General features: G+C 35.2%; 2 protein-coding genes and 2 long non-coding RNA genes across 7 annotated transcripts; 1 reads left to right on the plus strand and 3 right to left on the minus strand.

Annotated features, from left to right (window-relative positions):
* Nucleotides 1–422: 422 nt before the first annotated feature.
* LOC120332916 (LON peptidase N-terminal domain and RING finger protein 1-like) lies at nucleotides 423–7,553 on the minus strand. The gene is made up of 15 exons (XM_039400259.2): nucleotides 7,258–7,553; nucleotides 6,816–6,918; nucleotides 6,577–6,727; nucleotides 6,167–6,312; nucleotides 5,834–5,952; nucleotides 4,344–4,466; nucleotides 4,070–4,237; nucleotides 2,864–2,936; nucleotides 2,663–2,752; nucleotides 2,439–2,583; nucleotides 2,155–2,337; nucleotides 1,797–1,949; nucleotides 1,431–1,641; nucleotides 1,192–1,296; nucleotides 423–959 (listed from the first exon to the last, which is right to left on the minus strand). Exons 1-15 carry the CDS (start codon nucleotides 7,510–7,512, stop codon nucleotides 789–791), a joined length of 2,196 nt encoding a protein of 731 aa, XP_039256193.2. The 5' UTR covers nucleotides 7,513–7,553; the 3' UTR covers nucleotides 423–788.
* A 3,356-nt stretch (nucleotides 7,554–10,909) lies between these two features.
* LOC120332174 (uncharacterized) lies at nucleotides 10,910–56,477 on the minus strand. Of its 2 annotated transcripts, XM_039399372.2 has the most exons (40): nucleotides 56,384–56,477; nucleotides 49,633–49,808; nucleotides 48,967–49,044; nucleotides 46,873–46,938; nucleotides 39,031–39,182; nucleotides 38,535–38,637; nucleotides 38,217–38,414; nucleotides 37,975–38,043; nucleotides 36,862–36,999; nucleotides 36,279–36,368; nucleotides 34,285–34,380; nucleotides 33,310–33,473; nucleotides 32,412–32,598; nucleotides 31,979–32,044; nucleotides 31,443–31,574; nucleotides 30,906–31,003; nucleotides 30,358–30,394; nucleotides 29,663–29,764; nucleotides 28,908–29,054; nucleotides 27,868–28,065; nucleotides 27,136–27,230; nucleotides 25,230–26,166; nucleotides 24,362–24,565; nucleotides 23,803–23,975; nucleotides 23,109–23,198; nucleotides 22,875–23,028; nucleotides 22,103–22,240; nucleotides 21,573–21,697; nucleotides 21,086–21,206; nucleotides 19,490–19,625; nucleotides 18,804–18,907; nucleotides 18,531–18,614; nucleotides 17,667–17,783; nucleotides 17,066–17,155; nucleotides 15,268–15,414; nucleotides 13,601–13,678; nucleotides 13,210–13,296; nucleotides 12,538–12,610; nucleotides 12,015–12,115; nucleotides 10,910–11,647 (listed from the first exon to the last, which is right to left on the minus strand). In XM_039399372.2, the coding sequence occupies exons 2-40, from the start codon at nucleotides 49,753–49,755 to the stop codon at nucleotides 11,621–11,623; spliced, it is 5,325 nt and encodes a 1,774-aa protein (XP_039255306.2). In that variant the 5' UTR covers nucleotides 49,756–49,808; nucleotides 56,384–56,477; the 3' UTR covers nucleotides 10,910–11,620. The 2 variants fall into 2 exon arrangements, with proteins under 2 accessions (XP_039255306.2, XP_077975131.1); XM_078119005.1 differs by lacking the exon at nucleotides 56,384–56,477 and having other exon boundaries at nucleotides 49,633–49,882.
* Nucleotides 56,478–59,636: 3,159 nt separating this feature from the next.
* On the minus strand, nucleotides 59,637–62,445 carry LOC120332607 (uncharacterized). Of its 3 annotated transcripts, none has more exons than XR_013479928.1 (3): nucleotides 62,431–62,445; nucleotides 60,415–60,577; nucleotides 59,637–59,744 (listed from the first exon to the last, which is right to left on the minus strand). It is a non-coding gene; the product is annotated as an uncharacterized LOC120332607 (long non-coding RNA). The 3 variants fall into 3 exon arrangements; XR_013479929.1 differs by lacking the exon at nucleotides 62,431–62,445 and adding an exon at nucleotides 61,206–61,220; XR_005568118.2 differs by lacking the exon at nucleotides 62,431–62,445 and adding an exon at nucleotides 60,983–60,997.
* An 18,920-nt stretch (nucleotides 62,446–81,365) lies between these two features.
* On the plus strand, nucleotides 81,366–83,111 carry LOC144431188 (uncharacterized). The gene is made up of 3 exons (XR_013479864.1): nucleotides 81,366–81,534; nucleotides 82,083–82,188; nucleotides 82,608–83,111. It is a non-coding gene; the product is annotated as an uncharacterized LOC144431188 (long non-coding RNA).
* The last annotated feature ends 41,150 nt before the right edge of the window (nucleotides 83,112–124,261 follow it).

The following is a 124,261-nucleotide window of genomic DNA, read 5'->3' on the forward strand; positions in this document are numbered from 1 at the left end:
GAAATGATATTTCACAACCTCAGTGATTGCTACGCGCATTCATTACGTAATAACAGCAAATTAATTAACACAATGACAAAACCATTCATTACGTAATAACAGCAAATTAATTAACATAATGACAAAACAATAGCCAACCGGCCAAAATCACTTCGTGTAATCGAATCGAAATACAACATGTGATAAGTCGTGTTATCGGCTTTCCTGTCCCTGGATAAAAATGATAACTTATCCTTATCTTGTCAAACAGCTGGCTCGAGAAGTATTGACAGCTAGTATCTAAATCTCAATACCACTGAGCTATATTTTAATATTGTACAGTAAAATTTTAGGAACAAAACTGGAAACTAACGAACAACACTCCAGAACTATGAAATTGAGTCAATACAACCTAGTTCCTTGCCCACTATAAAACTAAAGCATTACTTGATATATGTATTATTTATTCGCAAGAGAAAGGAAAGAATAATAAATATATATGTGAAATTCAACGTAAAAAACAAAGACACACCCACACAATATGGGAGTTAAAAGCAACAGGCAGTATATAAGATAAAATTAATAAATAAGGAAAATATTTGAAGTGAATACCCTGAACCATGATTACAGAATATTGACAGTAGAAGAACAGTACAGTATGGACAATTTTATCCCAGTTTATTTTGTAATACTGCTGGAAATTGTCTTTCTGTTCAAAATACTGACAAGTTTATAAAACCACTAAGCGCATACAAAGAATACTTTCATTGGACAAATCGAGTCCACGAGAAATTGGAATTGTGTGAATTTTATGATGAAGTACCGCCATGCGACATCTTTTTTTTCAAGCAGGCTAATATTCGGTGAATAAGAATCAAACGTTCTTTCAAAACAGTTTTGTGGAAAATGGTACGTTTCATTTTGTCGTCAATTGGTAGCACAGCCAACACCCACCATAACCAATTCGGTCCGTCTTCAGCCTAAAAAATGAAAAAATACTTATAAGCATTTGTTAGGACAAGTTAGTTTCCTTATAAATTCATACACGCTACGTATTAAATAGATCAGATTTTCTGCAAAGCTCTTCACTTTGCTTGGACATATTTGGAAAAATCTTTTTATCATGCTTCCAAGAGGGTCCTTTAAATTAGATGTGGACACACTTAAAGCACAAAGTTCTACACTGACCATAAATAATAAAAATCTGCTTACCGAAATATTTTCGTCTTTCACTGGAAATTGACCAAAATGCTTTTTTATCAAATCTTTTGTGCCAGGATTAACGTTATCGTACCAATCCTTTGATTTGGCGTAAATCTGTTGAATGGAAATAAATAAATGATGAATTGTGTAAAATCGATATTACTGGTACCTTATGGTATAATGGTAATATCCTAAATTAAATTAAGATTAATTCAGAAAACATTCAGAAAACGCATAGGCAAACTCACCAAATCAAGAAGTTTCTCCAAAACTGATTTGTCTTCTTCCTTTTCAGGTTGTTTGTCTGAAAGATATTCAATTTCAGCTGTGTCGTAACCATCCTTTTTTCCATAACTTTTTACCATAAACCGCCTTACGCCAACACAATCTACGACAGACCTTCCATCGGGAAAGAAAGAAACGTTTCGGATTTTGACAATTGTTCCAAACTTGTAAAATCTGAAAATAATATATTGAGAATATATTCAATTTATGATTATAGCAACATAGCAAATTGGTAAGGTACTTGAATATATACTATTATTAAATACTATATTAAATTATTATTAATTGAAATAAAAAATTATTAAACTTAAATAATGAATAATACTTACGGGTTTTCATCGCAAGGAGTACAAATTCCAAACTGGCGATCATGAAGATCTAACGCTCTTCGTAACAATAAACGATATCTTGGTTCGAAGAAATGGAGTGGACATGGAATTGTGGGATATGCCATTGTACAAACGAATACTGGAGTAGAAGCTCTGTAATAACAAAGAAATTGAATTTAGTATTTATGCCAAAACCCGGAATAAATATGAACAAAATTGGGCGCACCCGTAGTATGTGCACCAAGATGGCGCACAACCTGAACCCTAACCTGGTACACATACTATGTTCAGGTTGTGCGCCATCTTGGTGCACATACTACAGGAGCTCCCAAAATCGTTGTTAGATAACCCAACTTACAATAATTCTTGGACGTCTTCGTTATGTTGTTCTAATCGTTCTACATATTCGTCAGGCAAAATATCTTCAATTACTTGTTTTAGTGAAGTATCAATCGTCGGAGATGAATGAATATTTTTGTCCGTAATATTAAATGAAATCTCACATTTGCATAGAGGACATTTATTGTCATGATCCATTGACCTATGAAAGGAAAAATTGTATAACATTAAATCAAAACTTAAAAATTTTATTTTTTGCGTCGAATGTAGTTTAAAGGATAACAAAAAAGGAAAAATAATTACCTTTCTAGACATTCTCGACAAAATGTATGTCCGCATGGTGTGCATACAGGGTTAAATAACAGGAGCATACATAAACTGCACTCAAAATCAGAACTTTCTATGTTTCCTTTATCGACACACCTTACAAATTGCTTTGTTTCTGTTTCTAAAATATAAGAATGAATCTGTGATAAAGAATATACAAACAAAACCAAGTCTTTCACATAAAGTATAGAAGTCGAAACCTTTTTGCGTTGTTTCCAAATACTTTTCAAGGTTGCTATCACTCAGTAGACTTGATTCAATATCTCTCAATAATGATGTGAGAAGAGAATCTAAATATATATGAATAAATTCAATTTTTTCCATGTTTTTACATTAGTATATTTGAAAAAATAATGCTATTAATTTGTGAATTAGGATGGATATAATTTAGACTGTAATACCTGAGGAGGACGTTCCTTGACTTGAGCTGCTCGAAGAGTTCAAAAGGTCGTTGAAAAATGAGGTAGTTGACGTCTGTAAATAAAAAGAAGGTAAATTATATTGAAAAGAAAAATGGTGTAGTACAGGGGTCACCAATGCATTGCCCGCGGGCACCAAGTCGCCCGCGAAGACCTTATGAGTCGCCCGCCGGTCTGTTCCAAACTAAGCTTAATAACGGCTTTTATAAGTAAGCTACATCAATTATATTTTGTCCTGCTATTTTAGTATAAATCACACTTATATGGGAACTGGAAAGGACAATATATTAATATTGTAACCATCAACCTTATTTTTGTTTGACCTCAGTAATGTGACAGGTCAATCTACACTCTTCCAATTATGACATCACACTGATATTACTTTCCACGAACCCGCACTTTTTCTCGTCCGTTGGTTTGTGGAGCAGCAATAATACATTTATTGATTACAAAGAAAAATGGCAGAGAAGCGATGAAAAACCCATCATTTTCACAATGAAATCATTTTTACCACCATGAAAAAAGCCTGCGTGTGTCTCATTAGTGGGGCGATCGTAGCGACGGCAAAGCGGAGAGATATTTCACATCTTGTCACGCAATCTATCCACTGGTCAGCGCAGTACGGGCAGAAAAAGCTCGAGATTCAAATCATACAGCAATCCTATTTTACGAGACCATCGTTTGGTTCAACCTATCTTTGTGAATTAACTTTAACATAAACTCAGGATAGGATAGGATTTACATATTTATCCCGGGGAGAAGATAGCCGATAAGACGGCTTAACCATATGACAACCACGGCCTCTCGCTCAGTTACCAGTCCATGTCGGGTATGGGATTAGTTAGTTATTTGTTTGCGGATGCATGGACTTGAGGGCAAATGAAGCCGTATCCGGCCAGCGGTTACGTGAACCACCCTACGGCGGCAGGGAGTCCAGCAATCTTTTAGTACATAACTATCCCCGCATGGGATTAGTGTCTCTACTTCACTAAATACCAGTAATTATACCAATAATTGAAGCTTAATCGGGCAACTTTTTTAGAAGTGTACATTGAACTGGTAGCCCGCAGCTTAATCTGTACCCAGAAAGTAGCCCTCGGCCTCGAAAAGGTTGGTGACCCCTGGTGTAGTACATGCGAAAGAAATAAAAAAATTTAAATAAATTATTATTATTTATTATTAACATACTTCTATTTTTTGTCGTTTTGCTGATGGGGGAAGAGTTGTCTCAATATTCGGAAACATTCCGTCTCGTCTATTCAAATTATCGCTGACAGCAGACAGGAACACATCTCTTTGCCTTTTTAATATTATCTTGTGGCTGTCAACTTCTTTCATCAATATGGTCTTTAAAAGCTGAAAAAATTGGAATAGAAACGATTAAAATACAACTACAGATGGATCATTCAATTCCTAAAACTAAATTTTTCACTAGCAAAGAAAGTCTTTTCATATATATTACCTTTTTAACTTGAGCCATACAATTTGTGTTTAATTGATCAATCGCCAGACAAGAGAGGAAGCTCATTAAAGCTTCGCCGTGTTTCTTGGCGGCGAGCAGCACCTCTCCTTTTGTATAATGATCCTGAAAATTAATGAAAAGCTTGATGCAATAATTCATTAAATTCCGCCATTTTGTCTTGTCAAAGAACAACTCCCATATTATATTTTAAAATAATAGTGCTACGAAAATAATACGTTAGTTAGAAAAATTTCATGTTATCATTTATTATCCTACATTACATCAAAATCTAATCTTTAAGATAAAATTTATCAGTCACTTTGATTGAGCGCAACCATTCCAATTCCAATTCTGGCAATAAGCTCAAATTTTTAAAATATTATAAAATCTGTGAATCTATCTCAGGGAAATTTAATGACGATTCGACTTCAAATTAAGTGAAAATAGCAGCGCTCAAGGCAATGTGGAATAGTGACACAAATTTATCTCAGGTTAATTGGTGAATTTATATATATATATATGAAAACTCAGTAAATATACTAACTGAAGTTGATTAATAAAGTATAATAAAACTTTTTTATATATAATATGTCCATATTTTTGAGAATTGGATTTGTGATACTAAGGATAAAACAAATGCCACGATTGCAATTCATGGAATTATGCTCGATGGCTTTGTTATGTAATAGTGAAAAAAAGGCATCGACCTCTTATATAATTTTATAGTTACATAACTGAGGGTTATGTAACAAAATGCCCGTAGGCTAAATAAATAAAATAAACAGCCATATTTGCTATATTTTAAGGTCTACAATATTCGTAGGCCACAATGATAGATAACAATCTTTGCCTATGAATTTATTTGCCGTATTTTTGTAAATAATATAGATATACCAAGTATGGGTATAGAAAAATTTTCAATGGTAAATGGCTCATCTAATGCCCATACATGTTCCAATTCCAATATTTGAAAAAATGGAGATTCTAGAAGATCAGTAACAGACACGTACATATACTCGGAAATTCAGATTTATCTACATTTATGAATTCCTCGTATTTGGTACAAGAAGAAAATTGGCAGTTTTCAGAAATGAAATAAAGAACCTTTTGACCTGATCTTTTTTTACTTTTTGCATTTTTCCATTTATGATATGATTTACAGAACAGCTCATTTTTTACACCTGAATAATTTCAGCACTATTTTTAAATTCAATTTCAAACAAGCTAGGTAATTAAGAACAGATCTTTTCTAGGTTTATTAAATAGCAATGTATAGAATATTGATTTTGACAATTTTATAGCGAATAATAACCACACTATTATCGAATGCTTTTTGCAGCCAGAATAAATTATCTAAATGGCAAAAACATGGATTGCTTTGCCATATAACAAATAATAAATATTTCAATTTTTAGATTAAAATTAAATACATAAACAAAGAAATGCTATTTACAAAAATTAAAAAAAGAATAACTTAGATTTATTCCTACCTCTGGCATGTTTCTTGCGAAGGTTTCTACATTTTTGGCATCTTCATAAGCTCCGTCTATATTTTCAAGATTTAAAAATGCTTTTGCGCGACAAATATTGACGGATCGGCTATGGGGCGCTGTAAAAAAAATAAATTATGATAAAAAATATGCTTACGAGCTAATACAGAAACAGTTTAAATATTCTAAACTTCATATCCTTGATAATAAACCATGATATTATGACAACCAAAACTAAACAATAATATTGAGCGGTTACTAAAATTGTCAAACAAACTATTTTGCGGTATACATTAACTTTTCAAATATTTGGAATTGATTGATTATACTTACTGAATTCCATTGCATCCATATATTTTAAAACTGCACTTTCATATTGTTCATTTGTCATTAATATATCTCCTTCTTCTTTAATAGAACGTCCGACATATTCAGTTGAATGTAGCTTTTGAAGAGTGCTCATTAACAAAATATTGGAACTAAAAGAAAGAAAATATATATTTCAAGCTTGAAAAAAATATGATATGTCATGATAATATATATTTGGGACTAATGCCAATTATGCATAAATCTTTATATAAAGTTTGCAAAATTGATTAGGATGAGATCCTATATTGTAGAGGCCTGAATATGAGGCAACCCAAAATTCAACTTGTATTATTCCTTTACCAGCCTATATCAAATTATTCCCATTAGGTACCATCAAAAGCACAACAATAAATAAACATAAAAGGTATTCTCACCTATATGATTTTAACATGATTTTCTTTTTGCATTCTCTGCATTGCAACATTTTCTTAACACAGTTTTTACAATAAGTATGTCCACAAGGTAACGTTAGCGGTTCATAAATTAATTCCCAACAATGTTTGCATGTGAAAGAATCAACTTTATCTGAGATAAAAATAAGAATAAAATTAGTACAGATGATCATAATTTAAATAAATTTTTTTAATCTAATATAACAAAATTGCATCCTTACTTTTTCCTACGACAAGTTCAAGTGCATGATTAATTCTGTCGACTAGGATATCGACCAACATTTCAACGGTTTCATCTTCAATTTTAGCATTTGTTGAGGCAACCTAAAACAGATCAAAAACAAAAAATTTATACTTAATACTTATGCAATATTCATAAATGATTAATTTTTATAATATCAAAATGAGTAAAAGAGGAAACTGAACTAATTAAACACAACAATATACTAACACAAATCTAAACTTATATCCATGAGTTAAATAATGAATGGGTATTTTACAAAATAATGTGATAATTTATATATCATTTGCTCTTTTATTTCTCAAATATTCTTTATAAAAAATAATGACATTCATCAGTCTGATAGTTGAATAGCATATGTTTAAAGCAAAGTCATCTAAATAACGAAACTATATAATTCGAAAAAAAATCTAATATTCCACCTTCTTTGCCACTCTTCGCAAAACTTCCATAAGTTCAGAAGTTATGACATCATCAAGTTTTAGTGAAGCGTCACATCGAGATATTCCGATAGCATTGCTATCTGTAGCAGATGATGAACTTGTTACTGAACTTGTACTTGCATATGACGATTTAGTAAATCCACGAGCATCTTTTTTTAATATCCTTTTAACTTCATCATCAAAATTTATAAAATTTGTATCCAGTACAGAACGAGCAAATTCTGTGTTAGACATTTTAGTTAAACTAGCTTTAAATTACAAGAAAAAGAAAAATAGGATACAAATTTAGTTTTAACAGTAACAAGTACAGTACCGTAAAAGCAGGTAACTTCGGATGAAATTTTTAATCGTTTTTATCTCGACTACATTGCGTCATATTGTGCTTATGGCAGTTTCTATAGTGAGGACTTATATGTCTAAATCTGTTATCATATTCAATCGCGCAGTTTAATTTATTTTATCATTAAAAAAATCTCGTTTTGGCATAAAATTGACACTCCGTTGTCGAGCGGCTCAAATTGTGACTTCTACTGATGCTAACTTCGTCAAAATAGCGTCATTCAATAGAGGGCGTTATCAATGTATATAATATTAGACTAATCGCGAGATGTCTTATGAGACCCGATAAAAAATTAAAATTTGAATAATTTTTTTTATCACAATAATAGCATCTTACACATTGAACTTGACGTCACCCTAACGTCGCTCACTTCGAGGACGACGTCATGTTGCGTCGCCGTTACAGGTTCGACGCCAGACATTCGGGCACCGACGAGTTGGCGTAGATTTGAAAATAACAACGATATTTTGTTCGATTGATCAATATCGGCAAAATATACGCATCAACAACTTTCTGTGGATCATAAATTCATGGCGTCAAATGCTGGAAATGTAATTCAATTAAATTTATCAAAAATGGCAATTAATGAAAAGCATATCCATTCGATTTGACGATTTCAAATTTCTCCGCCAATATACTTTGGCAATCCCTATGATGTGATGGTGACGTCGTAGTGACGTAATTTTTGGATGGCATAGGCCTAGTCAGGTGAGGGTTATGCTACGCCCACTGGAAGTACTTGTGGTACTAAACTATACTAGACCCCTAACCTGAATTATACACATATAACTATACAAGGCCTATGCTATGTTAGTGCTGTACGGTACTACAGTCAGACAGTGTGGCCTACTGAACCACCATTCTAGTAAATGCCTATGAGTACAAGTATAATACTTTGGGTATCGCATACCATATCCTACTAAACTGTGCCTAATCTCAATATATACCACGAATATAAGCATATATATATGAACCGTACTGGTATGTTACGCAACGATTGACAATCGACGCTCTGCGCACTGACCGACATAGCGGATGCGTCGACGAATGAATGTTACATAAGTTTTGCCGTTCAGACTTACATAACACATTTTCTATACGTTGCCAGATTGTATAACATCATTAAATATAGAATGTAAAAAAAACGTAAATTTTTAAATAAATTCATTAGGAATAATTTTAGAATAAGTTATTACCCAAATGTTATGTTATCCCCAAAAAATGGTAACCGATAAGACGGCGTAATCACAGGGGGGACCACGGTCTTTTGTCCGGTTGCTAGTCTATGCCGACACGGGACTAATTTAGCAATAAAGAAGCATGAATGTAATAGAATAAAATATTTTTATACAAAAATTGATCTAAGAACTAATTCATCAAATACATGAAACGAACGAAAAAAACTAATTAAGTTCATTAGATCTGGCAACGTCGGTTTTTCAGACGTTTTATATTGTAAATATGGGGGGTGACGTCACCATTTTCTTCGTTCATCGACGGGCTGTATTTAAATTTAACATGAAGTACGGGCTCGGATAAAGGAAAGTCAAATGACGGCATTTTGGTATTATATAAGTATAAGTTTATTTATTTTTAGTGCGAACGCGCAAATGAATGATGAAATGATCAACAGTTCTGTTCACAAAAGTTTTTCTTGCTCGTCGACAGTAGGCGATAATAGCCAAGTTGAAATAGACGGTTGATCAGTCAGACCAATTACACTTTTGAGGCAAATAAACATAGAGGTTTATTTCATGTGATCTTCGTGATAAATGTGTACTTTGTTCGCATTGTGATAATATATCCCACTGTTGCAATATTTCACATAGTTTGTAAATCATTTATGACTCTGCTCAGCCCTAAAATATTCATGCTCAGTAAAATAAACATTTGCTCATTGTAACATTTTCTTAGAGGGAACACTTATAGCCAACCATATTTTATTTTGGGGGGCAATCATCACGACTATTACACTTGGGTTCTATTCTTTTGTACCAGAGTTTTTTCGAGTCTTTTTTTCTTCTGAATCGATGCATGTAATTATCTATTATTCATTATTACAGCGGTTCCCAAGGTGAGCGCCTATATTATTTGCCAAGTGCGCCCGGAATTACCTACTTTGAAACGATTCAACAGAGCGTGACGACTGCTGCCAGAACCACTTTTTGAGAAAACGCTGCCAATTTGCTTTGTATTCGTATGTGGTTTGGGCGGTAGATTAACCGAGAGATGCTGTACTAAAGTAGGTTTTTCGTAATATGTCAGTGTTTTAAGGTACACGATATCCGATCCTCTGACGGTACTGCAGTACCGGTACAGATGCACCACTACCAGGTACGGTACCGGTACCGTACTATACCGGTACTCAACCTAACCGACAAATAGACGTGGTAGGCCTACTGTACATGCAACTTAACAAATGTTAGTCAGTATTTAATTTATAATATTAAAAAAATTGTTGAAGCAACATTCACACACAGTGAGCTTTTCGAAGCAGGTACGAATAACAACCGCGCGTAGTCTGAAATGGCGCCGTAAGGCTAGTGTCCCCTCAAAATATGTTGCTGACAGCATCGTTCAAAGGTCATGAAAGTTGGTAATGTGCTCCTGGCGCATACGATACCACTTTTTCACGGTTCGTGGAGTCACAGAATTGTGTCAGTTATCTGGTATCAAATCTAACAGGAATATTTTTGATTTTTGTATGTCGTTTGATCAACAGACATATTGCTAGAGTCAGGCATGAAATGTTATTCGTATGACCTTGCGATTTCTTCAGTAAAATACTCAAAAAACTTTTAATTTAGCTGTGAAAATTGGAAATATTTTAAAAACGATCAATAAGCACTCATTTTCCTGGCGCTGCTTTACTTCCTTTGGGTTTAGCTAACCTGATGTACTTCAAGATCCGGTGGACTTAAGCAATACAAAAAGCATTAACGGTGCAAACCATTATACGAGAGTTCTACATTGTTTTTAACCCTCACAATCCGTACAGACTCATGGTTATCGGCAATGACCAAGACTTTACCCGAAAGAAATCTCCAGATTACTGTTATTTTATACACCAAAAGACTCTTTGACTGGTCTGTAAAAATGTCAGTTCCAGAGGGTCACGGCGAAGTTGGACCATGCCAAGTGGGTGGTGATGAGAAATATTGAAAGAGCACTGATCTACAACACCATGAGTTTGTTGGATGGTGACCAAGATGCCTAAATTCTTGTCTACTTTCTTTCCTACACATGAACTACACAACATTTTCAACAATTACGAGTTAACAGGACGCAGAAAAAAGGACATACACATTTATTGAGATATTTATAGAAATTATTTTGCAACAACAGTACATTTCATTTTAATAGAGAAAGCTGCAACAATCCGAGAATAATAAATTCCCTTTTTAGTCAAAACAAAAAATATCATCCACCAAAATCGCAGACAAGAAACAAAGGGACCCTACATAGGATCCAGTGGGTAACTGAGAATATGTTTTCATTTAAAAAAAGTCAAACAAATCATAAGCGCCATTTTTAGTCAATTGCCTGGTTGAAATTAGCGCCAAAATGGAATTTCATGTGCGGAAAACGTGCAAAATCAGATTATGAAAAGTAGCGCCAAAGGTAACACAGCAAAAAAAAATCAGGAAAACGTTACATGAATTTTCATGATTTCAAAGATGAACTAGTGATAATATAAACATAAACTAGAATAAAACAAACAACACTGACTGAAAAGCATTATTATTCCATATTTCCATCATGGACCATGCCTTATCGCGCATGATTTGGTAGAAATACCAAGTCAGGTTGATGAGAAATATTGTAAAAAGCTAAGCACCGTTGCTTTCATAGAAAAGTACTAATATAATTCTTAATAACAACAATAATATAGTATGTGGATTAATTAATTATTTATGATAACAAATGGAAGACTACATTGTGTGACATCGTGGTTTAGCTAAAAATCATGATGAAAATGAACAATAAAATATTTTAGACTTATTAGCTTGACACGCCTTCTCTTCCAAGCTGAAAAAAATAAAGAGAAAGGTTTATAAATTATACATTTCAAACAGTTTACCGAATAAAATTGAATCTTTTGCCTGGTATGGGATACAGAGATGAGCTGGGGTGCCTTAACTGTATAAAAAAAGAAATTTGAAATATTCAGTCAGTTACCGGTGGTTCTTTGACCAGGTTAGTATGTATAGCCCTAAACTAAGCTCTTACACAGTGAAATTCATTCAAATATAACTTTTGATTAAACTAACTTTTGAGTCAGTAGAGGTCAAACGAGTCTCGCCAGCGAACAAAGTCTATTTTTCTTTCAGGAATTACCCATTACATGAAGTATTTTGTTAATTGAGGTCTTTTCTATATATTAACACAAATTTACCTTCGAGTAACTTCTTCTTTCTGAACTCCTTTTGACAGGTTTTGATGATGGAAGATCTTCAAATGATATAAAATCTGGATGACTTTTGGATTTCACAATATCTAAAAATATATATACATGGTATATATGAGTGAAGATCAAATATATGGACACGAAGGCCAAAACAAAGTAGTAGGGGTATTCTGCCACAGTAGACGAAAAAGTCACAGAAATATTTAGTAAAATTAGTCTTCTTTAGTAAAAAAGTCTTCTAGGTAAAAAAAAAAAAATTTTCAAACACTGGAAAATTTCATTATTCCAGTAATTAAAGAAAAAACGATTTTTTTTAAAACACTAAGAAGAAAAATACCGAAAACAACAACAGAACGATCCACAGCCACATTTCGTGCTTCGTCTAACAAGAACTGAAGCATATGCAAGCCTTTTTTGATAAACGGTGGAAAGTCTAGTAAACTTTATGCTAAATTTCAAAAGCAATCAGCCAATGATGGACCATAATAACTTGTCAATAAAATTTACTAACCGTATCCTTTTCCTGACGGCAGACCAATGCCTCCATCTGCCGTCAGCCTTCTTGAGCGATGGTATTTTCTTCCCTGTATAATACATGATAAATATAAATCAAAATAAGATATTCTTTTCATTTTGAGTTAAACCAGCGTGACAGTTATAACAATTTTTTATTCCAAAATGTATAGAACCAAGTTTGAATCGATTCAAATATAATACGCCTTAACATGTGCAACCCCCGAGGGAATCATTATGTAAGATGATTATTGGATCATTATCTGTAAGGGATCGGTTTACATAACAACAAGAGCTGTTGAGGTCAATCTTTTACCATCTAAATCTGTATACTTGTAACATTTGCAGCATTAGCTCCCTCGAATTGAGTCAATGACTCGTTCCCCCGCAAGTCGATAACTCGAGCCTTCTTGATTTGAGTCGGTGACTAGACCTCCCTCGAGTTGAAGCGATGACTTGAGCCTAAGAGTCGAGTCGATGACTCAACCCCCCTCGAGCTGAGTCGATGACTTGAGTTGGCGATACAAGCCTCCTCGAGTTGAGTCCATGACTCGAGCAACGGGCAAGCTTGAAAACCAAATATTATCTCGTCTTTCTTCTCCCCTCAGAAAAATATAAAATACTATCTACATAGTTCCGAGCGAGTGTGCATGACAATAAAATCTATTACCTGTAGAGCAACTGATGCCTGTTGTTTAAATGATTCCATCTGTTGCTGCAAAACTGCAATCTGTAGTTTTTTCATGCTCAGTTCAACCTAAATTAACATAGAATAATTTCATGGTAAAGGATAATTCCAGTGTTATCATAACAAGGGCAGTTAGAATCGAGAGAAAATTTACAATCGACTCAGACGCTGCGCTGAAAAAATTTCAACTCATTCTAGAAATCCTGATATGATAATAAAAATGAGTCAACTGATTTTTTTTACTTTCGATTGCAATTTGAGATTCAAAATTTCGACTAGACTATGAGGAGTTTGAAAATCCGACTCCGTTGAGTATATTTCCAACTCCGACACCACAGCCACGACAGATTCAATACAATTTGCAATATCGAACCTGTAGTTGATAGACACCGTCATCCGCTCCAGAACCTGAAGAATGTTTTGCGGACTTTTTAACTTCCATTATCTCTTTCTGTAAAATAAAACAGATGATCATAAAAATTGTCAGTGCGATGGATCAGTGTGTTGTATCCAACTTTGGGTTGGTAAAATGGCTGATAATGATCTTGGGTTGAAAACACTATGTCGAAGAAGATTAACACAGGGTGACCCCCCTCGGTGTTTAGAAAGGCCGGGCCGAAAAAGTTAAAGTACAAACATGATGCTAATGAGCGAGCCCTTGTCTGGACAAATATGTAGGAGGCGCTCGTTCAAGCGTCTGGCTCGAGCACTTGTCAGCCTAGCAGAACGGTCACATTGTTATGCCTGGGTTTTAGGCACCGCTGCAGGCGGTCGGCAGGGCTCTTGCTTGTGCGAAAAAAACTCCTGTATGATTGTACCCAAACGTTTCAATAATCTGTAGGGGGCTCTGCACAAATGACCTGGATTCTCATTTTTATTGTTCACCCTATATGTTGGGTAAGTTCAATTCCAAAACTGGGGAGATTTTCTTCCTTCTATAAATAGCAGATACTAATGTATTAGTGGTTACTAGCACGGTGCCTCGTTCAGAGCAAGAGTACAAAATTGTTATCTAAAAACCATTATTTTTTTTCTCATCCTAAGATTTAAAATTATTATTTTTTTTTTTAATGAAGCAAGGTTAATTTCGACAGATAGCGAGCCAGCCCAATTATCAAGGCGTTCCCACTGTACCCTATGAATAATTTTCAAACCAAGTCGTGTTTACTTCGACTTTTAATTGAAGAAAACTTTTTTTCAAACTATGATCCAACTCATCTAATTGACGTTCTGTGTAAAGCCATATAACAGAGCAACCATTATTTTGTTAGTTAGATAACGCCAATTAAAATAAAGTGTGCGCTGAAGATCGTTATATAAAAAAAGGAATTAAAATTAAGAATGTGCTGAGGATGCTTTTATGAAAAAGGCAATTAAAATCAAGAATGTGCTGAAGATCGTTATATAAAAAAGCAACGTTTATCTTAGAAAAGGGCAATTAAAATCAAACATGTGCCAAACATGGTCATATGTATGAAATCTAATGGGAAATATTTCATAATAAATATCTCTGCGGAAAAATAAAACACGGTTTAATACCACAATATAGTGATATGTAACAGACACCCTCTTCTTGATTATGTAAGGAAATGTAGGTTCTGTGACATTATGAAATATAGTTGTGACATAATTACATTGATCGTAATATCTTCACTCACTTAGGATTATATAAGCGTTTGAATATTGATTGAGATAAGAATGTTATTTGACAGCATAAATAAATACTCAATAAATGAAACATGATCAAATGAAAAGATAGTGGGAAGAGTATTACATGAGAATTGTTATTCAGTATAAGAGGTTATGTAATTCACAGATTTCAAAGCTAATGAATGTAAGGTATGTCTAATCAAATTCCGCATTGTACTAAAATGATGTGTGCTATTCGGGATTTTATTCCTGACATTGGAATTTTCTAACGGCGGTATTATAAAAATAATCTAAAGTGGCACTCAATGTTGCAAGAAGCTCAACTTTGGTAGGCCATGAAAATTGAATAATAAACATCAGTTTATTGCTAATATGAAAAAGCGCTCCTACTTGAAAATTTGTGGACAAATGATCGTTTTGTTCTTTCAATACTCTGTTATTTTCTTCAGCTGTATTCAACCTCTCTTCTATATCTCCATTTTCTTTTTCTTTTAAGCCAAATTCGACACATTTTTTTGTATAAAGGTCCGACAATGTCTATGAAACAAGAACAGAAAAAAAAAATTGAGTCATGATAATAAAAAAAGTTTTATTTACATTTTAAGGTGAATAACGTGGTGAATTCGAATCTATAAAAAATTATTATATAATGTTGAGAATGTTATATATTGTATTATTGTTATGAAAGATAAATTCTTATGTAATGAATTTTCAGATTTAAAAGCCCGAATGGAAGATTTTAGTTGAACTGTAAGATGTACCAATAGGATTGGATTTACATGTTTATCCCGGGGAAAGGAAAACCGATAGGACGACTTAATCATATGGCGAACCACGGCCTCTCATCAAGTTATCAGTCCATATCAGGTATGGGTTTAGTTTGCCAGTTATTTTTTTCAGAGGGATGAACTTGATGGCAGATGAAGCCGTAACCAACTATTGATTATGTGAACTCTGCTAAGGTGGCGAGAAGTCCAGCAATCCTATTGCACATAATTATACCCCATGAGTTTCGAACTTGCGAACCCACACAGGGTAATTAGAGGTGCGGTGGTGATCATATTGCTAACACTTAGCACGATGCACCACACCACAGAGCCAATAAAAAATATTTCCCAAAGTTTTTTCAATTAATAGGGCTTTGGTACTCTAGAAGTATGTGCACCAAGATGTCAAATACCGCAACGTCGTATGTGTACCAGGTTAGGGTTAGGCCATACAATATATCAGGTACAAATACTACAGGAGTCACTTGACTAGTCACCGAACTCGTAATAATTGGAATAAAACTATGTCCTAACCCTAACCTGGTACACATTCAACTTTCCTATGTCCGCCGTCTTGGTGCACATACTTCTGGAGCGCCAAGGCTTTAACATATTGCAATTAAATATGAAACTTGTTATGTAGAAAGCAGCGAAAATCATGATTTATGATGAACAAAGTGATTTTTATCCTTTTTTTACTCTAAACAAGGCCCAAGCAAGCATAGCTTAGTTGAACTCGTAGTTGTTATAATGGAGGGACCAAAATATTACTGGTTCAGCATTGTGTACTCAATTTATTACACCGAGAGAGGTGGTGGACGTGGCATTCGAACTCGAGTATTTTAACTTGTGATACCAACATAGTCAAGTCTAATGCTTCAACCCACTGATTTCATTGCATAAGAGATAAACCTGCAGCTTCCACCACCATCAAGTCCATGCATCTGTAACAAATAACTGGCTAACTGATTCAGTGCCCGACATGGACTGGTAACCGGACGAAAGGCTGTGGTTCACCATACGATTAGGCTGTCCTATCGGCTTTCCTCTCCCCCAGAATAAATATGTAAATCCTATCTTAACTTATATGACGCAATTGAATGATGTTTGTGAATATATTAAAAAACAGGGGTGTGCAACCTTTAACACAGGAGGGCCAGGTACAGATATGTGGGTGAAACGGCTGGCCGCACATTTATTTAACAAAGGCTTTCTAGTAGTTGTAAGCACAAAAATTTCGGTTATTGATCCTGGGATATGCTTTGTTGGCTTTGCACAAGCTAGTTTGTAGGGCATTGTAACGTCATAAGCATAGATAATAAACTGGTCTCAGGAGCCACACAACTTTTCCTTGTGTTCCGCATTTGGCCAACGAGCCGCAGGTTGCACACCCTTGTATTAAAATACTGGAATATATTAACCTCAATCTGACGTTTGAGATCATCCGTTTCTTCTTTTGCACTCCTGTCAACTGTGGTTGATTTTAATTTCTCTAATTCTTCTTGATAATGCTAAAAAAAGAAAACAAACAATTTGAGCACAGTACATTCAATCGAGGCGATATCAAACATGAACTATATAAAAATCTATCTTCATTAGATAATAACCTCCGTTTCATATAAGCATTCGCTAGAATATATTTTCTATATTTTGTAGAGAGCGGAGATCCAATAAAATTTATCGAAGGGTTGGCACTGACTTAAAAATAATTCAAATGTACTTTTACTCTAACGGCAACTAAAATTGAACTTAGCAACAAAGAACGTTTTTATGGTCTCGAACATATATTTAGAGGTGGTACTAAATATATACTTGCTTATAACAGTTATTTAGTAACTTGTGCAGACTTCATTTTTAAAAGTCATTCATGACATAATAGTGCTTATTCCATATATTACCCTAATGTGTCAAATACAAAGTATGACATCATAATAAGATGTCACATATTTTCAATTTCTACATTCCCCCACAGTGAGATTCTGCATACACCACTTCTCATGTATGATTCAAATATAAATGTACCTTTTCCATAGAAACGATTGCCATCTTAGTCGAAGTGATTTCATCTTCCATTTCTTGTGCTTTTTCTTCTTCAATAACCTTCAAGTTTTGTTGATATTGCTCAGCCAGCTCATCCAACTTGATAACAGAAGAGTTTAGAAATTAATTACTGGTACAAGTTACAAGAAGTTGTAGACTTCAATGGCCCAATTGCAGGGCTATTCAAACTGGGGGTTGTGCAACAAATTTTAGGGGTCGCAAAGAATACACCAATATCACACAAAGTACTATATATCTATTGCAATTTTTTTTGACTTTTGATACAAAATACAATTATGTTATTTTATTAAACTAGTGCAAACTCAAGTTTTCAATACAATGAATAGCATCAGAGAAACGGTGCGCTTTCACAACCTTGCAGACTTTGATGGTAGGACCTGAGAAGCGGCCCGCTTGTATAACAATGCTGATTTAAAAGGGTTAACAGAAAGTTTAAATATATTGGAAGGGGTCGCAAGCTTAAAAAATGGGGGAGCCCTGCTTTATAAAATAGTTACATCTTGAACTTGGTAGAAAATTTTTTGCTTATTTCCACATTTAAGTTTTTTTTTATCATTACTACATGAACATTGTCTATAATCATGTTCCTATTTAAAATGGCGAAATAAAAAACTAAGCAATGGTTGTAAACAATTGTATTTCATATTTTATTCTCTCAGCCCAAAGTTAGAAGTCGGTTGTCAATGTTCCCGCAGAATCCTGTTTAAGATTTTTGGACTCTGACACCAGCTCCAAGAAAATCGAATGTTGACAACAAAGACTTCGCCGTACCCAAACCTTCTTTAAACAGTCAATAAACGCTCCATCTATCATATGTTAAGGTACCTGCTTTTGATGGTTGTCCTTGATATCCGTGACACTTCTTTCAAACATTTCTTGAAGTTCCGACATTTGTTCGTCGTGTTTTGACTAGACAGTGAAAGGAAAAGGAAAAAAATTTACATGAGAATATCTTCGCGATTGGGGCGTTTGGGTTACCATATGAAGGGAGATTTATACAATTAAGATGATTTTGGGACAAGTTGGACATGAAATTTTTAAGATACTTTTAAATCACCGACACATGTGAAAAAAAATCCTAAAATTTCAAACGTCTACCTCAGACATTGTTCTTTCTCTTTGTTTAGATTCTTCCAATTCATTTTTCATTTTCATCATTTCTTTCAGTTTTTGCGTGATGTTGTTGACAGCTTTTTCTTTATCTGTTAAACAGAGTATTTGGAACAGTTCGCAACAAATCTCAATGAAAACTAAACAAATTGATTCTGTTTGAAAAGCAAGTATGTGAAGCGTTTGGTAATTTTTGTCACAACAACAACAACAATTTGCCAAAATGATTTATTAGCTAATCCATTCATTTATTGAAGTGATTTTGATTATACTAACACCATACTTGATAGGCACTACTTGACTTTTGTAACTACAGTAATATTAGGCATGATGTCTATAGGGCAGCCCAATAACCCTCTCCCATAGACGGCCATATAAATTCATCTCTATTCCGAACAGTAAGTTATAACTGTTTTCGGTACTCTCATAGTATGTGTACCAGGTTAGGGTTATGGCATAATGTTATTCCGATTTTCCTTATTTGTTTCTATTACGAGTTCAGGACTGTCTGTGTTAGCCAAGTGAATATACCTCCTGCCCATAGGTTTCAGTCCTTTTACACAACTTGATGTAGAGTAGGCGAACAAAATTAGTTACCTCCATATTGGTTCATACACATCTGAAGCGCCTTTTTGGAATTACCGGTGAAGTTTTTATTTTGTATTTGCATTTACCTTCTTTCAAATCTTCAATTTCCTTTTCATGTTTTTCTTTCAATTTTTCAATTTCTCGAACCTTTTGTTTATCGAGCTCCGATATTTTCTTTTTATAAGATTCCACAGTTAACTCAAATTCTTCATTAAATTCATCCTAAAAAAATCAAAAATAAATTCCATAGTTGATTGACTTGCATCCTTCTATACAAAAATAATGGTAAATATAGCAGATAGATCAGCAGTTCAAAAACTTTTTAAGCCTTTTTAAAATTTGTTAATTCTTGTGCCCGACCTCAAAAATAACTAGCTAACAATAAGCTACAAATAACAGGTAGGGTAGGGCGAAAGTATGTTTTATCAAAAAAAAAAGTTGCATATACATGTACATATTGAAGAAATATTGATATACAAAGAGAACCACTGATATGGAATTATGTGTCATGTATAAAAACTTACTAGGAAACACTAAATCATACAATATTACACGAATATTTGGTACATAAAATAAAACAAAAATTTTTTTTATATTTTTTTACCACTTTATCAATGAAAAAGACTTAATAATGTCGAATTTGTTGCTGACTTCGTAATAACTGAATTTTCTCCTATTTAGCGACGAACAAAAGTCAATTGCTGAATAAAGTCTCACTAGTATTTAATCGAATGTGAGTCTCACACATTTCATTTAGATCAGGGGTCGGCAACCTTTGTCGCTCGCAGGCCAAAATCAAGATTTCAAGTCATTGGCGGGCCGAACTTATTTTTAGAAAGTTGAAAAACCGAACGGATGGTACTTTTTATAATAAAAATAAAGCAGTGATACATCTTTCGAATAGAATATAGATTTAGATTGCATCTCATAAAATTCTATTTGAATATTTTTAGCGCCATTAGACCCTTTGCACTTAGCATCAACTTTTCTGCGTTTTGTTGCCATTTGCTTAATATTAATTAAATATATGCTCATTAAACGAGTAATTGTGAATTATATAATTGTTAGGTTATAATATAATTTAGTCTAAAGAATATATTCGTCAAAACAGATGTTTTGTTACTGTAATTGAGTGAAGCGTCGCGGGCCGGATTATAGTGCTCCGCGGGCCGGATCCGGCCCGTGGGCCGTAGGTTGCCGACCCCTGATTTAGATGACTCAAGTCAATTTCAGTCTTTAATAACTGGTGGCTCGAGTAAAACTCAGGTCGAGTTAATGACTCAAGCCTCCTCAATACTATGAAATACCAGTTATTGCCGATAAATGGGCGCTCCAGAAGTACGTGTACCAATATGGAGGTAACTAATTTTGTTCGCCTACTTTACATCAAGTTGTGTAAAGTGTCTGAAACCTATGGGCAGGGGTTACATTCACTTGGCTAACACAAACAGTCCCCGAACTCGTAATAGAACTAAAATAGGGAAACTCAGAATAAAATTATGCCCTATGTACCCGAGGCTCAATATTAAAATACCAGTTATTACACATAAATGTAATTCCGTGCAAAATGATAAACATTCTGAGACAATGGCCTATTATATATAAGTGTGTGCAGGTGTAGGATCTTGTTTGGAGGAAAGATGAAAGAAACCTCAATCTAATCTAAAAATGTTGAAACATACCTTTATCTTATCCATCTTATCTTCGTTATCTTTATTGATATCATCAATCTTGATTTTGTATTCTTTTTTCACAGAAGATAACGACTCCTCGTAACTTGTTTTAGTGTCAGCGATTTGTCGCCTGAAAAAAATTATACAAAATTTAGCGAACTGCTCTGACCAGTAGCATATTGCGATATTGACTTTGCACTATGTCCTTGACAAGGTAGAGCAGGGGTTCACAGCCTTTTTCTCTCATTTATCCCTTGGTAAATTTCAAAGTGTAAGTATCATAAGCGTTTTTTCGGTAATTCAAATGTGGATCTGTGTTTTTGTACATGAATTTCATAAAATAAAGTAACAGGAATCGCTTAAGCCCTGACCATCCTTGTCCAAGTGGTAAATTTGCATCTGTTTGAAAACCCAACCATGTCCCACTATGTTTGACGATATGCTACACTTTTCCTGGGAACCCCCAACCCAGAAAAGAAAAGTGAGTAGAACATACTCATGGTATTCTTTTATTTGTTTGAGACTATTCTTCAATTGTTCAATTTCTTCGATATATTCCTGAACTGTTTGTTGTAAATGTGACTTGTTGTCTTTAAGTTCCTTGCGAAGTTTTTCAGTTTCCTATAAAATAAAACGAATTTTATAATATAACAATATTTAGAAAAAATATGTGATTTGAAAAAATCTAAACCCTCGCGGCAACTGTCTCCGTGTTCCCAAGAATGAAATTACAACGGTGGAAGTTTATATGAAATATAGGAACAATTAAAAGGTAAACGCCCTTTTAGCGACAACAACAATCTGTAACCACTGGAAATTTCAAAGAAATTTATCTAGTAATAAAAAAGAAAAGTGATTTTTTTCATAACAGCAACAAGAAAAATACTAACAAGAACAACAACAACATAATACCAAAACGATACATAAATACATTTTGTGTCCAATAAGTCCATATTGCAGTGCCCAAATGTCTACGACCAACAACATACTTGAATTTGCTAAAAACGGTTTTAAAGAAAAATATACCTGTTTATGCCTAGCTTCATTTCTTTCCATTTCTCTCTGTTGTTTTTGAGCTAAATTCAATAATTTTTTATCCATGTCAGAAGTCATTTCTATTCTTGCTTTCTCAACCATAGATAATTGCTGCATTAGTCTTTCAACCTGAAATTATAACTACAATTTTCCTATACGTAAGGCAAATTTGAATGATCTATATCCTGTAGAATGGACATGGCTTGGGAACATGAAAAAAGGCAGATTAGACTTGAAAGATTAGATTCTGACTATACAATAATATATTTGACTTGAATCTTCATCCAATGGCTAAGCGAAATTCGAATAAGTTCAGATTCGACTTAAAACTCTGATTTGGGCTGAACAAATTGAATTTGGCCTGAGCCTTGATCTTACAGCAGTGTGGGATTTGACTTAAGCACAGATTTGACTTAGAACTTTGGTTCCGGCTTGACTAAATTGAATTTGGCTCGAGCCTTAATTAAACAATTAAGTGAAATTTGAATTAAGCTCTGATTCGACTTGGAAATATTGGTTTCGACTGAACAAAATTAAATTTGACTAAATCTGTTATCAAATAGCTAAGTGAAAAGTCAACACAAGCTTAGATTTGACTTGGAGTTTTGGTTTAGGCTTAACAAAATTGAACTTGACTTAAGCCTTAATTAAACAGCGAAGTGGGATTTGACTCAAGCTCTGATTTGACTTCGAACTTTGGTATCGGCTTAACACAATAAGCACAGCAAAAACAAAATGTGGCTTTGGGTGGAAAAAATTGTACCTTTTGTTTATGTTCCGAAGCCATTTCTTGCATTCTGGTGGCATCCCCGTTTTCAATCTCCATTAATTTTCCTTGTAATGTCTGACAATGTTCTGTCTGTTGTTTAACCACAGACCTCATTTTTGAAATTTGTGCTTCATAGTCATTGTGTATCCTGAAAATAAATTATAAAAGATATCAAGTCTAGAGTGGAATTAGGATTAGAAAACTAAGGCGTGCAATGATAAAAATTACCTTTTACAAAGAAACATCAGCTGAGCTTGGGATATGGCTTCATAGGCAATAACTGATGCATGTTCTCCTATTTCAGAAGGCTTCAACATTCTGTTCAATTGAAATAAATGAAAAAAATCAGGATCCATTGTGACGTTAAGTATGGAAAGTTAATTCAAAACTAAAATAAACTGATTTTTCACAGTGGAAAATAAATTTGATTCTGAAATTTCAACTTGACCTTTGCTGTTAGCATGAGAAATATTTCGACCTCAACTACTGGAACGTTGAACAGTAATAGGTTCAATTACTTCAGTCTAAATTTAAACTTACAGACTAACTCTGAATTCAAATATATAATATACCCCCAATGCAGGAAAAGTTTACCCGGGAAGGGGTAAATTACCCAGATTGAAAACCCCTGGGCGTACCAGAAGTGTGTGTACCAATATCAACAATATGAAGGTAATTTTGTTCGCCTATTTTACATCAAGTTGTGTGAAGGGACCAAAACCTATGGGCAAGAGGTATATTCACTTGGCTAACACAGACAGTCCCCGAACTCATATTAGAACTAAAATAAGGAAATTCAGAATAAAATTATGGCATAATCTGGTACATACACTATGGGAGTACCAACCCCTGCCCTAATGCCTTGGGGACCCAATGGCCGGAAACACTCAGAAGACAGCTTGAGGGTGAGTAAACGACATACTTTGACAGAGAGGCATCTAATTCCAAAATCCTCGTTCCTATGTTAGTGAGGTTGCTAACATCTGATGACATGGAAGAAACATCTTTTGCCAGTTTTGTGAAAAAATCTGCTTCAACGTGGAGATCAAGGGTGGAAAAACTTGCTTCAGCGCCATGTAGCATTCCATAGTCAACCTTAAAAAAAGGATACTTTGAGTGATCAATTAGAGCAGGGTTTCCCAAACTGGGATCCGCGATGGCTGGACCAGGTGGCCACAACCCTTTCTCCCTGTCTTCATGTTGGCACAGTACTGGCGTTACCGTTACTTAAAAGCATTATTGGGGTTCCCTGAATTTCAGGTATTCTGTGAAAGTTTCTCATTATTGACAGGACTTTTTCAATTTCTCAATACCTATTTGCATGAAGCAATTTCTTCCTCTTTCACAATTATTAGGAATAAAAACAGAAGTCGCCTAAATAGTGTTGATATGTGCATAGGATTTCATTCAAAATCTTATGTAGAATCAAATTCCCATACAACAAATTTGGAAATTTTTTTCAGAGAATAGAAAAATCAAACCTGCTGTCTCCATAAAGGTAAATCATCCACGGTTTGAGCAAGTGACATTTTAGTGTCGACTTCCACTGCCAATTCCGATACAAGTTCGATATCCCTGGTTTTACATGCATGAACGAGTTCATGTAACTTTTGTTGCAGCATGTCAGCACGATGTTGGGCTTCTTTTACATCTTGCGTCAACCTTGATATTCTGTCATTGTACACCTGAGCAAGTGAAAATTTGGATCTTTTACAATTTTATTCAGCTATCACTATCATTACATGGTTTCCCAAACTCAATGTTATTAGGTACCCTTTGGACAATCTTAGATCGCTTGTGAAAACCCAAATTGCCTTCTGAACTGTGAATGTACACTCGATAGTTACTGTAGTTGTATTTAAAGCTCCCACCTTGGGGAGGGGGAGTGACTTTCTGAAGAGTTGCTTAACTCACGTCTTCATATTATTACCACCAGGAGATAAAATATTTCAAAGTTATGGAAAGGTCAATTCTTACACTCAATCTAATTTATCCCTTGAAAGTGTCTAGATGTATCCATGGGGGGTACAAGTACCCAAGTTTGGGAAACCCTGTTGTTAGACCATGGTGAGTCACTGCTGGGTAATCATCATTCGTTCCTGCGACTTGCCTTCCCGATAAAAGTGAGTGTTCACTTTTTGAAACAAATATTGATACATATTCAATTAAACGATTGTGCTTCATGATGTCCAATACAGAAAATTTCAAATTGAGTTTTTATCCTGAGGATCTGACTTTAAAAACTGCAATATATAAAATTAATGCTTGCCTAGAGTCTACCCAAGAGCAATTAATATGATGATATGGATGACTGTCTTCTCTAGTGAAATGTTAAAGTAACCAACTTACATGAAGAACATAATGGATCTGTGCTTGAACAAGCGAAAGGTCGCCAGCTCCTTCTACATTAAAATTCCGATGCTTTGTTTCTTGTTGACGTTTCCGAGAACTCGAAGTTGACGACTCTGAGTCGTTTGTTGTCGGAGAAGACTTCCTCGTCGTTTCTTTAATCTGAAAATCCGCGAGTTCCCTCACAAAATGACTTTCTAGTAAAAGTTTTTCCGCAAGAACACCAGCGTGTTTAAGCAATTCACTTTCTGCTCCGGGTGTTAATGTCTGCGGAAACACGCCCTTGGCGTCTGAATGTAGAGTTGCCGTCGGCGACGTACTCGCTTCGTATCTCTCGAGCGAGGAAGCCATCTCAGCAACGACCATTGCTTGTAAACTGAGTTGTTCCGCTAGTAAGTTAGCAGTTTGATTTGAAAATACTGAATTGTCATGGGGAAGATTATCCTGGGAATTGTGTGAGTTTGATAGAATGGAAGAAGAAAGTGCACTTTTAGATTGATGAGACGTTGTAGGTAAAATAGTTGTATCATTTGCTGATGACGATAGATTGTCGTTTACGTCCGCACTTGTTATTTTCAACTGATCTGTGAGCAGTTTGAGTTTATCTAATGTCATTTTTTCAATTTCCTTTTCATTTTGATCTCTTGATGCTGCGGTTTCGCTTGATTGATTTTGGTTGACTTGCGAATTGTTATAGTTTATTTGTATGCTTCCACCGTCAATAGTTTGCAATGTGTCTTCTAAAACCGATTCCAAAAACGGTAAAATATTTAGAGGTTCTTTGACAAATTTGTTACTTCGTACTTCAGCGATTTTAACGCGAAGTTCGTGTAAACATTGTCGGACTGAAAACCATTTCTTTTCGTCTTCTGCTATTTTCTTTTTCAAGTTTGTTATGGTTGTTCGATTTGCCTGAAGAGTCTCATGAACATCAGTACTAAAAAAAAATAAACGAAAATGCTGTAATTACAATTATCATAGTAACGTTTTATCATGTGAAAACATTTGCTTTAAATTTCCATTTCAATTGTAGCAAGTTTGTGGAGTCTGGAAAAATTCAAAATTAACCCGACACTTTGGGTTAAAAAATTTTTGGATTCGACACTTTGGGTTTTCAACTCCAGCCTCAAGAAAATCGCATTTTTATAACAACTCTGACCCATGCAAGCCTTCTTTAATAGACTGTTAAGAACGCTTAATACTTTCAGCCAGCGTACCCAGGTGCAGTTGCGGGTCGTTACCATGCATAGCAATTTTTTCAGCTGGAAACTCTTTTTAGATCCTCAAGATACTTAAAACCCCCCCGTTTTCTGGCATCCGAGTGATCCGTCCAGACCCGCTGGAAGTTACAGTCTTACTTGGAAATTAAAAATTTCAACCCCCCCCCCATTTCAAAATTCCTGGCTATGCCCCTGCTTTCGACATCAGGAGAATATTATTCACGATGGTTAAATTTTTGACATCATTTGAATTTTCAACTTTTTCTAAACTGCGGAACACTTTTTGTACCCATACTTTTGCAGAACATCAGAAAAAAATTTCGGATTTTACCGAAATAATCGTTTCTAGTTGTCCGTTTCTCTTTTCAAATATCTGTCCAACTTAACAAGCGTAATTGATAATAACGTGCGGTACGCGTTGTGATATCATCGCAAACTGCCTACTATTTGGCAGAAAAAATGATAAATTGAATTTCTGTTATGATGTTATAAAACTCAACTAATTTTCATTATAATGCAACAAACTCGTCTTGAATCAAACAAGTGATTTTTGATTCGCAATCTAAAAAAAAAATATGCCAATTGGAAAAAAGTGAAACAATAATTTGACGCAGAACACATGACCGTCATTTATGGAACACCGGGTGATAATCACTGATAATAACGATATTTCCCATCATTATTACCTTGATTGAGCAGCTTTTCTTGCTTCCTTCAAAGCTTTTATAACTTCTTCCAACCTCTGATGCGTTGAATCTAAATCACCTTCTTTCTTCCGCAACTAACGAGAGAGTATAAATTTAAATAATGTTAAATTGAAAAGCTATTTCTGTCTAATAATCAGTGGTTGGGGATGCCAAAGAAATTTGAAATTTAAGCGTTTTTCAAGAAAATAAAAAAAGCGTATATACTCATTTCATCAATAAGTACGTAAATTTTCGATAAATCACAGAGACACTTAAAGTAGCGATACTGTTTTTTTGGTGCTCTCGAAGTATGCGAACCAAGATGGCGGACATCGGAACGTAACATGGGTAACAGGTTAGGGTTAGGCGATAATTTTTTTCCAATTTTCCTTATTTTAGTCCCATTATCAGTTCGAAGACTAGCCAAGAGCCTCCCGTAGTATTTATACCTAAAATTATGGCCTAACCCTAACCTAGTACACATATTACATTCCGATGTCCGCAATCTTGGTTCGCATACTTCGGGAGCCCCGTTTTTTTTTTTATAATAGGTATGCTTGTACAAAGTTTTTACAGAGACTTCAGATGGAAGTGAACCTGACTTTTGACAAATTCTATTTTGAGAAAAAAATTGAACTAATCAGATAATTTGATCTGGTCCGGCCTTGTTCAAAGCAAAAATCATAATAGGCATTGCATAAAAGAACATAATTTGAATTTTCTCAAAGTTACCTTGGATGTTAGGACTTCAATTTTCTCATCCTCTTTATTTTGTTTCATCATTTGATTTATGGAGGAACAAGAGGAATTGGATCCTGCTTCATCAGATTCATCTGTTTCCCTTCTACGAGGATTCTCTAACGCTGACAAACGGGCAGCTAGCATTTGACCAGTGTCCTCCATTTCAGCTTCAAGTTCTGAAACTCGAGCCTAGAAAGTTAAAAAAAGAGATGATAATTTCACTGCAGTTTTGAGGTTATAAATTTGAGAAATTCTTGAGTAAATCAGTGCTAAGGAGGCTTGAGTAATAGACTCGACTCGCGTCACCATTCATTAAGTGGCCTGTAACATCACAATAGAATGACTTGGACTCACCATCCGCTAAGCATTACTAAAATTGACTTAACTACAGACTCTTGGCTTGAGGATTTCTACTCAGCACTGGAAAAAAAAATTTTTGACAATATATATCTCAATATCCTAAAGTGGGTAAATTTTTGATTTATCGCTAAAACATTGAAAGTAGCATATACTGTTTTTTATTAAAAAGATCGCTTGTACAAAGGCTTTACAGGGACTTCAGACAGACAATTATATGTAAGTGAACCAGGGACGAACATATATCTCAATATCACCCTGGGTAGTCATTGGTAGGGGCGAGCAAGGTTTTTGAACCAGGGGCCAAAAGTTTTGCCCACTTAGAATGGCGGGCCATGTAAGTGTGATGTAAAAAGTTACATTTTATGAACAATATTTACAGTATTACAAAGTAAAGTTGAAAAAAATAGGCCTTGTGTCATAACTAAATTTAACCGCAATCTCAACAAATTCCTTGAGTTATTTTAGCTGAAACATCAAAATTTAATTTCAGTTTGGTTGTGGCAGCATCAGGCGGGCCAGATTGAATTACCCAACAGCCGGATTTGGCCCACGAGCCATACTTTGCCCATGTCTGGTCACAGGCAACACTAGATTTGGAAAGATTCTGCCACATAGAAAGTTACGGCCCCGATGTATTAGTGGCTGCATGTACAACAATAATAAATTGCTACCTTGAAGCTTCCACTTGTTTCTGATTTCAAGTTTGACCTTTGTGTTTTCGATCGTTTTTCCGATTTCGTTAATTCCATTTTCAAATCTCTTATTTTAGCATTTAGTTTTTCACTTTCTTGTTGCCTCGTTTGTAATCCTTGATGAATCTGAGAAAAATGAAATTCATAGGAAATATTACATTGTGAATTTAGAAGAAATATCACTAAGACGTTAAAAAGTAGAAATACTGTTTGTTTTTTACGAAATGTACGTTCGTATGAAAGAGACTTCAGACAGATATATGTATGTGAAGTTCAGGAATGGCCAAAACCGAATAATTCACTATTACAAATACATTCAACTATTTTCGAATACATTCTAAATTGGGAGCAAGTTCATTTCTCATCGTGCAAAATTATATTAATCATTATATTATTCATGTTGATCACATTTAAAACGATACAAACATGAAGATGTTGTTTGGAACAAGTTCGAGTTTTGACCTGCTTAAATTCCTTGATTTGAAAAAAAAAATGTTCTAAATTATTATTAAATATAAAAATTTTATATTGAATATAATGAGTTTCGAATGTATTCAAGAACTTGATACGTTTTCGACATCTCTGATTAGTGAACATTTAATTAATTTTAATTATGAAATTGAAATTAATCAAAATGGTAACTGAAGACAAAATCTAAAAACCTATTTAAACTTTAAAACCAATATTTTTTAATTTTCTCATTTTTTTCTTAAAAATGAATACAGAAGTCAAACCTCGTCTTTGAGTCTTTTATTTTCATCCATTGCACCCTTGTAAGCGATTTCTAAGGCTTTTACTTTATCAAGATCTCCTTCATTATGATAACTTGATAAATCCTGTAGGAAGGTATAAAAAATCATGTAAAGATTTAAGTGTATTAAAGTGACCCTAACCTCAGGAGGGGAATCTAATTTTTCTCAACTCAGAGATCAGTAGTCGAATGTAAATTTCCCGACTCCTCAGCCCTGCATACAGCAGAGATTCTCAAACTTTTCAAATTCACTCAAAGGTGTTGCAAAAACACTAAAAACCTGTGAAAAACTACCAAAAACCTTGCAAAAACTTTAAAAAACAACTCTTGTAATTTCCATATCATTCAGAAATTAAATTTTTGAATTTATTTTATTTCTTGAGTGACAAATAAAAATCTCCGACTCAGACTTCCAATTCAAGAGAAAGAAAAATTAACTGAATTTGAAGATATCTCGCAGTTTGGGAACCCCTGGTTTATAACTATATGCGGACATATAAAAAAATTTAATTGTTACTAATGAAAAACTTTTTTGGGGATCATGTACCCAAATTTAACGTTATACCAAATGGAATAGGTCGTAAATCAAGTTTTATATAAAAACTATGAAACCCAAACTTTATTCTGATTTAGATTATTCAATAAAGATGTTGAATAAAATGAATTTTATCGCATTACCTGTTTGACATTATTTTCTCCCATGACATCTGAAATGCTGAGAAAACAAATATTGCAATTTTTATTAATTTTCCCAAAAAGAATTCACTATCTGATAAATGTTTTTCTGATTGTATAGACTTGAACTGTTCAAACATCATGTCCATCAGCACTCACTGTACTACCAAAAAACACAACAGCTTGTGACATTACAGGGATCAGATATAACTTTACTCAAAAATGAGTTTCCTTCACTTCTGGGAGAATGCACATTAAAATTTATGTTGTATGTCACAACATTAAAACATAAAAGAGGAGTGTCACTGGGTTAAAAAAGACTCTTCGATTATCTTTGGCATGGGTGAAATTATAACGTATCGATCCGACTCAATTAAAACCTCTAAATTTGTTACCAACAAAGTCTGATGACTAAAATGGAACTTTTTTCCTGCTCCAAATTTGAGCAGCATTAAAATGCATACATTTTGCTTATATTTTAAATAATGTAGAAATATTGAAATCCGAATTCCAGTACGGTATCGAGGTTCGCCATACTGATTCACACTAACCTGTTTCCAACACCTTTCAGAGATTCGAGTGAAGTATTGTCAAATATTTCCAAACTTTCTTTTTGACTTTTTTCGAGGTGTTTTTCAATAGAATCAACCTGAGTGAAAGTTGTGATTTACATAAAATAGTGAGTATTAATTTATATGATAATAGTTTATGTGTTTTTATTTATTCAAATTTTTAGATGCATGCCTTTTCAGCTTTAAAACCCAATAATATGAAATGACATAGATCCAAAATTCTGAAATTCTGAAGAAAAAAAAATTCAAAACATTGCAAATAATACAGACTCCTCAATCTTCAACAGTCTACATTATCATATATTAATTAATTTTCAATGTAAATTTTGAGGAAAAAGAAAACTCAATATTTGTCATTTCACCGCAACATATTTTTGATAGAAATACTATATGGCAAATTTGGGAGGAAGAAAAGATCTCTCCAATCTCGGCAATGTGTGTTACAATATGAAAATCTACCAAACAATGATTAAAAACATATGTAAAATTATTAAAGAGATGAAAGTCAAATCAAACCTCATCTTTCAAGCCATTTAAAGCGGAATACGAAGATGAATCTTTCGTTGGTGAAAATTGCTTAGTAGTCGAAGTCAAAAAGTTATCGAAATTCTCTATTTTCGTCCACTCGCCAGCTGCTGACCTTGGCAACTGATAAAGTAAACAAACGGTGTTAAAACACGAAATACAAAAATGATAATTCCAGTTTTTATCAACCTTGGAGCCATATCTATTTCCTACTTTAGAAGTGAAGTTATTGATAGTTGCAAAAATTATCTTTTCCGTGACTAGCATACCAATAGATCTAAAATTTTCAGTATTTGGAAATGATCGAAGCTGGTAAAAGTCTAATAGTTTTTTTTCAACTTCCTCTCACGATATTTCATCAAAATTTTTTTTACAATTCTAAATTATCCTAAAATTAAAAACATACAATTCAATCAATTTCGAATGTATGCGAATATTCAACTCATTTTTGACATCCTGCCAAAGATCAAATATTCAAAACAATGTCAAAATACACCATAAAAATATTGGATTTTATCTGTACTCACAATGAAGTGTGGACTTTTAACAGAGACTGTTTCTTTAACATCCAAATCATTGGTCCGACTCGTAGTCTAAAAAAAAATAAAATCCTAAAAACTTTGTTGATGTATGTATCTGAATAGCCTAGTTAGTATTTTGTAACCCAAACTGGGTAACAATCTCCTTTTAACACAGGTCAAAATAATGTCTTTTAAAGCGTAATCACAATATTCTCGAAATGTTACTAAAATGCTTAAAACGAATCGGAGAAAAAATTTGATCAGAAGGATTAATTATATTACGAACCACAACCTCTCGACCGATTGCCAGTCCATGTCAGGTATGGGATTAGTTAGCCAGTGATTTGTTTCAGATGCATAGACGGAGAAAGCCGTAACTTACAAACCATGAACCATCCTGTTATTATTTGTTGATGTGCCTAATATTACATAAACTTACCAATTTGGGTGATGTCACTACTGGAAATTTTTCCCTTTCCACTTTTTCATTCTCATGATTTGTCTCAGCTTGCTTTGCTTGGTGTTTCCTATCTTTTTTCTCCTCATGTTTGATTGCAAAATCAGTTAAGTTGACTCCATCCACCTCGGGTTCAAGGACAATATCATTTGAATTATGCACAGCAGACCTGAAAAAGAGATTATAAATCTTTTACCATAAATCTAAATACTCGAGAATGAAATAAAGATGAAATTTAGCAATATCTGTAACTGATTGGGTTTGATATTAATAATTATTTTGTGCAGTTTTGTCTGTTTATTTTAAATTTGATAGATTTGCTCAACAAAATCATAATATTTGCAAATAATCGAAGTAACTATTCAATTTTGTCAGATAGTGGAGTGTGTGTCTCAGGACCCATCGCAATATATTGATGAGGCAAATACTTGTTGCAAATTAAAAATGAAAATTCGTGCCCAATTCCGCTAGAGTTGTAAATATGCAAATCAACCCAAACAATCATAAATTTAAAGTTTCAGATGGCCAATCGAAGTTTATTAAAACTCAAAAATATGCGTTTTCATCACTTTTTTATAACAGCTTTTCAGTCTTCGCACTTGGCAGAGCACCTATTTCGATTGAAAGATTGGTGAATGAGTATACAGATGTGTCGAACAATACAGAAATGAAAAAAAAAAAAAAAAGATAAAACTTAAAAATCAATTGGCCCACTGGTTGCAGGTTGCCATCTCAGTTTCCTAAACTTACTATTTAATGTTTGTGACTCACAATATATTATCAACAAAAACAATACAACAAAGACAGTTAAAAGCAATATTACTAAATCATTATAAAATAATTCTTGAATAAAAGAAAACTTCTTTTCATTAAATCCCACCTCAACTCTGCAAAATCATAAGTTCTTGATCTTCCTGTTTTTCTTCTATCTCTAATCCTCGCTCTTCTTTGTCGTTTTATCTCAACAGTAGTAACGTCATCAGCAGTTGTGCCGGAAATATAAGGAGGTGGAGATTTTTGTGCTTCCGGGATTATTTTCTCAATCTGAAAGAGAACAAAAATTTGAAGTGAAGAAGTGCTGCACAGCTTTTATTTAGAATAATTCATTATATTTTGTCCCAATTAGGAAAGAAATTTCAACTTTATCTCCAGAAAGTCAAAATCGACTAGACGTTGATCATATGATGAACCACAACCCCTCGTCCAGTTACCAGTCCAATTCAGGTATGGTGATAGAATAGAACGTTTAGATGCATGAAATCGCTATTGAAGGAAGCTGTAACTTACCAGAGGTTTCTTGAACCACCCGGCGAAGACTTTAGCAGCAATCCTTTCGCAAATAAATATCCCCTACAACTATGAATTGTGGGTCACAAAGTAACACATGTTTTTTTGGTGACTCGCAAATTATTGCAAACATTTCAGTAACTAAAACTGGCTTTAATTCAGTCCAACAAAATTCAAACTACTGTAGTATATCAGTAGGCAGGCAACAATGACGTCACAATAAAAAGTACTCCTGTAGTATGCGAACCAAGATGGCGGACACCGGAATGTAGTATGTGTACCAGGTCAGGGTTAGGCCATAATTTTATTCCCATTTTCCTTATTTTAGTTCTATTACGAGTTCGGGACAAGCCAAGTGACTCCCGTAGTATTTGTTCCTGAAATTATGGCCCAACCCTAACCTGGTACACATACTACGTTCCGGTGTCCGCCATCTTGGTTCGCATACTACAATGGTATCCAAAAAAATGCTTTCCAATTCTCGCAACTTGACTAATATTTGAGTTATCTAGATACTGATTTTGCCCGAGCGTATACTCTGTGATAAAATATATCTATCTGAACATACCACTGCAGTAGATTTCAAGCATTTCTGTATAGAATTCATCCAATTCCTTCGAATCCCAGATGTGACAGCAGCTAACAGCATTTCTTCATCATGAGTCTAAATTAATAATCAATATTAACTTGGTACGCATTTAATTTTGTTCGTATTTTTCAATAGAAATACTGATTTATTTGTGGATTTTTTTGATAATTCTAAGTAATAGGAAACCCGAAAATATGGCCCAATCATACGGCAAGTCAATTGCCCACTCACCATTAGACACAATATTGCTATCCAGTTTATTATTTTAGTCAAACAGACTTGTTGAAGTGAGTGTTTGAGAGTGATAAAAGAAGTCATAGACGAAACATCGAACCCTTATCTGTTGACTCATTCCAGGCCAAAGTCATTTCATAAAAACAATTCTATTTGCATACTTAGAAAGAATGAATCCTGATAAGACAGGGAGTGTATTCATTCCAGTTCGTTATTCAATTCACAATACACACATTTCCTTATCGCCAATGAAATATTTACTTCCTTCAAAAACAATTTTTTGGTGTCCCTCAGCTAATATAAATTCAACTCAGATTATCACAATTAATTGCAACTTCTAGACAGGAAATAACTTATTATCTTTCTAAATCACATGCATTCAAGATCAGACAATCATCAATCATAAATCGCAGATAATCAGATAAACTTTGACATGGAATACCTATAGGGATTTGATAGATATCCGGGATGGCCAAAAACGGATAAGCCACTATTCCGCATACGACATTTTCGAATATGGATTATATTTTAAATAACAAAGTTTGAAATTGATAATTTAAGAAATCTCGAGAAAAATGATTCAATCAATTCTCTAGGATAGCATTGTTTAAGGTTTCTAGAGATTGAATAAATGCATTTTATTTTTTTTTTGTTATAATGAGAGATACAAATTGATGAAATCAAGAATATCGAATATAACAAATTTTTAATCGATTCAAATAGTCGTTTCACTGATAGATACAGAAATTATATCCAAACCAGATACATTTCCAGTCTAATACTCAATCTTTATCCCTTTTAAATTATACTTAATCCAAATAGGATTAAGTCATAATCTATTAAAATAAACAGAAAAAATTGAGTATATTGGATCGAATGCTTATTAGGAATGTACAGTATCATCTCCAAGTATGATCTAGGTTTGAAGTGGCTTTAATAAAAGGCTTAATTTGAGTAAACAAGTTGAAATACCCGATGAAAAATATGAACATTTATCGCTAATAATAATTTGGACAAAAGAAAACAAACAGTAATAAAGGTCGATAAGTAGATTAAGTATCTACAGGGATGTAAAATGAGTTTAATAAATTAAATATTAATTCTGACAAAGATGTTTTGACTAAAAAATTCGTAAAATCTACTAAGCATATTATATTATATTTTTTGTAGCAGAATGAAAACAAAATTCTGGAACATAAAACTATATAAAAATCAATTCGGCCCATTTTAGACTAAAATTTTGGTACTACCGTAGTATGTGTACCAGGTTAGGGTTAGGCCATAATTTATTTCAGATTTTCCTTATTTTAGTTCTATTAAGAGTTTGGGGACTGTTCGTGTTAGCCAAGTGAACAAAATTAGTTACCTCCATAATGGTACAAATACTTCTGGAGCGCCAAAATTTTAACATAACATGGGCTAATCAAGTATCGAACAAGAATACGAACTCATCGAGATACTAACAAAAATAAATATCTCACTACGCAGCAAATCTCGCAACAAAAGTAATTTACACAATTGTCATTTTATGATGACCAATTTAGAAACCACATAAAGGATCAATGGACAATAATTTGTATCAAGGGTGATTACACACAATAATGCTACACAGTTTGCCACTTTTTCAATTTGTCATGTAAGGCCAAAGATAAATAATACAAGAGAGCAAGGAATTATCATTGAGCCAGACTTGAATGGTCATACATCAAAAACCGTAATTCAAAACAAATTTTACGTACTTGAATCGAAAACCCATAATTACGGTTCAGTTCAACTTCTCCCATCCTTTCGACTTCGGTCAGATTTATTTCGCCCTCTGCTTTCGAAAACTTGAAAAAAAATTGACATTTCATAAATAAGAGTTGACGTAATTCTCAGGTAAAAAACTCAAGATAATTGACAGTTTCAAACATGTAATTATCTACACAAGAACTAGGTTGTTTACAATCAAGCTTACACATTCGAGGACAAGGTTGATAATACTTAAAGTCGGTAAAAAGTGTCAAGTGTCAGTGGTAATTCTCAAAAAAAATAACATTTATACAGATGTGTCTGAAATAAATATTAAATAGGCTATTCAACGTTTCTTTTCATTAAGGAAATAATGAATTGCTAATACTACTTTCTATGATAGCAGCACAGTGTCTCCAAAACCCCATGGTCATTGATATTTTTTGTTATGACCACAACCATATGCTGAAGAAGGAGGGATTCCACTATTTGTATGCATTGGAATAACGTAGTGAAACATATATAAGTAAAATGTGAAAAAATAACTAATAACAATAGTTTGATTCTAGACTAGGAAAGAAGAAAACTCACTGCATCTTCAGACGAGGGATCTTTATAAAAACAGAGCGTATTATCGATCAGAACGAACCAATGTTTTGAAAAGGTTTCTTTAATCGTATCTTTTTGTTTCATCATCAACCATCCCTTTCTTTGATTGAGAGCTTCCATCTGAAAATAGTGATAAAGTACATATGGTGTAGTGTAGATCGAAGAATGCTGTGTCCAATGGATGTGTTAACTTAATAGTAACACAGTAGTTATCCCTAACTTAGAGCTGGTCAAAGTTGATATGGTATATACAACAGGTTGCAAGACATCATGATGCACAATTTGACTATATTAATAACAGTAAATTGAAACAAAGAATAGTTTTATAATATATGATTCTCAGTGAACTGGTGGTCATAATACCGGTATTGTAAAAGATTTGATACTACTTCGTTTTGATCTTAGTGTCCATATATTTGAGCACTGCTCTCTTGTCTTCAATTGTGAAGGATGTAAATTATTGTTTATCTTACAATTCCTGTGTTTTCTAAATCACTGATTTAATATACATTGACTATTTGTTCTTTATTAAACACAACCTGATTTAGGATACATTTGAAATACTTCGATTGTTCGAGTTTGGCCAATCCAGTGAGGATACTCAGTGGTAGTGAGAGTTTAGACAGTACATATTCATGGAATTTCTCAATTGATTTGATTTTAATAATATTTACATAAAATACCATTACCATAAAAGTAACTTTACTCAAGCATACCGATACCACAAAAAAAATAAAACAAAACCAGTCATTACTTAAACTTATACCAACAATGTAAATAACATGTTGCCTTGTTAATATTTTCACTTAGAGAAATTGATGGTACCCAGTTCATTTTTTATCACACACTACAGTTATAATACTTTTAGTTATCAAAAATTCGATGTATACAAATATTATTATCATAGAACCTTCAAGAATGTAACACAAAACCTTGATTCAACATATAAAAGGCATTAAATTACCATCATAACTAATTATGTACAAATCGAGCATGAAAAATAGACAATTTAGTTCTAATTTATCTTAGATTTATGCTTGATGAAACGAGACAAGATAAGATATGATTGGATAAAAGTTATGACAGGAAACATACCGCAACAGCGATGGATTCACGGTCGAGCGATTTAGCTCTTCGTAGTGGCTTGTCGGATGTCTGTGTTCCCTGGATAGGAAATAATGAACATAAATTAATGCAAATATAAATTGCTGAAATGCTTATTAACAGAAAAACATTGCGAACATAAAATTACTCTGTTTACGGTGAATGAAACTAATTTAGAATGAGTATAATAATTAAATGACTAGCTAGAATTTTAAAAAATAAAGGCTGTTCACCTGTTTCATATCTGTCGATTTCCTTGATATGCTCCTCCCACGTTTCACATCAACATTGAGAAAATTCTTGTTTTCCGAAACAGCTTCTGGGGAAGAGAGCACCATAGTTGGCTCTGATTTCGGTTGATCCGTATTTTCCAATTTTGGGCTTCGTAAATTGTCGTGTATATCCGGTGGTGTACTTTTGTCTTGATCAATCTTGAAAAACGAGAAAAAATAGGTGAAAAACACAGAAACGAAGCATTTTAAAATGTGAAATAACTGTAGTCTTTTTATTTCACAAGCAAGATTGAAATGTTTTTCTCTAGTAACACTCACTGTATAATCAATAGTAGGCCTGGTGTATCTCTTCCCAGCTCTTTTCTTCCTCTGAGCATCTTTCTTCGCTGTTTCAGGAAACACGATAAGTTGGTCGAACCACCTGATTGAAACAATAAATAGAATGAATAAAACCATCTAACTTATAACACAGAGAAAATAGGATGGCATAGTACTTCCAATTTTAAGATGTAATTAAATGGATGTACAGATAGGAAGCCACTATATTTAAAAAAAACTGTGTGACAATTTTCGCATAGCTTGCATAAATTCTTGGGCTCTACGGGTAGCAATAGGCACAAGGCTTAACTAAACAAGATATCTTTACGTATGATGCAAAAATGGTTAGGCTCAATGTCCTAAAAATTGAACCCATATGGTATTTGGTTAGGGTCAGATCAGGGATGGCCAAAATGAATAATCTACTATTACGGATAACAACATTTTCATACAATATAAGAATTTCATCTAATTAACAATACATTCTTGTACATACGCATTAGAACTTTCTCTGTTTTCCGATCTTATAAAATATTTCATGTCGGTTGTATAAATTCCAATTGAATATTTTTGTCCTGTGATAACTTCTGAATGAACGACATCAGAACATTGATTCATGTTGATGGTTCCTTGTGCAAGAGTGTTTGCCTGAAAATAAGGATAAATAATTAGAGCAGTGGTTTTCAAACTTTTTGAGCCGCGCCCCCTTTTTAGAAATTGTCAAGTATCGCGCCCCACCTCAAAAATAACTAGCTAACAATAAGCTACAAATAATAGATAGTAAGGCGAAAATATGTTTTATTCAAAAAATACGCTGAAAATGAGTGGATGGAACGCATATTCATGCATAGGTCACAGCTCTAGTTTGTAATTGCCAAATTTGCAATTGTGATGTGTTTATGGTTGACCCGTGCATATGTCTCACTGTTATTTTGTGATTTGCAACGCTCGATGCTGCAATAATCAATATTCCACTTTTTTATAGCAACTTGTTATACAAATATAACATATACCATGTGTAATGGAAACATACAAATAATAAAAAAGATTGTTCACAGTCCACCAACAAAATTCCTAGATCTATTCAAAAATTTAACTTTGAGAGCAGCCTAAAAACGACATACAGTGTAATATTGCAAATATTGATGACAATGATAACGACAAATGAGTGTGCCAATACCAAACAAATGGGAGATTGTACAAATAAAAATGACAGAGCAAACTGATATGAGCTCTGTTATCTAACTCTAATTACCCCATACAAACAAAATATTGCGGCCAATCCTTTTAATACGCTAGCAGAAACAATATTTGGATATCCCATAGGGTGCAATCAATGTGGTTAAATGCATAATGCATGTTGCACCAAAACCACACTACACAGCAAGGGATTAGGATGTGACTACTTCAACCTAATGCAGTGATTCTCGAACTTTTTAAGCCACGCCCCTTTTTTTAGAATTTGTCAAGTCTCGCCCCCACCTCAAAAATAACTAGCTAACAATATGCTACAAATACGAGATGTAAGACGAAAGTATGTCTTATTAAAAAAATACATTTGAAAAAACATGGATGGAACGTAAATAATAAAATGAATGAAAATTTTCAAATAGGCGAGATCAAATCTAAAAAATATTTTCATTTTCAATTAGCTACTCGCCCCCTAAAAAAAGTGTCTCACCCCATCGTTTGAGAACCACTCAAGGAACTTGATTATAAATTCAGTAATTTAAAATCTACCAAAAAAGTTCATTTACACACAAGATAGGGGAAATTGGAAAAAAAATTTTGACTTGGATTATTAGTGCAATTTTTCAGTCATTTCATTTCTTATTAATAATAAATATACTTATATTAGGGAATCAACATCATTTGAAAATATTAGTTGAAGCTGATGTTACACATTCATCTATTGCATGGTTTCAATTTACTGGAAAATATCTAAATACCTTATCAAATATTATTAGGTAGTAGCGATCTAATTTCCTGTTATGATTACTGTAGTTTGAAAACATTAAATGATGTATGTTGTACTTGTACAAGGTACATTATATTATAAAGCAATGTCATATTAAAATGCATTATATATAAAAAAATATATACAAAAGTTGTCATCTATATAATATAACATAATATAATCGAGCCTATATAATTATCCCCATTACATGCATATATTAACATTCGTTTCTTTCTGTTTACAGTTATTATGAGCATTACTGTTTAATAAATGTACAGTAAATGTCCCATGACTATTGATTCTATTTGTGTGTGAGTGATAGTTATCTATGCTCATAATCAAACGATGCCTTCTGTACAATGCCCATGGACCGGTTGTGATTACTCTACACCTGATGATGCAGACTATAACGCAGCAGTAGCCTTACTTCAGCTCCACAAGGAAGCCCTACACTCTACTCCTATCAACCAGACTGTAAGAGTAGAAAAACCAAAACGTCCAACCATCGCACCGAGAGGCACTGCAGAGGAGTGGACTTATTTCTTACAAAGATGGAAGGAATATAAATGCGCTTCAAGAATAACTGATCCTGATATTACTTATCAACTTTTAGACTGCTGTACTGAAGATTTGCGACGAGACCTCACACGAACATACTATGATTTATCGACATCAGATGAAAACACAATCCTAAAAAACATAATGTCTCTAGCGATCAGAAAGGAGAACATCTTGGTAGCTCGACTTCAACTACACAAGCTCCAACAAGATCGAGACGAGCCTATTCGAGCATTCGTGGCACGACTGCGTGGGCAAGCTAGCACTTGCCGCTTTCATGTTAAATGCCAATGTGACCCCCAAACACATGTAGACTACAGTAACGCCATGATTCGCGACGCACTTGTCTGGGGCCTCTATGATGACGACATCCGTCTTGATCTCCTCTCACAGGCCGACGAGGAAATAACTTTAGAGGAATCCATCAAATTCATCGAGGCAAAAGAGAGCGGCAAACGCTCAGCACATCGCCTCACCGAACATGACACCTCTGCTGCTATAAACAGTTCTTACCAGCGAAAGCAACGGGATAGGGCTCGTGACAAACGCGAATCCTGCGAATACTGTGGGAAATCTAAGCATGGAAGCAACAAAGATCGAATTAAATCTTGTCCAGCATATGGCCAAACATGCTCAAGATGCGGGATCAAAAATCACTTTGGAAGTTTATGCCGCCAACCTGAATGGAAATTGCGACAACGGGATCGTAAGGTCTTTCCTTCCCCAAAACGAAAAGCTCACAATGATTCTGGAAACACTGAAGACGCGGCCTCTATCCTTGCAACACTTTGCTCAGTAGATGACAGCTCTTCCCAAAGTCCAGAGGCCAGCAGCGTCACACTTGACCATCACATTTATAACGAACTGTGTGATATCTGGGAAAGAAGAGCCTCTGACCCACAGCCAAGTGTTAATGTCTCAATCCTCCATGACCCATCTGATACTCGTCTCATTGGCTCAAGCCCTCAAATTTCAAACCCAACACGTTCTGTCACATTCCCTGCCATAGCTGACACTGGCTGCCAGTCATGCCTCGCTGGCATCAATCTACTGGAAAAGCTGGGTCTTGGCCCACAGCATCTGAACCCAGTAAAATTGCAGATGAGTGCAGCTGACTGCCGTCGTATTCAGATCATAGGCGCACTTTCGCTGAGAATATCAGCTCCTTCAAGCGCGTCGATAATTGAAACACGCCAATTGGTATACTTCACTGACTCAACGAATAGGCTCTACCTATCTCAACAGGCTTGTAAAGCACTCGGCCTCATATCTCGATCCTTCCCAACAATTGGCGAACATAAAGAGAGTTACAGGTCTAAAACAACTTCGTCTCCTATACACACCGGATCGGACATGGTCGCTCCTTGCGGATGCCCTATACGAGAACCACCTCCGCCAATCCCAACCTCGGCACCTTTTCCACTCACCCACGAAAACCGAGAAAAGTTGGAAAAATGGATCCTCACTTATTACGCATCAAGCTCATTCAACGTTTGTCAACATCAACCATTGCCAAGGATGAGTGGTCCTCCCTTACGTTTGATGGTGGATCCAGAAGCAAGACCGGTCGCCCACCACACACCAATTCCCATCCCCATACACTGGCAAGATGAGGTAAAGTCAGGCCTGGACCAGGATTGCAGACTTGGTGTCATAGAACCTGTACCAATTGGTGAACCTGTAACATGGTGCCACAGAATGGTCATCTGCGCGAAAAGGTCTGGTAAACCACGCCGCACGGTCGACCTCCAAGCACTGAATAAACACTCTACACGTGAAACACATCATACACAGTCACCATTTCATCAAGCTAGAGCGGTCCCACCAAACACTTTAAAGACAGTTTTCGACGCATGGAATGGATACCATGCAGTGCCCCTACACCCAAGTGACCGTCACTACACCACCTTTATTACCCCCTGGGGCCGATATCGCTATTGCGTAGCACCACAGGGATACGTCGCATCAGGTGATGGGTATAGCCGTCGTTTTGACGAAATAGTGTCTGATATACACAACAAGACTAAATGTGTCGATGACACTCTCATATGGTCCAATGACACGGAAGAAGCATTCTTTCAAACAATTGAATGGCTAGACAAATGTGGTCGAAATGGGATCATTCAAAACCCCACCAAATTCCAATTTGCATCACCAATCGTAGCTTTCGCTGGCTTCGAGATCACACCAACAGCAGTTCGTCCTTGCTCAAGAACACTGCAGGCGATAGCAGATTTTCCAACCCCAAAAAACATTACAGACATTCGAAGTTGGTTTGGACTTGTCAACCAAGTTGCATACGCTTTTGCGTCCACAAAACACATGCTACCATTCCGATCTCTCCTCAAATCTAAAACATCATTTGTATGGACTAAACAACTTGACGACCTTTTTGAGCAATCGAAGGCTGTCATTGTAGATGAGATCAAGAAGGGCGTCGAGATATTTAACAAGTCAAGACCCACATGCCTTGTAACTGACTGGTGCAAGGACGGTGTTGGTTTCTGGCTAATGCAGAAACATTGCGAATGCACTTCAGCTAAACCCTTCTGTTGTAAAACTGGCTGGAAGATTACACTGGTTGGCAGTCGTTTCACCTCCGGGGCTGAATCTCGCTACTGGCCAATTGAGGGGGAAGCACTAGCTGTCGTGGACGCACTTGACAAAGCACGACACTTTGTACTAGGCTGTTCAGATCTCATGATTGCTGTTGATCACAGGCCCTTAGTAAAGGTTTTGGGCGATCGCTGCTTAAACGACATTGCCAATCCTCGCCTTCGCAATCTCAAGGAGAAATGTCTGCGCTACAGATTCAAAGTCGTACATTTGCCTGGCATTCGCAATGTCGCTGCAGACTCATTATCACGCCACCCAGTTGGCGAACCAAACATGTTGGAGCTTCCTGACGACGTTGACTCAGGCGCCATTTTCACCGCCATTCGCACATTCGACCCCGAAACAGCGGAAATCTGCTCTTATTCAACCGATTCCACAAAAGAAATCATCAAGAATGTGACATGGAATGACATACGGCTTGCCACAGCCAGCGACCCATCAATGCGTTTTCTTATCGACAAAATCCAAGACGGCTTCCCAGACCGACCAGCAGATATCCACACTGAAATTCGCCCCTTTCATCAATACCGTGACAATCTCTCAGAGTTTGACGGTGTCTGTCTCTACAAGGATCGCGTTATCATTCCACCCTCCTTAAGAGATAGGGTACTCAAAACTTTACACTCTGCACACCAAGGAGTATCAACAATGTGCTGTCGTGCAGAATCCTCCTTTTTCTGGCCCGGTATGACTAATGCCATCATCAAGCTACGCAACAACTGCTCAGCTTGTAACAGAATGGCCCCCTCACAACCTAGTGCCCCACCAACTCCTCCTCTACAACCAATGTATCCCTTTGAATGCCTGGCAGCGGATTTTTTTAGCTACAGAGGTAAACATTATTTGGTGGCAGTAGATAGATACAGTAACTGGCCAATTGTTGAACAAGCGAAAGGAGGAGCCGCTGGACTGATCACGACTTTAAGACGAACATTTGTTACTTTTGGGATTAGCGACGAACTCACTTCTGACGGTGGTCCAGAGTTTACTGCGAAGGAGACAACCACTTTCCTCAAGAATTGGGGTGTTAAACATCGCTTATCGTCAGTGGCGTTCCCCCACAGCAACACACGAGCTGAAATTGCCGTCAAAACTATCAAACGTCTCATCACCAATAACACTGACGAAGAGGGCTCACTCGACACCGATCATTTTCAACGAGCGATACTTCAGTACCGCAATACTCCCGACAGGGATACTCGCTTATCTCCTGCTATGTGCATTTTTGGCCGCGCCATACGTGATTTCATTCCCATCCATCCTGGCAAATACAAACCACATAATACATGGCGCGAGACACTGATTGCCAGGGAAGATGCCTTACGCCATCGGCATATGAGAGCTGCAGAGCGCCTAACCGAACACACCCGATCTCTGCCACCATTATCTATTGGCAACCATGTTCGCATCCAAAATCAGACTGGCCCACACCCTCTAAAATGGGACAAAACTGGAGTTGTCATTGAGGTGCGACAATTCGATCAATATGTGGTTCGAGTAGATGGTTCCGGTCGTGTCACTCTCAGAAATCGTAAATTCTTACGTAAATACCAACCAGTCATCGACCGTGAACCACTCACAAAGTCAACACACAACAATACGTACAATCAGGCACAATTCGTGCCCCAGCTACCTGTGACTCCGCCTCCTCAGACTGAGATTAAAGTCACCAAACTCTCACAACCAGTCATGAACCAGCAAGATATTGCAAAGCCAAGACCTCTACCTCCCACAGGACACAAAGACGTTGCTCCAGCTACACAAAAATTGCCTCGTGCACTACGGGCTCTTATGCCCCATAACTCGCCTGGACTCGGAGAATCCACTGATGCTCTACCAAGAACACGAAGTCAGTCAACGCAGTAATGGCTTGAACATTCAAAGACTACTCAGTCTTGTGATTCATTCTTCTCAAAGACTTGGGGGGGCATATATAATTATCCCCATTACATGCATATATTAACATTCGTTTCTTTCTGTTTACAGTTATTATGAGCATTACTGTTTAATAAATGTACAGTAAATGTCCCATGACTATTGATTCTATTTGTGTGTGAGTGATAGTTATCTAGAGCCTAATCAGGCTTCAATCAAATATGTCGGTTTATGAATATTGTAGTTTGGACAAATTGAACAAATATTTGTTCAAATTTATTTACCAAGCTGATTAAAAGTTGGAGAAAAGGTAACAAGAGAGAAAGCTTATTTGATAAGAAGCGACTAATTCATCTGAGGCAGGCTAAAATCGAATAATTTACTATTCTGATTTTATATGTTTTGGAATAAAACTTTCAAATATGGAATATACAATGTATGATGAATAGTTACATGAAGAACAAGGAAATCTGATTGAAGTATTACAATGGAAATAATTGTTGAAGGATTTTTTTTAAAGTGTCACAACGTCTATTTTGTCTCTGACTGCCATCAGATATCGAATGACCAAAATAACAAATGAAAAACTATTTTATAGTAAATGAAATTAATATTGAGGATTTACTATAGTATTTTGAATATAACCGATTTTGGGTGTATTGGATATTCAATTCCTGGATATCTCTGCTCTACTATTGACAAAACCTTCCATAAATGCCAATTTAATTATATAGACTCAATACCGAAATTGGGCATAAGAATCATAATAATAAATGATGGTGAATGTTTAATAAAAACCGATACCACATACAAACAAACCATGTACATAAAGCTTAAGCGATTTCAACTAGTTATAATTCAAATTTCTTAATCAAACTTCTATGAGAAGTGGCTGATATCATGATTTTTACACTCATGGAAAATTAAAAATATTCGAAACCGATATAGAGAAGCAAAGTATGCAGATGTCAGAAACAGTCATCAAAATACTTTAAGAAATAACTGCTTTAGGTATACTGGTTAACCAATTAGAATTTTTCAACACCTTGATTGACAACAGAGTACAATGTAAGGACTTACTATTTTTGGAAAGACCGGAATCTTTCCATCTTGTGATTGACTACCCAATCTATTACACCCTATTGAGGTGATGAGCATTTGATTAGAACTTGACGTCTTTCACTTGTTGTGACACTAATAAATTTAGGTCTAACAACCTACAGTAACTACCAGGCCTATCCAGCCCAGTTGCGTACCAGTATTTGATGAAACCAAAATCATTACCGTAAAACCAAAATGTCAGCAGAAAACTGTGAAGAAAACAAAACTCACATTGTCATCCAATGCATATCGTAAAGCACCATGTTCGAACAGTACAAAGTATCTTCTTTGCCATTTCTGAAATAATAACATTATAATAATAAGAGCAAAATCACACTATTCAAATGGAATTGGGAAAGCCAAAAAAATTCAGTCTGGCATGTTGCGTTGATATTAGAATCGGATCATGACTCCTATTTTGAACTCTCATTCGAGTCGAAATTTTAAACTTATTATAGTGTTTTCATAATACAATATAACCAATTCAAAGATTTCGTATTAAACTATATAATATACCAAATAATAATCATGTCAATATCACAATGTGATCTAGTATTTCAGAGATAGTCAACTTATTTTAATATAGTTTACCCAGACAGAATTCGAGAAATATACTGTTAATATTAGACAAACCCCGATATATATTGAAGATGAATGACAACTAATCTTGATTATGGTAAAAAGTTAAAACCTCTAATGATAAGATATATCAATCATTACGAAAATTTCTGTAGAAAAGTGTTTGATGCCGCCATATATGGAAGAGCACACCTATGATTGTTAATACCAGAAGAAATGTCAAGCAAGCATAGCATAATATGCCAAACATGAATGAATGATATCACAAGCGTAAAAACATAATCTATAACCTTTAAACTTAATGCTTATAAAAGTTCATACTACAACATTTCATATGTTGTGAGCGTTCATTTGGAATGAATTTTCTGAAAACTTGGGAATTAGCATCTGGTCATGACAAATCAAGAATAAAAATATAAATTTAAAAGAAATATTATTAAGTCAACAATTCAATTTTCAATTTGCGATAGGCTCAAGTAGAAAAATGTAATCACTTATTTGAACAATCATTTAAGCTAGCAGTAATACAGTTTTTTCGGTAAGAGCACAGACTGACAAAGCAAAATAATACTTTGTAATTTTGTAATGTTTTTTTGTACAGAAATATACAAAAAAGTAGAAGCTATTTTAAGTTATTGCAGTTTGAATGCATTAGTAGTCTTATGATTATAATCGCATGCTAAATAATATTTTATCTACCCAGTTTTCAAGTTTGAATACAATTGGTGATTCAAATTGTGATTCATATTAAAAATTTTTTTTTTATAAATGATTTCACCGCATGGTGGAATAACTGGAAACATCTATAATTAATAACGCGAAAACAAGAAAACTGTTACAAATGACTTGAATAAACAAACAACATGTCATGTTTAATCGGGAATTATCTCAAAACTCGATTACAAAGCTATGTATCTGATAAAATATAAACACATTAAATATTTTCACATTACAAATTATAATGGATAAGGTAATGTACCGGTATGTCTCAGTGGATGACCAAAACACGGCGTTTGAGAATTTCTGCCTTTCAGCAAGTTACTGATCATTATGTGACACATACTTAATGTTCATGAATTGTACAGGTATAATGGTATAAATGTAAGAGATTACAATGGACATGTTTGTACAAATACACATGTTAAATAGACCAATAATGTATCAATCAAAATCAAAATTGATGTCACTATCAAAAATAAGTGAAAATCTTTTGAATAAAACCTGGGCAATTGATAGAAGATAAAAAATGATATGAGAAACAAAAGTTTGAATATAGCTCTTCTACAGCTGTTCACATTTATTTTTTAATTGTTGATGCATATTACACTAACATAATGACATAAAAATTTATCCTAGTTAAATGGACTTTACATAAACAAATACTAGATCTGTCCAAACAAACTGAAAATTCGAAATCAAATACAATCACAAGTAATTCAAACTGTTTTTCGGTAATTTGCGAATATTCGAATCGTGTGGTAAAATAAAATAACATTCGATTATTCGGTTTGATTCATGAAAAATATCCTATTTAAATCGAAAAAATAATCGAATTTGGACAGCCAGAACAAATACATTCATCAAGATTGCTATCTTTAACAACTTTTCTGTAGTTCATCAAGAAAAGAAAAAATTACACAAGACTGAGAACCAGCCAATCTAATTATATATACCACATATAATACAAATATTACACTGCATAAAAGAATATACACAAACTTTGTACAAATATTCTAATGGTCTTACCCTATTTCTATGAGTTGGATTATCAAAATCTGTTCCAATGGGAGCTAGCAGAAGCCATCCGCAGTATATTGGCACAGCCTAAAAACAATAGAAAATATTTGAAACATATTCGAAACACAATTATGAAAATAGTCCTTCTATCATCTAGTAGCTAAAGAGATATAAAATTGCCATCCATAAAGTATAGGCCACCTAAATGGGCAAATTTTTGATAACTGAAGAAAATATTGACTCTTAACAAAGGTTCCAGTACAAAGCGGGGAATTGATAAAATTTCAAAAATTTACATTCAAAAACATTAGAGATATAGTTGCTCAATCATAGTCTGAAGCAATATTATTCACCCAATGTATTTTAATAAAATGTTACACAAATTTTATAATCCAAATTTTTTTTGCTCATTGTCCCGAGATTCGCCTTTTTGGCTCAAAGCTCTCCTTAGATATCGGTATAATATTTAAAATCTATGATAATACAATAATTTAGGTAAAGTTTTCATGCAGATCCTGTTTTAAATCAGAACATCTACATGATTGGCAACACATTTTCAAAATAATTAACAATTTCACAAAATCATTCTCCAACTGTTTATTGGAAGCATTGTTGTTACATTAGTTAACATATGATAGGATTCATCATTCCATTTTATACCGTGATTCTACTTACTTTGTTAAGATCTTTATCAGATAAAAGATGAGTTTCTCTTGGTCGAAAACAATTCTGGCATTTATTTTTATTGAAGATATTCGGTGAAAAATTCCGACATTGATTTTCTCTCTGCATTTTCATTGATTTGATGTTATATCAACTCAGTAAACACACTCAATGTTATCACCAGCATTCTATATGAAATTTAGTAATGTTACCAAGAAGCTAAAGACAACATTGCTGTTAAAACCTGAATAAAGAATATAAAAAGGATGAAAAATTGAGTTCAGAGCAGGGCCCTTCGTGGGATTGAGAAAATTCACCGAATTCGACGACAGTCCATAAAAAAACTGATTTCAGATTCTTAAAGATATCTGAACTCAGAAAATCCAAATATTACCCCCAAAAACGTTTGTGTATGCAAGCTATTATTAGTTGTAGGTTAGGAATGCTTACTCACTTCCCGCTTGATGTTTCTAACAGCAATTTTAACCTTAATTAGACTATCACTATTATTCAAAATTCCAAATCCGGCTCCTCCAACGAATAAGAAAATAAAACTTCAATGTCAAAAAAACATGTGCTAAACTCATATTACAGACCTGCACAGCCCTGAAACGTGTGTGTTAGCTAAAAGGAAGCAATTGCATGGACTAATTGCTGGATCTGTGGATTGAGCGCTGAACACGCCATATGTGCTGAAAAAATGCCAGTATGGATTTGATGGATATTTTTCCATGAGAAGTTGGGTGTGCAATCACAGATCAAGGCGTGCAGTCCAGAAATTCCAGCCCACAATCAGTGACTGCGGCACGCCAAACAATACAATTTTAAACGTCCGAACATGCATGCAAACTTACCGAAACAGAGTAAAAACCAAGACTCTTAGTATGCAAGTGACAGAATGGCCCTATTTAAAAAAAGTTAAACAAACAAGCGTAAAATTATTTAAACCAAACATCCCAGATGGGGCTTTGACACACAGGCTCGCAAAACAACAGCAATGTTGCGAATTTTTGCATAGGTCAGAGTTCAGAAAAGTCTGACATTTTATGAGGGGCCATTTAGTTGTTAATTGGCATGGATTTTAAACTTTTGGTGTGTTTGTGGAACCGAAAAATGCGTGGTATGTTATTTATATTCAGTCAGCCTGTAAATCTGTAACTTTAGTCCCTGTTAGCACTGTGTATTCACCAGACTGGATTCCATGGCAGGTGCACGCCCGAGGGCGCCAGCGCTTCGCAAAAATGCACGCGAGCAAATTCAATTTTGCACGCCGAAAATTTGTAATTGCTCACCAATGAAATTAAAATGGTTCAAATGGTTTTTAAATCAATAATCCAGTAATATTAAGATGCCAACAAATTGTAACTCCACAATTGTCGACTAATACTAGCTTGCAAGATTTGACCTAATCGAAAAATGCGAAGCAAAAAGACCATATCGTGTTGACTGATAGGAATCCTGTGAGAATAGTTATGGACGAAAAGTTCGCCTCTGCACCGACGCTGGCCAGTTACGGCTCTGATTCAGCGAATTATTTGTACAATAATTTTACACGGGTGTACTGAACAGTAACGGTATCTAAAGTCGCACAAACACTCTCAAAATTAGTGACAAAGAATAGAAATAATGTTCGGGGTCAAAGGTCAAACGTCCATTTTTTGCTCTTATATAACGTATTTTTTATCCAATAATTCTACGTAAACCCACTCCCAAGATTAATGACAAAGTATGGCCATTTTGCTTTGATTGAACGTATTTTTTACCCCATAATTTTATGCGGATGTACTGGACAGTACCGGTATCCGAAGTTGCACAAACACTCTCAAAATTAGCAACAAACTGTAAAAATAATGTTTGGGGGTCAAAGGTCAAACGTCCATTTTTGCTCTGATTCAACGTATTTTTTATCCAGTACCGGTAATTTTACGTTAAAGTGAGAGATATCTAATGTCGAAGTCAGTTGAACGCGGGCGCAGTTGTTTTGCACGCCGTGATCTATAATTGCACGCCAGGAATTCTTATTTGCACGCGGGAATTTCTGCGTTCACGTGTGACCTGCAGAACTCTGCAACAGAACCAGTATTGACAAACCTCAGAACTGATATCTCAGTGTCTGCTGCTTGTTAACTTAGATCAGTAGATGGCGAGGGGACCGGTAGGGTAGACAGACGGGCGAACCAGTTAACGTAATATCTTCAATATGCTAGCATATACATTATCCAAACCTGATTTGTTTGGCACATTTCGGACTCACGATTCCCATCCTGCAATCTGACAATATTATATTTTTATACAATACAAGTATACCTGTATACTGTGAACAATGCGCTCTGACAGTTTTCTCTAAGTAGGCAGGCAGCAGAGCAATCACGAAACTGAAGAGCAGTTTCAGGGGCGACACCACGTGGATATTTCAAGATCCAACTGCAGCATTCGCAATAAAAAATCTTAAATATCTAAATCGACCCAGTAACAAATAGCGCGGTGAGTGATGGCAGGCAGTATGCTCGAAGTAGTTGAGTACACCCATAATCTCTTACCCTGCAGCGGCCACTGTTGAACTCCGGTTCTGCCATCTTAGGTAACTGCAGAGAAATCTAGCCATGTGCGCCCAGGGACTGTCATTTTTTGTTTGACAGCTATGTTATCATTTTTGGTACCATTATCTTTGAACCCACGTACATTTGCACCCAGGACGATTGCATCTGCATACTTTTGCATCCACGGACATTTGAACCGATGAACAATTGCACCCATACATTTGCACCCGTGAACATTTGCTCCCATGAATATTTACACCCATGACCCTCACAATGAATAAGGGCTACTTAAAATTTGCAATCCATCTTCATTTCGAATTATATTTATAATTGGTGATTAAAGTTTGTCTGAAACACGGTTATTCGCGAACATGACTATGGGTGCGTTAATGAGGCGCATGCATATGCGTGAGAATGTCATGGGTAAAAATGTACGTGGGTGCAAATGTACATGGGTGCAAATGTCTGTGGGTGCAAATGTACGTGAGTGCGAATGTACGTCGGTGCAGAGGCGTAGCCAGCATATTTTGCGCCCGGGGCAAAATATAAAATTGGCGCCCCAACCCCCACGTTTAATCATGTTTTCTATTGCATTTAATTGTATATGTAAAAAAAATTATATTTCGTCACGCTAATAACCGAATTGCGTAAGTCATTTTTAGCTGTTTTGAGAAAAACGTAAAAAAACTTCCTAATGATATTGCTATGCCATTGAGAGTCTTTAATTTGCCATAGTTCAACTTTTTGATCGTAGCCGGATTTAAGTTAATTTGTATGACGCAGTCATGTGACGTCATAATGGCACACTGGCACACTTCAATTTCCCTGTGATCATATCCCTCATATTTTATCATGTGTAAGCACAAAAGATTCAGAACAGATTGAAAGTGTAAATTAATATAATAAATTTGGTATGGAATTCTTATTTTTTGCTCCTCTCTATTTAAAATTTATTTAATAACTTCCTAATCCCGATTAGAAATTTTTCTCATCTCTAATTAGATATCATTTTTTTTTCCATAGTGTATATAGTTTTTTTTTCCATATGTATATCCTGAGAGTGTAATATTACAGAACCTGTGTTATTAATTTATTTATTCATGTGCTTGCTTTGGGTGGTAACCGACTCAGATGACTGTTAATGGTCGTATCGTTACCACCCTGTCATCTACCGAAATCTAATTTTTCTCATTTTGCTATCATATATATATTGTATGTGTTTTCTGGTTTGACGAAACAATAAAAATTCTCTCTCTCTCTCACTGTGATTTAGGCAAAAATGTGTCTATGGCTAGAGGACATACGCAATTTTGCAACTTGTCTATATGTACCAGTCCTGAAAACCAAACAATCCAAAATCCCCAAAATAGCTAATCTGTTTCAATTACATTATTTTTTATGTTTAAAAATATTTATTTCATCAATATAACACGCTCTGCACATCACTGAAATAAGACTAAAGTTAAATATAAAGAATAAAACAGTAATGTACTCTTATATAAAAGTCAACCAAGGTGAATTGGACTCAGACAGTAAATATCACAAGTGCACGCCTTCCTATACAGTAGTATAAATTAAAAATTATTAGCGCTAAGCTAGAATCTGAGATGCAAAAACTCGAAAATCTTTCGCCTAGGTTATTTTGCCTTTGTGACGTCACAATAGTCCTGCGTTAACAATGATAATTCATTATGACGGAACAATTGAACAAATTTGCATATCATACAAAATTTCTATTTTTATGGGTTTCGGAATTCTTAAAATAAAATCTGAGTTAACAGACAGGTGCGCAGCATTACATAAATACCTATTTTATGAAAAATTCAAAACCGCCCAAAATGACTTACGCACGCAATTCGGTTATTAGCGTGACGATATGTGAATTCAAATTTATATGTATTTATATATTTTATTATTTATTCAAAAATATATGTATATATAAATTCAAATTTTAATGGAACATTTTATTTAAAGAAGAAGCAAAGCTATACAAAATAGAGCATATGTCCCACTCAGTTACTGTCAAAGATGATCTACATAGTCTAAAATAAATTCATTTTTTCAATTTCACTGTCGTAAACTGGTTAACACGTCATCAAAATCTGTTTTTTTCCAATGTTTCTCTTTCAACACTTAGAAATGCAAGATCACGGAGACGATCCTGTCCCGTTGATGCACGCGAATACGACAAAATAAGTTTCAATCTGCTGAAAGACCGTTCACAGCTTGCAATTGAAACTGATATTGTTAACAAAATTTGTAGAGAAATTCGCAGATTGAATAAAACGTCGTCTCCAAAAGACACAATAAAACCAAGAAGAGCCGAAGGAGTTTCTGGTTGATCTACAGTTCTGTTACTGAGCAGCATTCTGCAATCTCCAATTTCGGTGAAAAGTTCGTGGCCATTGATGTCCGTGTGGTAGAGATTTGCAAAATCTGTGCAATCTCGACGAATTGTCGAAAACGGCATTGAGGTCTTTTAGCACAGTATAATATATTTTATGTAACTCTGCCGCAAAGTACGGTACTTTGACAACAAAATACAATCCACGTATTACTCAAAACATGTATTAACATCATTCAACCAAATTCCGTTTCCATTTGTCTCCAGCACAGAACTAATATCAACTTACATCCGAGTGCGCAGGCAAGAACTTAACGATACAGAACCACGTAATTAACCCGGTGCATTTTGTTACCTAACGTTACCAAATCAAATTTTGCTTTGTTTTCCGGCCAAATTTTTTTGGCCATGTAATTACGATGGAAATCTGACCGTGCTATGTGCGTGATGACGTCGTCTGACCAAGTGTGCAGTTTGCCATGTACTAAGATTAGATGTCTGCCGCCGGTGCGATCTTGCTTGTGACCGTTTTTTACCTTTGTTGTGAAATTTTTGCCAGCCCCATTTTGACGCCCCTGTACCTTGGCGCCCGGGGGCATATGTACCCCACTGCCCCCCCCCCCCCCCCCCGCAATGCAAACGTTCGTGGGTGCAAATGTTTGTGGGTGCAAATGTGCATGAGTGCAAACGTCCATGGGTGCAAATGTCCGCGGGTACAGATGTACATGAGTTCAAATGTCTGCGAGTTCATTCTATATGCGGGTGCTAAAATCTATGGGTGCAAAAGAATGGGTACTCCCGAGGTATGTGAACCAAGATGGCGGACACTCGTTCGTAGTATGTGCATCAGGTTGGGGTTTGGCCATAATTTCAGGTAGGCTACAAATACTAAGGGAGTCACTTGGCTAGTCATTGAACTCTTAATAGAACTAAAATAAAAAAAGTTGGAATAAAATTATGGCCCAACCCTAACATGGTACACATACTACGTTCCGGTTTCCGCCATCTTGGTTCACATAGCCTACCTCGGGAGTACCAAAATATGGAGGTGCAAATGTCCTGAGTGAAGTTTACGGGTGCAAATGTACGAGGGTTAAATTGTGCTGTCATCATCATTTTTGTCCCAGCGAAGAGTAAAGCCATCGTCAGCGGTAGTCTTTCATCTAGTTGACCCGTAGGATCTTGTATTAATTGTGCACATGCCGTAACCTCCTCTAACCTGTTCAAAACCTCTGTTTTTGATAAGTTGTGAAAAGTAAATCTGACTACGGACAGATGCGCACAGCTTCAAGAATTCCAATCAGGAGGTTAGACACCCTCTACCTAGTCCTATGGCTGTCGAAGTGTTTTCTATTTCCTGGTACCGTAGTAAGTTACTTAGGACGCTAGGTTACTTTTTCCATTTTCAACACCGTTCATTCTTTTATACAAAAATTGTTCTCCCACTTTGGGTTGGCTGGGTATTACTTTTACGTCAAAATGTTCCTTCCATTGCATGTAGCCTACTCAGAGTATTTGCCTGAATCGTTTTAGAATTTAAGTTTCCAATTGATGATTTTATTGGATTTGATTTTTATAATTAATTTTTATCATGCAACTAAAAATAGATCTCAATTCCAATGACTAGGCCGCGGTTAGGAGTGCAGGAAATTTTTGTCGTGTCGGATATGCCTCGCTTTTGATGTATGTTGATCTGAAACTCTAGTAGAGTCTAGATATTTGATGCAGATATATCTATTTGATAAGATGTTTTATTAAAATACAATCTCTAACCACTGAAAATTTGGTCCAGTAGTTAATAAGAAAAGCGATTTTTTTCATAACGATAAGAAAAAAATACCAATGTAAATTTCGTGCCCAATAAACAGATAGATCTTACCTCTCTGTTATTTCGCTCCTTGTTATGCTGACAACAACAGTTCGGAAAAAAATAAAGGCTGTCCAACTACCCTGTGTACTCGTCCGTCGCTTTCACAAAATTCCAAAATTTTACGAAAGAGACTATTAATATTGTGACGTCATAATGTTTTGTTATGCATTTTTAACCAAATTTTCAAAGAAATAGTGTCCGAAAACTAGCGCATACCATCATTTCGAACTAATGGTAAGATTTAAAATTCTAAATCCGATAATACTGCAGTAATATTTCATATTTAGAACAAATATTTATTGTACGGTCGTCCGTTCCCTCCCAGTTAGTACCGAAAGCATATGTTTACTCAATATTTAAATATGTACCCATATATTGTTTTCCTGGTTTGACAAAATGATATAAACCCCTCTCTCTCCCTCAAAGTAAAGTTTTGAGCCCCCTCTGATAAGAGAGCAACAAATGACGAACGCACACGAAAACAGCAATTGACCAACGCACCAACAGCTTTGTGCTGGCATGGCGGTATGGTGGCTGCTTCAATGAGTATCGGCTGACCAGAAATTTTATGCATTTCTAGTCACAGGCTTACAGCATAAAAATCAGCTAGCTGAAAGCAAATTGTACAAACCGGATATACCTAAGAATATTGGAGAAAAAATTTTGTTCATAGAAAACTGACGGAATAAATTTTTATCGTATGAGGAAAGTTAAGTTTTTGCGACACAGAAGCTATGTCACAATCACGTCAATACGAAAAGGATTGCGGGCTTCGTTAAGTTTCATGTCGCAGACGTCACCCTGGGCAATCGTCGCTTCACTTTGTCAAGCCTTATTACTTGATTATGACGTAATATTATCGTAATTTTAGAATGGCGTAGTCAAGTGGGGGCAGGAATGACACATACAACATTTTTACGCTACGCAAACTAAAGCCCTAACTGCACTAGGTTACATTGTGCCCACAGGTAGGGTAGTCGTTTCGTAGTTCGAACTTCGTTTATGATACTATTTTGGGGAAGTTGTAAGTAAAATGTTTCGTTTTAGCTGATATCTTGTTTATATACTTATAGGTTATAGTCTTCTGAAATATTATACAAAAATTAACAAAAACATCAGGCGTCTCTATGCTAAATAACTCAGTTTACTTCTCTTTTTCAGAACAAAAAATGTAGCCTATTTTCTCAATTCAATTTCCCAGAATTATTCGACACCTTGAGGCCATATGCATCGCCCTTTTACTTTCTTGTGGCTATTGGGGCGACTTCTTTTTGGAGCGAAAAAATCAATATATATCTATACTCACACTCTGATAATGTTCTTGCTATGGACAAAGATTCGTTGTTTTATCAGTTAAATATATGACCCGTTTTTCTTTCGAGAGACCTCGGTCATCGCACTTTTTGCGAATGACGCTGGTAAACTACTCCCTACAGGTCTAGATAAAGATTTCGACATCTCTCCGTCGACATGACTTGACAAGTCGGCGTAAACAAGTCTTGTTTTCTCTCATCCTTATTTGTTTATTATTTCGTTTCGTCGCCAGTTGGGCTGTTTATATTTCTTTCGTATTCGAAGTTCGCTGTTTTGGCAATGTTAAGTTATTTGCGATGTAAAGCGGATTGTTTGATTTTCATTTAGTTAAATTATAAGGTTTGATTCATATTGCGCAATTTAACTTTGCTATTGTTTGCATCTTTTAGAATTAAGTATGTTGTTAACCGGCCTGTTGGTCCTAAATATTAACAACCCTTTACAAAATGCATTTCTACTACTTTACCGTATCTATCGCCACACTATTTCGTCGTTTTTCGTCACATATATTCGTCTATGTCAGGGGTTGGCAACCTACAGCCCGCGGAATGAAATAGTTCAGCCCGCGACGCTTCACTGATTATAGTAACAAAACGGCTGTTTTGACGATAACATTTTTTACGTAACAGAATTTATTGTGAGACACGTGTAGACTAAGTTGTATATATTATGACCTAACATGTATATAATTCAAAATTACTCGTTTGTTGAGCCTATAATTTAGTTATAATTAGACAAATGGCAACAAAACGCAGAAAAGTTGATGCTAAGTGCAAAGGATTCAATGGCGCAGAAAATATTCAAATGAAATTTTTTGAGGTGCAATGCAATGGGGAAATAAATCTGTATTCTATTCGAGAGATGTATCACTATCACTACTTGATTTTCATCTTCTTGAAGAAAAACTCTATCCAAATTTGACAAACCATGCGAAAAAATTACATATGCATACAAGTACATATATATATATGCATGCAAACAACTATTTTCCAAAATGAACATTATAAAAAGCAAGCGGGGAACTCGGATAAGTGATTCCCATTTATAAAATGTTTTGTTCTTGGCTTCATTCAGTGTCCCATTTAGAAAATGTGCAAGCAACGAAAAGTGCCACATTAAATGTCATTTGTAAATTCCTTTCTTTCTTCAGTTCTCTGACATAAAGCACACGAAAAGTAAACTGACAAACAAAATGCAGAGATACCTGGAAGGCGAGCATAACTTAAAATAAAGTTGAAAAGCGGCCGGCCATCGATTCGGTTTTTAACTTTCTAAAGGCCCGCCAAGACTTGCAACCCTTCATTTTGGCCCGCAAGCCACAAAAAGGTTGCCGACCCCTGGTCTATGTTGTATTTCGTGCATGTAGACTTGGTAATTCACTGACCGCAATATATTTCAATCAAAGTTGTGGAGTTGTTGATATCGAAAAACCTGGCAGGTTGTAAGTCTAAGGAAGTTGATAGCGTGAAGTGTCACCGCCCAACACGTTAGGGTTCGTGTACAAGAAGCCTAATAAACATATTCTTGAAGAAGCCTATAACGTGTTGAGTGGTGACACTTCACTATCAACTATCACTGGCAGTTCGCACTATCAACTTCTTTAGACTTATGTAAAGCATCACCATAAGTGACTAAATTACTTATAATCTACTTCTACCTAATATTTGCTTGCTAAAACTACAAATAATACTGCATAAGCACGCACAGAAATTTCATTTTCTTTACCAGCCATTGGGGCTATACAGGAAATAATGAGAATAACAAACTTTGATAAATGAGAAACATTTCATTGATATTTTTTATAATAACTAAGATATAACAAACTTTGATAAATGAGAAACATTTATAAGATATGAAGCTGTCTGATTTTTTCTCGATGAATCGTTTTTTCCGTAGTTAATATCATTTTACTCCAGGCGAATCGTTTTCCATATCCTGTCTAGTTCCCCAGTACTTTTACTGTCCTGGGTGCCAGTAAACCAAAAAATAAGTTGACAGTGCAACAACTGGTGTGAATGTGCATACCAAGTACGCGACAACTGCAATCCATCTTTTACTATGAAATAAAACAAAATAAAACCTCAGTTACGATTGGATTTTTGTCTTCAACGTGAAAGCTCAGTTAATGTATCAAACGCTGCAGCAATCAGAAACACAATGAACAATAAAGTTTCAGAAGAATTACAGTACCGGCACATATAACCTAACTTTAGAATGATATATCTGCTCAATGCAACAAAAACATAAAAAAATGTGTGAAAGTGATTCCAGAGAACGAACTGTTGGGAAATAGATATTTGCGATATAGATTCGCGGAAAGGAAGTTTTGCGAGAATGAACTCTCGCAATGATGTACTTTTGCAAAAAAAGGACTTTTGTGCGAATGCATGGTATTTAGTGATAAGGTGATTTTGAGCAGAATTTTTAATCAGTATAAATTTTATCACGCATACTGCTAACCTAACCCAAATATAAGCTTGATTCCTGCATATAAATAAAAGTCAGTTCTCACAGGAAAACTCCAGAGGCGCTTGAACTGCAAGATAATACATCTACTATTCATTTGTTTCCGTTTTTGAGCATATATATATATATATATACTGCTCAAAAGCACATTCTCCCATAAGTAAATTTGTCTAGTCTGTACATACATCTGGTTATATAACTTGTATTACACTGCTTTAAAACATGCAGTTTATTTGATTGAAAAACAAATCACTAATTACCAGTAATTAATCTTCGGCTCGGAGTTCAGAAGTTCGATTCGGTCGGTGTTGAATGAAAATTGTATATGTGGACTTGATGTCACCGTCGTCGCCATTTTTATATCTCAATATCTTCCGGATTGTTTGTATTTCCGTCTATTTAGAAATTCTCACCTATTGTGATCTAAATTGAACAGAATTTCGTTTTTTTGTTGGATTTAATCGAATCGATGGAAGGCCTCTGGCTAGCACGTAGAGCAGAACAGAACCGGTACCTACAGACCTATAATTTTCAAGTGAATCAAATTTGATTGATTTTTCCCAATCTTAGGAAACTCTGAAACTGAAACTCGGCCCTCAGTTTCCTGTAATGTTTGGGCCAAACCATAAGTCATAATGAAGTATGGCCGCATGGAACATTACTTTTGGTAATATTTCAATGTGTTCGATTTGGGTGTCGCTGCTAGATAACCAGCTTTAGTTCCACGCGGCTTCCCTTCTCCAGTGAAATTTGTATTCGATTCAATTTGTATTATTTCTTTGAACTTTGCATGTTATTTTCCTACTGGATAGAAAAAATGAACTTAACTATGACTATGTTAATCGGCTTTGATAGACCTAAATTTTGAAGCATCCTGTAGTAAAAGGCATTGATAGATGCCCTATCTACGAGAGAACTGTTAAGCAATAAATCTGAATCCTGTCAACAAACTGCCTTCGTCCTAACAGCAGTAAATTTGTGTTTCTAAGTTGACCAAAATAAGCGATATAGCGCTACACTGCCGCTAATACAACAGAAAATGCTGAATTACCACCAGTAAATAAACGCCGCCTCTCTCATTTGCTGGCTATATTTACGTCATGTTGTAATCAAACGACCGACGGACGTAATCGTTGTTTTCTGACGGGCTCCAGGCTTTGATTACTAAAATTAAATTATTCTCTTTCAAACATACGACTGGCTTGTTTGCTTGACTGGATTGAAAACAATGTACATCCCACACTCGCTAAGGCATCTAACGCCATGCATTATTTAGCGTAATATTTGCTACACGCATCAGTCCGAAAATCGCAGCCGTTAATGTGGCAGTAGATGTCAGAATAAATAAAAAAAAAATAAGAAAGTAATACGACTTTTTATCGATATGCTACGCAACTCCTTATACTGCCTCATAATAATTAACGCATCGATTGATATATTATGATGCAACGGAATCGATCAAATCTCTACACATTTTTTAAACTCTGCCGTCTACTACTTCTACGAAAATTACCAGGTATCGGCGATAGTTTTCCCTAAAGCTTTTTACCACGTCGAAGTCTTGATGTTTTCGAAAAGGCTAATGATACAACTGGCAGTTCGTTTCAATAATGAGTATTTGTTTTCGCACTTTTTGAACTCCTCAGACCTTTTTTTGCGGGATGTATATCCGCCGGTTTATTTATTATAAAAACTATAAATACCGACGTGGACAATGGAATCTTCATTTATTTAAAATCACGGTCGCTCTTCGATTTGATATCGTATCTGGTCGTAACTAGCTCGGGTGTGACATTTGTGAAATAAATTCGGACAGAAATCGCACAATTCGCATGTCCGAATCGTAAACTTAACAATAATCGATGCAGTAAATCGTATTTCACGGGATATTACCATTTCTTAGACTTGATCAAAATATCATCGAGTCGGGAGCGCTCCAGAAGTATGTGTACCAACATGTTCACCACACGAAAGAATCACATGATAAAATGGGGTCACGTCGACTGAGGCGGTCGGAGCTGTGCAAGAATAGTCAAATCTGACCCATTTGGGCAATATATTAGTCGAAACAACAGTTCCGACTCTGCAAACCGCGCGACACTAAGATATACATAAAATCAAACAAAAAAGGGCAAGTTCAGTCCTGTCACAAAAGCAAATAAAACACCTCATTGATATCAGCCCTGACATGCTATTGTTTATGCGACGATAATACAAGAAAGCAATGCTCAAATATATGGATATGAAGTCCAAAACAAAGTACTATTCGTACTTACTATTTCGTACTACCGGTATCAATTAATCTCCGAATTTCGCATAGCGTCGAATCCAATCAGAAAATGCCGTCACGCTTGGCGGATGAAAAATCGTGTTCCCATGAAAAATAAAATTATAGAGAAAATGGCAGTGGCGGCGCGTCAATAGTTCTTACAAATATAAAGCAGTGATGAATTTCTCGAATCGAATATTCAAAATTTTATTTCCTTATTGCAAGAATTCTTTTCGATACTTTCAAATAACAGATTGTTGAATGATATGAATTAGGATGATAGTTTGAAACAAATACCCCATTTTACAGGCAACACCTCGGGAACCACTCTTAAACAAAGCACCGAAAATTTAAAAATGGAAAATATACAAAGAATTTTTCCGCGGTCAAAGGTCGGGGAAAGGTTCATTCAGTGAATCGTCCGCGCCAGATTATTTTACCCCGGCCGTATTTTGCCGACCACTGGGATACGCAAACTACCGTACCTTACTGCGAAGACGAGTTTAGCAATCCTTTCGCGTGTAATAATCGCCAACATGATTTAAGCCTGCGAATGCACACAGAGTACAGAATTTGGTGCACGATGCGCCAAACAAAAACAGATATAGCAAAATCGCCCCCCTCTGTATCGTTTTTGCCCACTGGGGGGCGATATCGCCCACTTTGGGAATCACTGGTCTACACTAGCCATATTCTCCCGACATGGTTCATTTTTCGCTCGCAAAGCCTTCGCCGAACGTCGACGCCGATGTTGCCCCGGTTGCTCATTGTATATCGTATTCTATCTTTTATCTTCCACTCGCCGCGTTTGTCTCGTTTGTTTTCTGTTTCTTTTACTAAATCATCGGGGCTAGCCCCGAAATTATGACGACACAATGCCGACGTTTCTTACAACAACGTGTTGACATATTCACGCATTCCTTCTCGTTCGTTGGTTGCTTGAAGAGTTGATAGTTTCCTCGCCTTCGTTTTTGTCGCTTGTTTCGCTATTTGAATCAGTTAGAGACCTTTAGTCCATTTGCTTTCGATTTTCCACATTCCTTTTGAGCTCCTCACTTCTTTCCGGCTTCGCATTTCTTAGCCTTAGACCTCATAATGAATAAGGTTGATGCACTACTTCGCACTCCGTTTTCGCAGCTGCCGCTGGAACAAAAATTAGAGGTACAACGTCTTGGGCCTTATCAACCAAAAAATTGTTCACTGGAACAATCCCATGACGGAGGAAAGCGTCGGCGTACATTCTGCGCAGAAACTTGGTATAAAAAACACGAATGGTTGTGTTACAGCGAGGACAAAAATGCACTTTTTTGTTTTTATTGCCTACTTTTTGCTACCGCCCGTGACTCACGTTGGTGTAAATTTGGTTTTAGAGATCTTAAACATCTTTCCGAGCGTGCCAGGGATCATCAATCTTCTATGGGGCAACTGGACAATGCAGTAAAATACCGAACATTCGGAAATGTTAATATTGCAGCACAGTTGGATGAAGGACGCGCAGTTTCTATTCGTCGGCACAACCAAAACGTCGAGAAAAACCGCCATGTTCTCGGTCGATTGATGGATGTTTTGAAGTTCAATGGTTGACACGAGCTGTCCTACCGTGGGCACGATGAACGGGCTGGCCCTTCTAATAGAGGGGTATTTTTGGATATATATGGTGGAATACACCGCATTCCTAGATACAGTATTGAGAGATCATCTTGATGCCGCAACTGTTTCGAAAGGAACATCTGAGGATATCCAAAATGATTTGCTCGACTTAGTGTATAAAATTTATTTACAACATTTGGCTCTGGAAATTGAGAATTGCCAGTTCCTTTCGATTCAGTCTGACGGGACAACTGACATCACGTGCGTTTCCCAACTGGCTGTGATTTTTCGGTTTGTGAAAGATGGTAAACCTACCGAGAGATTTCACAGCTTTGTACCAATCGTTGATCGCACGGCTTGCGGGATATCGGCTGTACTGAAAGAAGTGTTACAGCCTTACAACGCGAAGTCAAAATTGATAGCTCAAACTTATGACGGCGCGGCAGTCATGAGTGGGTCGAAACATGGCGTTCAAGTTTATATAAAAGAAGATTTTCCTCATGCGCATTTTTTACATTGTTATGCACACCAATTTAACCAAGAAACCGCGGCGTGTTGCATATATGTTCAAGCAGTAGAAGTCTAGCAGCATATATATCTATGAGTGAGCGACGCATGTCCTTATCTTTGCATTAACTTTCCTTTCTTCATAGTAACGTCTTAAACCTTATTTTAGGTTTTGTCTGCTTTCCCGAAGTTTCTGTTAATATGTCATTGTATTTCTTTGGGTAAATATTGCCTTTTCTATTTGAAAGTGGTTTCAAAATAAACTATGTCTATATTTATTAATCCCTTGACTTGGACCGGTTTTAAAGACACTTTCTTATCGTTAAAAATTGTCGCTTTTGCCGATTTGTTGTTACCGATGGAATGGTTTTTATACTCATAAAATGATGAGAGAACTTACAGCGCTCATCCTGTCCCCGTAGATGGGGGTGACTTGGTCCCGCAGTAGCTTGCCCCGGTTGTCAAAATGACCACGCGCCGCCACTGGAGAAATGTTCGATGAAATATCAGATCTCATCGGATTTATGGAAAATTTAGTAATGAATAAATACAATCTTCAGTCACTGAAAATCTCAAAACAATTGGTTCATTTATGAATGAGAAAAGCGACTTTTTCATAACAAAAAAAAAATTTCAAAAAAATTAACAACAACATAATAGCAAAACTATAGGTCCATCCATTTCGTGTCCAAAAACGTGTGTACTTTTGAAATTTTTACCTTCATTTTATTCATCCCGTGATTTCAAACTTGGAAAAATCACGATACCGAGATTTTGAATTCATTTCCAAAACCCAAGCCCTATTGAAAACTAGCAAATTTGTATTTTTGCTTTCCATCCATAGGCATACCGGAAAATAAAGCAGAGAACGCACCCGTTAGGTAATCATCACCTGGTTTAATGGCGACTCACTTAAAATCAAACGTATCGCTCTGATGCATGCTGGCCTTTGCATCTAAGTTTGAAATGTCACATTTGTAGAAACTGCCGTACGAAATATAATTAGTTACCAATGTATATGATGTAGGCTAACATATTTATCCCGGTGGTGAGGAAACCCGATATATAAGACGGCCTAATGCCCTAATCATATGGCGAACCACGGCTTCTCGTCCGGTTACCAGTCCATGTCGAGTATGGGATTCGTTAGCCAGTTATTTGTTTCAGATGCAGAGACTTGATGATGTAAGAAGCCGTAACCGACCAGCGCTTACATGAACCACCCTATGGCGGCTCTTAGTAACATGCGCCACACCAAATAGTTTCTTACTAGCTTGCGTTGCAGAATGAATCAAATATTATTAAGCGCTGTTATATATAGGGAGATTTATTTATTGTTTCATCAACCAGGAAACAAGTATTGCAAAAATGAAAATATACGGTCATCGGAGTCAGCTCCTCCCATATTCACTATTATGTGTAAGATTGAAGGACTATTGTTGGCGGTTTGTCGAAATTATCATAAGAACAAGTAAATACACAATAAACACAAATAATAGGATCGGAACTATTCTATGAGTAAGTGAACCAAAATATATATGATTATTACCGTATTTCCCCGAAAATAAGACTGGGTCTTATTTCAATTTTCTTCCGGGAAATAACACTAAGGCTTATTTTCGGGGATGTCTTATATTTCCTTTTATCAAAAACAAAATTACAAAGTAGAGAATTACGAGATTTTCAAATATACAAAAGATGAAAACCGATATCCATCTACTTATAAATAACACGTTTTTATTCAAAACAACTGCGAAACACAGATTATTAATCATTTAAAACGTGTAGGAGAGATTCCTTGCTATCGACTAGGTCTAGGTAAAAATCCCGTTGTTGACTAGGTCTTGGTACGTCATACAACAAAATACGTTGCTTCCCCACCTGACTGGAAAGCGAATATAGATTGACTCATAACATAGATAAGGGCTAGCGAAATAAAGCTTACTTGACGTTGTGCGCTGAGGGCTGCAAAGCAATAACACGGTATTGAAATTACATTAACTACTATTTAGAAATATTACATACCGGCACTGCGGTTAGTTATTCGGCATTCGTGTCCATATAGTTGAGCTCTGCACTCTTGTTAGTCTTTACCGACATATCATGGATTTCAGTAAGAATACTATGTTTGTTTCATCAATTATTTATTTTCTTTTTTGTATAGTTGTACGTTTCTGACTCGACGAAAATGGAACTGTGGACTGAGTTGACTCAGTCCTTAGGGGGAGGCCATAGCACAACTTTACCAACAAATAAATCTTGTCTTTTCAACTCAGTGGGAAATGGATGGTCTTCGCCAAATTTGTGTAATGAGTGAGAGTCGTGAGCCCACACAGACTTACTCGCAATACTCCATATTTGACCATTTAAAAAGTTCATGTCCGTCATATAAGAATCTCCCATTTTTCTTGTTTCTAATATTTCCTTCATATTAGGAATAGCATCATGCAGTCCTCCCCACATTCCCCCACTCATGGGATACCTGGAATGATTCGGATGATCTCTCAGAACATGAAACTTTCGCCCTGAAGATATCCATTCATCTACAGCTGCCTTTCCTCGAGGAAGCAACCAAGAATCCACATCTCGTATGGCATACATTTTAACAGGTTCAGATGCGACTAAAAATCTCCAGGTCATCTTGCTTTGAATTTTGCTCTGAGACATATCAATGAATCTTACATCAAATTCACAAAGTTCTTTCATTACTAGCTCCGGCACAGTACCGTCTGTATATATCCATATCTTCCATCCGGGGTAAATACTAAATACTCTACGCGCATTTTCAAGTGCAATTTGAGTATAACGTCTGCTCTTACCGTAGAGACAATATGATATTGCTGGTCTTGTCCAAAATCGGCCTTCTTTTTCTATTGCTGTCATTGAATCCAATCGATTGTAACTCTCGTCTGGGCTGGTACATCTGTCGAAGTAATATTCGATACCATTCTTTATCCAATCAGGAAATTCACAACGGTTAAACCTGAATGCAACCTCATTTTGTCCGCATTTATCCTCTGTTTGATTTGTCAGTCCGATCTGCATACTCAATGATTTAGGAGGATACATGATACGAGCATTTACATCATTCAGTGCTCTCTTCCAGTTGAAATTTACAAATTGTCCATTTTGGGATTTTAAAATCTTTTCTGTCAACTTGTGAGTTACGGCAACTCCATAAAATCCAATGTCGTTACCGCCACCTATGCACAAGTCACCACTCATATTTTCGCAATCTACAGTGTAATTATGCATAATCGATGAATGATAAAGAGATAAAAATCCATCCGTTTTATCGTGAATATTATCCTGAATATAAGTTTTCCAATTTTTTGAAAATATTGTTTCAACATTTGCAAGTAATAATGTCCTATAGTACGAACTAACAAAATAGTCCAATACGTTTTGAATTTTGTTATCTCTTGTTGAACTCCCAATGGTTGAAATAACACGAACATTTTCACCGTAAATATTTTTTAGATCGTCTCTTCCCATACCTATGGATGAGTCAGTGAATAAGTGAATCTGGCTGTCATTAATACCGTGATATTCCTGCCACACAGAAGCTGTGAATTCTGTGTATCCAATTTGTGGTGTCAGTATGATTCCCACCATAATATCTGCAACACAACCAAACTTTCCGGGGTGCCGTTTGCAAAATGCATCCACAGATACTTGGCTGATGCATGATAAGCATTCTTTTGTGATATCATCACAGCAATCAGGGCTTTGCATTGTTGTGATGCATTGGTAATGTCCGGAATTAATTTTACAAAATTCTTCTGTTGTCATATGAGTCATACAAGCAAGACATTTTTTTGTTTGTTCACTACAGCATTGATCTGATAACAGCTCAGGACAACCAAACTTTCCAGGACTACCGGCACAGAATTCATCCAAAGTCTCCCCTCTTTGACAAGCCCAACATTCGCTGGTAAAATCCCGACAACATTCTGATTTGAATTCACTCGAGAACGTTGAATTGTAATACGTGACGAAAACTAACGTCAGTATGACGAAACAGCATATAGTCAAAGGTGTTCTTAAATTAAAAATTTGTTTATACATCTAATATATTATTAATACGACTAAATAAAACATAAATGATCAATTCATGCCAGCAGCATATATCAAGCATAAATCGTTCAAAGACCAGAAAACCAACAACATAAGAAATAATAAAAACAACTTTAATCTGAAGCGTGGTTGTAACCAGGAGAGTGCCCAACTTCTCCGCTGCATAGGGCCAGTTTCTGTTATTGATGCCCCAAATAAACAAATTATACACGTTCATATATATATAAGAATGAATGACTTAATGATCAAGTAAGAGTTAAATGTTTGTATTATTAAATAAATCATCAAACGCAGCAACTAGGTACTCCCGAAGTATGTGAACCGAGATGGCGAACACCGGAACGAAGTACGAGTTTATCTACATAACGATAGCGTGAGGTCTACCGCCGCATTTTCTCCTCAGATGAATATCACCTATTTATATACCCGATATATATTCAACTAAACAGTTGAATTTAAACGGGTTATTTGTAAATATCCTCGGAATGACTAACATAATATATAATTGAACATTACAACTACAACATATTAAAGGACAAAAGGTTGAATAAAACATGTCATGCTATATTTTTATACACTTAATGTAAATCTTCTAAGAATATATCATATTTGGAATTCTTTTTCATCATCTTTCAGTAAAAATGATAAAGATGAGACTGGAACAGGCGAGGGACAAGAAAGCGGTAAACCTCAGACTGTATTTGGGTAGGACATATGACGTAACGGCACCCTCGGTTCGTCTGCTTAAAAATATAACTGGCCGCTGGATTTTACTTACCATGACAAACCAGATTTGGCCTCCATACCTGTCCAACGTCCCCGAATCTGGTCATCAACGTTCAATAATTATATATACAGTACAACTATGCTTGCTTATGCGTGTGCTTGGTTCGAAATGTTCAGTCCAACAAACGTGACTCACTGAACTGCATCGTCCCAAACACTACAAGAACAAATTGGCCAATTTGATCAAATATCGCATTTCGACAATTTTTTCAATAACTGTATTGTTATGTATGATAGTTTGTCAAATTTCTTACCAACTGAGAAACAAAGCGTGTAGCCTAGTTGTTATTGTCTTATATTTAACATATGGCGATGTTATATATTCAGCTGCTATCGAGTATTGTTAAGCATGCGATTATGACATAATAAGTCGAACGTTTTCTTTTCTAAGTTCATTTGTCGTGTTGTGTAATGGCATGGGGCCAGGTTATATATGGTATATATTTTATACTCGACAAACTTAATAATTATTAACTGAGAAAATCGTTGAAACTGTCGATTCACCTTGTCGCAGTCCTAGTATTCATTATCAATCACATGGGGCCGCATATTATAATTCAGTTGTGCCGCAGGCCGCACGTTGATTTAACATATAGATTGCACACCATAAATTATAGTTTTTGTGAAATATAACAAATGTGGGAAATGAATAAGATACAGAAAACATAAAAGTTTTCTAGTTGTAAACCTGTTTTCGATTGTCATACCCTCACGTTTAAATATCGTCAGGCATTTTTGATATTGTGTAGTTGGTTTGTCAAGTTTTCGTTCCTGCTACTTGTTTCAAATTATATTAACATTTCATACATGAATTCCACAATAGCGAAGCAGCAATATGGTTCGGCCGCGTGGTTGTAGCGTAATATCACATCACAATTGTAGACTACACAAGATTACTTTATCTGAACAACATCTCGACCTACTCGGAAAAAAGTTGCAAATTTAACTATTGTAGCCTACAGCTAGTTGAAGGTCGAAGGAAAATCTTCTCGTGGGCCACAGATGGGCCTCACGGGTTGGGCACATAAACTATTTTATTTGCTCTTATACTAACACTGGATCGACTATTTTACAAATTCTTCAAGTCCTTCCTCTCATAAAAACACACACATATATATATATATATCTTCGGGAATCGGTTTAGGTATTAGATTCAAACGGAATGAATTATTTTACTCAGCTCACGAGAATGTGCAATTAACCTTATAAATAGGTTTTGTACAAGCCCACATGGCCAATCGTAGATTTTATGTAATTGGTAACGAGTGAAACTCGCAAGCGAATTATTTTTAAAGTTAGTTATAAGGGACATCATTATCAGAAACTCGTCCCGGACAACATGAAAGTTTATCACGCCTCTACTAGCAAGAAGGATTGTTGGTTTTACTTATCATTCGTTATAATATTAATGTTTATTTAAATCTACTTGTATTGAACAGCATGATTGTCGTTATCTCGAAACCAACCGGTTACGTTCGACAATAACAGTCGTCTCTAAATCACCAAGTTTATTTACTTTCCTTTTTTTCAAAGAATTTTATTTCAATCACAATATTATTACTCTTATTATTTACCCAATTTACTCTGAGCAAACTGAATATGATAAAAATGTCTCCGATATTTCGATAACGATATAATTGATAGAGATGAGGAAAGATGATGGCAGATAGGGTATATCAAATGCAATATATATTGGAACTAATGCAACAAAATATAAATATACAAACATAAATTAGAATTTCCAAACAAATCATAAATAAGCACACATGTTGAGTATTCGATGTAATGGACGTTTTCCCCAACCCTTGCCCCCCCCAAAAATTCTCTCGATACTTCACCATGGCACAATTTTGGATGCTTATTTTGCGTTTGAAGTTTGTTTTGAAGAGTTGGCACATCCTTTTTATTAAAAGATACAACCAGGTGCCGCTAACAGCTACTGATTGCTAATTTTAGCCTAGTCTATCGCCACTTTTCCTGGACTAATTTTTGATTACTGCAACTAAACAAAATTTGATTTAAAGAAGTATTTGTAACATATACTTCGGCATCAACATGACATCTATTAAGTTATGGGTGTGTCCCGCAAGCATCGACTTGTTGGGTACGAAATGGACCTATAAATCTTTATGTTAAATTGTTATAGTTTTTGTTATTGGTATTTCTTCTATATTTCATGATAAATATTATCAGGATCCTAAATACGAATCATTGAAATACCAACTCGTACCGCACCGGAATTGTTACGAAACTATGATCAAGAATTGCTGGTTTTATTCATGATCCTTCGTATAAAATGTATATTATCTATATTTAGCCAGATTCAATTATTTTTAATGAATATTTCTTGGAAAATATTTTTTTCCCAAGAAACATAAACTATTGAAGCACGTGCCTCAGATGCAGAGCCGGATCTACCATTAGGCAAGGTAAGTTGAAGCCTAGGGGTCCTCAGGGATCTTGACTTTCATTTTGAACTATAATTCATTTTCAAGTCATTTTTAATTAGGCTTGTTCCAAAAAAGGGACCGTCTGAAGTATGCGCATCAAGATGGCGCACAACCTTAACTCAGGTTGTGTACCAGGTTAGGGTTCAGGTTATGCGACATCTTGGTGCGCATACTTCAGGAGAACCAAAAAAAAAAGTAAAATTTCATAAAAATCGATATTTGTTCAATATTTCCAATGGGTTAATAATTCTTGTCCCATATATTTACCGTTTAAAAAGTGGGAAATTTCAATACGGCTGAATAAATGAATTTGTCTATATTTGAATAACTCTACCCCTTACCTAAAAAACAAACTTTGCTAATTTGAATTAATTGAACGATTTTCATCCTAAAAATGCCTAACATGTATTATGAGGTCTGATGATAAATAAAATGAATAAAATATTTGTTGCTTTAATTATATGAGAATTGTTTCCCTCATAATTTTAACCATCATTATTAACATTCGACATTAAATTAAAAACAAATTTGCAAAAGCTAAAAGAATAATGGAAAATCCATTTAATGCCAAACTAAGCCACACACCAAATACCAATAAACCCCTTAAAACCAGATTCATTTTTATATTCAGTTGGTTTTCAAGATAATGTTCTATATTTTTACCTATTTAATTCTATACCATTACTTGTTGTTGTCACAGCGCAGTAACACAATAAATAGCTAATAATAAGCAACATTTTGTTTGTACTCAACTAATTTATTGAAAATTTCTAAAAATTGTATTAATCATGTACACTGATAAATAAATATAATATTCCATTCATCAAAATAACAGGTTCACGCAAAGTCTTCGATTACTAAAAAATAAAATTCTTGGATTCATTGTTGCTTGGACAAATTAATGGAGCTATTATAGTTTTCTCAACTTTTATACAAAAAAAAAGAAGATACAATTGGAGTACAGACAGTTTAAAATATTTTATAAGGTGTTTAAATTTTATTGAGAGTAAAATGGTATTGTTTTCTAATTTAGAGAAAATTCTTATATTTACAGCATATAAATATAAAAACCTTTTCAGAAAAAAAACTCATTTTGCTGAAAAAATGAAACAACTTTCAGTTTTATAATTTCTAAAACGGCTAAATCCTGAAACGCGCTTCCAAATACGAATTGAAAGTGATATATTCAATGATGAATGATAGTTCAAAATTAAATGTCGAGATCCCCGAGTTTGAGGCTGTAGGGCTGGGCTTCACCCTGCCATAGGTAAATTCAGCTTTGTATTGCGGGTATTAGTGACAAAAAGAGTCGGTACGATACGATATCTGACTAAAATGGTATGCATCAGTAGTAGATGACTGAAAATGTAGTTATAAATAGCAATTTGTCACACAAAAAAGGCAAATATGGGTAACAATACACTCATGTTAAACTCAACGTATTCTTATAATTTCCTTGTCGATTCTGTCTAAATTATCCATTTTTATATTACGTGACTTCTAACGACCTCACTATTTATTTCTAACTTCTTATGGAGATCGTTTTTCATAGTCAGCACAATATGAATAAAAAAAAAAATATGCGCCTGATTAAGAACATGCTTTACACTTTTGCTCATATGCTATATATACATCCACTTAAATAAGATAGTAATATCCTCAGGATCTCTTGTCCCAGATTGTGTTAGACTCAACCGTTATGTGCACTGTCATTGTATCCATTCACATTTCAAATGCTGACCAATAAAAACGCACAGACTGTGGTTTAATTATTAAGCTTAATAAAAATCGTGTTTATTCAGAGCACGGGAAGGCGACTGTTATCTTCCATTCAGCACACATCCTATATATATTATCAAGTTACCAAATACGGACCATTGAAACACCAATTCGTGCCGAGTTAAAGTTGTTAGAAAACTCACAATGAGGATTGTTGAATTCATTTATCAGTCGTCGAATCGACACTTTTTATATTCGAGCTATGTTTCCATTAAAAATATATAAAAGAGATTCAAATTGCATATTTCCAGACGAACGAGAACGTTCCTTACTTCATTTATATTATTCAGCACATATGTTCTACATTTGCTATTTTTGACGTCATCAATCCTAATGCCGTCGGAAAAGTGTTACTATCAAATTTATTTAATCTATTCCTATTTACTCTGACCAAACAAAATCGTAGAAGTGTTGCTGTTTTCGGACTAGCGTCACTAAATCCTCGTTAACAAATAAAACATTTAGATTAAGTGATCGATATTTACCCTCTGCAGCCCAACATTCCAATTTGGTTAATTATAAAACTCTTCAAATCCGTAGTTTTTCATGATATTAAGTTTTCAGTTGATAGGTATGCGATATTATGTGTTTCACAGGGTGACCGTACAATTGAACCCACGTACATTTGAACCCATGTGCATATCCACGGGTTCAATCTATATGCGGGTGTTAAAACCCATGGGTTAGGGTTAGTATGGGTTCAACTATCCGAAAAACAAAAAAAAATTCCATAGGTGCAATAGCATACAGGTGCAATTGTCATGGGTTCAAATGTACGTGGGTTCAAATGTAATGGAACCGTTTCACAGAAGTTTGCTGCTCACAATACCAACAAATATTCAAACGCGACGTGTTACAAGATTATTTCGAAAACCTATAGACACTTATCCTCAATTGAGTTGTGCAACCCTGGTCTGAGCTACTTGACAATGACGTCTTTTTCTGTTTTTTTTTGTGCATGTATCTTGAAAAGTAGTTGTGCTAATCACGGATAGCATAGTCGAATTAGAACGCCTGTTGGTCGTGTACGGACCTGACTGGAAATATACCGTAGGTATCATTGAATAACCAGGTATACAGGTATCACTGCAGAGACAGATTTGGACGTTAGAAAGCAATAGGTAAGCTATTTCCAATTTAAAGTGTATAGTAATGGGGTTGGGGAATTGCAATGTAATTTATGTGAGGTGAACAAAAAAATATTATATAAAAATTATTGAATAGCACTATTTTACACATTTATGCAAACAAACAAAAAATACTAATAAGATTCAGATATTTTATTTCCGTCAAGCATGAAATATTATATCGACACAAATAATCAAAAAAAGGTAACAAAAAGATCTATTGAAATAAGAATAATTGCAATACTGAACATAAATGTGTTAAATAGTTAAATAGTAATACAACAAAGAAAAGACTTGTTGCTTTGAAAATTATATTAGGTCAACATAATAATTTATTAGGCAAGATTCTTGAAGAACTATTTTCTATAACACGTTTCTGTGATTTTTTTTATATAAGACTTTTTCATTTAAAATTGTTTTTCTTGCAGTTTTTTTAAAAAATGCTCAAGTTGAAGGTAACCAGTATAATCAACATCATCTCATTAAATGACAATCAATTTCTTAGAATAACCAACAAAGCTAAAAGAACTATGAAGAAACCAAAATTATACCCAAACGAAAATCTCATTGTTATTCTTGAATTACTACAATCTAATTACTAGATGTAGTCTCTTTAGTATTTAAAAAAAAGTGTTTTTTGTTACTTTGTGTAGACTACTTCAAACTTAGATTGTATGCCGTGAACAAATACCGACAGCCCATCAAAACCGTATTTTTAAGATTTTCCCCAGCTAATTATTCAATAGAATGTTCTATATTTTTACCTTTCGGTTACTTACCAATATTAATTTTATAAAAGATAGCTGTACAGAAGAATACAAAATATATATGAAATATAATAATTACAAACTGTTTAAATAATTTAAAAGGTGTTTTAATTTGATTTTGAGAGTAAAATCGTGTAGTTTTTCAAATATAGTGAAAATTCATATATTTAACCGCATTTATCATTTAAACCTTTCCAGCGAAAACATATTTAACTGACTAAAAATGAAACAGCTTTCAGTTTTAAAATTTCTATGCCGTTTAAATCCTGAAACGCGCTTTTAGATACATCAGTAGTAGACAGTGATTTCCCTACACCCCCCCTATAGGGGGTGAACACCCCCCCCCCTAAAATTTCAAACACCCCCCCTAATTTTGAGGTGCGATTCCACACTGAGGGGTTCTAAACCGCAGTCTGCGGGCCAATTACGGCCCGCGTGACGATTTAAAATGACCCGCCGAACTTGAGTGAAATAGTTTAACCCTTCATGTGGTACCTTTTGAGTTTTAGATACCGTCTATTGTTACATCATTATCACAGTTTAAGCACGTTTATTTCGTATCAATTGAATTATTCCGGTATCTTATGTATAGGTATGGGTATTATGATTACACACTGCAGTATTTTAGATATCAGCCATATATTAAGAAAGCTTAAAGATGTCACAAAACGAAAACTAGGCACTGAAAACAGATGTTTTTTAGATGAATGACAGCGTTTTTATTTCTTTATTGAAAAGAATCAAACTTCAGCGATTTGTCTTCTTACAAAATATTTCAGTTCTGAAAGAATACAACATTATGCAACATTATGATCAGTTGACGAGCGTATTTCAAAATTTAATTCATACAAAAGTCAAACAAACATGTTAGAAAAATTAGAAATATGTAACAAAACAAGCCATAAGTAGCCATTCATACAATGCCGGATGAGCAAGTAACTTCATTAGTCACTATCAGTTGCAAATTACTTGTTGAAACGTAGTAGTATATATTTACTGTTGAAAGCCGTGCTTGTTATCTATTCCCCGAGAATTCTATCAGCTAAATATTATAATTATTGATTTTATTACATAACAAACTGTGATGCTAGGTGTATCTAAAATCAAGCTTAGAGTCTATTTTGGTGCCTATTTCTCAAAATTTTCTCAGCCGTGTCGTGCCGCACTTTTCCTCGCTCCCCTTTTCTGGCCCTACAATTTCATTCTGCTGTGGATTTGGGCTCGCCGTCAATCAACTTGGGGGGCCCCATGTACATCGTTTCTTAAATACATACCATTTTTTTAAGAATACAAATAGCCTAGTTTTATCTCTAATAGCAAATTATTTACCACCCTCTAAATTTTGAAACACCCCCCCTAAAGAGAAAAGCTGGGGAACATACTGGTAGTAGATGACTTAAAAATTTAGGTGTCAACAGCAATCTGGCGCACAATCAAGGCAAATTCGGGTTACAATACAAGTAAGTGAAACTCAACGTATTCTTATAATTTCCTCGAGTTTTTTTTCTTAGTCAGCACAATATAAATAAATAAAAATATGCCTGATTAAGAAATATAAACATCCACTTGAATAGGACAGTAATATCTCTAGAATTTACTGTCCCAGCTTGTTTTCAGACTCAACTGCTATGTGTACTGTCATTGTATCCATTCACATCTTATATGCTGACCAATAAAACGCACGGACTGTGGTTTAATTATTAAGCCTAATAAAAATTGTGTTTACTCAGAGCACGGAGAGGCGACTATTATCTTCCGTTCAGCACACACTTCATATATATTATCAAGTTACCAAACACAGACCATTGAAACACCAATTCGTGCCGTATTAAAGTTGTTAGAAAACTCGCAATGAGGATTGTTGGATTCATTTATCAGTCGCCAAAATGACACTTTTATATATTCGAGCTATGTTTCCATCAAAAACCAATAAAAGAGTTTCAAATTGTATATCTCCAGACAAACGGAAACGTTCCTTGCTTCTTTTTTTCACATTTCCAATTTTTGAATCAATCAATTTTTATATACTCTATTCATATTAACTCTGACCAAACAAAATCGTAGAAGTGTTTTTACTGTTTTCTGATCAGAGTCAAAGAATCTTCTGTAACTCATTGCAGTCCTCATGTCTGCCGTCAAATCCAAAATGACGGTGAAACATGGAAATGATTGCAATTTTGCATCCTTGCATTGATGATTAGAGTGAAAAACTGAATTAAGCATCAAAGAAAATTTTTCATGTATTCATTTCTAATGCATCTACGTATCGACCATGTATATTTATTCCTGCGTACTCAAGTTTAGAAACAATGAGTAAAAAAATTGAAGTGGTTGAGTCGAGGTGAAGACAGTAAGATATCTCAAATGCAATTTGTATTGAAATTATTGAATGCAATAAAACTGCAAACTTACATTGGAATATCGAAACAATTAAAAAATACCTTTACTATTGAGTATGCGCACAATACCTTGAAGAACGAAAGCGGATAATATATATTATTGAGTTGAAAAGTTGATACACAAACCACGAAGTATATATATGTTTCTAATTCCAGAGATTTGCAGAGTTAGAGTTATTTTATTTGTCACTCAAGCAAAAAGCATTTAACATTAAAGTTTCTGTTATAAATTTGAAAATGACAGAAGTTGCAAAAGCACCCTGTAAGAGAGAAAAAATGTGGGAGTACAAACAAGCTTTACTTTGCACTAATGATTTAGTTTTTGCGGGACTAATTACTTATCTTTCTTCTATGCTTTTGTGGCGGTGGATCCGTATGTATATAATGCAAGGATGCTGTAGCAATAGTAAAGATAACTATTCTGACTGAGTGTGTCAGCGTGCAGCAAGACTCTTAAATCACGACGCTTAACGTTGTTACGTAAATTCCATATAACGTTCGAGTCGCATCGCCGGATTTGACAAGACGACTGACTTGAATATGACAAAATCATCCGCAGGGAATCCAACTTGTTTTAGGACTAAACTGTTATGTGAACCGCCTCTGTATGTGATCACATTTAAAATTTCAATTCGGTTTTATTATTACGAATCATTAAATTACCAATTCGTACCGCATTATTACGAAGAAATAAATATATGCATGGCATGCACGCAGATGCATTAAACGGCGCTACATAAATAGTTTTCTTTGATGCTAATTCCCTATGGCAATCTGACATTCGATTGCCAGGGTGTAACATTGCTATTATTGCCACGTTGCGCATTTTATTTTACGTTTAACGCCAAACACGAGGGCTCCAATGAGTTACCGATGATTCTTTGACGCTGATTCCAAAATAGAAACACTTCTACGGTATTTTGTTTGGTCAGAGTAAATAGGAATAGAGTATATAAATTTGATGGGAACACTATTCCGACAGCATTAGAATTGATGACGTCGAAAATTGGAAATGTAAAAAATAGGGGGTGATTAATATAAATGAAGAAAGAAACATTTTCGTTAGTCTGGCGAAAACTAATTTAAAAACTCATCCATTTATTCTTGAAGGTCGAATAGATAGAATAAAATAATTGTGTCAAGTCGAGTAAAACTATTTGTACATGAGTAATAAATATGACGACTGATAAATGAAACAAACAATCCTTGTTGCCAGTTTCTAACCATTTTGATGCGGCACGAATTGGTACTTCAATGATTCATAGTTGGTAACTTAATATGTATGGGATGTGTGCTGAATGAAGGATAATAGTCGACTCTCCGTGCTCTGAATAAACACGCTTTAATATGCTTAATAATTAAACCACAGTCCGTGTGTTTTTTATCGATCAACATTTGAAATGTGAATAGATACAATGTGAGTACACATAACAGTTGAGTCTGTAATCAAGTTGAGGACCGCCCAGGAAATCCTACAGGTTTTACTGTCTTAGTTGAGTTGTCATGCGAAGTGGCATTTACGCAAAGGTGTAAAGCATGTTTTTAACAACGCACACATTTTTATTTATTTACATTGCGCTGAGTAAGAAAAAGAATCTCTATATAAAGTTAGAAATAGTGGGGTCGTTAGTACTGAGATAATATGAAAATGGATAATTCAAATGAATTGACGAGGAAATTATAAGAATACGTAGTCGCGTGAATGTTTTGTAACCCAATTTTCCATTTTTTTGTGCGACATATTTCTATTGATACCTACATTTTCAGTCATCTACTACTGATGCATACTATTTTAGTCAGAGCCATATTATACTCTGACTTTGGTGCTCTAGAACAGTGGTCGGCAAACTTTTCTAAGTGACGGACCGATAAATCCTGATCAAAATTTTGGCGGACCACTTTTATACAAATGAACTATATAAGCTTATGCAAAAAAATGCGCGCGTTTGAAAATTTACGTTGACAATATATTCAAAAACAATGCGAGATCTACATTTGTCTGCTGGCAATGGACAGTTCCCAATTTTTAATTTTCCAATTGAAAACCCGGCCTTAAATAAATACGATGTTGTGAAAGCTAACAATGCCTGTACAGCTTTTGTATCTATATCTGGGTATTGCGAGATGTTCGTTTAGCAATAACTAATGCGTAGTGTTTGTCTGATGCTGTTTTTTAGTCGTAGGGTATGTGGTCAGATTGTAGAGGTGTTATTAGGTCCTTGTCCGTTTTTATGTCACCTTTCTGTGGACCGGTAGTAATCTTTCCGCGGACCGGCGATGGGCCGCGGCCCGGTGGTTGCCGACCACTGCTCTAGAAGTATGCGCACCAGGATGTCGCACAGCCTGAATCCTAACCGGTACACACATACTATGTTCAGGTTGTGCGCCATCTTGGTGCACATACTCATGGAGGTCCCTGACTTTTTACAAATTATACCGGCGTTATCCACCCTTTATTAAGTTACTAATACAAGCAATACAAAGCTGAATTTACCTTAGACAGGCTGAAGCCTAGAGCCTCTAACTCCTGGGAGATCTCGACATTCGATTGTGAACTATCATTCATCATCGAGTATATATCATTTTTGGTTCGTTTTTGAAGGCGCGTACACTGTAAAAAATTTTGTAATTTTACAGCCATTTCTTTGTAAAAAAATACGACCGTTTGGCAGTATTTTGGACGAGCAACTATTTATACGTATTTTTACATCATCGTGTTGTAATTTCACCGCTTGTACAATGTAAAATTACATATACTGTTGCATAATCATAAAACAAACATACGGTTGTTAAATATACAATGAATTATACGTAACATATAAAAACGGCTGTACTGAAAACAACTATCTCGCGGTTATGTTAAAATAAGTCCACTTGGTAGTGATCAAAAGCATAGAGTTCAGAAGACAGTCTTCCACATATTATCAGCAAAATGCATGTCAATGAAAAATGCATTGGTGCGACGAATTTGGTCCCAAACTGATACGAATTTGTTTTCGCGTCATAAGGCTCAAGTCATACAATGCTACGTAAACTTGCGGCTTTGTATGTCATCGCGACATAGAATTTATAGCTTACGATAAAAAAATCTTAATATTGCACTTAATATTATATCGAGTGGAAGGATATTTTATTTTATCATGTAAAGTGGTGATTAAACTGACAGCACTCATTCTCAAACGGACAGGTTACTTGCAGTCACGACTCCAACTACTGGTGAATCTAGTAGTTTTACGCTGTATCGCTATATCTTTTATCGGACCAAAGTATATGCAAATGTTTCGGTTAATATAATTTTGAATTGAGTGACATATTTTCTTAATTTAACTATTTGCTTAATGCTCCTAAGTTTTAGAAATATCTCAGATCGCAACGGATTTGAATTTGGGAATTTTCTGACTCCGCCAAAGCCTGACGTACTTTCCCGCCAAAATGGCTGTTTAGTGCGGTGCGGCGACTCTCAAAATAATTGAAGTAGCCTAGTTTGAAAGTGTGAACCTGTATATTTTACACTATGGTGCCCGCAGGTTGTAAAACAGAAAGTTTGGAGAGAGAAATACCGTTACCTAGGTTGTAAACTCTGGACTACTGGTGCTGTAGACTACCGGTAGATCTTCAGGTTTTGCAAGGTGAGTTAATTTATGCCACATCTATCATTATTAATCAATTTTGCATTAATTGGATTGGTCTGTTAACTACAGCATTGCCGTACTAGATATCCCATCTCTGCATTTAGACAATGAGCTATTGTAGGCCTACCGTACCATATTCTGTTATTTTACTTTTAATTGCTTATGTTTATTCTTTGTTACCGGTATTCTATTTATTGGGGTTCTAAACCAGTAAACCGAGGTAGTTTACACCAATGCAGAAAGGTCTCTGATTTTTCGTATTTTCCAAAAGTGAAATTTCAGACAATTCCGATAATGTTAGCCTAATCCCTTAAAAGCAGAAAAGGATTTATAATAGCCTACTAGCAGACAGGTAAAATTGTAATTTCAGTTACCCTGCGATTTGAAATGACTGATTCGAGATTTGGACTAGACTAATCTAAAATAAAATGCATCTGGAAAGCCATCTCTAGTGAAACTGCAAGATTAGCTACTGCAGTAGACAGTCATGAACTTTTCATGCCTATATCATTTTCATACATCTTCAATCTGCTGATTCTTTTCAGTTCGGAAGTGGAAAAACATATCCTGCCATTTTACCTCTGGGGCATTCGCATTAGGGCCTTATCAAGTCTGTTATTGTATCAGCACTACAAACGAATTTCTGGAAAGGTGAGGAACTGGTAGCCTATTGGTGTTACTTTTTTCGATGGCAATGGTATGGACTTAACTGTTTAATAAATCAAAGCCTTGCTTATAAATATGAGCATCATATTACTGTATATAGTGAGCCTCCTTGCACTAAGTTGATTTTTGTGCAATAAATAGGAAAATAAATTCAAACATAGTTTTTTGTCTTTTTATATAACAATTTTCATTGTTTGGAGAGATAATGATATGATTGCGAGATTCAGAAAGGATCTATAATAAATTTAACTTCTTCTGAGCATTGAATATAATATGAATCTACCACTTTGCTAATTGAATCATTTTACCCCAGCAGATCAAGTTTTATAACATATGTAAATATGTTGACTCCTCACTCAACTACTTGTTTGCATTTTATACCAGCTATGCCATTTTTTTTTCAGACGAATTGCCAAGATAAACAGCCAATGAAATCAAAAAGTGCAGAAAAAAGTGACAGGGGCCACTGCAATGTTGAATCTATTGGATGGTTTCCATCTATTTTAAGAGAGAGATGAAATGAACTATTTTTCTGGCGGAGACAATCACTTCTCGAGTGTATTTGATACTATTTCGTTGCTGATATTTGGTCACATATTTTATTAAAAGTGATTTCTTTTTAATTGTATTTCATTTCTTCAGGTGGTGGCATGAGGGTTAATCGAGTTACTTTGCGGATGTTGTTTAGTTTTACAACTTTTCTTCTTGTAGTTAAGGTTAGCATCGCTATGGCTGTAAAAATCTGAGACATCCAACCCACTGCTTTTGCCTAGTACATACATTTGGTTGTAAAATTACAAGCGCTTGCAACGATCCAATACATCTGAAGTTGTATATGGTGTTTACAACGAAGTGCATGGCATCGCTGCTGCCGCGCGTTTGGTTGTAAATCGCCCTTAATATTTTTTACAGTGTACCAGGATTTAACCAGTTGAAAAAATTGAAAGCTGAAAGCTGCTCCATTTTTTTAGTCAGTTAAATATGTTTTCGCTGAAAAGATTTATATATTAAGCGCGGTTGAATATAGGAAATTTCTCTAAATTTGAAAAACTATACCATTTTACTCGGAAAAAATATTAAAACACCTTTTAACTTATTTAAACAGGTTGTATTTTGAATAAATATTTGGTATTCTTACATACAACTATCTTTTATAAAATTAATATGAAACCTGTTTGGAGAAATATAAAACATTCTATTGAATAATTAGCCGGGATAAATTCTAAAAATACTGGTTTTAAAGGAGCTGTCGGTATTTGTTCACGGAATACACATTCAAGTTCAGATTACATAAAGTAACAAAGAACATTTTTTCAAAAAAATAAAAAGGTTACATCTACTAATTGGATTGTAGTGTGTGATTCAAGAATAACAATAAGATTTTCGTTTGGGCATTATTTTAGTCCCTTCATCATTCGTTTAGCTTCTTTGATTATTTCTAAGAAATTGATTGTCATTTAGTGCCTGAATGATATTATGTTGATAATACTGGTTACCTTCAACTTGAGCATTTTAAAAAACTTTAGGAAAAACAATTTTAATTATATGAAGAAGTCATATATAAAAAAAAATCACAGAAATGTGTTATAGAAAATAGTATTTCTATAATCTTGCTAAATAAATTATTATGTTGGCCTAATATAATTTTCAAAACAACAAGCGTTTTCTATATTGTATTAATATTAACTAATAAATTAATTTGTCCAGTTTTAGTATTGTTTTTTTGTTTGGATAAATGACAGTTCCAATAAAACTTATATCTGTACGAAACTATACATAGTTATGAGCTAACTGTGTAAGTTTGGATATATGTGGCGAAATATTGCAACTTTTACATAAGTAAAAGGCTGGGTAATGGAAAGACTTCATGGCGTAAAATATTCGAGAGGATTTTCGTCGAACCCCTGAAAAAACTTGATAATATATATGTATGGGATGTGTGCTCAATAAAAGATATTAGTCGTCTCCCCGTGCTCTGAATAAACACGCTTTAACTTGATTGACTTAATAATTAAACCTCTTGAAAAAAAGTTGGGACCCGCATAGGAAATTCTATGGATATTACTGTCTTAGTTAAGTCGTCATGCGAAGTGGCATTTACGCAAAGGTGTAAAGCATGTTTTAAACAACGCACACATTTTTATTTATTTACATTGCGCTGACTAAGAAAAAAAATCTCTATATAAAGTTAGAAATAGTGAGGTCGTTAGTACTGAGATAATATGAAAATGGATAATTTAGACAGAATCGAAGATGAAATCATAAGAATTTCACATGAATATATTATAACCCAAATTTGCCTTTTTTGTGCGGCATATTGCTTATGACACCTACATTTTCAGTCATCTACTACTGATGCATACCATTTTAGTCAGATCTGTACCGTACCGACGATACCTACTCTCGCAGTTACTGATACCAGCAATATAAAGCTAAATTTACTTATGACAGGGTGAAGCCTAAAGCTCCAAACTCCTCGGGGATCTCGACATTCAATTGGGAACTATTACCCATCATTGAATATATATATCCTTTGCAATTCGTATTTAAAGGCGCGTTCCAGAACTTGATCGGTTTAGAAATATAAAACTGAAAGTTGTCCCATTTTTTAGTCAATAAAATAAGTTTTCGCTGAAAAGTTTATATATTAGATACGTTTAAATTACGTTGAAGGAATTTTTTCTTGATTTGAAAAACTATACCATTTTACTCTTAAAATCAAATTAAAACATCTTTTAAATTATTTAAACAGTTTGTAATTGTTATTTTTTAAGTATATATATATATATATGGTATTCTCCCGTACAACTATCTTTTATAAAAGCTGGTAAAAGAAATTGATTGTCATTTAGTGCTTTTTTGAGATTATGTTGATAATACTAGCTACCTTCAACGTGAGCATTTTTAAAAAACTCTAAGAAAAACCATTTTACCTGAAGAAGTCTTATATAGAAAAAAAATCACAGAAATGTGTGTTTCAAGAATCTTGCCTAATAAGTTATTATGTTGGCCTAATTTAATTTCTAAACCAACAAATCTTTTTTTTATTGTATTACTATTAACTAGTAATGTTGAAATTGTTCAGTATTGGAAAAATTCTTTTTTGTTCGCATAAATGTGTAAAATGGTGCTATTGAATAATTTCCAGAATCATTATAGATATCTTATTTTGTTCACTTTACATAAATTACATTGCAATCCTACCCCTTATTCATTTTAACAATGGAAATAGCCTATCAATTATTTCCCAACGTTCAAATCTGGCTCTGTTGTGATACCTACGGTAAATTTGCAACCGGGTCCCGGTCCGTACACGACCACCTGGTCAACCCGCACCAGGCAAAAGACTGAACCACATGAAAATTAATACTAGGACTGCGATAAAGTGAATAATAGCTTCAGCGCTTTTCTCAGTTTACAATCCTTGCGGAATGACCAGAAGTATAAGTTTGCTGCGAATATATAGACTGAACTCATTACACAACGAGACGAAACATATGTACGTAGCGCATGCTATCAGCTAAAAATCTATCGTTGCCATGTGCAAAATGTAATGCAATAACAACTTCGTGAATTACGCTTTGTTTTCCAGTGGGTTGACCGTTTCCTAAGCAATTATATATTGACAATATAGTCAATGAATCAATTTCTTGAAATGCGTTATTTGTTACAATTGGCCAATTTGTTATAGTAGTGTATTTTTGAATGCTTGTTCCTATTCATAACGGGACCACAGGCATTTTTAATTATGTGTTACATAATACCTACGTCACAATGGGGTGCAAACTCGTCTGACTAGGATTCAATAACATTATTACTTATCGATCTTGATCGGTAAGTATGTTGATAGGTATTTGTCTGTTTATCTGTCTGTCTGTTAGATGCACGCGATATCTCACGAAAGCGAGGTTGAATCTGCTCCAAATTTTGCATGTGCTTTCATCATATCTCGGACCAGAAGTATATTTTGGATGAATTATGTCGTATAATTAGCGAGTTATTATTACTTAGCGATTTCAATCGGTAAGTATGTTGAAAGGTATTTGTCTGTTTGTCTGTCTGTCTGTCTGTTAGATGCACGCGATATCTCACGAAAGCGAGATTGAATCTGCTCCAGATTTTGCATGTGCATTCATCATATGTCGGACCAGAAGACTATTGATTTTGGATGTATTATGTCGTATAATTAGCGAGTTATTAATTAATTAGTGATGGAACACAAGGTGTCACTATGGAGTAAGAGCGCTGTTTTGGGGATCCCCTAACTTTCGATCGATAAGTCTCCGGTCTCTGATCGATATTCTCGTTTAATTAGTGATGGGACCCGCGGTGTCACTATAGAGTCATGAATCGAAACCGCAGTTTCGATCGACAAGTCTTCGGTCTCCGACCGATAGTCTCGTTTGTATGTTTGTTACTTGTCGATTTTAATCGGTAAGTATGTTGATAGGTATTTGTCTGTCTGTTAGATGCACGCGATATCTCACGAAAGCGAGATGGAATCTGCTTCAGATTTTGCATGTGCATTCATCATATGTCGTACCAGGAGCCTATTGATTTTGGATAAATTATGTAGTATAATTAGCGAGGTATTAATTAATTAGTGATGGGACACAAGGTGTCACTATAGAGTAAAAGCGCTGTTTTGGGGCTAACCTAACCCCCTAACTTTGGATCGATAAGTCTTCGGCCTCTGCCCGATATTCTCGTTGTACTGTTAGTATGTAATTTGTCACCATTCGTGAGACAATTTAGAAAACGAGGCAAATTAATAAACCCCATATACATACGAAAGAAATATTGGAAGGCAATCAGAACTGTGCCTTGGGTCTAACTGAATTATTACTTATCGATTTTAATCTGTAAGTATGTTGATGGGTATTTGTCTGTCTGTATGTATGTATGTCTGTTAGATACACGCAATATCTCACGAAAGCGAGATTGAATCTGCTCCAGATTTCGCATATGCATTCATCATATCTCGGACCAGAAGCCTATTGATTTTGGGCGAATTATGCCGTATAATTAGCGAGTTCTTGATTAATTAGTGATGGGACACAAGGTGTTACTATGGAGTACGAGCGCTGTTTTGGGGGATCCCCTAACTTTCGATCGATAAGTCTTCGGTATCTGACCGATATTCTCGTTTGTTTGTTTGTTTGTCTGTTAAATACACGCAATATCTCACGAAAGCGAAGTTAAATCTGCTCCTAATTTTGCATGTGCATTCATCATATCTCGGACCAGAAGCCTATTGATTTCGCTAATTATACGACATAATTTATCCAAAATCAATAGGCTTCTGGTCCGACATATGATGAATGCACATGCAAAATCTGGAGCAGATTCAATCTCGCTTTCGTGAGATATCGCGTGCATCTAACAGACAGACAAAGGGACAAATCTCTGGGCCGAGATATGATGATTGCACATACAAAATTTGGAGCAGATTCAATTTCACTTTCGTGAGATATCGCGTAACATACGAAAGTGTCTAACAGACAAACTCACAAACAGACAAACATACAAACAGACAAATAGCTATCAACATACTTACCGATCGAGATCGATAAGTAATAAATCAAAGCAAGTGCAATTATTGTACACCACACTTTGCTCTCTACGATAGCATTGTTTCCCAATTACGCGTTGGAAATATTCATCGAGAAATGTCTTGAATGCGAAATATTGGATGAAGCAGATATGACTTTCTCGTTTAACATTGGCTCGTCGAGTGGACGATCCCTCGGGAAATATTGAAGTAGAAAAATCACAAGCATTCGTTGGTCACAAACGAGTCTATCCTAAAGGTGGCTTGCATAGTTTTATGGAGCGATTATTACGGATCTATGTGTATTGACATTTCACTAATCTGGTTAATTGGGCATAAAAATGGTCTATATTTCGGCACCACGTAATGCTATGGACAGTTCATTGAAAATATTCTCGGGAAATCGAAATTACTGTCACTTTGCTTCGATGAGTTGGCACTGTCTGACTTGTATCCGATGCAATTTATTGCGCTCAGAAATGTTTATCGTTTGTAGTATGGGGTTCAGTATTGGAACTTTGTGGTTAGGACTAACGATTCAGAAAGAAGTTATAAGTTGGGAAAATATTAGGGGTTAAGAATGTGGTTAAAATATAATGTAGGCCACATATTGTAATATAGTTAAAGTAGAATGATAGCTGCTGTTTTCATATTTTATTCACATAAATTAAGTTGTCCTTAGTTTGGATTATAATTTGTTGAATTGAGTTGCCTGGGGACCCTATGCGTTCGTTATGTAAATATTGAAAATTATTATTAATAAAGCATTCACCATTCAAATTGAGTTCTATTGGGGCAGCACTTAGAAGGTACAAAGTATCTGGGGGCACTTTAACCGCGGTTTACCTACAAGCACGGACTGATACTAAATGAAATTTTGACAATATTTCCAGTTAGAAAATTTCAAAGCAATTGGTATTTTTATGTAGGCCTACACCCCGTGTCGAATATGTCATAGCTATTAGAGATATAAACAAAAAGGCGGACGCTATAATATTGACTCGATATGGATCTTCGCCATAGTATGTTAGACCTCACGATCTCGCGAAACCAAGCGACTATGGCACGACTGGCCGGAAGAGCCAGAATGGCAAACAATCGTACATGCTGCAACTACTGTTCTTTTTCATGACAACACAAATTGGAAAATGACGGTTACGATAAATTTTAATTTGAAAGCTAAGTAAACATTTTGGCTTACTGAAGCAGCAATTTCTAATCAGCGAAATTCATTCGAAATCGGGCTTATTTGTTATGTTGCGTTTTGATACACCGATGCCTTGCTCAGGTCTTGAATTGCGTTGCGGCGAATTTGTGATTAGTTTTGCTGATGGTTGAACGATTTATGTTAAATATATAAAAAATGATGCTGTTATGGCTAAAATGTCTCTTTTTCTCTAGACATATTTATATATACTTATGAAATGAATAAACAAATTTTCAAGTCAAGAATACTTTTAACAATATGTTTAATTGTTTTACTAACGTTAATTATGGCAACGTACCACAATGCGATGTTTCCGAATGAACTCAAATCAGATTGTTGTCGGGATTTTACCAAAGAATGTTGGGCTTGTCAAAGAGGGGAAACTTTGGTTGAATTCTGTGCCGGAAGTCCAGGAAAGTTTGGTTGTCCTGAGCTGTTACCAGATCAATGCTGTAGCGACCAAAGAAAGGAATGTCTTGCTTGTATGACTCATATGACAACAGAAGAATTTTGTAAAATTAATCCCGGACATTACCAATGCGTTACAACAAAAAAAATCCCAGATTGCTGTGATGATATCACAAAAGAATGTCTATCGTGTATCAGCCAAGTATCCGTGGATGAATTCTGCAAACGGCACCCCGGAAAGTTTGGTTGTGTTGCAGAAATTATGGTGGGAATCATACTGACACCACAAATTCGATACACAGAATTCACAGCTTCTGTGTGGCAGGAATATCACGCCATTAATGACAGTCAGATTCATTTATTCACTGACTCATCCATAGGTATGGGAAGAGACGATCTAAAAAATATTTACGGCGAAAATGTTCGCGTTATTTCAACCATTGGGAGTTCAACAAAGGATGACAACATTCAAAAAGTGTTAAAATATTTCGTTAGTTCGCACTATAGGACATTATTACTTGCAAATGTTGAAACAATATTTTCGAAAAATTGGAAAACTTTTGTTCAGGATAATATTCACGATAAAACGGATGGATTTTTATCTCTTTATCATTCATCGATTATGCATAATTACACTGTAGATTGCGAAAATATGAATGGTGAATTGTGCATAGGTGGCGGTAACGATATTGGATTTTATGGAGTTGCCGTAAATCACAAGTTGACTGAAGAGATTTTAAAATCCCAAAATGGACCATTTGTAAATTTCAACTGGGAGAGAGCACTGAATGTTGTAAATGCTCGTATCATGTATCCTCCCAAATCATTGAGTATGCAGATCGGACTGACAAATCAAACAAAGGACAAATGCGGACAAAATGAGGTTGCATACAGGTTTAACCGATGTGAATTTCCTGAATGGATAAAGAATGGTATCGAATATTACTTCGACAGATGTACCAGCCCAGACGAGAGTTACAATCGGTTGGATTCAATGACAGCAATAGAAAAAGAAGGCCGATTTTGGACAAGACCAGTAATATCATATTGTCTCTACGGTAAGAGCAGACGTTATACTCAAATTGCACTTGAAAATGCACGTAGAATATTCAGTATTTATCCCGGATGGAAGATATGGATATATACAGACGGTACCGTGCCGGAATCTGTTATGAAAGAACTTTGTGAATTTGATATAAAATTTATTGATATGTCTCAGAGCAGAATTCAAAGCAAGATGAGTTGGAGATTTTTAGTCGCTTCTGAACCTGTTAAAATGTATGCCATACGAGATGTAGATTCTTGGCTGCTCCCTCGAGGAAAGGCAGCTGTGGATGAATGGATATCCTCAGGACGAAAGTTCCATGTTCTGAGAGATCATCGATATCATTCTAGGTATCCCATGAGCGGAGGAATGTGGGGAGGACTGCATGATGCTATCCCTAATATGAGGAAATTATTAGAATCGAGAAAAATGGGAGATTCTTATATGACGGACATGAACTTCTTAAATAATGTAATATGGAGTATTGCAAGTAAGTCTGTGTGGGCTCACGACTCTCACTCATTACACAAATTTGGCGAAGACCATCCATTTCCCACGGAGTTGAAAGGAGAAAATTTATTTGTGGGGAACATTGTACTCAGGTCACCACCTTCAGATTGATCAGTGAAATTCAAAAATATTTATTTTCGTGGAGAAAAGAACACCGTACAACTGAACGAAAGAATAAGTCATAATACAGACATATATTTTTAAGGCAAGGTCGCAGAGTATCAGGACCGAATTTAGATTATGAGAGGCCGTAGGTCCTAGAGAATATGCCTTCAGGGGTCATTCGATAAATAAAATATTTATTCCGTTCTTTGAGATGAACGGGTCTGCAATAAAAATATCCGAAAATTGTATGTTATATACATAATTATTAGATTCTATGTCGTTAATAGCTATTTGTTAAGATTTTTTATATATTTTTTTTAAATAAAGGCGTTTTACAATAAAAGCTGTTTAATTAATTTATCATATCTCATCTTCAAATACTTCGAATACGCCCAGATTTCCTATTCATCCGTGTACACTCACTTCCGATTTTAACTTGCGCATAAAATTGAGTTTTATTTTACTGATAGATTATGAATTTAAATGTTGACGCAAATATTCAACTCAAAATCATGATGTTTGTTACGACAACTTAAGATAAGCAGAAAGTATCTGGCACGCTATCATGCAGAAGTACGCAAATCGTGAGACCCGTGAAGATACAACTGGGATATTGATGACAGTTCCAATAAAACTTAGATTACGCATAAATATAAAATTGAGTGTATTAGTAGAGTGAAGGAACTTAATCAACTTTAAATAATAAAATCTCAGGCTTCTTGGCTGAAAAAACATGCTCCTGGTATTTAAAAAGTGTAATTTTTTCGAATTTTCAACTAAGCCGATGTATGCGAAATAGGTCATTTTCAGCAATAAATTACACAAGACATGAGTACAAACCTTTGTACCGGTCTACTCCAATTTGTATTGTGTAGTGTAGAGTTTGGAAACCGTATTAATATCGAAAAATAACATCTTGCCGCTCTTTGACAGGAAAACATGCTGCTGATATTTGAAAAGTGCAAATATTTTCGATTTTTCACTTCTATGCCGATGTATGTGAAACAGGCTTTTTCATGAATAAATTACGCAAGAATATAAAATTTTGTGCTCATCGACTCAAATTGTATTATTTAGATTGTTTTTACTTGGTTAATATCAAATAATAAAATCGCGCTTCTCTTGAGTGGAAATATGTTCTGATATTTGTTTGAAATTTTTATAATTTAGAATTTTCGCGGCCATGTCTAGGTTGCGCCGAGTTCCAGAGATTGTTCCTCTTCATTTCTAGTGAATAATATACTTATACTTTGAATCTATCTTTTTATCATAAAAATATCATTTTTGTCATAATCGGAAAGATGTGTTAACTTTTGGAAATTGTAGAATTTTGTTGTTTTGGGGTTTCCATTTTTGCAATATCGTCGTATAGTCATGACACGGTTGGTTACTCCCGTAGAATATGTACCAGGGCAAATGGGTGGGCTTTAATGATTGAACTAATTTGGCATCGTAAACGGGTATTTTTCTGTGAAGTGAATTCGGATGATTACGTAATCTAAAATATTGTCGACAGATTGATTCTGAGCATATTTTGATTGTCGGTTTTTTTTTTAATAACGTACTTTGACAAATAAGTAAAGAAAATGTCAACGCGATCGAAACGCCAGGGTGTTCTTTACTCAGGTTCCGAGAAAGCCATATTCCTATGTTACCGAAAAATATACTTCAATTTACTGCTCATCGTGATGTATTTTGTCAACAAATATAGTTTGGAAGGATTTTCTCGTGTTGAATTCTGGGCTCGCCAATGTCTTGCACCACCACCCTTCACTGGACACGAAAGGGAGATTTAATGCGACACTGCGCAAAATTAGAAGAAGGCATGCTACTAGTTTAACAGTGCTTGCTGCTGCGGGCTTCTCAGATATCAACTCATGCGTAACTATCGCCAGGACATTGTTGTTCGAGGTTGCCACATTTCCAAAATGAAGCTGCCTTGAATAGATTTCCTTTTATTAAATACTTTTGTTCGTTTGTTGTATATAGCAAAAATTAAAATTTACGGACAATTTTTTGAAAAAAAAAAACATACGAACAACGTCAACAATACGTGGGAATATACCACACTTTATTATTTTTTGAATTGCGTATGATTCATTTTGCAGAATATAATTGGTTTTATCTAATTTGTTGAACACTATCCGCTGATCAATCTAGTCGTGGAGTTGCTGAAACGATGACTTGTTTTTGTTTGTTATTATTTTTTATATTTCTTGCTCGGCGAATATAGATAGAGGGATTTGAATTTCTTTGTTCAGTCCTTAGGGGGAGGTCAGAGTACAACTTTCCCCACAAATAAATTTTCTCCTTTCAACTCAGTGGGAAATAGATGGTCTTCGCCAAATTTGTGTAATGAGTAAGAGTCGTGCGCCCACACAGACTTACTTGCAATACTCCATATTACATTATTTAAGAAGTTCATGTCCGTCATATAAGAATCTCCCATTTTTCTCGATTCTAATAATTCCCTCATATTAGGGATAGCATCATGCAGTCCTCCCCACATTCCTCCGTTCATGGGATACCTAGAATGATTTGGATGATCTCTCAGAACATGGAACTTTCGCCCTGAAGATATCCATTCATCCACAGCTGCCTTTCCTCGAGGAAGCAACCAAGAATCCACATCTCGTATGGCATACATTTTAACAGGTTCAGAAGCGACTAAAAATCTCCAAGTCATCTTGCTTTGAATTTTGCTCTGAGACATATCAATGAATCTTACATCAAATTCACAAAGTTCTTTCATAACAGACTCCGGCACGGTACCGTCTGTGTATATCCATATCTTCCATCCGGGGTAAATACTAAATACTCTACGCGCATTTTCAAGTGCAATTTGAGTATAACGTCTGCTCTTACCGTAGAGACAATATGATATTACTGGTCTTGTCCAAAATCGACCTTCTTTTTTTATTGCTGTCATTGAATCCAACCGATTGTACTTCTCGTCTGGGCTGGTACATCTGTCGAAGTAATATTCGATACCATTCTTTATCCAATCAGGAAATTCACATCGGTCAAACCTGTATGCGACCTCATTTTGTCCGCATTTGTCCTCTTTTTGATTTGTCAGTCCGATCTGCATACTCAATGATTTGGGAGGATACATGATACGAGCATTTACACTTTTCAGTTCACTCTCCCAGTTGAAATTTACAAATGGTCCATTTTGGGATTTTAAAATCTTTTCAGTCAACTTGTGAGTTACGGCAACTCCATAAAATCCAATATCGTTACCGCCACCTATGCACAAGTCACCATTCATATTTTTGCAATCTACAGTGTAATTATGCATAATCGATGAATGGTGAAGAGATAAAAATCCATCCGTATTTCCGTGAATATTATCCTGAACAAAAGTTTTCCAATTTTTCGAAAATATTGTTTCAACATTTGCAAGTAATAATGTCTTATAGTGCGAACTAACAAAATAGTCCAATACGTTTTGAATTTTGGTATCTCCTCTGGAACCCCCAATGGTTGAAATAACACGAATTTTTTCACCGTAAATATTTTTTAGATCGTTTCTTCTCATACCTATGGATGAGTCAGTGAATAGGTGAATCTGACTGTCATTAATGCGGTGATATTCCTGCCACACAGAAGCTGTGAATTCTGTGTATCCAATTTGTGATGTCAGTATGATTGCGACCATAATTTCTGCAACACAACCAAACTTTCCGGGATGCCGTTTGCAAAATTCATCCACAGATACTTGACTGATACATGATAAGCATTCTTTTGTAATATCATCACAGCAATCTGGAATTTTCTCTGTTGTAACGCATTGGTAATGTCTGGGATTAATTTTACAAAATTCTTCTGTTGTCATATGAGTCATACAAGCAAGACATTCTTTTCCTTGGTCGCTACAGCATTGATCTGATAACAGCTCAGGACAACCAAACTTTCCTGGACTTCCGGCACAGAATTCATCCAAAGTTTCCCCTCTTTGACAAGCCCAACATTCGCTGGTAAAATCCCGACAACAATCCGATTTGAATTCATTCGGAAACGTCAAATTGCGGTACGTAGTCACAATTAACGTTAGTATTACAATGCAACATATTGTTAAAAGTATTCTTAACTTAAAAATTTGTTTATTCATCTTATAAGTTTATTCAAAATATGTGTAGATAAAAAGAAATATTTAAGTCAAAACAGCAGTAACTTTGTATTTTAACATAAATCGTTTAATGATCAGAAAACCAATCACAAGTTTGCCGCAACACAATTCAAAATCATGTCAAGGCATCGGTGTATCAAAACGCAACTCAATAAATAAACCCAATTTCGACTGTATTTTGCTAGATAGAATCGCTGTTTCAGTAATCCAATATGTTTACTTAGCTTAGGAAAGAACAGTAGTTGCATCATAAAAATATTACAAACATTTTACTCTCACTTGTCTTTTAATTTATTTATTCTCATGTATCACAACAGCTATAATTTGTTTATGCCCAAAATAACTTATAACTGATTTATAAAGGGGCAGCAATATCAGGAACTCGCCCCGGACAGCAGAAAAGTTTTACACGCCACTGCCTAGGAAATAGAAATGGTTTAATTAAATAGATTTGGACATCCTAATTACAACACATGAAAGGGTGGAAGGTTAAGTACACATCCCATCATCTATTAACCTACATTTATTCTAGCGATGCACATTTCGTACATCTTCTGAGAATGGCAATTTTAGATTATATTTGAAATCCCTTCTCATTTCAGAATGAAATCGAACATGTGACGAAGCAACAGCGGTAGTCCACATGTTAGTGATTTTCCTACATCCCCCTAGCTAGGTGGTGAACACACTGAACTTTCTAACTAAAATTTCGATTAGAATAAGTCCGTGCTTCCAAAAAAGTGCCCCCAGATGCTCCAAGTGTTGTCCCAATGGAACTCGACTTGAAATCGGTGAATGCTTTATAACAATCAACAAATGATACTTGAAATCAAATAATCAGTGAAGGAAACTGGGTACATAGAACTTGATAACCTGTACGATTTTCTGGCAAAATAATGGATCAAGTTTAATAGCTTATCTGGCAAATTAATTGAATATAACAATATTACCATTCCATAATAACACTTTACAGTAATAAGCAGATAACCATACGTCACAATTATGTACAGATTAAATCGCACAAGATGAAATAGCATTTACATACTAAAAATACAGAATAAATCATACAAGATAGAACAATATTTAAACGAGAATATCGTTCAGAGACCGAAGACTTATCGATCGAAAGTTAGGGGATCCCCCAAAACAGCGCTCTTACTCTATAGTGACACCTTGTGTCCCATCACTAATTAATTAATACCTCGCTAATTATACGACATAATCCATTCAAAAACAATAGACTTCTGGTCTGACATATGATGAATGCACGTGCGAAATCGGGAGTAGATTCAATCTCGCTTTCGTGAGATATCGCGTGCATCTAACAGAAAGACAGACAGACAGACAAATACCTATCCCACCTATACCTACCTATTAAAATCGATAAGTAATAACGAATGTATGGGGTCTCCAGGCAACTCAATTAAACAAAACATAATAAATTAAATATCAATTAACTTATGTGACTAAAATATAAAAACAGCAGTCATCATTCTATTTCAATAATAATACAACCCTAACATGTAGCCTACATAATTTTCCAACCACATTCTAAACCAGTGGTTCCTAATTAACCTTTGCGAGCCTGTCAAACCCGTGTACTATTCTGCGAGCCACCGCTGGATCCCATCTTATTAAACGGTTGAAAAAGGAGCTCAATTTGAACTTTATAAAAAAATACCTAATTTTGCGCAAGTTAATAGAAAAGAATCATCGTGACGTGATCTAATATATATATATACTCGCGTGTGTGTGTGTGTGTGTGGAAATAGTCATTATTGTGTCACAATGGTGTCGGCGGCAAAGCAAAGAAGATATTTTAGCTGTTGGATTATGAGAGTGAAAAGGCGAAAACCTCATAATGCAAACTGAATTGAAATGTGAATGAAAGCGTTTTTCCATTGTTTTACAGAAATGGAGATAATATGATATATATAATATAATATATCTCAATGCCATGTTGAGGTTGTTCAGAACTAATGTTGATAATTTTAAGCAAAGCTATGCAATAAAATGTTCTTTGCCACAAATTTATTACTTAGTGAAATTCGAACACTCAAGGATTTTATATTATTTTCTACGTTTACTTCCTGTTTTCGACTTGTTTGTTAATTTGAGTTACAATTTAATAATAAATCATATTCTATCCAGTAGACCAGTGGTTCCCAACCATTGTATGTGCCGTAAAATGATTTTGGTGTGCCGCGAAGTGATTTCATTCTTGAATTTATTTCAAGTGATTGCAATTTCCAATCCCCTGAATTCCGCGAGAATTACCCACGACTCTTGCTAACAAACAGAAACGACAAAATTGAAGAGTGGTATATGGGTATTGTTTCAATTCTAAGTTTTGCGTAAGGCGCGCCGAAACCTTTTCGTGAAATTGAAAATGTCAAATTATTGTGCGAATTTTTTCCCAAATTTTACCAAGTTATAACTATTTGACTAGTAGAATTACCGTTATTGAATCAATATTTAAACTCAAATAGCGTTCAAGATTCACGTAATGACTTTGCCGTATTTTAATACGAAAATAAAACGGGCACAATAGAAAATTTAAACCATGAGTAGGTCAACTCCCGTCATCAAAGATATCCGCATCCCGGCGTCAGAAATGATAATATTGTTAGCTCAAACTGGGATAGGTAATTTACTAACGGTTGGGAGAGCGATCAAGCCGGCTCAAAAGATAAAAATCATGATAAAATCCCGAATTCATTCCTTATTAGCTATCTTTAACATATGTCGCCGATATGAACGCATAGTTCTTTCAGGAATATAAAGCCTAACTTCTTGATCGGGCGAGTGTGTCTCTCTCGAGAGTTAGAGTATGTCTCTCGGACATTCGTCCACAAATAGCAGCAGTAGCAAAGAAGCACCTGACATAACAGTCCTACTGACATTCACCATTATTATTTTATACCTCTTTCTAAATGTATGTTGTATTCAAATGAATAAAATTCCCTTTAAATAATCTTTGTATATAATAATATTTTATAGCAAAATGGCTTTATGAGTGGAAAATGTTCATGTTTTGTGATAGGTGTGCCGCGAATATTCAAAGTGCTCAATAGTGTGCCGCGATATAAAAATGGCTGAGAACCATTGCAGTAGACTATGAATAAGGTTTCGATCACGCAAATATTCAGCTTGAAACCTCAAGTCATACTCAGAAAGCACTATAATTGAAAAGTACATTCAAGAGATACGTCATATGTGACGATATGAGTTCGATGAGGTGTGTTGGACAAGGTGTAACATTCATTTACAGGTCCACCTAAAATGTGCGCGAAGCTACATACAGTATTTTGAGTTGTTTAAATATTCAAAAAGCTATATCTTTTTTTTCATAAAATAAATTAAAACCCCTTTTGAGTATTTAAACAGATTGTAATTATTATATTTTGGATATATATATTTGGTATTCTTTCGTACAACTAACTTTAATAATTTCAGTATTGGTATGGAACTCAGAGGAAAAAATATAGAACATTCTATTGAATAATTAGCTTGGGAAAATCTTAAAAATACTGGTTCTAAAGGTTGTCGGTATTTGTTCACGAAATAAACATTCAAGTTCTGCAGAGTACATAAAGTTATATAAAAAAAATTTTCAAAAAAGAAAAGAGGCTACATCTACTAATTGGATGTATGTGATTCAAATGTATGTGATTCAAAAATAAAAATGTATGTGATTCAAAAATAAAAATGTGATTCGAATGTATGTGATTCAAAAATAAAAAAACTTGAGCATTTTTAAAAAACTTTAGGAAAAACAATTTTAACTGATGAATTCTTATAATGAACCAAATTGAAATGTTGGGTCGTCAAATTAGACATTAACGCCATTGGTTAGTAGTGTATTTTTGAGTGCTGGTCCCTATTCGTAACGGCACCATCGGCGTTTTAAACTTTGTGTTGCATAAAAAAACGTCACAATGGGAAGAAAACTCGCCTGAATAGGATTCACCCTTTTACTGACCGCGTATCACTTTACTGTTTTTACTCTGGCCGCGTACCACCGAGAAATCCCTGTTTTGGCGTGGGGAACAATGGCACAAGACACGCGGTATAGGAGTATTTATATTGTGGCACTACATTCGTCGTGACCCAATTCGCAAGACGGACGAAAACATGTTCATATCGATTCGTGGAAAATAGCAGGCGGGGGCCATCATAGGACGTTTCCTCGACCTCTGACTGAGAGTGTTTTGTTGTGCTGGCGCTCATAAGCTGGTTTACGTGTTTGAAACCCTCTTTTTTATTAAAATTGATCAACCATGTCACGCTTAGAGACATTGATAGTTTAGACTAGTCTATCGCAGCATTTGCGAGACTCATTTTTGATTTCACCACTAAATTAATGCTCCCTTGAAGACATAATGACAAGTAAGATATTTCATTCACAACTATTTTCTTGAAACACAACTGAAAACTGACAAATAACAGCCAAAAGTACAAAAACGAGGCAATGTTCACTGATTATTGCTGGATACGGAAATAAACAAGGAAATTGATGCCAGGGAAACATTCATTCAAACATTCAAGGCCGTTCAGCGAATACATACGTATGGAAGATAAAGCGTTGTCGGCATATTTTGACCAACTCAAAAGTTAATTGTTGCAATAATTCAAAGCTGCTCGCGTACCACTTGATCATCTTCCACGCACCACTAGTGGTACGCGTACCACAGGTTGAGAACCACTGCAATAGGGTGATAATTCTCGTTGGTGCCATGTTGTGATAAAAAAAAGTTAAGATGTCTACTTGTAAAAGTAAGGTAGATTATGAATGGCGAATGTTTGAACGGTGTCTGAAATACTTAATTGTATAAACATTACAATAAATCAAAGCAAGTGCAAATATTGTACACCACACTTTGCTCTCTACGATAGCATTGTTTCCTAATAACGCGGCTTGAATAGTTTTACAGAGCGCTCATTACGGATCTCTGTGTATTGACATTTCACTAATCTGGTGAATTGGGCATAAAAATGGTCTATATTTCGGCACCAAGTAATGCTATGGACAGTTCATTAAAAAATTTCTCGGAAAATCCCGGGAAATTGAAATTACTGACACTCTGCTTCGATGAGTTGGCATTGTCTGACGACTTGTATTCGTTGCAATTTATTGCGCTCAGAAATGTTTATTGTGTGTAGTATGGGGTTTAGTACTGGAACTTTGTGATTAGGACCAACGATTCAGAATGAAGTTATAACTTGGGTTAAAATTAGGGTTTAAGAATGTGAGTAAAATAGAATGTAGGACACATAATGTAATATAGTTAAAGTAAAATGATAGCTGCTGTTTTCATATTTTATTCACATAAATTAAGTTGTCCTCACTTTGGATTATAATTTGTTGAATTGAGTTGCCTGGGGACCCTATGCGTTCGTTATGTAAATATTAAAAATTATTATTAATAAAGCATTCACCGATTTCAAGTTGAGTTCTATTGGGGCAGCACTTAGAAGGTACAGAGTATCTGAGGGAACTTTTACCGCTGTTTACCTGAAAGCACGGACTGATACTAAATGAAATTTTGACAATATTTCCAGTTAGAAAATTTCAAAGCCATTGGTATTTTTTATGTAGGCCTACACCCCGTGTCGAATATGTCATATCTATTAAAGCAGTGGTTCCCAACCTTTCTACCCTGGCGGACCGGTAAAATTAAATTAAATGTACTCGCGGACCGACAAAAAATCGAAATGATCGGAACATAAAAGAACAAGAGAGCTATGCTCAAATATATGGACACGTAGCGCCACCTAATGGCGATAATTTTGATGACGTCATAGCAAAAAAAAAGTAATCGCCTTCTGAAGAAAATTTTTATCTTTGAACTGAAAATTTTTCCAGTCCAGTAATCGAAGAGAAAAGCGACTTTTTAAAAACGTGTCAAAGAACAAGAACAACAACAACAACATAATATTGAAACTATCGCTATGTCCACTACGACTACGTGACCAATAACATATATTTGCGTAATACAATGCAATGTCGGGCACTCGATATGCATCTAGAGCAGTGTTTCCCAACCCGAGTCCGCGGTCTCAAGTGAGTCCGCGGAGCGTTAGAATGAGTCCGCAACGAGCCATAAATTCACTGCGGGCCTCAAACGTTTTTGCAAAACTTAACCATCAGCCACGATTTACGTTAGAATTTACATTAAACATAAAAAGCGAGTTTATTCATATAGCATCAATAATTTCTGGATACTGAATGAGTAGGGCTTGGCAAATATTCGAATATTCAACTATTAGAATAGCAATTTATTATTCGAAAATTTGGTAACAAGTGACGCGACAGGTCACTTGCGCGTCGTTTAATCAAACGATTGGATTTAGTCGTTGTTGTTCGAGAAATAATTTTTCTGGTAGGTGTCAATGGTGGTAACCTAAATTTTCTAAGTTGAAAAGCGGCAATACAAAATACTGAAAATAAAACTGAAAACACCATGAGTTTTTTGAAAACGCTTTTTTAGACATGTTGCAAATTGCAAAATTTCGGGTGCTAATGTAGTATTCGTATCAGGGCATTTCCCTCAGAATTCTTTGCGTTACAGCAGGGTCCACAACCTACGGCCAGCGGAGCAATATAATCAGGCCCGCGAGGCTTCTCTGAATTATAGTGACAAAACAGCTGTTTTTACGATTATATTCTTTACGTGGCAGAATTTATTTTGCGGCACGTTTAGACTAAATAATATCATAACCTAACAAGTATATAATTCACAATTACACGTTGGATGAGCCTATAATTTAATTATAATTAGGCATTCAATGGCAACAAAACGCAGAAAAGTTGAACGCTAAGTGCAATTGGTTCAATATTCAGTCTTCGGGTGCTGCTTAAAATTTAACTTCTGATCTGTATGAAAAAATGTGATTCATTGGCCATGCGCCCGGCTTTTAACTTTCTAAAAATATGCGCGGCCCACCAATGACTTTAACCTTTAATTTTGGCCTGCGAGCGACAAAATGTTGCCGACTCCTGGCTTTACTGTTGTACGAACAGCTCATATTTGTCGAATTCACAAAAATACGAATCGCAGAGTAAAATGATCACAATTGAATTAATATTAAACCAAGGCGATGAATATTTTTTATTTCCATTTACTAATATACTAATTATATTTTCAATAAGTACTAAATCTAGTTGTACTTTCTAGAAATTTATAGCAGATAGTAAGATTTTTCTAACGGCGATAACAAATTCGCAAGCTCGCAAATAATTTGAATCAAAACTAAATATAACCGGGTAATATATTCTCACATTATTATGTTCGCAGATTTCCGTGGCATTTAGAAGAAGTAATGCTTTCATCTTGTCATAAGTCCGCAACCGCGAGTGACCATGAACACAATTAAATTAAAATAGGAAAACATTTTAAATTTTGGTCGTTGTCAAGGATTGAATATTGTGCGACAGAAAAGGCCACCCATACACTAAAGAAGTCGGCCTTTTAACGAAGGCGTAATTGCGTAGCATTTCCGATTTTGAAATTCGGAAAAATTCTGTTGTGTTTGGTTTTATTACTTCTTCACACAGAGTACGGTTGCAATAAACTCACGTTGAGTCCGCAAAGGTTTTCGCCAGTGAGAAAATAGTCCGCGACCAAAAAAGGTTGGGACACGCTGTCCTAGGATATGCCTTCAGGGTTCCCCGATAAATAAAATATTTATTCCGTTCTTTGAGATAAACGGGTCTGCAATAAAAATATCCGAAAATTGTATGTTATATACATAATTATTAGATTTTATGTCGTTAATAGCTATTTGTTAAGATTTTTTATATATTTTTTTTAAATAAAGGCGTTATTGCAATAAAAGCTGTTTAATTAATTTATCATATCTCATCTTCAAATACGCCCATAGATTTCCTATTCATCCGCGTACACTCCCTTTCGATTTTAACTTGCGCATCAAACTGAGTTTTATTTTACTGGTAGATTATGAATTTAAATGTTGACGCAAATATTCAACTCAAAATCATGATGTTTGTTACGACAACTTAAGATAAGCAGAAAGTATCTGGCACGCTATCATGCAGAAGTACGCAAATTGTGAGACCTGTGAAGATACAATTGGGATATGGCTGACAGTCCCAATAAAACTTATAGATTACGCATAAATATAAAATTGAGTGTATTTAGTAGAGTGAAGGAACTTAATCAACTTTAAATAATAAAATCTCAGGCTTCTTGGCTGAAAAAACATGCTCCTGGTATTTAAAAAGTGTAATTTTTCGAATTTTCAACTAAGCCGATGTATGCGAAATAGGTCATTTTCAGCAATAAATTACACATGAGTACAAAACTTTGTACCCGTCGACTCCAATTTGTATTGTGTAGTGTTTGGAAATCTTATTAATATCGAAAAATAAAATCTTGCCGCTCTTTGTCAGGAAAACATGGTGCTGATAGTTGAAAAGTGCAAATATTTTCGATTTTTCACTTCTATGCCAATGTATGTGAAACAGGCTTTTTTATCAATAAATTACGCAAGAATATACAATTTTGTGCTCATCGACTCAAATTGTATTATGTAGATTGTTTTTACTTGATTAATATCAAATAATAAAATAGCACTTCTCTTGAGTGGAAATATGTTCTGATATTTGTTTGAAATTTTTATAATTTAGAATTTTCGCGGCCATGTCTAGGTTGCGCCGAGTTCCAGAGATTGTTCCTCTTCATTTCTAGTGAATAATATACTTATACTTTGAATCTATCTTTTTATCATAAAAATATCATTTTTGTCATAATCGGAAAGATGTGTTAACCTTTGGAAATTGTAGAATTTTGTTGTTTTGGGGTTTCCATTTTTGCAATATCGTCGTATAGTCATGACACGGTTGGTTACTCCCGTAGAATATGTACCAGGGCAAATGGGTGGGCTTTAATGATTGAACACATTGGCATCGTAAACGGGTATTTTTCTGTGAAGTGAATTCGGATGATTACGTAATCTAAAATATTGTCGACAGATTGATTCTGAGCATATTTTGATTGTCGTTTTTTTTTTAATAACGTACTTTGACAAATAAGTAAAGAAAATGTCAACGCGATCGAAACGCCAGGGTGTTCTTTACTCAGGTTCCGAGAAAGCCATATTCCTATGTTACCGAAAAATATACTTCAATTTACTGCTCATCGTGATGTATTTTGTCAACAAATATAGTTTGGAAGGATTTTCTCGTGTTGAATTCTGGGCTCGCCAATGTCTTGCACCACCACCCTTCACTGGACACGAAAGGGAGATTTAATGCGACACTGCGCAAAATTAGAAGAAGGCATGCTACTAGTTTAACAGTGCTTGCTGCGGGCTTCTCAGATATCAACTCATGCGTAACTATCGCCAGGACATTGTTGTTCAAGGTTGCCACATTTCCAAAATGAAGCTGCCTTGAATAGATTTCCTTTTATTAAATACTTTTGTTCGTTTGTTGTATATAGCAAAAATTAAAATTTACGGACAATTTTTTGAAAAAAAAACAACATACGAACAACGTCAACAATACGTGGGAATATACCACACTTTATTATTTTTTGAATTGCGTATTATTCATTTTGCAGAATATAATTGGTTTTATCTAATTTGTTGAACACTATCCGCTAATCAATCTAGTCGTGGAGTTGCTGAAACGAGGACTTGTTTTTGTTTGTCATTATTTTTTATATTTCTTGCTCGGCGAATATAGATAGAGGAATTTGAATTTCTTTGTTCAGTCCTTAGGGGGAGGTCAGAGTACAACTTTCCCCACAAATAAATTTTCTCCTTCCAACTCAGTGGGAAATAGATGGTCTTCGCCAAATTTGTGTAATGAGTAAGAGTCGTGCGCCCACACAGACTTACTTGCAATACTCCATATTACATTATTTAAGAAGTTCATGTCCGTCATATAAGAATCTCCCATTTTTCTCGATTCTAATAATTCCCTCATATTAGGGATAGCATCATGCAGTCCTCCCCACATTCCTCCGTTCATGGGATACCTAGAATGATTTGGATGATCTCTCAGAACATGGAACTTTCGCCCTGAAGATATCCATTCATCCACAGCTGCCTTTCCTCGAGGAAGCAACCAAGAATCCACATCTCGTATGGCATACATTTTAACAGGTTCAGAAGCGACTAAAAATCTCCAAGTCATCTTGCTTTGAATTTTGCTCTGAGACATATCAATGAATCTTACATCAAATTCACAAAGTTCTTTCATAACAGACTCCGGCACGGTACCGTCTGTATATATCCATATCTTCCATCCGGGGTAAATACTAAATACTCTACGCGCATTTTCAAGTGCAATTTGAGTATAACGTCTGCTCTTACCGTAGAGACAATATGATATTACTGGTCTTGTCCAAAATCGACCTTCTTTTTTTATTGCTGTCATTGAATCCAACCGATTGTAACTCTCGTCTGGGCTGGTACATCTGTCGAAGTAATATTCGATACCATTCTTTATCCAATCAGGAAATTCACATCGGTCAAACCTGTATGCGACCTCATTTTGTCCGCATTTGTCCTCTTTTTGATTTGTCAGTCCGATCTGCATACTCAATGATTTGGGAAGATACATGATACGAGCATTTACACTTTTCAGTTCACTCTCCCAGTTGAAATTTACAAATGGTCCATTTTGGGATTTTAAAATCTTTTCAGTCAACTTGTGAGTTACGGCAACTCCATAAAATCCAATATCGTTACCGCCACCTATGCACAAGTCACCATTCATATTTTTGCAATCTACAGTGTAATTATGCATAATCGATGAATGGTGAAGAGATAAAAATCCATCCGTATTTCCGTGAATATTATCCTGAACAAAAGTTTTCCAATTTTTTGAAAATATTGTTTCAACATTTGCAAGTAATAATGTCTTATAGTGCGAACTAACAAAATAGTCCAATACGTTTTGAATTTTGTTATCTCCTCTGGAACCCCCAATGGTTGAAATAACACGAATTTTTTCACCGTAAATATTTTTTAGATCGTTTCTTCTCATACCTATGGATGAGTCAGTGAATAAGTGAATCTGACTGTCATTAATGCCGTGATATTCCTGCCACACAGAAGCTGTGAATTCTGTGTATCCAATTTGTGATGTCAGTATGATTGCGACCATAATTTCTGCAACACAACCAAACTTTCCGGGATGCCGTTTGCAAAATTCATCCACAGATACTTGACTGATACATGATAAGCATTCTTTTGTAATATCATCACAGCAATCTGGAATTTTCTCTGTTGTAACGCATTGGTAATGTCTGGGATTAATTTTACAAAATTCTTCTGTTGTCATATGAGTCATACAAGCAAGACATTCTTTTCCTTGGTCGCTACAGCATTGATCTGATAACAGCTCAGGACAACCAAACTTTCCTGGACTTCCGGCACAGAATTCATCCAAAGTTTCCCCTCTTTGACAAGCCCAACATTCGCTGGTAAAATCCCGACAACAATCCGATTTGAATTCATTCGGAAACGTCAAATTGCGGTACGTAGTCACAATTAACGTTAGTATTACAATGCAACATATTGTTAAAAGTATTCTTAACTTAAAAATTTGTTTATTCATCTTATAAGTTTATTTAAAATATGTGTAGATAAAAAGAAATATTTAAGTCAAAACAGCAGTAACTCTTATATTTTAACATAAATCGTTTAATGATCAGAAAACCAATCACAAGTTTGCCGCAACACAATTCAAGATCATGTCAAGGCATCGGTGTATCAAAACGCAACTCAATAAATAAACCCAATTTCGACTGTATTTTGCTAGATAGAATCGCTGTTTCAGTAATCCAATATGTTTACTTAGTTTAGGAAAGAACAGTAGTTGCATCATAAAAATATTACAAACATTTTACTCTCACTTGACTTTTAATTTATTTATTCTCATGTATCACAACAGCTATAATTTGTTTATGCCCAAAATAACTTATAACTGATTTATAAAGGGGCAGCAATATCAGGAACTCGCCTCGGACAGCAGAAAAGTTTTACTCGCCACTGCCTAGGAAATAGAAATGGTTTAATTCAGGGGTGGCCAACCTATGGCGCATGCGCCAAACGTGGCGCATTGCATGATTGGAAGTGGCGCATTGCATCTTTAACCCTTTTCATGCCAAAATTGTTAATTGCACTTGGCTTCTCCACGCAAAGTCGTTTTTTTGCGATTTACATGGTGACTTTTGATTGTACCTAAAATCTATTTTCCTTACTCCACGTCGCCCACTTACGGCTTGTTGGAATTAGAAACAACAGGCGATTATCGACGTTAGCTTTTGGACGGACTTTATGACATTCATTCTAGACTTTTAGCAAAAATTAGTAAAATTTACTATTTTTTCCCTACTGAAGTAAAAAGTTCAGAACTTCTGGAAAAATAGAAAATCGTCATTTATCAGCTTGAAACATGGATTTTCCATTGCCCAGACTCCCCAAATACCTCCCAATAACCATTGAACAACCAGTTGAATTGCCCAAGCCTAAAAAATTTATTATAAATCAACCCACAACATGCTGAAAATGACCCCTAAATACCACCTTTTTCATCCAAACTTCAAATGACCGTTGTCAACAAAAGCGAAGCGTAAAATCGCTTGCTGTGACGCAAGTACTACGTGTGTATATATGTGTGTGTATTATAAATTTATATAATTTCAACAAGAAGCGGACATTAGGCGTGGGAATACAAGAGATTTACGGCGCATCTGAAACATTATGTTTAAAACGTGGCGCATGGTATGTGAAAGGTTGGCCACCCCTGGTTTAATTAAATAGATTTGGACATCCTAATTACAACACATGAAAGGGTGGAAGGTTAAGTACACATCCCATCATCTATTAACCTACATTTATTCTAGCGATGCACATTTCGTACATCTTCTGAGAATGGCAATTTTAGATTATATTTGAAATCCCTTCTCATTTCAGAATGAAATCGAACATGTGACGAAGCAACAGCGGTAGTCCACATGTTAGTGATTTTCCTACATCCCCCTAGCTAGGTGGTGAACACACTGAACTTTCTAACTAAAATTTCGATTAGAATAAGTCCGTGCTTCCAAAAAAGTGCCCCCAGATGCTCCAAGTGTTGTCACAATGGAACTCGACTTGAAATCGGTGAATGCTTTATAACAATCAACAAATGATACTTGAAATCAAATAATCAGTGAAGGAAACTGGGTACATAGAACTTGATAACCTGTACGATTTTCTGGCAAAATAATGGATCAAGTTTAATAGCTTATCTGGCAAATTAATTGAATATAACAATATTACCATTCCATAATAACACTTTACAGTAATAAGCAGATAACCATACGTCACAATTATGTACAGATTAAATCGCACAAGATGAAATAGCATTTACATACTAAAAATACAGAATAAATCATACAAGATCGAACAATATTTAAACGAGAATATCGTTCAGAGACCGAAGACTTATCGATCGAAAGTTAGGGGATCCCCCAAAACAGCGCTCTTACTCTATAAAGACACCTTGTGTCCCATCACTAATTAATTAATAACTCGCTAATTATACGACATAATCCATTCAAAAACAATAGACTTCTGGTCCGACATATGATGAATGCACGTGCGAAATCGGGAGTAGATTCAATCTCGCTTTCGTGAGATATCGCGTGCATCTAACAGAAAGACAGACAGACAGACAAATACCTATCCCACCTATACCTACCTATTAAAATCGATAAGTAATAACGAATGTATGGGGTCTCCAGGCAACTCAATTAAACAAAACATAATAAATTAAATATCAATTAACTTATGTGACTAAAATATAAAAACAGCAGTCATCATTCTATTTCAATAATAATGCAACCCTAACATGTAGCCTACATTATATTCCAACCACATTCTAAACCAGTGGTTCCTAATTAACCTTTGCGAGCCTGTCAAACCCGTGTACTATTCTGCGAGCCACCGCTGGATCCCATCTTATTGAACGGTTGAAAAAGGAGCTCAATTTGAACTTTATAAAAAAATAACTAATTTTGCGCAAGTTAATAGAAAAGAATCATCGTGACGTGATCTAATATATATATATACTCGCGTGTGTGTGTGTGTGAGTGTGTGGAAATAGTCATTATTGTGTCACAATGGTGTCGGCGGCAAAGCAAAGAAGATATTTTAGCTGTTGGATTATGAGAGTGAAAAGGCGAAAACCTCATAATGCAAACTGAATTGAAATGTGAATGAAAGCGTTTTTCCATTGTTTTACAGAAATGGAGATAATATGATATCTATAATATAATATATCTCAATGCCATGTTGAGGTTGTTCAGAACTAATGTTGATAATTTTAAGCAAAGCTATGCAATAAAATGTTCTTTGCCACAAATTTATTACTTAGTGAAATTCGAACACTCAAGGATTTTATATTATTTTCTACGTTTACTTCCTGTTTTCGACTTGTTTGTTAATTTGAGTTACAATTTAATAATAAATCATATTCTATCCAGTAGACCAGTGGTTCCCAACCATTGTATGTGCCGTAAAATGATTTTGGTGTGCCGCGAAGTGATTTCATTCTTGAATTTATTTCAAGTGATTGCAATTTCCAATCCCCTGAATTCCGCGAGAATTACCCACGACTCTTGCTAACAAACAGAAACGACAAAATTGAAGAGTGGTATATGGGTATTGTTTCAATTCTAAGTTTTGCGTAAGGCGCGCCGAAACCTTTTCGTGAAATTGAAAATGTCAAATTATTGTGCGAATTTTTTCCCAAATTTTACCAAGTTATAACTATTTGACTAGTAGAATTACCGTTATTGAATCAATATTTAAACTCAAATAGCGTTCAAGATTCACGTAATGACTTTGCCGTATTTTAATACGAAAATAAAACGGGCACAATAGAAAATTTAAACCATGAGTAGGTCAACTCCCGTCATCAAAGATATCCGCATCCCGGCGTCAGAAATGATAATATTGTTAGCTCAAACTGGGATAGGTAATTTACTAACGGTTGGGAGAGCGATCAAGCCGGCTCAAAAGATAAAAATCATGATAAAATCCCGAATTCATTCCTTATTAGCTATCTTTAACATATGTCGCCGATATGAACGCATAGTTCTTTCAGGAATATAAAGCCTAACTTCTTGATCGGGCGAGTGTGTCTCTCTCGAGAGTTAGAGTATGTCTCTCGGACATTCGTCCACAAATAGCAGCAGTAGCAAAGAAGCACCTGACATAACAGTCCTACTGACATTCACCATTATTATTTTATACCTTTTTATAAATGTATGTTGTATTCAAATGAATAAAATTCCCTTTAAATAATCTTTGTTTATAATAATATTTTATAGCAAAATGGCTTTATGAGTGGAAAATGTTTTGTGATAGGTGTGCCGCGAATATTCAAAGTGCTCAATAGTGTGCCGCAATATAAAAATGGCTGAGAAATACTGCAGTAGACTATGAATAAGGTTTCGGTCACGCAAATATTCAGCTTGAAACCTCAAGTCATTATAACCTAAGATATTTTGTGCCCATAATCAAAAAGCACCTAAAAGCACTATAATTGAAAAGTACATTCAAGAGATACGTCATATGTGGCGATATGAGTTCGATGAGGTGTGTTGGACAAGGTGTAACATTCATTTACAGGTCCACCTAAAATGTGCGCGAAGCTACATACAGTATTGTGAGTTGTTTAAATATCTGATTTCTTTCTGAATTCAAAAAACTATATCTTTTTTTTTCATAAAATAAATTAAAACCGCTTTTGAGTATTTAAACAGATTGTAATTATTATATTTTGGATATATATATTTGGTATTCTTTCGTACAACTAACTTTAATAATTTCAGTATTGGTATGGAACTCAGAGGAAAAAATATAGAACATTCTATTGAATAATTAGCTGGGGAAAATCTTAAAAATACTGGTTCTAAAGGTTGTCGGTATTTGTTCACAGAATAAACATTCAAGTTCTGCAGAGTACATAAAGTTATATAAAAAAAATTTCAAAAAAGAAAAGAGGCTACATCTACTAATTGGATTGCAGTATGTGATTCAAGAATAATAAAAAGATTTTCTTTTGGGCATTATTTTAGTCCCTTCATCATTCGTTTAGCTTCTTTGATTATTTCTGAAAAATTGATTGTCATTTAGTGCCTGAATGATATTATGTTGATAATACTGGTTACCTTCAACTTGAGCCTTTTAAAAAACTTTAGGAAAAACAATTTTAACTGAAGAATTCTTATAATGAACCAAATTGAAATGTTGGGTCGTCAAATTAGACATTAACGCCATTGGTTAGTAGTGTATTTTTGAATGCTGGTTCCTATTCGTAACGGCACCATCGGCGTTTTTAACTTTGTGTTGCATAAATAAACGTCACAATGGGATGAAAACTCGCCTGAATAGGATTCACTCTTTTACTGACCGCGTATCACTTTACTGTTTTTACTCTGGCCGCGTACCACCGAGAAATCCCTGTTTTGGCGTGGGGAACAATGGCACAAGACACGCGCTATAGGAGTATTTTATATTGTGGCACTACATTCGTCGTGACCCAATTCGCAAGACGGACGAAAACATGCTCATATCGATTCGTGGAAAATAGAAGGCGGGGGCCATCATAGGACGTTTCCTCGACCTCTGACTGAGAGTGTTTTGTTGTGCTGGCGCTCATAAGCTGGTTTACGTGTTTGAAACCCTCTTTTTTATTAAAATTAATCAACCATGTGACGCTTAGAGACATTGATAGTTTAGACTAGTCTATCGCAGCATTTGCGAGACTCATTTTTGATTTCACCACTAAATTAATGCTCCCTTGAAGACATAATGACAATTAAGATATTTCATTCACAACTATTTTCTTGAAACACAACTGAAAACTGACAAATAACAGCCAAAACTACAAAAACGAGGCAATGTTCACTGATTACGGAAATAAACAAGGAAATTGATGCCGGGGAAACATTCATTCAAACATTCAAGGCCGTTCATCGAATACATTCGTATGGAAGATAAAGCGTTGTGGGCATATTTTGGCCAACTCAAAAGTTAATTGTTGCAATAATTCAAAGCTGCTCGCGTACCACTTGATCATCTTCCGCGCACCACCAGTGGTACGCGTACCACAGGTTGAGAACCACTGCAATAGGGTGATAATTTTCGTTGGTGCCATGTTGTAATAAAAAAAGTTAAGATGTCTACTTGTAAAGTAAGGTAGATTATGAATGGCAAATGTTTGAACGGTGTCTGAAATACTTAATGGTATAAACATTACAATAAATCAAAGCAAGTGCAAATATTGTACACCACACTTTGCTCTCTACGATAGCATTGTTTCCTAATAACGCGGCTTGAATAGTTTTACAGAGCGCTCATTACGGATCTATGTGTATTGACATTTCACTAATCTGGTGAATTGTGCATAAAAATGGTCTATATTTCGGCACCAAGTAATGCTATGGACAGTTCATTAAAAAATTTCTCGGAAAATCCCGGGAAATCGAAATTACTGACACTTTGCTTCGATGAGTTGGCACTGTCTGACGACCTGTATTCGTTGCAATTTATTGCGCCCAGAAATGTTTATTGTGTGTAGTATGGGGTTTAGTACTGGAACTTTGTGATTAGGACTAACGATTCAGAATGAAGTTATAACTTGGGTTAAAATTAGGGTTTAAGAATGTGGGTAAAATAGAATGTAGGACACATAATGTAATATAGTTAAAGTAAAATGATAGCTGCTGTTTTCATATTTTATTCACATAAATTAAGTTGTCCTTACTTTGGGTTATAATTTGTTGAATTGAGTTGCCTGGGGACCCTATGCGTTCGTTATGTAAATATTAAAAATTATTATTAATAAAGCATTCACCGATTTCAAGTTGAGTTCTATCGGGGCAGCACTTAGAAGGTACAGAGTATCTGAGGGAACTTTAACCGCTGTTTACCTGAAAGCACGGACTGATACTAAATGGAATTTTGACAATATTTCCAGTTAGAAAATTTCAAAGCCATTGGTATTTTTTATGTAGGCCTACACCCCGTGTCGAATATGTCATATCTATTAAAGCAGTGGTTCCCAACCTTTCTACCCTGGCGGACCGGTAAAATTAAATTAAATGTACTCGCGGACCGACAAAAAATTGAAATGATCGGAACATAAAAGAACAAGAGAGCCATGCTCAAATATATGGACACGTAGCGCCACCTAATGGCGATAATTTTGATGACGTCATAGCAAAAAAAAAGTAATCGCCTTCTGAAGAAAATTTTTATCTTTGAACTGAAAATTTTTCCAGTCCAGTAATCGAAGAGAAAAGCGACTTTTTAAAAACGTGTCAAAGAACAAGAACAACAACAACAACAACATAATATTGAAACTATCGCTATGTCCACTACGACTACGTGACCAATAACATATATTTGCGTAATACAATGCAATGTCGGGCACTCGATATGCATCTAGAGCAGTGTTTCCCAACCCGAGTCCGCGGTCTCAAGTGAGTCCGCGGAGCGTTAGAATGAGTCCGCAACGAGCCATAAATTCACTGCGGGCCTCAAACGTTTTTGCAAAACTTAACCATCAGCCACGATTTACGTTAGAATTTACATTAAACATAAAAAGCGAGTTTATTCATATAGCATCAATAATTTCTGGATACTGAATGAGTAGGGCTTGGCAAATATTCGAATATTCAACTATTAGAATAGCAATTTATTATTCGAAAATTTGGTAACAAGTGACGCGACAGGTCACTTGCGCGTCGTTTAATCAAACGATTGGATTTAGTCGTTGTTGTTCGAGAAATAATTTTTCTGGTAGGTGTCAATGGTGGTAACCTAAATTTTCTAAGTTGAAAAGCGGCAATACAAAATACTGAAAATAAAACTGAAAACACCATGAGTTAGTTGAAAACGCTTTTTTAGACATGTTGCAAATTGCAAAATTTCGGGTGCTAATGTAGTATTCGTATCAGGGCATTTCCCTCAGAATTCTTTGCTTTACAGCAGGGTCCGAAACCTACGGCCAGCGGAGCAATATAATCAGGCCCGCGACGCTTCTCTGAATTATAGTGACAAAACAGCTGTTTTTACGATTATATTCTTTACGTGGCAGAATTTATTTTGCGGCACGTTTAGACTAAATAATATCATAACCTAACAAGTATATAATTCACAATTACACGTTGGATGAGCCTATAATTTAATTATAATTAGGCATTCAATGGCAACAAAACGCAGAAAAGTTGAACGCTAAGTGCAATTGGTTCAATATTCAGTCTTCGGGTGCTGCTTAAAATTTAACTTCTGATCTGTATGAAAAAATGTGATTCATTAGCCATACGCCCGGCTTTAACTTTCTAAAAATATACGCGGCCCACCAATGACTTTAACCTTTAATTTTGGCCTGCGAGCGACAAAATGTTGCCGACTCCTGGCTTTACTGTTGTACGAACAGCTCATATTTGTCGAATTCACAAAAATACGAATCGCAGAGTAAAATGATCACAATTGAATTAATATTAAACCAAGGCGATGAATATTTTTTATTTCCATTTATTAATATACTAATTATATTTTCAATAAGTACTAAATCTAGTTGTACTTTCTAGAAATTTATAGCAGATAGTAAGATTTTTCTAACGGCGATAACAAATTCGCAAGCTCGCAAATAATTTGAATCAAAACTAAATATAACCGGGTAATATATTCTCACATTATTATGTTCGCAGATTTCCGTGGCATTTAGAAGAAGTAATGCTTTCATCTTGTCATAAGTCCGCAACCGCGAGTGACCATGACCACAATTAAATTAAAATAGGAAAACATTTTAAATTTTGGTCGTTGTCAAGGATTGAATATTGTGCGACAGAAAAGGCCATTTATACACTAAAGAAGTCGGCCTTTTAACGAAGGCGTAATTGCGTAGCATTTCCGATTTTGAAATTCGGAAAAATTCTGTTGTGTTTGATTTTAGTACTTCTTCACACAGAGTACGGTTGCAATAAACTCACGTTGAGTCCGCAAAGGTTTTCGCCAGTGAGAAAATAGTCCGCGACCAAAAAAGGTTGGGAAACGCTGTCCTAGGATATGCCTTCAGGGTTCCCCGATAAATAAAATATTTATTCCGTTCTTTGAGATAAACGGGTCTGCAACAAAAATATCCGAAAATTGTATGTTATATACATAATTATTAGATTTTATGTCGTTAATAGCTATTTGTTAAGATTTTTTATATATTTTTTTTAAATAAAGGCGTTATTACAATAAAAGCTGTTTAATTAATTTATCATATCTCATCTTCAAATACTTCGAATACGCCCAGATTTCCTATTCATCCGTGTACACTTACTTCCGATTTTAACTTGCGCATAAAATTGAGTTTTATTTTACTGATAGATTATGAATTTAAATGTTGACGCAAATATTCAACTCAAAATCATGATGTTTGTTACGACAACTTAAGATAAGCAGAAAGTATCTGGCACACTATCATGCAGAAGTATACGCAAATCGTGAGACCTGTGAAGATACAATTGGGATATGGCTGACAGTCCCAATAAAACTTATAGATTACGCATAAATATAAAATTGAGTGTATTTAGTAGAGTGAAGGAACTTAATCAACTTTAAATAATAAAATCTCAGGCTTCTTGGCTGAAAAAACATGCTCCTGGTATTAAAAAGTGTAATTTTTTCGAATTTTCAACTAAGCCGATGTATGCGAAATAGGTCATTTTCAGCAATAAATTACACATGAGTACAAAACTTTGTACCCGTCTACTCCAATTTGTATTGTGTAGTGTAGAGTTTGGAAATCTTATTAATATCGAAAAATAACATCTTGCCGCTCTTTGACAGGAAAACATGCTGCTGATATTTGAAAAGTGCAAATATTTTCGATTTTTCACTTCTATGCCGATGTATGTGAAACAGGCTTTTTCATGAATAAATTACGCAAGAATATAAAATTTTGTGCTCATCGACTCAAATTGTATTATGTAGATTGTTTTTACTTGGTTAATATCAAATAATAAAATCGCGCTTCTCTTGAGTGGAAATATGTTCTGATATTTGTTTGAAATTTTCATAATTTAGAATTTTCGCGGCCATGTCTAGGTTGCGCCGAGTTCCAGAGACTGTTCCTCTTCATTTCTAGTGAATATTATACTTAATTTGCTTCCATCTTTTTATCATAAAAATATCATTTTTGTCATAATTGGAAAGATGTGTTAACCTTTGGAAATTGTAGAATTTTGGGGTTTCCATTTTTGCAATATCGTCGTATAGTCATGACACGATTGGGTTCTCCCGTAGAATATGTACTAGGGCTAATATCCTCATATGTTTTACTTATTGAGATAGGAAATTATTTCACATCATGGTATGAGTGAGGTTTAGTCGACGAGTCATTAGTATTAACAAGCTGTTATTACCCTTTTCTTACATTCTCCTTTCTTTAGCTCGGTAATTTCACCAATTTCCCCGAGTCCATGTTACCCTCATATTGGTACATACACTTATGGAGCGCTGACGATTGTGCATAATTCCGGAAATTCATCATCTCGTGACTAAAATATCTAATAATATATAGCTCATACCCATATATATATGTTGATCTTTGTAATTTCCAAATTACTGTATCTCGAGTATATACTACATAAAATAAAATGACATAGGGCTTCGCGTCTGCGAGCAATACTGAAATAAGACAACTTATTTTCATATTTCAAATGAATATTTGGTTGCTGCATGGATTGAAGAATTTACCAAAAATAGCATAATAATAACAGTAGTTTTCCAAGTATTACGTCATAAAATAGGGGAGGGGGCCTAGGTTTGTGGTTTGTATTGGCCTGGTTTTGAAATATTTATAATGTCGTACATGAATGGGTGGGCTTTAATGATTGAACTAATTTGGCATTGTGAACGGGTATTTTTCTGTGAAATAAATTCGGATGATTAAGTAATCTAAAATATTGTCTACTTTACAGATTGATTCTGAGCATATTTTGATTGCCGGGTATATATTATTTCAATAACGTACTTTGATGAGAAATAAGTGAAAAAGATGTCAACGCGATCGAAACGCCAAGGTGTTCTTCACTCAGGTTCCGAAAAAGCCATATTCCTATGTTACCGAAAAATATACTTCAATTTACTGCTTATCGTGATGTATTTCGTCAACATCTATAGTCCGGGAGAATTTTCTCGTGTTGAATTCTGGGCTCGCCAATGTCTTGCACCACCACCCTCCATTGGGCACGAAAGTGAGATTTAATGCACCAATGCGCCATATTAGAAGAAGGCATGCTACTAGCTTCACAGTGCTTGCTGCGGGCTTCTCAGATATCAACTCATGCGTAACTATCGCCAGGACATTGTTGTTCAAGGTTGCCACATTTTCAAAATGAAGAATAGATTTGAATAGATTTCCTTTTAATAAATACTTTTGTTCGTTGGTTGTATATCGTAGAAATTAAAAATTTACGGACAATTTGTTGAAAAAAAAACAACAACATACGAATACGTCAACAATACGTGGGAATATACCATACTTTATTATTTTTTGAATTGCGTATTATTCATTTTGCAGAATATAATTGGTTTTATCTGATTTGTTGAACATCATCTGCTGATCAATCCGGTACTGAAGTCGCTGAAACGATGACTTGTTCTTCTCATTATTTTTTTGTTATGTTTCTCGCTCGGCAAATATAGATAACTGTATTTTAATTTATTTCTTCAGTCCTTAGGAGGAGGCCAGAGTACAACGTTCCCCACAAATAATTTTTCTCCTTTCAACTCGGTGGGAAATGGATGGTCTTCGCCAAATTTGTGTAATGAGTAAGAATCGTGAGCCCACACAGACTTACTTGCAATACTCCATATTACATTATTTAAGAAGTTCATGTCCGTCATATAAGAATCTCCCATTTTTCTCGATTCTAATAATTCCCTCATATTAGGAATAGCATCATGCAGTCCTCCCCACATTCCTCCGCTCATGGGATACCTGGAATGATTTGGATGATCTCTCAGAACATGGAACTTTCGCCCTGAAGATATCCATTCATCCACAGCTGCCTTTCCTCGAGGAAGCAACCAAGAATCCACATCTCGTATGGCATACATTTTAACAGGTTCAGATGCGACTAAAAATCTCCAACTCATCTTGCTTTGAATTTTGCTCTGAGACATATCAATAAATTTTATATCAAATTCACAAAGTTCTTTCATAACCGGCTCCGGCACGGTACCGTCTGTATATATCCATATCTTCCATTCGGGATAAATACTGAATACTCTACGTGCATTTTCAAGTGCAATTTGTGTATAACGTCTGCTCTTACCGTAGAGACAATATGATATTACTGGTCTTGTCCAAAATCGACCTTCTTTTTCTATTGCTGTCATTGAATCCAATCGATTGTAACTCTCGTCTGGGCTGGTACATCTGTCGAAGTAATATTCGATACCATTCTTTATCCAATCAGGAAATTCGCATCGGTTAAACCTGTATGCGACCTCATTTTGTCCGCATTTGTCTTTTGTTTGATTTGTCAGTCCGATCTGCATACTCAATGATTTGGGAGGATACATGATACGAGCATTTACACCATTCAGTTCACTCTCCCAGTTGAAATTTAAAAATGGTTCATTTTGGGATTTTAAAATCTTTTCAGTCAACTTGTGAGTTACGGCAACTCCATAAAATCCAATATCGTTACCGCCACCTATGCACAAGTCACCATTCATATTTTCGCAATCTACAGTGTAATTATGCATAATCGATGAATGGTAAAGAGATAAAAATCCATCCGTTTTATCGTGAATATTATTCTGAATAAAAGTTTTCCAATTTTTTGAAAATATTGTTTCAACATTTGCAAGTAATAATGTCTTATAGTGCGAACTAACAAAATAGTCCAATACGTTTTGAATTTTGTCATCTCTTGAACTTCCAATGGTTGAAATAACACGAACTTTTTCTCCATAAATATTTTTTAGATCGTCTCTTCCCATACCTGTAGATGAGTCAGTGAATAAGTGAATCTGACTGTCATTAATGCCGTGATATTCCTGCCACACAGAAGCTGTGAATTCTGTGTATCCAATTTGTGGTGTCAGTATGATTCCCACCATAATTTCTGCAACACAACCAAATTTTCCGGGGTGCCGTTTGCAAAATTCATCCACGGATACTTGACTGATACATGATAGACATTCTTTTGTAATATCATCACAGCAATCTGGGATTTTCTTTGTTGTGACGCATTGGTAATGTCCGGGATTAATTTTACAAAATTCTTCTGTTGTCATATGAGTCATACAGGCAAGACATTTTTTTCTTTGGTCGCTACAGCATTGATGTGATAACAACTCAGGACAACCAAACTTTCCAGGACTTCCGGCACAGAATTCATCCAAAGTTTCCCCTCTTTGACAAGCCCAACATTCGCTTGTAAAATCCCGACAACAATCTGATTTGAATTCATTCGAAAACGTTGAATTGTAATACGTGGCAAAAACTAACGTCAGTATAACAAAACAGCATATTGTCAAAGGTACTCTTGAATTAAAAATTTGTTTATACATCTAATATATATATTAATAATACGACTGAATGAAAATAGAAATACAATTCTTCCAAACAGCAAGTTTCATATTTTAGCATAATTTTTTAAACGATTTGAAAATCAGTTACGAGTTTACTGCAAAATAATTTAGAAAAGTATTAGGAATCACAACAAGAAATGGATAAAATTTTAAATGTATTTCGCGGACAAACCAATCACTGCGCTTTAGTGATTCAATGTGTTTACGCAGCTTTTGCATTGAATTACTTGTAACCGTTTTCAAATTCCAGCTTTCAGGGAAAATTACAACGTCTTCGTTCTGAATTTTTACAATTTGAAGAACTGACGTCCATTCTGAGTCACTGAATTGAATCATTCTAACCGTTCTACCGTAAAATAATAGTTAAATCAAACAAATATCCTATTTCAGCAAATCGTTTTGTTTCGATCGTTTTGGTGAGCCATGTATTAAATTACCGGCAGGGCTTATCAAGCTCGAAACCAAAGTAAGGTCGGCGCTAATAGTAGGTAGGTAGGTCGCAGTTGCCACGGTTCGAAGTAAAGTCCTGGATTATTTGTATATATGAACACTACTTCCAAATTTCGCCATTTCAAGCAGACAATTACAAGCTTAAATTGAACATTTTCACGGTTACCGAGCGATTTTAGAAACGCTGATGTTGGATGGTCGAGTCTGATACCTGTGGGTCATTTTCTGTCAACATTTCTCAAATAAAATTAGAAGAAATAAACTCAGGAGCACATTTTAATGCAAATGACAATTTGTCTCTACTCGGTATCCAACACTCAAGCGGGTCGCGTATTCATAATAATCAATTTCACAAGATTTTTCAGATTCTAATGGAAATGCATATCTTATAGATATTTAGTTAGCTAAACGTCTCAAAATCTCGTGTCGCAAGGTCGATGATGTTTCGAGTCAAAATGTCGAGTCCCGATTTATAGTAGACATAACCAGCAGTAAAATAATAAATCTAAATCACTATGGCACAAAACGTCTATTCCGCTTTCAAACAACGTTATTTTAAAAATCAGATTATGATTTAATCATGTAATAACAACAACTACCTCAATCTCAACACTGCCTATTGGGTACTCCCGTGATATGTGTACCAGGTTAGGGTTAGGCCATAATTTTATTCCAATTTTCTTTATTTTAGTTCTATTACGAGTTCGGGGACTGTCTGTGTCCGCCAAGTGAAATACCCAGTAGTGGCATTCAGCCGGTTGCATCACAAAAGTCATATTTTTCAGCCGGTTCTGTTACAAACAGAACATTGACAGTAACCAGTAAAGCTAACCGGTTCGCTGATAAAATTCCGTGAGACGGTTCTATAGAACCGGTGCGAACCGACTGAATCCCACTACTAAATATACCTCCTGCCCATAGGTTTCAGTCCCTTTACACAACTTGATGTAAAGTAGGCGAACAAAATAAATTAAATTAAATTGTTACACACACTTCTGGAGCGCCGCCTATTGTTGCAACAGGTTAACAAATTATCAATTGTTTCGGCACATATTAATCGACAGGGTAAATCGAATCTCTACAGATTTTTTCTTGTTCCAAAGACTCGCTTCAATTAGATGCATAATACGCGTATGCGAAATAGTGTTGAGCAATGGAGTGACCAATTGTTTAGACGAGGTGGCTGTTTATATGGAAACAGGAAATTACGTGACCAGCTTTTGTCTAGATGAAATGGGATATTCTTCGAGGAAGGTGTTGTTTGCATTTGCATGAATATTTTGCATTCATTTATTATTCTCAATACACTGTATGTATTATATTATATATATTATATTGTGTATTATATTGTAAAAGAATGAATTATTGTATACAATTACGCAGGCGTTGAAAATAAAGACAAATATTAAAATAGGGACGGTATATTATTCCAACTCATTGGCCAAAACTAACTAGAAGACAAGCGTAAAGTATAAAAAATAGTTGTAATTGTATTAGATTTAACACATGACAACGATAGATTTTTAGCTGCTACCGAGTATTAAAGACAGTAAATAATACGCAACATCTCTCATCTCAAATAAACGCAGATGAACACAAAAATTTTATAGGATTTTATCATATTTGAAATAGACTGTAAGTATTGAGTTCCTTTTGCTGTGTTTTATATCCATGGCCTGACATGATCAAACTACGGCCCGTGGGCTAAATCTGGCCCGTTGGATACTTCAATCTTGCCCGGAAAACAGGAAACAGAAAATCCCTTGATCAGCTTTTGTCTAAATGAAGTGGGATATTCGTCGAGGGAATAGTTTAAAATCCTACGCGTTTGTTAATTTAACGTTATCCCTAAACGTTAATTTATACTGCTTATGCCAAAGAATACAATTTATTTTGGTGAAATAGAAAAAATTGATTGAAACTACATTACAATGATTGGGTTTTGTATCATCGTGATCAGCGATAAAATCGTGTCGGTCAGTTTAACGGGGCTCGTTTGCACGCGAAATTAACTATATATTTAATCTTCAGTGCGTTCGGTAGTTACGAAAATCCTAATCCTGAGTCGTTAATAATAATATTTTTCGCTTTACAAGCAGAGATAAGTCGGTCAGTTGGTATAAGACATAAGAAAAGATATAAGTGACCAACTTAACCACAAATGTTACCATACCTGATTTCAACAAATGGTCTTGCTATGTTATGGACCTATTTTATTTGTTTTTCTTTCAAATATAAAAAACTATTTATACTCCCTGTTATAAAATCTAATATATATAAATACTTTCCACTTTCGAGTGTGGGTCTCAACCCACACGTTGGGAAACACTGCAATAGGGTACACTATTTGCATACAGTGGTTAAAAAATCGGCGCTCTGGAAGTATATGTACTGATATGGATTATGGAAGTAACTAATTTTGTTCGCCTAACTTACATCAAGTTGTATGGAGGGACTGAAACTTATGGGCATGACGTATCTTCGCTTGGCTAATACAGACAGTCCCCGAACTCGTAATGAAACTAAAATATGGCAAATCGGAATAAAAATATGGCCTAACCCGAACCTGGTACATATAATACGGGAGTATTCCTAAATCATCAGTAACCCACCATAATTAATCACTGCATACTTCGCTACAACACTTTACCCGCCATGTCTACTAGTACAGTTCTTTTCAATATATCTACCTGGAGGAACGGTAACATAAATCACGAACGAATGTATTTAGAACATCGTTTATAGTTTTATTAACTTTCATGCACTACTTGTTAGCAAACACGCAGCAGCTGTGCGCTCATTCAAATTTGAATAATTTGAAAACGCATTTTTTTTATTCAAAATGAAACACAAATTTTTTTTAGTATTTCTTGATACGTACAATGCTAATGTACTGAGGAAATTGTGTTCATGTTTCCGCTTCTGTGTCATGAATTGCTTATTTCATCGTCCTATTTGCTCTGCAATCACATCCTTGTCTAACACCAAATTTAACGACGAAATACCAATCTCATTATTCCGCAACAAATTAGTGTTTTCAGTAACCTTCGAAAAGCATGAGCTTAAGATGCGAGAAAAAAATGAAAATAATTATAGGCGGGACGACAAAAAAAAAACTTGTTTGTGGACCGGCGGCTGGAATACACTGGTCCAGTTCTGGTTCACTCACACTTCTGGAGCGCAGCCTATTGTTGCAACAAGTTAGCAACTTAACAATTGTTTCAGTACAATTCAATCGACAGAGTAAATCGTCAAAGGCGCGCTAAAATTTCCCCGAGTAACAAGTCAAAATCCCTATGATTGTTTGTCGAATCGTGCCGCTCAGATGACTCATTTCAAGTTTTTAAAAACGTAAATCGAGGCTTCCCAAAACTATTCAGTGATAGTCAGACAAGATCTTTTTATAAATATTAAATGACATAAGCCCTACTCATCGGCCAAATGTCCAACTAACTAAAAAACAAAGCGTAATGTATAGTTGTAATTGTATTAGATTTAACACACGACAACGATAGATTTTTAACTGCTACCGAGTATTAAAGACAGTATATAATATACGCAACATCTCTGATCTTAAATAAACGTAGGCAAACACAAAATTTTTATAGGATTTAATCATATTTGAAATAGACTGTAAGTATTGAGTTTCTCTTACTGCGTTTTCTATCCATGTAGACCTGACAAGGGCAAACTACGGCACGTGGGCCAAATCTGGCCCGTTCGGTACTTCAATCTGGCCCTCTTGATGCTGCCACAACCGAACTGACATCAAATTTTGATGTATTAGCTAAATAATTTATTGAGATTGCGATTAAATTTAGTTTTCGAACGAGTTTTCCATTTTTGCTTTTGTAACACTATAAATATTTTTCATTAAAAATGTAACTTTTACGTCAAAATTTTTGGACTTTGGTCCAAAAACCTTGCCCAACGCTGAATAGTAGACTATTTGACTTACTCCAATCTGAGGCTACCAGACGTTAAATCCAACTCTCTATATCGTTTTGCCAATTGTCC

This window comes from Styela clava, chromosome 13, assembly GCF_964204865.1.
Source record: "Styela clava chromosome 13, kaStyClav1.hap1.2, whole genome shotgun sequence".
Classification (NCBI taxonomy): domain Eukaryota; kingdom Metazoa; phylum Chordata; class Ascidiacea; order Stolidobranchia; family Styelidae; genus Styela; species Styela clava.

Coding starts and splice junctions, on each gene's coding strand:
- LOC120332916 (XM_039400259.2), bottom strand. CDS start 7,512: ATGTCTAACACAGAATTTGCTCGTTCTGTACTGGATACAAATTTTATA. Junction 2,937..4,069: donor CAAAACGACAAAAAATAGAA/GTATGTTAATAA, acceptor TTTTATTTACAG/ACGTCAACTACCTCATTTTT. Junction 2,338..2,438: donor TGTCGAGAATGTCTAGAAAG/GTAATTATTTTT, acceptor TTCCTTTCATAG/GTCAATGGATCATGACAATA.
- LOC120332174 (XM_039399372.2), bottom strand. CDS start 49,755: ATGAAAATGCAGAGAGAAAATCAATGTCGGAATTTTTCACCGAATATC. Junction 28,066..28,907: donor AAACAAGTGGAAGCTTCAAG/GTAGCAATTTAT, acceptor TTAACTTTCTAG/GCTCGAGTTTCAGAACTTGA. Junction 21,698..22,102: donor ATGAAGCTAGGCATAAACAG/GTATATTTTTCT, acceptor TTTATTTTATAG/GAAACTGAAAAACTTCGCAA.